Source organism: Pantherophis guttatus, chromosome 1 (assembly GCF_059756535.1).
Source record: "Pantherophis guttatus breed Tessera chromosome 1, ASM5975653v1, whole genome shotgun sequence".
Classification (NCBI taxonomy): Eukaryota; Metazoa; Chordata; class Lepidosauria; order Squamata; family Colubridae; genus Pantherophis; species Pantherophis guttatus.
Window position 1 is genome coordinate 301,557,572 of NC_142063.1, and position 143,515 is coordinate 301,701,086.

Consider the following 143,515-nt stretch of genomic DNA (forward strand, 5'->3'; position numbering starts at 1 on the left):
CCACTGGGATCATGTACTTGACCACTCCACTTAAAATGTTGGCAATCTTGCCCACTTAAGAGTGGGCATCCGTGAATGGACATCTCAGAAAAAAGCAAACCACCCTAGGATTGTGACATGTCTTGTAGCTAGAGTTATTGAGGGGGTAAGGGAATCTTTTCATCTCCATCATTAATTGTAACTAAAGTTTTCTGGAACAGGGCCTAGATTATGCCTCCTTTGCAAAGCAATGCCCTTGCTTCTGGGAGCAAGGTGACTGACAAATTATTTGCTACAATGCTCCCAAAAGAAAGCTCAAGCACAAATTTTTACATTATATTTCAAACTATCATTGTCTACTATTGGATTTCAATAAAAGCAATGCCATTTTTTCAAAGAATCTGAATGTCTATGGAGATTCTCAGTCATCCAGGTCATGGTTGTCCCAAAGGTGCTTTTTCAAGAGGCAATTGGACTTTTTGGTTTTTCTTTGAAGATGTTTCACTTCTCATCCAAGAAGCTTCTTCAGCTCTGACCATCCCCACCATCCAGTCAGAGCTGAAAAAGCTTCTTGGATGAGAAGCAAAATGTCTTTAAAGAAAAAACAGAAAGTCCAGTTGCCTCTTGAAAAAGCACCTTTGGGACAAAGAATCTGCAATGAAGGAGAACACTTGGAATGGCTAAAAAGAAGTTGGCATGTTATCAAGGCATAGTTGGAAATCTGCTTACCTTAATTTAGTCTAACAGAACACACGTACCAGTTCTCAGACATGTGTAAATTCAGATTGTAATCATTTTAGCAGTACTTCTGCAAGGCTGCCCCCTCATTCTAAAATAAATAGGATTAAAATAAATTCCACCAACCCTAAGGCTTGGTCTTTGTATTGCTGCACCATGCAATTTAAAACATTTCATTTTCCTGGTTAATACACCTTGCTAGAAAGTTGGATTTTTGCGGTATTCTAATAATACAGTACCACTAAAATTAACTTACATTCTTGTTCGCAGATGTGGAAGCAAATACCTCAGGCTTGGCTGAACTCACCTGAACCCACTTGAATCCATTTTTGGCACAGCGTTTTTCAATGGCACAAAGATAAATGCTGCAATTTTGAAACAGGGTTCCCTCAAATTGGATGTGGGGTTGCCTCAACAGTCCATATGAATCACAGTCCCGCTACAGCAGTCTAGATTGCTACTACTTTAACAACAATTTAGGTATAAAGGCTAGCACATTGTTATTGTTCCATTGACAAACATTTCAGGACACAATTTTTTGATTGGTCAGTCATTTAGCAGAAAAAGGCGACAGCATTTCCTTGGAGGTAGTAATAACTGGTGATCCTGGAAGTCCTTCTTTCCCTCTGTTGGACATAGAACTGTATGCATCATCAGAATAATATATACATCTTACATGCCATATCTCCCTCTTGCAGTGTGTGTATGTGGGATGGGGGGAGATTTATTTTTTTGCATAGTGTATATAGACGTGATGGTGAACCTATGGCATGCGTACCACAGGTGGCACGCGAAGCCATATCTGTGGGCTTGCGAGTGTTGCCCTAGGTCAGCTCCAGCATGCATGCGTGCGCCAGCCAGCTGATTTTCAGGCTTTCCGGGCCCACCAAAAGTTGGGAAACGGCCATTTCCAACCTCCAGAGGGCCTCTGGGAGGGTGAGGGAGGCCGTTTTCGCCCTCCCCAGGCTTCAAAAAAGCCTTTGGAGCCTGGGGAGGGTGAAAAACTGGCCTACCAGGCCCACTGGTAACTTTTTTGCTGTTGTGTGCCAAAAGCGGGAGGAGCGCGAGGGAGGGAGTCACACACACATGCATGGGGCTGCATTGAATTATGGGTGTGGGCACACGTGCGCGTGCCCCCCGCGCTTTCCCCGCTTTTGGCACGCAACGGCACTGCACTTTAGAATAACTTTGATACTCATGTCTCAGGAGTCCCAATAAGCATGAAACTAGTTACATGGCTCCTCCTGATAGTTAGTGTTTAACTGTAGGTATCACACTGCTTAGTCAGCATCTCCTTGGTTATAAATTGCTTTCATATACTAGTAAAACACTCTGCCTCTTTTAGTTCTGAAATCCAATTGAATTCTGTATTTGCAGTGGGAGAAGGTATCACTTCCTTTACCTCAAACAGCAAAATATCTCAGGCAGGCCATGAGGTTATTTAACTTACAGTGTATGCAGCTGCAAAATGCTGCAATGGCCATTGTTTTAACTGGGGATTTGTATTCATGGAACTTAAGGCTATCAAGGTTTACCAGTTGTAATGATTGGATGCTGTTTCTGAGAGTGGGCAATGTGCCTCTGAACAGCAGTGGCTGGGGAATAACTGGGAGAAAGTTATGTCTGCATGTCTGATTTACAGCGTTTGTGAAGCCATATGGCTGGCTGTGGGATTCTTCCCACTGCTGAGCTGGTCCTTGAATTAGATGAAAACTGCATCACACGAAATTACAGTTCCCATTGCCATTTCAATCCTGTTTCTATTGCTTCTGTTGCAGTCACTTCAGTGGTGGGTTGCTACCAGTTCACCCCGGATCAGGCGAACCGGTAGCGGCAATTTAATTTAATTTAATTCTGCTGCAAAATTTAATTTTGCAGCAGAAACAACCAATATTCAAAACATGTCTGGTCTCCCAGTCCATTTAACATTTTCTTAAATCAAAATTTTATTTTGCTTTTTGCCAATTCAAACTTTTAAGTTTCTGTTTAAAATTCCTTAACTCTAAAGAAGAAGGTCAAACTCATCAGGTATCAAGCTAACTTTGTCATTTTGAAGGTTTCTAATATCCATAAAATAGTTAAATTGAACATTTTCAAATGTGATTAGAAAGTGACATTAGCTGACTTAGTGTCCTTACTAAAGATTCTGCCACTGCTGAGAGCAAAGATGTCCTCTCCCTTAGCTCCTGGGGCTAAAACCCATTGGAAACTGCTGTCGTATGGTCCCCTAATGAGGATCTCCTGTTCAGAACACTTGTGGGCAATCTCCTATTCTCTCCTTGTCCAGAGGTATTCCAAAGGATCAGTCTGATTGCCAGGCCTTCATTCTTCACAACAGTTGTCAACTCCACTGTTCATGGAGATCTACAGTTTGTCAAAATTCACCCAGAATTCAACATTCATTGTACTTATTCTGAAATTATAGAGGGCTTATGAAGTATAGGGATAGATAAAAGTCCTACAAACCAATTTAGAATGAATTTGGAATGAATAGGTGAAACTTGGATATTAAAACAGTAATCCAGAGGCAAATTATTTATTTTGCTACTAGGTTAATTTGTCAACCTTAGATACTGTTATTACACTCTTTCTCTTGATAGGTGCTTTGGGTTATGTTTATGCTGTTGAAGAGCCTTATATTGGATGCTTTTCAGTTTACTGTCTGAACTATAACAAATATACTTAGAAGAAAAATAAAAACTAAGGTTTTAAAAAAATATTACCTTTAGAGATGGCAGTTTGTTAAAAAAAATAAAGGAAGAGAGAAATTGGTAGGAATTAAGTTGTACCTGAATAATGCGAATAGGAAAAGAAGAAAAGGGCAAAAGAAGAAAAGAGACATAATAATCTTTGTGTATGAATATAAACACACATACACACACACACATACACACACACACACAACCTGGCTGTTATAAGTAAATATATTCAGGTAAGCAGCTCTTGCTTACTTGCTTCCTTATTTTCACAGTGAGTTAGAATGCAGGAAATGGAGAGATCTTGTTTCAGCTCTATCATCTCTTTTGTTCACTGGCAAGTGATGTTGAAGCCTTGTAGATTGTAACAGTTGACTAGATCTTCTTCCCTGTATCAATAAAGAAAAGGACATAACCTTTGTAAGGGAACCATCTGGAAGGAGGAGATAACATAGTCTGGGTCAAAGAATCACTTAAGCGGTTCCTCATACAGATAGCTTTTTAGCTGTGTGAAGTAATCAGCAAGATGAAATATGGGTCTCTTTTAAGCCTTCCATATTCAAGGTTTGTCCCAGTGGCCCCTGGTTTGTCCCAGGTTGCCCCTGGTTTGCACCGGTTCTATAGAACAGGTAGTAAAACCGGCAGGAGGCTCCGCCCACCAACTCCAACGTCATCCAAATGCTTCTGCTCATGTGCAGAAGAGTGTGTGCGCATGCGAGCGAAGCAAGCGCTTGCGCGCGGCCCCGCTGCAAATCGGTAGTAAAGGTAAGTAGAACAACCCCTGGTTTGTCCTGACATCATGGAAACCTAATGGAATTTGGGATGTTGAGTTGATAGGTAATTCAGGAATAGGATTCAATGACAGAAACATTTGTTGCACTGTACAAGTACAATTGTACTGCAATGTCACCATGCGAGTAGAAAAGGGATGTAGCTTGCATCATGTTAGCACAATGCTGCTTTAGTCATCTGCCCCCCTGATCCCCCCCGTCCCCCTTCCCCTTTTGTCAGCTCCTCCTCTGTAGGCTCCTCCTACATAGGAAAAGTTGCAAAGACAATTTTTCAATTTGTCTAGAGCTGCAGAATGGATAGTTGCCCATTAGTAGGAGCATTCACTCTATCCTAGGATTCCTCTACTTCCTAAACCCTTGTGTTGGCCACTGTCACACTCATCTCACTTGTTCTTTAAGAGTGATGAAAGGTGGGTGGTGGGATTATTGATTATTCCCTTACACAGTTACTGTTGCTTTTTCTTGTGAAAACAGATGACATAAAGTAACAATGAGGATGCAGCAATGGTTGGAAATATGATTTTCTTGTCCCTCAATGGCCAACTGTATGGCATTTCTATGAGGGACGCATTGGTTCAGTGGCTAAGATGCTGAGCTTGTCAATCAAAAGGTCGGCAGTTCAGCGGTTTGAATCCCTAGTGCTGCATAACGGGGTGAGCCCCTGTTACTTGTCCCAGCTTCTGCCAACCTAGCAGTTCGAAAACACATAAAAATGCAAGTAGAAAAATAGGGACCACCTTTGGTGGGAAGGTAACAGTGTTCTATGTGCCTTTGGCGTTTAGTCATGCATGCCACATGACCACGGAGACATCTTCGGACAGCGCTGGCTCTTCAGCTTTGAAAAGGAGATGAGCACCACCCCCTAGAATTGGGAACACCTAGCACATATGTGTGAGGGGAACCTTTATCTTTACCTTTACCTTCACCATTACCGCATTTCCCTCCCTCTCTTTTTCTGCCCCAGCTCACTTACACAGCAATTTGGAACTATGCTATATAGCATAAGAGAGAGGAATGACCCTTTGTGGATTCTCCTGGGAAACCTGTGGCTGTAGAGCTGATGAGAAAACACAGTGGTGGACAATTTTAGAATCAGTGTGACTATGCTATCTTAAAGGATAACTTAAGAATAAAAGAAAAATCTTGTGGGATGAATCAAAAACTGAGTCCATCTATTCTGCCATTATGTGGCTCAAGCCAGTTGGGAGCTTTCTAATAATCCACAAACTGGAAATTTTTTTTGTTTGTTGTTGTTGTTCTTTCTTGGGTGAACCTACTCTTTATGAACCTGGAACAATTATGTTAACATACAGTAATTACATAATATTACCCAAGATATTTTATTCTTGCTCTACCATGGGTTTGGTGCAGTGGTAACTCCATTACACTCTTGTCAACTTGGGAGGTCAACTTTGCATTTCATCTCTTTGATTAGTTCACAAGAAGGCTCGGAGCAATTTGTAATCTACATATGATTCTATCATTGGATACTGATGAACTGCATTCTAAAGCTGCCACAGTGAGAAGAATGATATGAATTGCATGAAAGAGTCTGCCATGCATGTTTGTACTTTTAGGCAGGGGATACAGACTTTGTTCCTCTGATAATAGTGTTAAAGTTCAATGTTCCATTTTATTTACTTTACTAATCTTACTCTAGTATTATTTTGGCACTGTCACAAAAACAGTTTACCTACTTACAAAAAAGCAAACGTGTTGGGTATGGTCAATCACAAAGCCAAAATGATAAATATGAAATAAGCAACACTTTTAAGAAATGTTGCCTGTTTTTCTAAACTTACTATACGTTTCTAAACTAAGCATATTCATGAAAGGCCAATTGCATATTTACCAAATACATCTATGATATGTCAACAGTTAACTCACTTGGTTTGAGTTTACAAATAATATGGTTTGGGTGGTAATGGTTAGTGTGCTGCATGATTTGGTAATAACCCATGGTTACAATTAATAACCCATGGCTTAGGGCTTATTGTGATGACTGAATCCACCCAAGGAACCCTGATTAAAGCAAACCTGATTTATCACAATGTGTGAAGTCAATGTTTGGCAGCAACAGAAGTTGTGGTGCTCGGCGCTAGACTTACAATGTTATTAAGAGAGACAGAGAAGGTTGGCAGGCAGGAGTAAGGAACAAAGCTCTGTAATTCATATAATCAAGCTCTGATCTGGAAAGGCAAGAGCTAGAGAACATTCCTTTAAGTTTTCAAACTTTACTTGTCTGGTTTAATCCCTAATGTCAGCAAATTTTAAGTTCAAATGTAGATCATTTATTTAGTAGACACAAATCGGTCTGCAGCCTGTTTCTTTGAATATATGGACTTCTACCTACAATTTATCAAAGGAAAATAACTGCAATTGACACTATGCAGTTTCTGAAAGAGACAAATGCTATACATAAACATTCTGTAGATTTAATGCTGGAAACAGAGGTCACAACTTGTATGAGTTAATATTTTCCAAGTCAGAAGTAGGGAGAAAAAGTCTTACCGTGATTTCATTTGTATCTCCTACTTTACCCTATCTCACTGCAGCCCATTTTATTTCTTATTTTAAAAAAATAAGAAAATAAAGGCCTCTACTCCCTGACATTTTATTGTTGCTACTACAAAGGGATATTTTCTAGTGAAGACACAATCTGTAACAAAAAAAAAAATTAATTGTATAATACAGCATTTTAGAGAAGAGAACTTTTAATAGACTGTTAAAAGTCATCATTGGCAAAGATGCTGACAGACCGGGAATCATCTCTCCAGATTTCTACAGTATGGAAAGTTACATTTTGTATGCATCATTGGAGAGGAATAAACTATGCAAATTCTATTTAGAGAGTCAAATGTCTGATGCTAAGTCCTAAACATTTAATTCAAGCTGATGTATTAAACAAATTGGATTCAGACTTAGGAAGCTGTGAACACAGGACACCAATAACAAAATAGTCAGGTTTTGATCACAGTGTTGTACCCACCATCCTTTTTTTTCGCCATACTTTCTGGATACCCCTGAATAGAAGTAAATTATATCACACCAACTTCATGCAATTTCATTTTCATTTTTATTTACTCTACTGTAAGCACTTATAAGCAGATATGGATTGGGACAATTGCACGTAAAACAAGAGTCACAGCAATCACCTTAACCTTTTCTCCTGCATCTTTTCTTTTTAAAGAAACCATCTCTTTGCAAGTTATGTGTGTGTGCATGCTTTAAATCAGGGGTGTCAAATTCACAACTACACGTTGTCATGTGACATATCGCAACTTTTCCCCCCTTTGCTAAAATGGTGTGGCCAGCATGTGACGCGTCTGGCCTGTGGGCCGTGAGTTTGACGCCCCTGCTTTAAATCTATTAGCAAAAATATTGTTCTTCAACCATGTCCTTTCTTGAAAAGATAAGTAAGGTCAGGACTGCCTAATTCTTGCATGGGAAACATCAAGAAATCCTAGGGCCATTGATTAGAAAGAAGGCAATGGCAAAAACACATCCATATTGTTGCCCAGAAAAATGACATGATTTTGCCATGAAAGTCATGAGTACTTCAAGGAGTATTTTCTTTTTTGCTAATTAGCAGGTAGCAATGGAGAGAAGAAAAACTATTAATAAGATTACATCTTTTAATACAGGGGTGTCAAACTCGCAGTGTCACGGCATCGTCACATCACATATCAGGACTTTTCCCCCCTTCGCTAAACCAGGCGTGGCCAGCGCGTGACGCATCAAGCCCGTATGCTGGGAGTTTGACACCCCTGTTCTAAGACTATAAAGCAAGCTACAGGGAGAGACCATTACATGAAAGCTCTTTTGGTTGCAAAGAACAAAATAATTATACATAGGAAAGGTAACACAGCAAAAATAGAACTGGGTTAGTATTCTTCCCTCTTGATTAACTATCCACAAAACTTGAAACTATGATGCCAGCAAGGGCAGACAATTTGGCATCCTTTAGAAATTTTGAATTTCAATTCCTATCAATATGTAACAATATAGTAACATTTATTGCAGCAATACACAATGAACGCAGTGCGATTTGCAATATGTTGTGGAAGTTTTAATATGCTTTCAAATATTGTACAGTTTTGGGAGTATCTTGGCTGGGTTTAGTTCTTCGATCAAATTGCCTTTTGAGGTGAAAGTGTTTCCAAATAAAGTTTCATAATATGGGGGAAAATCCCCTTCAAAATAAAGTAGTGAAACCCATGTGTTCCAGAGTACAAAAAGAACTATTATGATTCTTATCTTCACAAGTGCATTAAAAAAATAGTGCTTGTCCTCAACTTTCTCAAAAAGTTATTTAATAAAGAACTTGAAACCATTATCAATATTTACAATAGAAATGCTCAAGAACTGAGTTATGTGTTTTGAAATTCACAGAAGGTTTCAGCCATTGAAGCAACAGTGATAGGAAGTATAGTTGACATTTTCCAAATATAAAAACCAGATGATGGAAAGTTTAATTTCTGCGAATTGCAGCAGTAGCTCAGCAGTCTATGTAAACCATGTGGGAATATTGTCTGGCCAACAGGACGTGCAAAGTGAAGAATCTCCTCAGTATTTGCAGAAAAAGAGGTTCAAACCATTTAGCCAATTTCTCTATTTTGAATTACAGGTGAAACTGCTTCCATATTAACTTCTCACATTCTTTGTTCATCCATTTTTATTAAAAAAAATCTACAGGCCTCCCATTGACAAAAAATTAACAGTTTCTGTATTATTCTTTTCATCTTTTTCAGGCACGTTGAATTCAAAATTCTTGCTGGAACAGTTGACATTGAAAATGATCAGATCTCGTGTAGTTAAATTTGCCAAAGCCAATATTAAAATCTTTTTAAATAACATTAAAATGTTTTAACGAGATGTCAGTTTTTCAAACAAAGCACTACATTGTAGTCATCCATCATTTTTATTTCCTAAAAATATATCTAAGGATCCAGAACTATTCTTATAGCTCTTCTCTCTTTCTGGGTGCTGCTTTACTGCTTCCAGAAATCTGTTTAAAAACTTTTCTTTTGCTTTCCATTAATCCTGTTTTATTTCTGAACCAAATAAAAGTGGCCAAGGTTAACTTGCTGAATTCAGCCTGCCGATTCAGACACTCTGCTGCTATCTTTATGCCGGACTTGGACCAGACAGCTCTTCAAATAGAAGTTGACCCCTATAAAGTAAGACTCATGGCCACACTAATCAGCATAGAAATCACTGGGTAAGAGGGGTAAACACACAGACTGGTACAAAATATCTTCCCATGAAAAACTTGAGTTTAAAAGAAGGGGGCTGGAGGGGGAAAGTGTATGTAGAAGTTAATCTATATTCACTTGTAAAATATATGCTTGCCACATTTTGTAAGTTATTGCTTTTTCACTGTTGCATTGCATAAAAAATTCATTGCTTTCCTAACATCTCTCACATCTTTAATGGTTTCCTAAAATTCATCCTTGAAAATGACCTGCTGGTTAAAAACATAATAATAAATCTTGGTGGAAAAACAAGAGTTTGAATGTTCAGGGCCATTGTTTCTCTTGTTTTCTTGTTATCTGTGAGTGTAAGGCAAGTGGGAGGAAGTAAAAATGAGGGTTGATAAGGTTACCAAACGAATCCATCTTTTAACTGCACAGCATTGCATGGGAGGATAAAGATATGGTTGTATATAATGTCAAGCTTCACAATGAATGGTGGGGATGGAGGTGGAACGAGGTGCTTAGTGAACCTATACTTGAGTGAATGGGTAAATCCCAGTTTTGGTTTTCTTGCAATATTTTGTGATGAGGATGATGAGGATGTGTTTAAGTAACAGAATGTGTTGATCTAACCTTTCCTAGCAAGCTTTGCTCCAACCTTCTTTGCCCCTACTTCTCATTCTGTCTTTGAGTTTATGCTTCTTCCATTTTTCCTTATCTTGACTCCTGATTATCTATTATTTCATTTCTCTCTTTCCACAACCTTTTTCTTGAATGCATTCATTTTCTATTTTCCTTCTTTCCTAACCTCTGAGGTAAAACTGACCCAGTATGCACTCAATTTAGTTTCTTGACCTCTTCCATCTTCTGCACCTTTGCTCATTGTCTCTGTCTTATGCCTCAGAATCTTATTTCCTTTGTCCCTTCAATTATTTCATTACTTGTAATTCACAGAATGTACAGTATGACTCAGTGAGTTAATGATCACATGATGGAGTTCAATCTATATTTTGTTTTAAAATATGAACTGAACTAAATCCTAGACCAGTGATGGTGAACCTTTTTGACACTAAGTGCCCAAACCAGAAGGCACGTGCTGGAGCGCCAAAAACCTGAAGATCAGCTGGCCGGTGCGTGCGTGCATGCCTGTTTTGGTTGTTTTCAGGGCCATTTTCAGGTCATTTTTTGGGCTGTTTTCTGGTGATCTGGTGCCCGTGAAGACCAGCTGGCCGGCGTGCATGTGCATGCTGGAAACCAAAAGAACAGCTGGCGATGGCGCGCATGCCCACAGAGAGGGCTCTGCATGCCATCTCTGGCATGCATGGCATAGGCTCGCCATCATGGTCTTAGACCTTTCCCACTTTTCCTTGGTCTGCATTAATTAGCAGTTGTTTGCCTAAAACTGTAGCTAGCGGCTGTGCTAAATAGTTGGCTTACCATTTGACAGCATTCAGTCTCCATCTAAGGAAACACAAAAAGGTGAAGAAAGCAAGAATACATTATGTATTCATTTGAAAGTAGGAACATGACCCTATTCCTGAACTTATGAAGACTTGGTTGCTTACATGCATTCTCTGGTATTCACACAGATGAGTACATGCAACCTGAAAATATGTAGAATATCATTTAGAGATATTATGGGGAAGACAAAGAAATGTTGTCAGCTTTATGTGGCTTGGATTCATGTGACACATTAAATCCCATAACCTGGGATAACAAAATGCAACAGCTGTATTTACATAATATAGAAACAAATAAACCACTTTATGGCTTAAGGGAAAAGCCCAGTTCATCCACTACACTAACACAATCAGTGTTCCCACAAGACCCTGAATCACAAATAACCTGACCCCATTTTAATCTCTTCTAGCCTATGTATGTTTGTGAGAATACTGGAGGAAGGAAGTCAACCATGTTCAAAATAGTACAGTGAAAAAATAATGAGAAGGAGTTAGTACAATGGGTACAAAGCTGTGTTTTGAATAGGTCTCTTGGTAATATTTGCAGGGTGAAGATCTCTATAAATCAATTACTAGCTGTTGGCTCAAGGGGTTAATTAGATTCACTCCATCCTGCACACTGAAGGGAGTGGTGTTACAAGAACTAGGAGAGTTCACTAGAGGTCTGGGAAGAGAACTAAAGTCATTTTTCCTTAGAAATCATGTCATTCTGAGACATATCTGATTCCTGATTTATAAGGGGCTTGTGTTTAATATGGAGGTGGACCTTGAAACTGCTTGTAAGTCATACTTGGTGATGGGAGAAAATGCATGCCAGGCGGTCTTACAAAACAAGACAGTACTAAAAATATATTAACTCTGTGTTGTTGATCTACTTAGAGGAAATATTAGAAATTACAGATGGGAGAATTACATGTATATATTTCCACCCTAATGTAAAGTCTTGAAGTGACTTCTAATCATATGAATTGGGGTAATAAAGAAAGGGGATTATCAGGCAGAAAGATGCATCAAGTGCTGCATTCTAAATGGCAAGCGAAGCTTAGAAAAAAAAACCCAAAATTTTAATTTCATGTTGATTTAAGTTACATTAATGATAAACCATATATGTCCCCTAAAATATGGAAAACATGAGGAAATGCAGAAACTTTCATAGATGATGTGGATGATGATCATTTTTATTGATAACCAAAGCGGTGACCAGAGAATTGATGTTATATTGCCGTAGCTATTCTCATCCCTGGCTGCTCTATTTTGGACCAATTACAATTTGGGGATCATCTTCACAGAATCTTCATGTAATCGAAGTGTGTGCCTGTAAAAACAGAAATCACCGCTGTCAGGACTTCATGGTCGAATATGGTTACAACTGGTGCATCAGCCTAAGCTCCATAAAGCCTATAAAATAGTGAAAATAATAGTTTCCACCTACTATTCCAGCAGGATTTGTGAGGCTGTTACTGAATGAAGATGTTTCTGATTGAAGGGTGATTCTTGCTTTGCTGTAATTCCTTCTAGTTTCAGAAATTGTCAAAATCTATGAATTCAGTCATGAGAACTTAGAACACCTCCTACAGATCAGGTCAACCTACCAGCGGCCCTGCATTCTGTGTCCCTACTCAAAACTATTAAAAGGAGGATGCTATGTCTATTCTGTTTTTGCTACTTACTTCCTGTTACTTAAAGGATTCTGCCAGAGATTACAAAGATAATAAATATCTTCAAGATATCCTGACCCTTTATAGATCTAATGACATGAAGACCACCCACATCAGCAAACCTTTTGCCAGTCTTGTCAAAATTCCTGTGGCATATCCTTCGTTTGAAACTCCTCAAGTGCTTCAGCAGAGAAGAAATTAACAGATGCACTTTCCTCAGTCATCAGGACTTAACCTCAAATCCAGAGTGGTATGTGGGGATGCTGTGATGGATTTCATCCAAGGAGACCTGGGCTACACACAATACCTTATCAAACCACAAAAGCTTACTGACTGACTGTCAGCCAAACCTTGGCTTGGTTTACCTCACAATGTTCTTTTGAAGATAAAAAGGGATAACTCTGTATATGCTGCTCTGTGTTATTAAGAGGAAGAGTTGGCAACAGAATAAAGGAACCACCTTTTCTTTTCCTTTCAAGTGTTTAGAACACATGCGTATGCGTGTATGTGTAAAAGGAAGAAAGGAAGACAAGCAATGACAATAATGTATCAAAGATAATCTTCAATTTGTTTCTTCTTTTAGATATTTTTTTTGAAAAAGATTATGGAGGTCCATAATTTTAAATTCTCTCACAAATCTATTTCTTGCCATATTTCAGAAATCTTGTTTTCATAGGAGATATTTGACAGTTTACAAAAGTTTTTTCCCCAGTTTATAATATCTAAAGTACCCACTTTTAATTTTTTTTACATTCTTTAGAACTGGCAATTCATCTCAGTTTACAGAAATAACTTTTTTTTTTATTTTTGCTTCTCACTCTCTGGAGTTGACAAATTTTCTTAGTAGACTTTTGAAAGTAGACCTATCAAAATACGCTCAATGTCTAAACAAAATATTTCCCCTCATTCTCTTTTTGCATTTTTATTAACTTTTTGGATAGCAAAAACTGCAGACAAGAATTATAATTCCATAAATCATATTTTTTTTTTCCTAAGACTTATGGTTAGTTGCATTATAATTCTCTCCAAATTGCATTGCCTTTTTGCTAAGTGTTTGCTTAGTTAAGGCATTTGGCAGTAAAGTATAAAAACCAGAATTTCAAAAAACCTGAAATCTTTCCTGAAGGATTCTCAAAAGTGACACTACTTGTTTTGGATAGCTTTCAAGGAAAATGCAATAACTGACAGGCAGCTGAAAGAATAGGAGTTGGGAAGAAATAATGGAAAAAAGAAACATGTAAAGTTATTTAACAAAGATGGATGGGATTTTGAAGAGGATCTTTGCTTCACTGATGCTTCAAGTATTAAAATAACTTTCTTAAAGCAAAATTGCAAACAAAATTACAAAGTACAGCAGATGCCCTACTTCAAAGCAGTGGATCAACCAGACAGAAGCCATTTCCTTTAAGGCAAGGCCACAATAGAGAAGGTTTGACCTCATTTTGATGATTCTTCAAGCAGAGTGCATCTCTTTTCATAAAAAGAATTACTAGGGACAACATGATAACAGTGTTCCAATATTTAATGAGATGCCACAAAGAAGGAGGGTGTCAGCCTACTCTCCAAAGCACCAGAAGGCAGGACAAGAAGCAATGGATGGAAACTAATCAATGAGAGAACCAAGCTAGAATTAAGGAGAAATTTCCTGACAGTTAAAACAATTAATCAGGGGAAGCAACTTGACTCTAGAAGTTGTGGGTGCTCCAACATTGGAGGTTTTTAAGATGAGATTGGACAACCATTTGTCTGAAAGGGTTTACGGCTTGAGCACGGGGTTGGACTAGAAGACCTTCAAGGTCCCTTCCAACTCTGTTATTCTGTTATTATATTATTCTTTGGCCACATAAAATAAAGCACACACACAAACAAAAGAAAGTGTCCATGAAGTAACCAAGAATGTTTTAATCCCCTGATTTTTAAAATTCAGGCAGTAATAAGGGCTGATTAAATGAAGAATTTTTGTTTTCTTTTAAATACCCTTGAATAACTCACTCTTTTCAGCTTTTAAAAAATAAAGACTGAAATGGAATAGGTGAGGAAAGCCTGCAACTGCTCAACTTTAATGAAAAAGCCTATATCTTCCTTATATGGCTTTCCCTTTCCCTATTTTGGGGAAAACAATATTGCATATCTTCATTTAATTCATTATGGAAATAAAGAAGGAAGGAAGGAAGGAAGGAAGGTTTAGAAATGAATGAAATGTGTTTGGATGTAAACTTTTGCATTTCTCTGGTTTCCCTTCTCACCTCTCAAATCTAAACCTTTCCCCTGCCGAAACTCGTGATGTGCTGCTCTGTTAATTCCAGCCAGTAGCTTTGTTTATAAGCTCTTGTTGATTTTTCTTCCAGACTAATGTAATTAAGTACACTCAAGACAGCTGGTTTAAATGCACTTCAGATTTTGCATTTGTAGGTGTCTGTAGCACACTTTATATTCCATGGGACAGAGAGTTGCTGGAGCAAGGAACCCAAAGGAACATTTGTTGTTATTGCTGGTCTTCTGAAAATTAAGATCTTGAACACTGAAGTATTCCAAACAAGTCATTTTCCAAAGTGAAATGTTGGGCAGTCTGAGGCAAAAAAGATTATGGAAGAATATTTTCAAATGGAACCTGTAAGAAGATTAATAAGCTCTACATAGGGCTACCCTTGAAAAGTATCTGGAAGCTTCAGCTGGTGCAGCCATACAAGCAATATTGATGCCCAAAGAAGAACACATGCAATTCTTCAATGCAGGTCTGTGAACTGTATTGGGTACCAATTTGCTTCTGGGTCCAATTTAAGGTGCTGATCATGACCTATAAAGCCTTACATGGCCTAGGGCCAGGTTACCCATGGAACTAGCTTTGTCCCATTACATCAGCCCATTCCACCCAGTCAGGTAGGGTAGATAAGTTGCAGACCCTGTCAGTTAAAGAATTTCAACTGGCAGGTCTAGGAAGAAAGACTTCTCTGCTCTTGTCCCCTCCCTATGGAATATTCTTCCCCCAGTAGTGAGGCAGGCCCCCACTCTCCTAGCCTTCAAAAAATGGATTAAAACATGGCTCTGTGGCCTTGCATGGGAAGCCCAAAGGAGCATGCAATTGTTGGATTGGTTAGTGCCAGAAGAGCCTTCTCTTTGCCCCAGTTAACCAACTTTTAACGGGCTTAATTTATTTTTGCCTCCTTAAATTTTTACTTTTTTTACTTTTTACTTTTAACTTTACTAGTGCGCTAGTAGGTTCCCGCTGGATGTTATCAAATAGAATCAAAATTGTCATTAATTGGGGATGACTTGATTTGGCTTCCTTTATTGAACAGAAAGTTGCATGTGATGGCTTAGAGTGCCACCTTGCAATTCTATGATTTTTTTTAAAAAAAATGAAAGGAAGAAAAAAAATGATTTTTTGAATGCATAAGAAAGAATATGTTTGTCGTTGATATTTGTTCTGGCTGGAATATTGATAAATATCAAGTGTTCTATTTATGTAGATAACAATAGCCTTGCTTAGGCAATCATTTGAATGCTTAATAGCTCCCAACCATTTAGTACATATAATCTGAGACTCCAAGGCTGTAATCTGGAGGATTTAGTTTTCATTACATACATCAGTGTTTCTCAATCTCAGCCACTTTAAGATGTGTGGACATCAATTCCCAAAATTCTGTAATCAGGAGAGAGTGAGAGTGAGAGTGAGAGTGAGACTGAGAGTGAGAGAGAGGGAGAGGGAGAGGGAGAGAGAGAGAGGGAGGGAGGGAGAGGGAGAGAGACAGGGAGGGAGGGAGAGAGATCCATCTTCATTTATGGTGGGGTGCATACTACTCCTTATATTACTCAACCCTATTAGGTTGAGCTAAAAAAGAGTGATTGGACCAAGATCACCCAGTTGGCCCTTATTCAAAGACAGAATTAAAACACATGGTCTCCTGGATGCTATTCCAGCAATATAACCACTATACCAAAGTAGTCCTTAGACATATAGGAGAGTCTGTATGGTACACTGATTAAGGTGCTGGGCTAAGAGTGAAGTAGCTCAGATTCTAGTGCTCCCTGAGAAGAGAATCTATCCAGCTAAATCAACCTTATATTGGGAAGTTAGGTAAATAAAGAGATAAACAAATAAATAAACCGTAAAGGTAGATTCCAGTCTATAACCTTCAATAAAGAAGCCTTCATTATTCACTGGACTGATTCAGGTGTCTGTACATCACAGATATTCTATGGATAAAAACTTCTGTGGATTCAATTGGAGGAAGCATGGCATGTTTGTAGGAGTTAAAAACTATCTCAATGAAATTTCTATTAGCAAATACTTCTAAGTAATTCCCCATATAATGGAAAAATATTTTTATCCACCTATTAAAGGAATAAGCCTTCTTCTGGAGATTAAGGTGCTGGATTTAAGAATGGAGTGTTTTAAATACCATAAATAAGGCTGTTTTCTTTTATCTTTACAAGATTTTTGCTGGTAAGGTAAGAGGGAAGAATATAAGAGGGTGCTTGGCTCAGTTTCAAATGGGCATTTGAGATAAGATCTCCCAAATTGGGAGATCTTATGGAAAACGTCCATAAAAACATGTTGTTTAGCAGTTTTACCAGAAAATATGCAACCAGTATAATATGGGGTTACATTTAGCTTTTGAATGGTAAACTAGTGCCACGCTCCAAAAAAAGTAGGTTAAGTCCAAGGAAAGCAATGGGTTTAGCCAGTCCAAATTTGATTTACTTTAAAATACATTTGATTGAAATTTACACTAAATTAATAAAGTAGAGTTTATAAGATTCCTCTCCATGTATTTAGTAACGTATCCATTCCAGGACATTACGAATTCAATTGCATGACAACTTTAAGAGGGCTCTGGAGAGGCAGATCCAATGTTCTGGTTAGCCATGTGTGACTCTGAAGCATCAGGCTGTGTGTCTCTTTACTTTTATGCTTATGCAACTTTTGGCTCAGCCAGACCAATGAAGCCAAATTGTCAGGGCTGGTGGCTTCATAAACTACCAGGTATTATTGTTAGCCCAGGACTAAAAAAAAAAAAGGGCATTGCAAACCATCTGTCAGGCCACAATCCAGCTAGAGGGCTATGTTCAGTTTTGTGAGTCACAAGTTCAGCGGGTTTCTTTTAGACCTATCCCATTTCATCTCTTATTCCATATTAATTGTGGCTACATCAGATTCCTTAGCCTAGAGGAAAAATAACCTCAAAAATCAATGAGGTCACCCAGCTTAGACTGTTCAGCAGACAGGGGTTGAAATTTGCTGTGGAATGTTAATTGGGATATTGGGCAATTTATAATTTCTTACTAAGAATATTGTCCCTGTGTTTTTTGATTTGAGGGAATAAAGTAGTGGGCATACTACATTTAGATAAATTGTCCTTTCTTGGCATACGGAGTATCTGAATGGGAGTATAGTTACTATATGTAGTGCAGGTACCAGTAATAGTATTCATTGGCTAGAACCTGAGAGGCAAAGGAATAGGATGTGACATAAGCAGATCTCTCCCAGTTGGCAGTCTTCAGTGAAATTAAAATCTCAACACCTGGCTGAGCTCAAGAGAAGCCCTATTTGTCAGGGGTGTCAAACTCGCAGCCCACGAGCCAGATGTGTCACACAATGGCCATGCCCACCCCTGTTTTACCAAAGAGGAAAAAAGTCATGATACATCACATGACGACGTGACGACGTGACGACGTGAGTTTGACACCTCTGGTCTAGACGCTAGAGTGTTTAAAGATTTTTGGAGTGTTCAATATGGATCCATGAAGTCCTACGAAATACTTCAGAAAGGGCTAGTCAGGTATTTGTTGGGCAACGGAAGCAGTGTGCCCAGGTCAAAATAATCATGAAAGACAGCGCCCCAGTGACATATCAACTTCATGCACATGGCAATTAAAATAGCCATCAGGAGCTGGTCAAATCCCAGTTCCTAACCGTATCATCAATAACTCATCCTAGATAATATTCATGGCAAAAACTTTGTGGGGATGAGAGGAAAAACACTAGTTTAAAACTGAAATAGCTAAAGACAACTTTAACTTGCTTCTTTAATGAATTGATGTTATCATTATCATTTATTAAACTTGCTACCCAATTCCCAATGACTCTGGGCATCTCACAACAATCAAAGAAATCACAATAAAATTAATAAAATGGATAAAAGATGATGAACATGATGAGATGAAGTGTCTCACTCTCCTTTACCAAAGGCCTAGGTGGAGATCAGGTCTCCATGGCTCTTTTAAACAACATCAGAATGGGAGGGGAGCGGGTGGGGGGGGAGAGACATCCAGATGTCATCAATAACTTTGTCCCAGAGGGAATGCAGAAGTTGTGCTTCCAGGATCCTGAGAGATGATATTGTTTAATTGAATCCAGAGAGCACACCCACCCTGCAGGATTAAATCTTCTGGGTAGTATTCTGGACCAGTTAACACACACACACACACACGTGATCAAGGGCAATCCCATGTAGAGAGCATTGCAGTAGTTAAGCCATGATCAGGGCATGAGAGATTGTGTGATCCCTTTGAGATAGCCAGGTCAAGAACAGACACTGCAAGGATTATAGGAATGCTACTTTATAGTTGTAGTAGCTATCAACAGAATCTTGAAAGCCTACCCACAACTTTCACTACCCCTTTAGAAGGACCATAAGGTCAAGCTAGAGGTTTTCTAACCCTTTCTCACTCTTTTTATTTTCTTGGGGCTGACTAATCTTTTACCACTTCCATCTCTTTCTCAAGGCCAGAGCTAAATTTTTCTATAGTTGAAGTTAAAATTAAAGCTACAGTATATCAATAGGACATGTTTAAAAACAGCTAATGGAATACGTTTGTACAGTGGCTTGGGAGACATGAGAATGAGCATTTACAAGTTCTCCATTTTACTATCCATTCTTGAAATCTAAGAATCCATTCTTTGAACATGAGAGGGGTCATCAAATAGGTTGAAAAGAAAATTTGAAATATTAGAGAGAAGAAAAGGAAGATTTGGAGCTGAAAGACTGAGAGAAGGGCAGAAAAGGCCAATGTAGAAAACAAAATAAGCCCAAATAAAGATCTGAGAAAATAAATGGGGAGAATTGTGCGTTGGATTATTGATATTACTGATCACATATACCTAGATCTAATACTCTTGTTGAGTTACTTTGAGTTGACTGCATATGTTGGGAATGTTGCACATCCACCAGGGTTAGATTTTTTCCTAGAAAACAAGCAGCAGAACATACGGCTGATTTTAGTAGTTAGTGGAAAAGATGTGACAGAGAAACCAAGCACATACGAGAAATGAAGCCACAAACTCAGACTCAAAACTCAGTACCATTATCAGTAGTTTAATAATAAGGTACAAATAGTTTCCCTTAAGCTGAATTAAAAAATAGCAATACAAAAATATGTACATGATCTTAATTATGAATTAGATTGATGCTGTTTTGTAATTATAGTTGCTATTTATTTAATATTAAGTCAATGAAAATCTTAAAATTATGTAATATATACATAATTGGTGCACAGTGGTTAGAATGCTCACTCCAGGAGTTTGATTCTGAATGGCTCAAGATTGACTCAACCTTCCATCCTCCCAAAGTTGGTAAAATAAGGACCCAGATTGTTGGGGGGCAAGATGCTGGCTCTGTAACTGCTTAGAGAGGCCTGTAAAGCATGGTGAAGCAATAAGTCTACGTGCCATTGCTATTGCTATTGACAGTATGGAAGACTTGCTATCTGACCTACCTCATTCAGTGTGGACTCTGAGATTTGTATCAACAAAGGTAACATTGTTCATTTTCTGTGTTCCTGCATTAAGAGCATGGAAAATACACAGCTCAGATAGGACATGTGCATGTGATTTTTTTAAAATGAAAATTTAAGTATTTTCATTATAGATTTCATTATTCTTATGATTAAGGTTGAGAGAGTTCATCAGGCAGATGGAAAGCTTTGATGTCTAAATTGAAGTCGTGATAACATCTGAGTTTAACTGGTATCTTCTACAAAAGAAAATAGAAGCCCTGAAAGATGAGAAAAGGTTCTTGATCTTGAGGTCCTTCTTGGGTCAAGTCTAATCAGTGTTTATGTGTAAGAGACAGTCTGTGTTTTTGGACCTGGGAAAGAAAACTGGCCAAAGCCGATATTGGCTACTCAGTATACTCAGTATACAATACTCAGTCTTTTCAAACAGGGGATCTGTGGGTAGAGTTCATAAAATTATTGAATTGTGAAGTTGGAAGGGGCCACAAAGATCATCTAGGTAGCCTTCTGCAATTTACAAGGCAATTCATTTAGCGCTTCATTTTGAAAGGTAGTCAGGTAAAATTCATAATACTTAAAACAGTGAGTGCACTTTTTATAATGTATACTTTAAATTTGGAGCTTAATTTGAATACAAGAACTGAAATATGAAGATTTTCTTGCACGTAATTAATGTTTCATTCATTTCGGAGGAATTTGCAGATATCAGTTAACCATAACAAATAAAAGCAAATCTTCATTGGGGAAGTAGGAACAATGAAGTTCAACAGATAATAGACTACAGTTTGGCAAAGGGGTCAGCAGTATACAATCTTCCTGACTCGGGGAAAGGTATTACCATTTATTTCTAAACGTCTATCAAGTCCTATATATAAAACTATATTGAAATACTATGTAAATATATCCTCTTTTGAGGAGGTGAATTCTGACTTTTTAACATTAACATTAATCAGAATACAGCTGGAAGAGTGCTTGGAGATCTTCTAGTCCAACCATCTGCTCCAGCAGGAGACCCTATCCCACTTCAGGCTATCCAGTCTCTTCTTAAAAACCTCCAGTGATGAAGCACCCACAACTTCTGAAGGCAAACTGTTCCACTGGTTAATTGTTCTCCCTGTTAGGAAGTTTCTCCTTAATTCCAGGTTGCTTCTCTCCTTGATTTTAGTTCCCATCCATTGTTTCTTATCTTGCCTTCTGATGCTTTGGAAAATAAATTGACTCCCTCTTCTTTGTGGCATCCCCTCAAATACTGGAATACAGGAACCCTGACAGGAATACTGCTAGCATGTCACCCCTAGTCCTTCTTTTCTTTAGACTAGCCATATCCAATTCCTGCAATCATTCTTCATATGTTTTAGTCTCTAGGCCAGGGCTGTCAAACTTGCGGCCCACAGGCTGGATGTGTCACATGCCGGCCAGGCCCATTCCCGGTTTAGCGAAGGGAAGAAAAGTCCCAATACGTCACATGACGATGCCGTGACAACGTGAGTTTGACACTCCTGCTCTAGGCCTTTAATCACCTTAGTTGCTCTTCTTTCAACTTTTTCCAAAATCTCAACATCTTTTTTGTAATGTGGTGACCAAAACTGGATGCAATGCTATTCTATCAGTTATTAGCAGAAATCAGCCTAAGCTTATTCTTGCTGTTTATTAGTGTCTTTATATTGCAAAGATGGCTTTTCCAGGGGTACTACTGTTGAACACCAAACCATTATGTGGACCTTTCCTCCCATCTGATCTGCCAAGTCAAGCCTTTGCTTGTGTTGTTAAGTGCTAGAAACTAAGTGAAATCCTCAGTTTTGCTACCAGTATGTGGTCTTTAAAGCATCTTCCAGCCTTCTGGCTTTTTCTTTTGGGCTATTGACATTCCTATTCCTGATCTATCTCAGGTAAAATTGTGATGCAAAGTCCCTGCCTAAACAAGACCTTTCAATAAGACAGAATTGGCTCCATTATCTGATCTGCAATCTCCAACAGGGCGGGAGGGTTAAGCCTCCATTGTGTGCTTGAGGGGAGGCTTTCCTTTGCTTATATGTGAAGGCTGCTAATCCCACTCTAAATGGATTCTGTGATTAAGATGTAAGGGATGGTAAATAGCTGTTAGGTGTCTGAAAACAATGCCAGCAATTTGGAGGAATTATAACCCTTGAAAAAGGCTACTCTACCTCGAAGAGACTGATGGGGGGAATCTTTGTTCATGCCATAGGGGAAATCAGAACCACCAATTCCACTAATTGGTTCCAAGAAATGGATTTAATAAAAATATAAGAAAGGTGTGGTCACATCTAAAATATAAAAAAAAATAACGTTTGTATTTGCTAACTTTGTTTTGGGAAAGAAGAATCAATATTTACATGCATGTTTATGACACACATGTTTATTCTTCTGATTTTTCTCCTAAATCCCAGGAAGCTGTTTTAGATAAAGTCAGAATATCTGTCTTATCTCTGACAATGCAAGTTTTCTAATATCTGTAGTAGCACATTCACTGATGAGCACAAATTGTGCAAAAATATGGATTGAAGGCACTTTGGATGTTGGATACACTGTCAGCCATTTGAAATTGATTTTTAGGATTGAACAAACAGTTGTCACCGGCCATTTCTTATGCTGACTAACTTAGAACAAATCAATTGGAATTTGTAATAAATAACAACAAGATTAGAAAGACATGGCAGAAAATCAAATATTTACTCAAAGGAAGATTTAAAAAAAAACCTAAGCAGGGCTGACCTGGTTAAGTACTTAATTGAGAAAGCTACGGGAAATCTTAAAGCTATAGATTAGATTGTGATATCCAAGAAACATATTGAAAGAAGGGGATGATAACCAATCCTATATGGTTGCCAAGGAAACTACATGGATGTGTTCATGCAGTGACTAGAAACTGAATTCAATTCAAGGAAATATTTTGTTTTACTTTTAACTGATGTTCATTTGTCAACCAAATTTCAAAACACTTTAAGAAATTCAGTTGCCTGACATTCTGTTGCTCTTTTTAGCCCTTTGGTTAGATGAACACATACAAAGTATGTTTTCATAGATTATGACACACTGTTAGGAAAAAATACCTGATCTAATCTTGCTACTAATTATTTTATGTTCTCTTTCTGAACATTTGAAAGGGTAGCTTATAATAAATCTATAGATCTGCAGCTCACTCTCTTTGTAGAAGAACAATCCTTGGGTGATTCACAGCAATGTTTCTTCAGTTAGGTTCCATGGAATACTAGCATTTTCAAAAAGAAAAGAAAAGTTTTCTACAAATTATTTTCAAGATCCAGAAGGCTCAAGGTTGTCTCAGCCTTCCATCCTTTCTAAGGTAGGTGAAATGAGGACCCAGTTTGTGGGGGCAATAAGCTGACTTTGTATAAATATATACAAAAGTATGAAGGCTATTGCTTAATGCATTGTAAGCCGCCCTGAGTCTCTGGAGAAGGGCGGCATATAAATCAAATTTAAAAAAAAAAATCCATTCAGTTGGATTAGCTGAAGAAGTATTCAAAGATACTATTCATGAATTGAGAGGAGATGTTGGAAAGCTTCTCAGACATCATGCTGAAACCACATAAAAAATTGCTAGATGATTTCTAGTTGAAAGTCCAGAGTAGACTTTCAGGGAAGAGACTTTGAAGGCCGACTGCCATTTCCTTAAATACAGCATTGTGGTAGAATCTTTTCAGTATAATGAATTAAAAAAATATGCCAAAATAATCTGATTTTTATTCCAATTACGATTATTTTTTTTTAACAAATATCACTTCAGACTATTGTAATATGCTGTCATAAATCCTACTAAGATTCATAATTGATGAAAGTAACATACTGTAAATTAAAGTGTAAGACGGAAAATACAAAATTATTAAAAAGTGACTTATTTCAATATTATCCCTCCCCCCTTTAAAAAAATAGAATCATGGATATATTTCATTTTTAAAACTTCATTGTTTCACGGTCTTGAATATTTATGTTTTACAGCAACTGGGCAATAGCCATGGTCTCCTGCTGTGTAGCTCATTGTTCATTTTATAAGAGGTGAATCTAAACCTGGCTTGGATTTTCAAGCCACGTTTCTCAAGCTGTATTAAAGGTCTCTTTACTTAAATTACCCCCTCTGATTGCTATTCAGGCCAAATCATACATTGAAATCCATGAAGGAGCTTTTTGCTCTATTGGTTTGCAGGCAGACCAAAGCAAAAATAAAATAAAATAATAATAATAACACATTTTGCCATTAAAATATAAGTCAAATTAGAGTAGAAAACTGCTCCACTATTTTTGGAGTTAAGCTATTTGTATCTGCTCTTCTGTTCTCAGCTGTAGAATCAGCAGCAGCAGCAAAAATGGACAATGAATATTATATTTAACTGTATAATGATCGTTATGTAAACTTGAACAATAATGGTATACTAATATAACCCAACCAGATCATCAACTTCCTTTCATCAGAATTTTTCCCCTGCAGGACATCTGGAAATATTCAGCAGTTAATTGGGTAACATCAGTCTCTTCACATCTGTGAAGTTTTCATCTTATTGACTAGCAACCTATTTTCTCCTGGTTAATTCATTTTCTGACCAAAAGCACACAAATATGATTCTGCAAAACACTGGACACAAAGTAAGTGGTGTTTGTTTGTTTTTTTAAGCCAAGACTTATTTATTTTCATTTGTTAGCTTAATGCCCTTATTATACAAGCAGTCATAATGGGAATAAACTAGAGGTTTCAGTAGAAATTGGATGAGAGACAATTTTGTTTGGCCTGAATTTTGAAATGAATCAAACTATTTGAACGATTGCTATATATATAAAAAAGGAGAAATAAATATGCAGACACTAAGATCACATATGGGCCTTTGGGCACTTTCGATTTGCTTCCAGAAGCAGGCACCATTAGTGGCACTTAATTGATTGAATTTGGCTTAGATGTCCCTATGCCCACCCAGGCATAGGGACATCATTCTGTGCTTCTTCTCAGATTATACATGCTTTCTGGAAATCTGCAACAATTAGAGCAGCATGTTCAACACCATGAAATGTGAAAACTGTACTCATCAAAATCTCAATGTCACAGCTTATAAAGTCCATAGTAGTTCAATTAGGAGTTTTTTGTTTATTGATGATTGCCTGTTTATCATGTACCAGGATGCAGCAGTGCAGTACACAATTTCTCACCATTTCACATTAAAATCTCTTTAAGAAATAAAAAGACTCAACTGTCATGACCTTTTAAAGTACAGTTTTATCATGAATACCTAAAAGTGACTTTTAGGTGCAGGTCAATTAATACATGGCAGGAAACACTAAACTTAGATCAGGAGGAGACTTTCCCCTTCTCAAGGTTTAGGCAATCAAAGATCTTAGTTTGTCCAATTAACTTGAAGTATATTCAGTTTACATTCTGAGTGAATGACCACCACTTGTCACTTTTTAAAGATTTGAATGTATGACAATAATAAAAGATTGAGGGACAGAAAATGCCAAGGGTCTTGGATTGGTCTGCCTTTTTCTTTAAGGACTCTTTCTGCAAGTTATTATCAGATTCCCACCCCCTTTTAATTAGTGCTTCATGGTTGACATGCCATCCAGTTAAAAGAATATTGCATTTAAATTAGGAACATATTTTTGATGGAAGTTCAGATTCAGATTCTCTTTTGGAATGTTCAGCATGTCACTAGAATTCCACTGTAACTTTAGAGTTTTGGGTTAAATATGGATCCTATCAGAAATGAGATGAATGTTCTGAGTTCTTCCTTCTGAGATAAGTTTATGGATCATTTTAACATTCCATGTGCATTGAGTAAATAAACAACTTGGGGATAGAATGGTTGGATTGCAACTGGATAGACCTGGGCTCAAATCTTCCAAGTTTTGGCCACGATTTCTGATCAATCACTATCTCTCTTTACCCTGCAGAACTGAAGTAAGAATAAACAGAGGAAGATAATTATGTGCAATCACTCTTTATGCATAAGAACCAGGCAAAGAAATAAATGTTAAATAATATTATGCAGTACTTATAATACAATATGCATTATATTTTATTTAGAAAAGGTGTTCTTTTAGTATCCAATTAGTTTCTCTTATGTATTTGTAAGCAAGAAAACAAATAAAACTTTGTTTCTAGATTCTAGAATAGGATTCTATGCTCTAATCAAACATATTTTTGTGAATTCAACTTGCAAGGCAAAGTGACCATTCCCTCCTCTCTCTATATACCAGGGGTCTCCACCCTTGGCAACTTTAAGATTTGTAGACTTCAACTCAGGTTTGCTGTCTGAGGAACTCTGGGAGTTGAAGTCCACAAGTCTTAAAGTTGCCAAGGTTGGAGACCCCTGCTCTAAACTGCACTCTGTTTCCCTTGAGAGCTGATCAGCCACCATGCACTCTTGTCTGCACCAGGGAGCAGATAATTTATATGTAAATCTCCTACTTGCACTGTATCCATGAACAATCAGATACCGTGTTTCCCCGAAAATAAGACCCTGTCTTATATTTTTTCAAAATAAGCGCTTGGCCTTATTTTCGGGGAGGTCTTAATATTTTGGGGCACGTGGAGCAAGATGAGGCTCCTCTTGCCATCTTATCTGACTTCCAGCTCCGTCACATTTCTTGGCCGTTGTGTGCAGGGAAACAAGTTGTACCATAAAAAAAAACTTCTCATGAGTTTGAGAAATTGGAATTAATTGATAAGGGTGTGTGGGGTGCATGGGGCATGTTACCTCTCCCTTTCCCCTTCTCCGGCCTCGCCTCACCTCACCTCATGTTGTTTGCTTGGCAAGCAACCAGAGGAAATGGCAGGGACCGGTTGTGCATGCGTCTAAGTATTTTTGGGGAGAGCTTATTTTCAGGGGAGGGCTCATTTTTAGCACATGCGCACGAAAGCCCGATTGGGCTTATTATCAGGAGAGGTTCTATTTTAGGGGAAACAGGGTAGCTCTTCATTGGCATCACAGTACCATTTATAGAAGGAATGGACTACTTGCCACTCTTTCTATATTGAATTTTTACAAGGGAATATGTTGTCTGAACAGAACTCCTGTTAAGAATTAGAGGTATACAAAAAAAGAGATAGGCACACTAGTTTTAATTATGTATTTTTGTTTCCACTCCTATTTCACTATTAACAAAGTTAATTGCAAACTAAAATCTCAGGAAGAAGTAAGTAAAATGTTTTAAATTCTATTTTAAATTATTCATCCTTTTAAACTGTTTTATTAACATTTATATTTGTTGGAAGAAATATCCTTCCGGGTTCAGTTTCAAGTGGGGAAAAAGACACTGGAAACATGGAGACTCCTTGGAAAGATGGTTTAATGGTGGACAGGATCACATGGTTTGAGTTCCTGAGCAGAAAAGGGCAGAGATGCTGAGAGTCCCTGGGTTTTATACCCTCGCTGGCTTTGAACTTCCTGGGGCGCAGGAAGAGTATCCTGATTGGTTGCTGTCAAAGGTCATAGCTAGTCTTGCTGGCTGATGTAATCTCCCCAGGTGCCATGTGGGGAGTTTCTGTTGTTAGATGGGTCCTATTGTGTTGCAGATGATGGTCTATTGACAAAGGTGGGAGGATTGGGTTTCTGCCTCTGGCCCATTGACAAAGGTATGTGGGGGGGAGGCAGGAAGGTGGGAGCTGCTTTGTCTTTCTCCATTTCTCATCCAGGGAAATATATTCTGCCTTTTTAATATTTCCTAAAATATTTCATTCTTCTAGGAGAGAGGTGGGTGCTAACTTCTCACATATTTATGCAAGGAAACATACAACATACAATCTTTCTTGGTTACACTTGAAAATTATCTCTTTTCCAATCTTTTGGCTTAGCCATTTGTGCACCTGTTTCTACTGCCTAGTTTTTTTTTTCCAGTGTAGATTTTTATGACTCGTTAAAAGAAAAAAAATTCTTGGCAGGTTTAAGGTTCCTTCTTATTCCATTATAACCATCACGGTCATTCTTACCTACAGAAGCAAGTGTAGTACTTTTTCAGGAGGCTACAGAGGGTGTGAGGGTTAGGCTGTGGAACTGAAGTCACAATCTTGCTGAAGCTGAGAAACACTAACTCAGGCAATCATGTCTCCCATGATCCCATTGACAAGCTATGGAGTGGCAACCCCAAAGTATGAAAAGGTTGCTTTTTAAAACAGGTAGGCATTCCAAGCAGCTTTTATTTATTTATTTTTTTGTCTTGTTGGAGGGTGAAAGAAAGAATGAAGAGCAGGGCGGAGGGGAAACACGCATTTCATTATTTTTCAGCCAGATTTAGTCAAGAGCTGTTACAAAAGTACTACTGGGGTGTAGTAAGCATCATTGGACACATTAAAGCAGATCGGGCTAAAAGTATCACAACGAAATAAGACAGCCTGCTTGTCTTTTCTCAAGCACGAGCATTTTCTTTGCAGAAGAGACACGTTCCGCCTTCGGGATGTTAGTGGCAGCTTGTGCCTTGTACAATTAGTACCGACAAGGGAAATCGCCGGATCCAGAGCCACCTTGATCAAGATATTAGGCGGGCACCGATTCTTGTTCTTGCTTGTCCGCCCTTTTACTCTCTTCCCTCTGGCAGACAATTCAAACAGTGCCTTAATTGGCGCGTCTTGCTTGCTTTGTGCCGGCGACCCGAATGGCGCTCTCCAGCTATAACTTTCTCAATTCAAAGCACTTTCAGCTGGGGGTCTCTCTCTCTCTCTCTCTCTCTCTCTCTCTCTCTCTCTCTCTCTCTCTCTCTCTCTCTCTCTCTCTCTCTCTCTCACTCACTCACACTCTCCCTTTGTGTTCTTTCTGGGACTAATTTCATTTGTTAATTAGTTGCTAACAGCGTCGGCCCGGTGTAGATAAGCACACCATTAGCACTCGGCTTCGGCCAGTCTCCAGCAGAGCTGCGGCGACCTCACGCCGAGCCCGGGAGATGCAGGAGGGGCGCAGAGCTTCAACCCCCACCAGATCTCGGCGGGGCCCTTTCATCCCTCCCGCGGTAGCCACAACACAGAGCTCCCGGCTGAGGACTTTAATGAGGGGTAGGGCAACGCTCAGGGGGAGAAGCGGAGTTCTATGGATTTAAAATAAATAATAATAATAATAATAAAAAAATCCGCAGCGCGCCCACGCCTGTGAACCGGGAGAGGTCGTCAAGGAACTGAGAGGGAGCGCTCCTAATTTTTCTTTGTCTCTCTTTTTTACATTTAAAAGCCTCCAGAAAACTGTCCACTAATTGTAGACCCGCTCCCAACTCTTAGCCCGACGGTGAAATCGCTCTGCGCCCAGCCCACAGATGGCCATGAGATGTGTGGGATTACAAGGCTCATCGTCCCCAGCCAGCAGGAAAGACGAGTGTTGGAGACTTGCACACCCCAGAATCCCGGGATGAGGCAAGCCAGCACAGATTCCTTGAAGCCCTCATCGATCCGTTAAATTTAGCACGCCGTCCAATGAATTTCGACAAGTCCCTCCTATATACACATCTCCCCCCCCTCCCCACTTCCATGGGAGTTAAAACCCTTTGGCCTCGGGCGACGCCAGATTATAGGTGGAAAACTGAGCTGTAAATTTCTCACATAAACCTTCCCAGGAGATAAAAGCGCTCAAATAAAGCTTTTATTTCTCTCCGCCCCACAAACTTCGCAATCCACCTTGAGCAATATTTGTACGTGCGTGCTCTAAGCACCTTTGGCCGGGTAATCAGCGAGCCGCTGAGATTAATCAACCCGTTTCAACGGAGCTTGCCTGTGCGTTTAAAATCTGATTTTTATCCGGTCCTGCCCCCCTCGGTTATGCTCTGGTGGCGAAATAGAGAAGCCCATTGATTTAAATATCTTGTCAGAAGAAAGCTTACTTTCCACACATATACACACCCCGTGATTTTCTGCAGTTATGCGAAGAAAGAGGGAGGGAGGACGAAGAGGAGGGAAATGGCCTTTATTACGTGGCTTTAAAATATCAATTCGTTCTTAAAGTTATACTTTGAGTAAAGTCTAAAACCTTAACGTTGTTAAAGACTTCAGGAAAGAAATTTAGGGCCCCTTTAAGCCAAACAACGGAATGGCCTGAAAAGTATATTTGAAGAGAGATGGCCAGATCGTGCCCTACAGTTCGTTCAACAAAAATGGTTATGATTCCCACAACGTGAAATTAACCCTATTTATTATCACAATTCATGTAATGATATTACTAATTCGGATACTCCGCCCTTACCAAATCACCCCAGAGCGAAGTTACCTCTATTATGCCTTAATACATGAATGGACGGTAATGACGTTTAATTCTTTGCATTCCTATGATCTATGTTACGACTGAATTCATTTATTTTATTATGCAAATTTAATACACACCCCCTTGCAATCAACTCTGGGAGGCAAACAAAAATAAAACCGCATCTAGAACAACAACAGATTTTCTTCCCGAGTTCTCACATATTATCCAAACCATTGATTAACAAAATGGTCTAGGATTCCCTCTCCTCCCCAGTTCAAACCAGTGTTATAAGTGAACAAGTTTCATAAATTATGCAAATGCAGTTGCTTGCTTGGCCTATGAATGATTCTGGCTAAGCCTGTGATGGGAATACAATCATTGAGGAGCCTCCCCTACCCGTATTTACCGCTTGAGGTTGCTCTCATTTTACTAAAATTGCTAGTCTCGAGGATTACACTCACAATTGATTTTACCGGGCAAATCGATCTGTTTGTCAGCCCGGTAGAGCGACCAATGTAAGGGATTGATTGACATCCCTTCGCTGTGCATTTCGAAGGGCATGAGGGGAAAATCACTTTCGTGGGAGGGCAATTCGGTCATTTGGCCTTAAAGGGGGGGGGGCTCAACTACGCGGCATATATCACATGTACGAGCACATGTGCTTGAGGTTCATGATGGGCAGCACGAGTTAAATAAATATACTGCCGACTTGCTGTTTTTTTTTTTTTTTTAAACGGGAAAGCGTTTCATAAATAAAAGAAACGAAACACGCCTCTCCTAGTTTCTTCTCTGTTTGGGGTTGGTACAGATTTTTGAAAGGTGGGCTATTAAAAAAATCAAGTAATTAAACGCGGGCGCCAAAGATTTCCGGAACGTCTGTAAGTAACGCTCCTAAAGACTGTCAAAACGGAACTGTCTGGTCGTGTGAACAGGATGCAGGTCTATAAATACTCGCGAAAACCCAGGGCGGCAAAACCAAATTCATACGTAGAAATAAACACTCGGATAAACATGACTTTGGGAAGGTCCTGAAACGAGGCTGGGAAGTGCCACTTCATTTCACTTTCCCTCCCGCTTTCTCGCAAAACGCAACCGGCTTTCCCACACCTCTCCTGTAGAAACAGCAGGGCTGTGACAGACGTTGGAGGGCAAAACGTCAAATCCTCTTCGGACCTTAAGAGAGCGACGCCCTTGAAGGCTCCTTATCTTTCTGCCCGGCCGAAGGCTTCGTTTTCCCTATTCTGCCTTCTCGAGGCGCCACACGACTCCGATCGCGCAAGCGGGATATACTTTCCCTACCGTCCCGTTCCATTCAACTACCGTCTTTTGGGAGGCGACACCGTTATCGAGCTCCTGCCGCCTCTCCAGCCCCGGAGCGTCAAGGAGCGTTTCTGGGACTTGTAGTTCTCCGGCCCGTTGTGTTCTGGCCGCCACCTGCGACAAGAAGACTTCATTTCCCAGCTCTCCTCTCTGCTGTTTTCCCTCTTCCACTGGCGAGGCCGAGCCGTCAATCAGTTGGCGTCACAATGAATGTAGCACACTTGGAATTTTTTATTTTTTTATTTTTGGTATGTAAAAACTCTCCTCCTCCCCCCCTCCTCATTGGGGTGTACCTAATAATAAGACTTTCAGGGCGGGTAAAGGCAAGGCAGGAGGCAAGTGTCATGTGGGCTTCTTCAGCTCGCCTCGCCGAGGAGTGGCGAGGCAGCAGGGCTGAGTGAAGCCGGGATTTGTCCGTCCGTCCGTCTGCCTGCCTGTCTTTCGGTCATCTGGAATGGTGCAAGCGAGACGGCGGCGAAGCTGATCCCGAAGGCAAGGGAGCCCCGGCTGGAAGCTTCGCTTGTGGAGGCATCGCAGGGCAATGAAGCGGCAAAAGCTGGCCGTGGCAGCTGGCTTCTGCCTCTCCTTCTTGCTGGGCACTTTGCTCAACCTCTTATTCATCCCGGCCTTTGATCCCCTTCAGCAACAGCAGCAGCGAAACGCGGGCATCGCGCACTCGCTGGCGGGCTCGCCTCGGGACAGGTCGTGGGAGGCGGCGAGGAGAAGCGGCGGCCGTCACCGGCGCTGGGATTTAGCCCGGCAGATCCGAGAGCGCTACGAAGAGGTGCTGCGGTACCAACAGAGACAGCAGCCCGGAGAAACGGGAGCCGGAGCGGCGGGTGCCGCTGCTAAGTCTCGGCCGGCGGTGCGACCTCTGGAGAGGCGGCTCATGGATCTCGCGCCGCCGAGGCTCCCCTCCTCGCCCACCGACCGCAGCCCACGGGGGCTCCAGCTCAGTTCGGCCGCTCTCGTCGCCTCCGGGGCTCCCTGGGTCCCCGAATCCAAGCTGGAACTCTCCCTCGGGCCGCTTCGGTTGGGATGCCGGGACATCAGCAACGTGACCGAGGTCCATTACCTGGGCTCCGGCTACACCAAAGCGGTCTACAAAGCGGTGCTCAACAAGAGCCTGGCGGTGGCCTTGAAGTCCGTCGATTTTGGGGGGCACGACATCGACCATTGCGTCAAGCTCTATGGGTCTCTGGAGGACTGTTACAGGCTGGCCTCCTATAAGATCATCAAGGAAATGGTCCTTTTGCAACGGTTGCGGCACCCCAACATCCTCCAGGTAAGTAGGGAATCCTTGGTTTTAGGGACTTCAGATTGGTGTGGACTTGCGCGGCCCAGGCGGTGAGAGATGGGCGGACGCGGAGTTTAGGATTCAAACTCAGCATGGATTGCCTTTTCCTTAAGCGGAATATTAGTTCATCCATATATATATATAGAATACTTTGCAATACATTTGGAAGACGAATTGGAAGGGGAAAGGGAGGAAGACGAGGGCTGTTTTGTTATCAGCAGACAGAATGATTATTTGTCGTGGTCATAACGACAAATTTGAATTCTGTTCTCTTCCATCTGATGGGCCCGTGGAAGAGGCAACAGGGAGTTCATCTCCCCGGTGTATCAAAATTACTAGGACGTGTTAAGACTTTAGGGCTGGGCCACGTGCGATTTCTTGTTTAGCAGAGGATGAGATGTTGCAACCTATTGGGAAGTTGTTATAAAGTGAGCTGAACTGGCTTGGAAGGTAAGGTAGGATCGTGTTTCAAGCAGTTGAAATCAGGGCTAAATCCGGAACAAGATTTCCAATTTAAGAAGGCTGTTTTGGCTACCGATGCTCCTGTCTGAGGTCAGATGCCAGAGAAAGAGTTCTCAAAGTGTTTGCAGAAGAATGAATACTGTAGTGCCAGTCTCATCATCTTAAGGCCACAATTCCAAGCACTTAGAACTTTAAAGCATATATAGATTCCTGTGGAATTTATTTCCATTTAAATTCCCAATTGTAATGTGTAATGGCATCTCTATAAATGAAGCTGGAAATCATATGCAGCCTCCTGGCAAGTAAATCCTGCTGGATTTTCTCCTGAGCAAATTGCATGAACCTGGCCATACAGTCATCAAGAGTCGGAGCTCTGCTTGAGGGAGTCTTTATTTTTAGACATGCATAGTAGGACGGTGTTATGACAGTCAGGGTATTTGGGGACAAGGTGTGAAATGTTTCCTCTAAACTGGAAGTATTGATCCAATGGTGAGAAAGCTGGCAAAACACATAGTCTGAGTAATTGGGCAAAATTATTCAAGTCACTTCTGTCACTTCTAAATTCTTCAAATTGTGTGTCTGTGTTAGGTCAGTTAGTTGTACATGAATTAGGTGTGGAATTTGGACCTAGCTATTGTAAATCTGGCAGGCCATTCTTTGAGTTCAGACAGGGAAGTGCTGTAATTATGTACTGGTAAATGTGCACATTTTACAGCAAAATGAAATGTGAAATACTCATCCAGCTGTTTCCTCCTGTCTGCACACTGAACCAGTGGAAGTAGGCAAAGCAGGGAGTTACTTTCAGCAACTCTTGGAATTTAATATTCTCTCAAATCATCATGAATGTTAAAAGTGAGATGAAAATGTGGTGCTTCACAACTTTGTTGCATGTTTTCTGTAAGGATTAATAAGGCATAGGAACACCTGCAGCTCTGGGTTCTGGACTAGAACTTGTTTCATTAGAAATCAGAATTGCTAAAAAAAATTAAAAAGCTTGAGCAAAGTCATTTCTCTATTTTTTTTTCCAAAGGCAAACCAAGGACCATTTAACTCTGGTTTCCTCATTGAATGTGCATCATACTAATTTGAAGAGGAGTTCATTGGCCAATTTCATAACTGCTTGAGGACCAATCTTTGAAATTAATTTGAGTGTTTTCAGTTTTAGTAGATTTGAAAATCATCCTGCCCAGAAATGAGGGATGAAAAATTAAGGCAGATGTCGGAATGGGCAGAGATGGCTAGGCAGCAGCAGCAGCTCTCCTCATTCTTCATAAACAGCAAGCAGAGCAATAGGAGGCCAACGTTTCTGTTGCTGGTAGCAATTTTTTTTACTCTAGGTGCTTATTTGTTGTTGGGGGCAAATCACTCTTGTCAAAAGTACAGACAAGTCAATCAATGGAGCTTGACAGCCAAAACTTCTTTTTTTTTTCTTCTTTTTCCTCCTCCTTCAAACTGAGTTTTATATATTTTTAAAACAAGGGTAGTCTTTCAGATTCAAATCGACTTGCAAAGTCTCCTGCCTCTGGCATTGTCCAGAATGTCATACACTGGAGAAAAAAAGCCTCCCCCTTTTCATTTCCTCTTCCCACTTTCTTCTTTGACACTGTTAGACTTTTGCCTGGGAGTAATCAGGATTTTTTTTTGTTCCAAATCCTCATTTTAAGCCAATGCTCCATTCGATTCTATTTTCTTACCTGGTCCAAATTTTCAGAAAAAGCATATCCAATAGGAAATGAGTCAGTTCTGTCCTCATGGACATAGGGTCCCCTAGATTCAATGGGTCTTTCTCGTTTTCAATAAGCGCCTAGAATAGAGGAGAACTTGATGTGTCTTTTTCCTCTCCTCTCCTCTGGACTCCATCCTATTTCATCCCAAGTGGTTCTTTAGGGCTCCTCTGAGAACTGATTTTATGTGCTGCTTCTTGGAGAAAATATTTTGATGGTGCTCTTCAGTAATCACTGTACATGGGTACTTCCTGGAAAACTGCTCTTTGGAGAAGAAGGTGTGGGTTTTGTGTAAAAAACAACACCTCTTTTGTTTTGCCTTTGGTCCATGAAATTAAGAAAAGCTGGATGAGAAGTTCTTTTAAGTACTTTTTGTAACTTGTCTTTCCAATCCTGTTTTCCTCCTTTCTTTTTCGAGTGACTTCATAGCCATCTAGTTGCTTCCTTTCAACATCTACCTCTCTTGCCACTGCAATTTTAACTTGGTTAATTAGGTGCTCTCCACACACAAATATACCCATCAATTATGGAATAATTCATTTAAATAATATGAACCATATTTGCCTATGGACATTTGATTGTGCTTGCGAGAAAGCCAAAGCAAAGCAAGACTTCCTTGACTGGGAATATATCCCATGCACAGGAAGAAAGACAGATGGAAAATAAAATAAAAAGAAAGAAATGTTACTGCTCCCAGTTGACTTAATTCTGCAAATCTTGGAGGAAATTGTAATGTGGATCTGTAAAATGCAAGTTAGGACTAAATGGTTGTTAAAAATTGTGAAGAAAATTGAAGCTGAGAGATTTAGCTAATTATGCTTCCTGTCCCTCACTTAGAATTTTTGGTTTTTTTTCCCTGAGATCTTTGAAATAGTTTTTTGAGAGGATGTGTAGAGTAAGGCAACACTGTGGCTTTCAGTTTTATAAATCTGTATTCAATCTATTTCATTGTCTGAAGTGGGGTTAGGTTTTCTTTGAAGTTGTCATGAACTCCATTTTTATTCCAGATAGTTAGCTCTGGTTTCATGAGAGGAAGTTGTAGCCCTTCAAAAATTCTAGATTCCTGTGTATTATTTAAATTTGTATTACAGCTTCTAATTTTGAAATCAGTTTGAAATGAATTGAAAGTCCCAGGCAAAGGAATCTCACTGAATCTGCTAGAATACCGAATCTGTTCTTTCCTCAGGGGAAAAAAAAAAGGTATTTTAGAATGTGGCTGAATATTCTATTACTATTTCAGCTTTAAGCTGGATGTTATATTGCCCAGCAATTTTCATAGAATGTAAGAAAGGATCCATTTGAATATCCCTCCAGAGTAGGGGTGTCCAACTTTGGCAACTTTAAGACTTGTGGACTTCAACTGCCCAATTTCCTCAGTTAGCCATGCTGGCTGGGGAATTCTGGGAGTTGAAGTCCACAAGTGTTAAAATTGCCAAGGTTGGATACCCCTGCTCTAGACCAACATCACCGACATTTTTAACAATGGACAGCCAGATGATTCTCAGAAATCCCTAGAAAGACACAAAGACAGCAACAGATAATCAACTGTGCTCTTCACTACTTCTTCCCCAGCTGTTAGGGATAGCAATAGCAATAGTAATAGCACTTAGCCTTATATACACCTGCACCATACTTTACAGTGGTCTCTGAGCATTTACAAATGTCAGCATATTGATCCCAACAATCTGGGTCCTCATTTTACCCACCTCAGAAGGATGGAATACTGAATCAGTCTTGAGCTGGTCAGAATTGAAGTCCTGGAGTGAGCAGTGATTTACTGCCATACTGCATTCTAACTATTGCACCACCACGGATCATGGTACCTTACCTGTGCATAAATACAGGCAGTCCTCGACTTACAACCACAACTGAGCTCAAAATTTCTGTTAAGTGAGACATTTGTTAAATGAGTTTTGCCTCAGTTGTTAAGTGAATCACTGCAGTTGGTAAATTAGTAACCCGGTTGTTAAGTGAATCTGGCTTCCTCATTGACTTTGCTTGTCAGAAGGTGGCAAAAGGTGATCACATGATCTTGGGACACAGCAACAGTCATAAGTTGGAACCAGTTACCAAACATCTGAAGTTTGATCACATGAGCATGGGGATGCTTCAAAGGTTGTAACACTGAAAAATTATTGTAAGTCACTTTTTTCAGTGCCGATGTAACTTCGAACAGTCACTAAATGAGCTGTTGTAAGTCAAGGACTACCTGTAATTTTACAAAGTTCTCCATGAGATACCCCTGCCATCCTATGTGAATCAAAGAGTCAAATAAGTCCCAGTCTTCTCAATAGTGATCAGAGAATTTTAAAAAATTGCCTTGTGTCTAATCTTTTGCCAAAGACTTTTTATTCATTTCATTTCCTGTAAAACTGAATTTTCACTTTTCTACTATTTATTTGTGGGGTTTTTTTTGTTTAGGTATTTGTTTTTAAATGGTTATTTAACTTCTTATAAAGCTGCCTTAAGAAAATTTCTTTTGAAGATTGGGAAAAATACATTTTATAAATACGGTTTAGCTCATCAGAGAGATTTATCCTAGGTTACTAAACAGTTTTCTTTCTACTTTCAATTTTCTAAGACCCGTCATTTCATCTGTAAATAATTGCATACAGTATGTGAAACCCCAATGTCATGATGAGAAATTTGGCTTTCTTCTAAATTCTGAACTTTGTTTCCTTCCTTTCCATCTTGAAGGTAATAATGGCAAAATGAACTTCTACTTCCAGACACTAGCAATATATGTGCCACTTCACTGATCTCTTTATATAAATTTCTGGGAATGCCTGAAACTTCACCCTTTGACACCCCCACCTCAGACTCTTCTGGTTTCTGATTTAATTTTGACAGGGTGGGTGGGGGGGACAGACTTTCTAAATAAACCCAGCCTGTTTAGGTGAATTTCCTAAAGCAAAGCTCTTAGTGTCCAGAGAAAGTGTAGAGAGCTTTCAAGAACAGAAGCTTATTTTCCTGTTGCTGCTTCCTTGAGTGCTGGAATACACTGGAGACCACCCATTCTCCCGCTCTTCTCTCCAGTTCAGCAGCACATCCATCTACAGTGAGTGACGGGTTGCCAAAGGGCCTCCAAAGCATTAGTGAATTAGTCTATTTATTCACGAATAGTGCCTTATTCTGGAGTGGTGTCTAACCCTCAGCCAGAAATCAGACTCGTGTAGGACAGTTTAGCGCACAATTTGCAACTCCCTTTTAAAGTAGGATTAGTTCTGGATGAACTCTAAAAAATTCAAGCCGCATCACTTCCTGTCCAGTAAAAAAATATGTGGACTTAATAAGTGACAATCTGATATTCTCTCCCCATCTTTGATTCATTAGAAGGCTCTTCCCATTTCTTGCTATACTGATACATGCTTTTGGAATTGCCAGGCTTGATTACTGCAATATCAGGGCAGCAGCTGAAAGCAACTTGGAAGCTTCACTAGGGCTCTGGGCACTTGAACAATGAGGGAGGCTCACCCAAACTATGGCTTGTTATAATAATATCAGATGGATTCTGATTCAAGACCACAGAGCCAATTAATTAACCTTAAAAGGCAAGAACCATGTCAACATTTTGGATTTTCTTACACGCTCGTATTTACCTGACCTTTGGTTTCAGTAGATGCAGTGCAATGGGCAGAAAATAATCCTGGATACAAAATGCAGTGAGAAGGAATTGTGGAGAGGTCTGAAATGATCACGGGACTACCAAGATGTTCAGGAGGGGTTTTTTTTTTTTTAATGTCCTGGTTGTGCAGAATGATGGTTCATGTCTGCTCCATGAAAATTGTTGGTGGACTTTGCTTAAGGTGGTGATTGGAACCCTGAACATCTCAAGTATTCATGTTTCTCCTGCAATAAGTCAGCTTGCCCACATAAATTGAGATACATCTACCATTTTGATGTACATCTTTATTTGCTGCAAGTCAGAGCAACAAAACCCTCCACCTAGAAAAGGTAACAGCCATTGTTGCAAGAAATGTGTAAAGCTTCATGCAGGCTGAAAATACAGTTGTTCCATTCTTTTTATATGTGAGGAAAATCACATTGGCATGCTGCTGATCATTTCTAAAATGGAACTGATGCTTAATAAACAAAACAAAACAAAACAAAACAAAACAACAAAACAAAACAAAACACAAACCAAACCAAAACCTTGTTCAGTTTCTTTTAATCCCAAGGATGTAAATCCTTTAACCATTGTTTGCATTTAGTTGACCCTCCAGAGTCAGACACAACTGGACAGGGAAACTATACCTTTTAAATGATTTTTTGGAGGCAACAAAATAATAAGTTTCTCAATTACACTAACAGCAATATCATGGAAATTAGATCTGGTAGATGGCTTGGGACAGAGCCCGAGGTTTAATTTTGGATCGGAGTGAGTGAGTCAGCAAAGGTTACTTATTCCATATAGATTAATTAGCCTTCCCCACATTGATGCTCTTATAGTTGAAGGAAATTTGCATAATCTATCCAGCATAGGGTAACTGAAAATGATGGGAATTGTAGTGCAATATATCTTAAGGTTACTGGATTGAGGAAAGGTGAGCGAAAGTGTTTGATCTTCCATAGGTACCTTCTGTCATTCCTCAATCCATGACAGGATGTTTGGGAAAGCTATTTTGATTTTTTTTTTGGTGGAGTTTCTTTTCTAATGGGAAGAACTAAGACAAATGCTCTAAAACACTGAAAAAAAAATCCAGGTTCCTTTATTTAGAAGGTAATACTTATTTATTTATTAGTCATATTTCTATGCCGCCCACTCTCCGAGGACTCTGGGCGGCTTACACCAAAGACAGTATACTAGATAGCATATTGCCCCCAACAATCTGGGTCCTCATTTTACCCACCTCGGAAGGATGGAAGGCTGAGTCAACTTGAGCCAGTGAGATTTGATCTGCTGATCTGCTGAACTAGCAGTCAGGCTGAAGTAGCTGCAGTACTGCACTCTAAATACTTGAGTATTTGTAATTTAGACATAGATAAGGAAATAGTGAAGTTTTAGCAGTTGTCTCTTGGGGGAAATAGTAGAGAAAAATAGTCCGGATGTGAGCAACATTTAATTGCATCAGGACTGCTAAATGTTTTACTTTTTGACAAGTACAGATAAACAGTTTAGGGCAGAAATATGAATGGGATTTCTATCAATATATACTGCCACCTTAGTTAGGTTTACTACAAAAAAAATATTAATCTTTTATAAATGTATTTAGACTAAAGTTGTAATCTTAGACCCAGTTTCTAGAGGGCAACTCATGTTGCACATACCTATGCTTATTCCTGACAAAGTTTATTTAGGGTGGCAGCCCCACTAAAAGGGGATAAATAAGAATGAATCTTCTGCTTCTGAATATAGTTTCCTGCAGTATTGGATGATTGAAACGTGAGCAGATGGAAGGCTAATTTGACATGGCAACTTATTTGTAGGCAAACAGCTTTCCATATAGAGAAGTGTGGCAAACAACCCACAGAAAGGATGTCAGTCAGATGATCCCATTTTGCTTCTACCTAGTTTGCCATAATTAAATTTAGTGTAGTTTCTTATGATCTCCACAGGAATGGCTGCCACACATTTATTATATTCGTATGGCTACCGATATTATATGGAATAACTCTGGGAGACTAAAAACAGATAAATAACAAAAACAACATTAAATACTGATAAAGGAGAATCTTTGTAGCTCAGGGTTGAAATGAAGGGTCCTTGGTGTTCTCTGAGCTTGGTTTTCTTGCAGACATTTCATTATCCAAAGTAGGTAACATCATCAGTACATTACCTAGTTTGGGTAATGAAATGTCTACAAGAAAATAACAAAGCTCAGAGGACACCAAGGACCCCTAAAGTTATATATCTCTCATACCCACCAAAACAGACTCATAACAAAACTACAATTTTTAACTTAATTTTTCAAATTTAGAAACTACCCATCTCCCTCACAGAAGGAACACTCTGCAAGTAAAATATTAAAATATAAAAACTGTATTTAATTTAAACAATTTAATTTAATTTAAACAAGAAGCAAAGATGGATAAAATTCAACATAATAGAGCCTTGGTGGCACAGCAGACTAAAGCACTGTTAAGTAACACCAGCTGCCTGCAATTACTGCAAGTTCAAATCTCACCAGGCTCAAGGTTGACTCAGCCTTCCATTCTTCCGAGGTAGGTTAAATGAGGACCCAGTTTGTGGAGGCAATAAGCTGACTTTGTATAAAAAAGACACCGCTTCGGGGGGCGGGGGTGAAAGCCCTACTAAGCAGGTATATACAAAAGTATGAAGGCTATTGTTTAATGCATCGTAAGCCGCCCTGAGTCTCCAGAAAGGGGTGGCATATAAATCAAACCAATAAATAAATAAATAAATAAATAAATAAATAAATAAATAAATAAATAAATAAATAAATAAATAAATAAATAAGTAAGTAAGTAAGTAAGTAAGTAAGTAAGTAAGTAAGTAAGTAAGTAAGTAAGTGTGCGTGGTCATCCAGATCTTCATAGCCTCCAGGCATTTAAAGTTGCCTGTTGAAGGTATTCTTCCCTTACTACAGGTTTTTAATGATGATTTTTTTTTTTTGCTTCTTAAAAGTGTCTTGAAGGATTTGCTGTAGGAAAAAAAAATAGTTTCATTCATTGTTTCATTATTTATTTTGTAATTCATCTTGGGTGATATGTTTTCAATAAATATGTAATAAAAATAATGGAACATTTTCAAGTCATACTTCTCCACCCCAGCATTAGGATGGTGTTGGTTTATACTAAGTCTATATCATAAAGTTTACCTTCTGGGACTTCATCCATAGAGTAATATATGAATTAATTAGAATTTTACTATATGAATCCTTTCCAAATGGGTGCCCTTAAGCTATGTTGATTGCAATCTAATTACATTTTATTGGCAGAGTTGGCTGGAAATAATGATAATTATAATAAATGTATTAGTGGGTAATCAGAGTTGTATATGACTTGTATATGACTTGTATGTGTATACACACACACACACATATGCATATCTATGTGTCTCTCTGTGTGTAGAAATCTTATGTGGAGTGTACCTGCTTGGAACTAGCACCGTATTCTTGTCAATCTGATATTATTGAGAAGAGCAAACCTTGACTAAGCTTATTATTCTTTCCAACTCTAAAATTGTTATGCTCATTGTTTAAACCTGGAGTCTTGCTTAACATTTCCTTCACATTTTATTATATAAGCAAGGAAATCAGGTAAGAGTTCTCTGGAAGTATGTACTATGCATATTATCATGAAATCATAGCAGTAGTGCAACCTTCTCCAATCGGGAGAAATATTGCAGAAGGGCAATATTTAAGAAAACAAATACAAACTATGTTATTGAACAAATATCTAACCTTGTGTATTTTTTAAATAAGGGATTGCTTGAGCATCTGGAGCTTTCTTATAATTTCACCTTACTTTGCATGCATGAAAGGCCTGAGCAGTGCAATCCTAGAAAGACTGCTTTGTTTCAAGAGGCAGAGACTGCTTCTAAAATTAAAAAAAATATTTTTTTACACTAAACACTCCATCTAATATACAAACTGTTCCTTGCTGACTGGTCACCCTTAGAGGTTATGCCTTCCTGAGCCTTTTCAAATTGAATGTAGTCACACAAGTCTTACTTTAAGTGGAAGGGGGTCTTCCTTCAGACATACATGTGACCCTGCAAGGGACATTTTCCTTGTAAATCTCTTCCAGATGACAGCTTGAAGTGTGTCTGTAAGATAACAGACTTATTCTTCTACTGTTTCAGCCCTTCCCAGTTCTTATCCTGCCAGTCCTCACAGTCACCCTTAGATTGTGTTTGTATTTTTAAATGCATTCTTTCAAAACATTCTGCATGTAGTACATGTTGGTGAAATGCTTTTTCATCAATGCTTTTGGTTAACTATAAAGTGGGTCATGATTAATTAAGGCAGTGTACTTTTGTTTTTCAGAATCCAGGTAATAACTTAATGATGCTTATGGTAGAAAAACAATGCTTCCTCTCAAAAGAGCATTAAGTAGGAAAAGTGTGTTAAGTGTCCATTACAAATGGAAATGGCACTATAGGGGAGGCAGGCAAAAAATAAAAAAAATTGCCAGGAAAATTTTCAGCCAGAAAAGTTGCATTAAATAAGCCTAAATATGGTTAGTAGCCTGGCAGCTAAATATTGTGTCTGTCTGTTGTTGTTCCAAAGGTGATATTCAAATAATAAAGTATATTTTTTCTGAATTTTTAAAATACTATTTGGCAAGGGGAAATTAGAATAAATGAATATCTAAATCATCAGAACAGATTGAATAGAATAGACTAATTTCTACATAGGTAGAAAGAATTAAAACTGAGCACGCCTAAGGATCTCATTGACTTTGTGTGTATTATTTATTGACCCATTCATCTTGGATATGGCAAATCATTCACTGGACATATCAGAAGAAAAATATTACCCATAAGACTGGGAAGGTTCAATTGCTGAAAAATCACAACCTTCGATTTAACAAGAACAAAAATCCCTGTCTTTCTTTTATTACGGTGTCATTAATATAGTTTGGATAGGTTTGCTCCATATAACGCAAGAGGACAGTTTGGTGTAGTGGTTAAGGAACGTGTTAAAAATTAGGAGTCCGTAGATTTTAATCTTGCCCTAGGTATGAATCCAAGTGGGTGACTTTATACCTATTGCTTTCTCTTAGTTCTAGGAGGAAGGCAAGGACAAACCACTTCCTAAAATTTTGTCAACAGAATGTGGGGACTGGTCCAAGTAATTGCCAGGAGGTAGCACTGACCTGAAGACCTAAACCCATGCAAAATATAGCATAACAAAGTGTTTGCTCTTCCCTAGTCTCTTAGCAAGTGGACATTTTAGTGGGAGACATTTTGATAGACAGGTTTAATGTTGCTGCATTTGGAATGAAGGGAAGTGGAAGAAGCAAAGTCAGTTTAGTAATGAGGGACCTTTGCAAAAGAGAAATATCAAGGTCTGATTTATTTCTGAAATTTTATTCAATTCTGCTACTTGCTGTGCAATTGCTCTCTATCAAGCCTGGTAGCTACTGGTAACTGCCTTTTTCTCCTGTTTCTATGCAAGGTGGTTGCTTTATTTTGTGGAAGTGGAGGTAGGTGGGTGAAGAAGAAGAGAGGGAGAGACCTTGCATTTTTGTTGGGAGATAAATATGCATCACTGTAGTTTAGTGTCAAGACACACTCGGCTACTATACATTGCAGTCTGGAGATGAAGGTTGAAAAATTCTTTCCTTCGGAACTGCAGTAGCAGAACTGTTAATTTCAAACAATGGATGCAATTGTAAAGAGATAATGGTGATGTTTGATTTACTGTAATCAAATATAATTATAAGCCTTGTCGGTCGGCACAAATGCTCAGACAGGCATAAACAGCTTGTCTTCTCATTTTTGGGGGAGCCAATTACAAGGAAACAATTACTAAGGAACAGTTGTGTTTCTATTGTGCCTTATTCATCTCATGAAAACTTCTCCATATGGAAATCTTTCTGGGGATTTTCCCCCCCTTTCTTGATAGGAAATGCATTAAGGCGTAACTTGCTTCCAGGGAATGTTTAATGCTTCCATGATATTATTTTGCAACTGGTATAAAGCAATGGTTCTATCCAAAGCATTTAAAGACAGGAAGGATAATATTAGTTAAAGATTAATTGAAAATTAATTATTATTGGTCTCACTTCAAGTCCATACTTGTTCATGAATTTTACCGAGTAGCCAATGGTATATTATTCCCTCTCAATCTGATTTTCCTTTTTGGATTTTTAGTAACTGTAGTAGTTTTCTTCTTAGATATTAAGTGGAAGTAAATTAATATGTGGTCTACTTGAAGACAGATGAAAACCTTCTTGGTAAGGTTTTTCAAAAATGGTTTGCCATTGCCTAACTCAACACTATTTAATATTTTTAAATAAGTGATTATATGCCCATTAAACAATGCATGCACAACTTTTTGTTGTTTTATCTTGATTCATGATAACTCTTTAATTAACAATTGAGTTGTCTTGATGCATACAAGTTATTTAAGAGAAGGCATAGATACAAAGTGGTGTTTGATAGACGTTAGAGAGGTCAAAGCAGTGCCACCTTCTGGTGATTCATTGGAGGTGGCCATATGTTCCTTTTCTTGTGTAACCCATGGGATTTGAGGTGGGGGTGGGAGCCAGGAGCCAGCCAAAAGAGCAGACAGATGCAGCTTGGTGAAGAAAGATAAATTACATAAAGTGCTTCTTTATGGCAAGAACGTTTCCCAAAGGCCCAGATGTTATCCTGAGCTTTTAAGAGTGAAGAAAAGATCTGTTAGCAAGAATTTTGCTCCTGCTAGAAGCCAGAGCTGATACAACTGTAAACGAACCCTAACTATCCTTGTCATTATTAGATGAGCTGTGTGTCTCTTCTCTGAAGTAGTTGTAGCTCTCTAGATGCTAGAGACTATGGAGTTTGTGTGTGTGTTGTGGTTTTTTTTTTTTTTACTTGTGTAAGGTGTGATAGGAGGGGATCTTTTTACATAAGATACAAGGTACACAATGATGTTGGCTAAAAAAAACCCCCATCCTTGCTCATTTTGAGAACTATTTATTCATGAGAAATAATCCAGGCTAATTTGTCTATTCAGACATATGTATCATATAAATCACTCCTGAAGGCTCTGTTCTCAGTTGCTGCTTCTTTAATAGGAGCTGATGATTTGCAACCTCATCTATTTTCCTCAGGAATACTCCCTGGAAAGGCCTGTTATGGAATCAATTGCTACTAATTTCGGTACTGTTTCCAAGCTACTGACATTTACAATGGAAGACGGTTTTATGTGGGGAAAGGTCTTAAGGTATGGAGAGCATGTCTATCTAAAAAGCAGACTTAAATTGATTTAGTAGTCAGTCCACATTTCGCTGGAGAACAAAGGAAGGCATAGTTCGGTGAGGAAAGCTAAGGGGATCTAACCCTGAATTCTACACTAACCATTACAAGAATTCTTTGGAGGAAACTCCAACCAGTGAAAATTGCAATGTGTGATAAATAATGTTATTTATTTACACACATCATCTAAGCTCTGTTTTTCAGGACACTACTTTCCACAGGGTACATATAATAGAGATGATTTATCATGCATTTTCAGATGGGGAGCTCCTCCTTTCCTCTTTGTTTGCTCAGATAACTTCTATGCTAAATTATACACAACCTAACAGTGAGGTGATCAATATAATTGGAGTTGTACATAATCACTTATCAAATCACACTGCTGATATAATTCCCCTTACTTTCTCGACTTTATGTTTCTTCCTTAACAAGTTAATTATTTGATATCTGATCTTTCTTAAAATTAGTTCATGTCCGATGTGTGGATTTCAACATGCTTAAATGAAGATGACATTTCCTAAAGCAATTAAGGTTGGACATAGCACCACTGCTTCAGTAGTTCCTGGCTAGGCTTCAGGGTGGCATGCGGGGGGGGGGGGTTCAAAAATTTTAGCAAGGGATTCTCTGCCCGGTTGCTGGATGGGCGTGGCCATGATGGGTGTGGCCTAGTCGGCCTCCTGCACCACGGCGGGGTGGGGGTGTTTTTGCTCTCCCCGGGCTTTGGAGGATTTCCTCGAGCCTCCCCAGGCTCCAGAGGCCCTCTGGAACCTGAACTTCTGGTAGACCCGTTTTTCGCCCTCCCTGAGCCTCTGTGTGCACCCTGCACTTACCTGCATCCAAAATGGGCCACATGGGGACTCCTGGGAGGGGAGGGGTGGGGTGGGTGGGGCCAGCCAGAAGTGGGATTTGTGGGTTCTCTGAACTGCACAGAATCTTAGCTAGAGGTTTTCCCGAACCCCTGCGAACCCCCATCAGTCCACCCCTGGTAGCATGAAACTCAATGTGTTATGATTTAAGAATTTAATTATGTTGCTGCATTTTCCTTACAAAGTGGAATATCCACATCTCCTTAATGATAAGTAGCATCTGAAACCCAAATAAGTTCAAAGTTTTTTAAGCTTTAGGAATATTGTAGTATGACAGTTTCTCATTTGTCCCAGGTGGAAAGTTAATCCAGTTAGTGGAAAGTTGCCCAGAGCACTGTTAAAACTGGTAGCTTGAATTATATATTTTTGATGTTACAAAGGAGGAACACTATTCAGTCTATGGAGACCAATCATATTAATAGCATTTAATCAATCTAATGTCAATTAAATTCAAAGGGGGATTCTGCTGGCAGGACCACTTTTGGAATGTGACTCTGGTTCCTTCTAAATGTCTAAAGGATGCGCATGGCTCTGTCAAAGTTCTGCATCTTAAGGAACACGTCTGATGTTGGATTTTGTCAAACTTCCTATTAAAATCATAGTATTTGCTGTTGTTAACAGCTGGGAAATTCTTGCAGCCTTGAACTCATTTGTTTTTTGTCTTGGCTTTTCCTGCAATAGTAATAATTGCAGGCAGATGACAACACAATCCTCAATAGAGCCTTGGTAGTACAGTGGTCTAAGGCACCCTGTTATTAAGACCAGCTGCCTGCAATTACTGCAGGTTTGAATCTCGCCAAGGCTCAAGGTTGACTCAGCCTTCCATCCTTTCTAAGGTAGGTAAATTGAGGACCCAGTTGTGGGGGCAATAAGATGACTTTGTATAAATATACAAAAGAATGAAGGCTATTGCTTAGCGCATTGTAAGCTGCCCTGAGTCTCTGAAGAAGGGCGGCATATAAATCAAATTAAAAAAAAAAAATAGAATTCTCAGTTCTCATATTTTCCAATTACTTGACATCCCCATCGACTTCAATCTTATTTCTGCCCTTCAGCTGAATAACCACTTGACATTTTCCATTTCTCTGTTTCAGAAATCAAACTATATAGAACTTCTGAAAGTACATTTTTTCATGCCAAATTATCTACATGTACAGGTATCTACATGTGGTTGATGTACAACCACAATTGGGACCAGAATTTCCACTGATAGGCAAGGCAGTTGTTAAGTGAGTCATGCCTGATTTTGCAATCTTTTTTGCCATAGTTTTTAAGTGAATCGCTGCAGCTGTTAATGAATCATGTGGCCATTAAGCAAATCTGACTTCCCCCATTGATCTTGCTTGCCAGAAGCCAGCTGAAAGGTTACAAATGTTGATCACAACCATTGTAAATACATACCAATTGCTAAGCACCCAAAATTTGATTGCGTGGGGATGCTATGACAGTTCTAAGTGTAAGGACTGGTTGTTAGTCACTTTTTTTCAGTGCCATTGTAATTTCAAACAGTTGGTAAACAAGTCAAGGACTACCAGTATTGCAGACTTTTAGTTTCTTTAATTACATTCCCATGTGTCCAATAGCTAATTGTTAAAAAGTGTAATTATTGAGCTACAAAGGCATTTAAATCAGAACATTATTTCATAGAAATTCTTGAAATACATTTTTCTTAAAATATGTTTTTTTTTCTTGGAATACCTCTTTATATTTTGAAAAATAATAGACTATGACACAACTGAGTTCTAACACTGACGCTAGTGAAGATTTTGTCAACACCTATACCTTCTCAGGCATGGGAAATAAGACAGCCATATATTCTTTCCCAGTTTCTCCTGCTCATATTTGCTGTTCATCCTCTTGTCTTGTGCAACAGTTCAGAACTGTTGATATTAACAGGAGCTACAGAGGTAGGGACATAATGGAAAATCCATCTGGGGTGAGAATCGGCAAGAGAAGCCCTGGATACCTTGGCTCCTGTTGCATTAAAAATCTCAAAATACTCCAATTTTGGATTAGGGAAGTTTTCTTTGGATAAACTAAATTATAAAATTAAGCATTTGATATCTTCAACATGTGTAGAGTGGTAGTGATGAAAACACAATTAAGAAAAATACAGTATATTCCCATAATAGAGTCTTAATTTGAGCAAGGTTCCTGTATTAGCAGATTAATTTAATGTTTGCAAATGTAGTTGCTGTATTCCTTCATTGATAATTTCCAGCCTAAGGGGACTCCTATACAGGAATTCTGTGGCTCTTGTAGTTCTATGTTTTGCAAAAATTCAGTTGATTCTCAGGGCAGCTAACAAAGGGAAAGGGTAAAGTATAAAAACTTACAGTTTAATTGACATTGATACTAAAATCAATTAGTTATAATGGAAAGCCTGGCAAAAGACAGCTGTTTTTACAGATTTTTTAAACAGAGAGAAAAGGAGCTGCATCAAAAATGGTAAAATTAGAAATAGCAGAATTGTAGGCTTGTCTGTAAAACTGTGTGTGTCTCTGTGTGGGGGAAACCTGCAAAAAAGCAGAGGCAAACCACTTCTGTGCTGCTGCCAAGAAAAATCCGGGGACATGACCATATAGTTAGCAGGAGTTGAATTCAACTCGAGGGAACCTTTACTTTTTATTACCTGCTTAACTACCTTGGTGAATGTTCTCCTGCATATAGAAGCATTTTATTTTGTAGGCTAACCCCTCTCCTGTTCTAAATATGCCAATTTTCTCTACACAGTAAGGTTTTTGTCCAGGTTTTCAACTGTATCACCGTGTGAGGTCAGAAGATGATGGGATGAGGAGAACTCCATACAATAAATGGGTGTATAAATCACATTTTCTATGTCTGCATTTGCAGCTTCATGGATATTGTTACCAAGACAGCAATGACATCTCAGACACCTTGACTGCCATCACAGAACTGGGTTCACCATTGGAGATGATACAGCTTTTGCAGACTTCTTGGGAGGACAGGTTTCATGTAAGTACAATTACAAAGGTCTAATGGTACAGTTTTAATATGCACAAAATGAGTAGTAAGTAATCCTTGCTTCACGACCACGCAGTCAATACATTTCAGAGTTATGATGGTATTGAATGAAGAGACTTACAATCTATCCTTGTACAGGTAGACCTCGACTTACAACCACAATTGATCCCAAAATTTCTGTTGCTAAGTGAGACAGTTGTTGTGAGTTTTGTCCCATTTTATGATCTTACTTGCCACAGATGTTAAGTGAATCACTGCAGCTGCTAAGTTAGTAACATGGTTGTTAAGTGAATCTTATTTCCCCATTGACTTTGCTTGTCAGAAGGTTGCAAAAGCTGATCACATGACCCTGGGACAACGCAACGGGCATATAGATGAGTCAGTCGCAAGTGTCTGAATTTTGATCACATATCATGAGGATTCTGAAATGGTTATAAGTCTGAAAAACAGTCATAACTCACTTTTTTCAGTGCCATTGTAACTTTGAATGGTCACTAAATGAACTGTTGTAAGTCAAGGAGTACCTGTAGTTGCGGCAGTTGCACTGGCCCCATGTCACTTGATCATAATTTAAATTCTTAGCAATCGACACACATCTGTAATAGTTGCGGCATCCTGCAGTCATGTGGTCCCATTTTCAGTCTTCACAAGCAAAATTAGTGGGGAAGCTGGTAGGAAGTAGCAAGTCGCATCTACTGGTAGGTGATGTTGGGCTTAACAACTGCATGCTATTCACTTAATGACTACAACTGCTGTGATTCCCCCCCCCCCACTTTACAACCATGGCACTTAATAACAAAATTGCTGAAGGCTCAAATTTTTCAACTTTCAATTTCCAAACATTAGGGGTGCTCAAATATTGTGACATGCCTTAGCGATTGTAAAGATACTTTTAGTTACTTTAATATAATTTAGATGTGTCTGGTAAGTAACTACATAAATATCATCACTTTTTAGTATTTTGTCTCTTTCATTATGTAAAGAGAACCATTCTGCTACCTGGCACTTTTCAGCTGTATTGGGATCGGAATGCTCAGCATAAAAGGCCATTTTGGTTGGGAATTCTGGAGTTGAATCCCCTAAAAGCTATTAGGACAGAGACTGATACAAAAAACAAAAATGAAGACAGGATCCCTGGGGGAAATATCAATATAATAGTACCTCGGTACTCATCTTTAATTGGTTCTGGGAGGCATGATGAATACCAAAAATGATGAGTACCAAATGATTTTTCCCCCAGAAGGAATAATGTAGTGAGTCGCAAGGTAGCTGACACCAACAAGTTCTAGCATGTGTTTTGAGAAGCAAAGAAATGACGAGTAACCAGGATAAATTTTTCATATCAAAATGCATTGAGTACCAAATTCGATGTGTTCCAAAGCACAAGGTACCACTATATTAATTCCAAGTAACTGTGAGATAAGTGGGAAGAGACACAGCTTGTTGACCATGCCAGGGTTCTCACACCATGAGCATTTGCAGGAGGAGAAAGGGGGAAATGATGACATGTGTGATGATGTCACACAAATAATTTTCAAGTTACCTAGCTGCATAACTATGGCATTTGCATGATGATAACATCATTCATTACTGACCAAGACTTCAAAAACTGTTTCAGCTGTCATGGAGGATTTTTCATCAGGTTCGCCTGATCTGCCAGTTGCGTCCCTTTCTAGATCGGGACTCCCTACGCACTCGTCACCTCCCGTCTGGACTATTGTAACGCTCTCTACATGGGGCTCCCCTTGAGGAGCACTCGGAGGCTCCAACTGGCGCAGAGTGCGGCCGCGCAGGTGGTAATGGGAGCAACGTGGCGCTCCCATGTAACACCTATCCTGCGCAAGCTGCACTGGCTCCCGGTGGTCTTCCGAGTGTGCTTCAAGGTCTTGGTTATCACCTTTAGAGCGCTCCATGGCTTAGGACCTGGTTATTTACGGGACTGCCTGCTACCACCAATAGCCTCCCACCGACCAGTACGCTCCCATAGAGAGGGGCTCCTCCGGGTGCCATCGGCCAAACAATGTTGACTGGTGGCCCCCAGGGGGAGAGCCTTCTCTGTGAGGGCACCTACTGTCTGGAACAAGCTCCCCCCGGAGATACGGAGGATCCCGGATCTGCATACCTTCCGTCACGCGCTCAAGACATTCTTATTTCATCAAGCTGGCTTGACCTAAGTTTTTCCCCTTTTTAAATGGAAATTTTAAATTTGGTTTTAAATTATTGAGGGTTTAAATTTTCAGCCAAATTATTTAATTTGTTTTACTTTATTTTAAATTTTGTATTTATATGTTTTATTCTATGGCTGTTCACCGCCCTGAGTCCTTCGGGAGTAGGGCGGTATACAAATTGAAATAATAAATAAATAAATAATAAATGTGCTGGCATTGGGTCTCATTGAATATATAGGTAGTCCTCAACTTACAACAGTTTGTTTACTGACTGTTTGAAGTTACAATGGCACTTTAAAAAGTGGCTTATGATTGTTTTCACACTTACGACTGTTGCAGCATCCCCATAGCCACAGGATCAAAATTCAGACGCTTGGCAACAGGCTCCTATTTATGATGGTTGCAGTGTCCCAGGGTCATGTGATCACCTTTTGTGATCTTCCAACAAGCAAAGTCAATGGGGAAGCTAGATTCATTTAAAAACCATGCTACTAACTTAGCAACTGTAATGATTCACTTAACAAATGTGGCAAGTATGGTCATAAAATGAGGCAAAACTCACTTAACAACTCTCTCATTTAGCAAAAGAAATTTTAAGCTCAGTTGTAGTCATAAATCAAGGACTATCTGTAAAATGAGTACATTTTAAGGTGTGGCGTTTCTAGAACTTTATATTGTAGCAGAACCGTTTGCAACTGACAAGTATTTTTAATGGAAAAACCAATTCATTCCATGGCATTTCTATGCCATATTGTTTCCCAAATAGACTCTCATGTGATGGAATTGTGTGGCTGCACCATGTGCCAGAGCCATCCAGAGGCAGTCCGGAGGTAGACTTTGAAATGTATCTTGCAAGATCATGCTGGCACATTGGGTGAAATAAGTTTATGAGAAATTTGTGCATGTGTGATGTTAACTTCATTTTCCATCCGGGACATCAGAGAGGCAGATTTGTATGCCAAGGACCAAGAAAAAAAATATTGAGCAAACTTTCCATGTGCATACTTGGCACTCATAGTTGCTGAATCTGTTTCTAATAATGAAGAAAGCTGAAGGCTTATTGTCATTTTCCATGGTCTCTAACAATAAACAGATATTATTAGGATTGTTCTATTACAAAAGCCATGTGTGACAACTTGGCTTTTCTGATTTCAGATATGCTTCAGCTTAGTTCAGCTTCTGCATTACCTGGCCCATTCTCCTCTTGGCTCTGTAACTCTATTGGATTTCCGACCTCGACAATTTGTGATTGTGGATGGAGAGCTCAAAGTGACAGATCTGGATGATGCAAGCAATGAGGAAACCTTCTGCACTAGCAACAGAGATTGTTTCATGGAATTTCCAGCAAGAAATTTCACTCTTCCTTGTTCTGTTGATGGCAAATGCCAAAGCATGAACGAGAAGAGGAATCTTTACAATGCATACAGGTACTGATCCAAATAGAAACCAATAATTTAAAAAATCAAATGATTGTTTACCTATTGAAACCAAAAAATAGACATTAAGGAGGAATAGCCTTATGTTACAAGTTATTGTACTGTCCTGGAAGTCATACTGTCCTGGAAGATGAGCAGTCATACTCCAGAGACTAAAATAGGCTGGGCAGCCATCTGTGAAGGATTTGTGTTACTAGATCCCACAAAGTTGATCCTGCATTGTGGAGAGGGTGAACTAGATGAGTACATCCCTTGATTATGGGGCAGGGCTAGCATTTTAAGACTATTAACAGACAAGGAGCTGGTTGATCTGTGAACCTAGCTTGGTAATAGTGATGCACATGTCTACAAGCTGAAGGAACAGTGAAATACATATATATTTTGATTTATGACCAAAGTTTCAATGGATTCCAAAAAAGATACTTACAATCCAGATTCAAAATTCTGACAGCTGGGTGCTGTCAGGTGAACACATTTTTGGCACTTGGCAACTGGCCACTTTTATGGTTGTTTGCAGCATCCCATGATTTACAATTTTTTTGAATGGAAATCAGTGTTTATTTCCAATTTCCAGCAAAAAGCGTTCATTGTAGACAATGAGTTTGCTTAATGACTGCCACAAAAATGTTGTACAATTGGGTTGGTCACGTGATAACCTACATAAGGATTGGCATGATTTATGATCATAATTCTGGGCTGGACTTACCATTGTAAGTCATAAGTTGATCTACCTGTATCATCGTCTATTTCTTTTCATATCTGAGGTATGTGTTATCCAAGTGTTTAAAAGCTTTTGAAAAGAGACGCTTGACCTGTCTCTGGAAATGTTTCTTTTTTCCTTTTAATTAAAATAGTCTAATGAAAAGAATTTTTAAAACACTAAGCAAAACAATAGGGATGTAGGGAAAAAAGATAAAGGGAAAGAGAACAATTAGAGAGAATAATTTGTACAAGAGCTTGCTGCCTTTCTAAATAAAATGTTAACAATTAAACATGCAATTATTACTATGATTTTTTTCTTGATCAAACCCATTTTCTGTTGCTCTAGAACAGGGGTCTTCAACTTTGATCACTTTAAGACTTGTGGAGTTCAACTTCCAGAGTGTCTCAGCTTTGCTGGCTGAGACACTCTGGAAGTTGAACTCCACAAGTCTTAAAGTGACCAAGGTTGGAGATCCCTGCTCTAGAAGGCTGGGTCTATATCTACTAGGCTTAAGTTACAATGTGATAAATTTCAGTTGAATATTGATATTTAACTTTGATGAAGCAGTTACTTAGAAGGCTGATGAGGCCTTTTTCACTGGAGATCTTATTGTATTGCAGAGACTGGCAAGCAGTTAAGGATGCTGTTCCATTAGACTTCTTTCCATGAGAAACGGACATTGACTCAAGCCAACAATGCTTCATCCCAGTTATGTGTTGTTGGCTCTATCTTCCTATTCTATTAATTCAGTTCAAATTGGTATTGATACATAATTTGATGGGTAATATTTAATAATAGTTATTAAAACTTTTAAATAAGAAGGTAAAAGCTAACAAACTATCAGGAGATAAGGAAGATTTTTTTTTTTTAAAAAAAAGCCCAACGTACAAAAAAAGTTGAAGAAAAATAGAAAAGTTAATAAATTAATAGTAAAGAAAGAAGCCTGGGACTTGCAAATTTCTGCCAGCTTCTCCACCAAATTTGGTTGTGGGAACCTGGCAGGAAGTTACCTTACCGAATCATGAGATTTGCTTAATGAAGACAATTGGGACCGCAGGGATGGCCATCACTAAGTGATAAGGTCACACTTTACAACTGCATTCCTTACCAAGGGAAATTTCAGTCCTAATTGCCATCGAAAATCCCGACTACCTGTACAGAACATGGTTTTATTTTTTTGCAAAACTCAGAAATGTGATTATTGATTGATTGTGTGCCATTAGGTTGCTGTCCACCCCTAGTGAGCTTATGGATAGATTTTCTTCATGTTGAATGTGCACATTACTGGAATTTTATTATTCATTGGTATTCCTCAACAGCAATTGCCAAACTATTACAAACCTAACACGTTTCATTGTTTTGTAGGTTTTTCTTTACATATCTCCTGCCTCACAGTGCCCCATCATCCTTGAAGCCATTGCTCGATGCGATAGTCAATGCTACTGGTAAGAACATATAAGGAATATTTCTGTATCAGTTCAAAAAATCATGATTCTGCACTCATCACATTCCTCTGGATTGTACTGTATGAAGAAATACTTCTTTTCTTGAATCCTAAACTATAGGTAGTCCTCGACTTACAACCACAATTGAGTCCAAAATTTCTGTTGTTAAGTGAGACATTTGTGTTGCTCCATTTTGCGATTCTTCTTGCTACAGTTGTTCAATCAATCACTGCAGTTGTTAAACTAGTTACACAGTTGTAAAGTGAATCTGGCTTCCCCATTGACTTTCCTTGTCAGAAGGTTGCAAAAAGGGACCACATGACCTTGGGACACAGCAACGGTCTTAAGTATGAACCAGTTGCCAAGCATCTGACTTTTGATCGCATGAGCATGGGGATTCTGCAAAGGTCATAAGTGTGAAAAATAGTCATAAGTCACTTTTTTCAGTGCCGTTGTAGCTTGGAATGGTCACTAAATAATCTGTTGTAAATTGAGGATAACCTGTTCAGTACTGAATTTCTTTAGAAGACCTCTAATTTCTTGATTAGGATGAAGATTTCCATTCTTCCCACTCAGCTACTTTAGCCATTCTGAATGGAATTTTTCAACCTCCTAATGATTCTATTCCAGGGGTGGGCAATTGTGGCCCTTTTACAACCTGTGGACTTCAACTCCCAGAATTCCTGAGACAGCCAAGCTGTCTCAGGAATTCTGGGAGTTGAAGTCCACAGGTTGTAAAGGGGCCACATTTGCCTACCCCTGTTCCATTCCCTTTTTGTTCTTTCGCATTTTATAACACACCATATAAAATTGATACCTTTTGTTCCATTTCTTTCTGGTGGAATTTCAAGGTGGAATGTAAACACAAGAAATTAAATCTCCACTGATGTCTCCATGCCTACCCCCCCCCCGCCCCCAAATCAGTTAAAATGATAGGTTTGTGCCTTTCTTTCTACATTTCCTGTAGTTTCTGTATGGACAGAGTTTATTTTCTTCTCTAAGTCATTTCCCCCCACATTTCCTTCTTATAGGAGAACTTCGGTGGGGAATAGATGAAACAGCCATTCATCTCGAAAGAGTTTTGTATATGTACAAGAGTGGCATGTATCTTAAGAACTCAACATGGCCACACAAATCAGGTAAAGTTCCAGCTTTTGAAATGGAGGAAATTTCTAGAATTTTATTTCTCAAACAATAAAATATGATGGAAGAATCTGAAAACCAAATTTAAATTGGTTTCCACAGAAAGAGGGAAGGGGGAACGGAAAGCCTCTTTAAAGTAGAACTTCATTTGTGGCACCATAGTCAATAGAAATGCAACTCCATGAAAGCTCTTGTCAATCTGAGTCATCCCATACATAAATGTTAATAAGATAAACCTTGGCTATGTTACAGAAGGACTGTAAGCTTTCATTGTGCTCTAGCTGTAAAACGTTTTATAGTGCCATAAATTATATTCCATTGTAGTGATACAGAAATAAAGCGTATGTGTGTTTGTGGTACAGAAGGGGAGGTTTAATAGCTATGTATGTTCATTTCTAATCGTAAGTCACTGCATTATTAAAGTTGGGTTTTTGGAGACTCTGTGCTTTGAAATGATACTGCATTCAAAATACTACCTCAGTGGGTTACTGGTACTGACTGCAAGGAACTAGGATAAATTATCAATTGTAAATAAAACTTGTAAAGAAAGAATTATGCATGCTCACTTCCTTGAGTTACTTAGAAACTAATAAAGCCAAGATAAAAATCAGATCAAATCAGAGCCTTGCTGGTACAGTGGTCTAAGCACCCTATTATTAACACAGCTGCCTGCAATTTACTGCTGGTTCGAATCTCTCCAAGGCTCAAGGTTGACTCAGCCTTCCATCCTTTCTAAGGTAGGTGAAATGAGGACCCAGTTTGTGGGGGCAATAAGCTGACTTTGTATAAATATACAAAAGTATGAAGGCTATTGCTTAACGCATTGTAAGCCGCCCTGAGTCTCCGGAGAAGGGCGGCATATAAATCAAATTAAAAAAAACAAAAACAAAGCTTATATTTTCAATCTAATTATACATTGCAAAACTATTAAAAATAGTTTTCCACAAAACCCATGCCAATCAATGGTTCATCTAGATCAGTGTTCCTAAAATTGAATTTTGTGGAAAATTACTGATCTCCAAATAACAACAAGATGGTCTTTTATTGTTTTATTTATTTATTGGTTCAATTTATATGCCGCCCTTCTCTGGAGACTCAGGGCAGCTTACAATGCGTTAAGCAATAGCCTTCATACTTTTGTATATACCTGCTTAGTAGGGCTTTCGCCCTTTCCCCCCAAGCGATGTTCTTTTTTTATACAAAGTCAGCTTATTGCCCCCACAATCCGGGTCCTCATTTTACCTACCTCGAAAGGATGGAAGGCTGAGTCAACCTTGAGCCTGGTGAGATTCGAACTTGCAGTAATTGCAGGCAGCTGGTGCTACTTAACAGCACTTTAGTCTGCTGCGCCACTAAGTCTTGACATGTTCTCAAGATCCAAGAAAAGATTTTTGGGGTCTTTGAACTTATATTTTCCCATTGATAAGTTCTGCATAAACCAATTATTTGTTTAGTGCCCCAAGTTCTGAAGTAGTTTAAAAAACACCACACCAGGTCACCTTGCAGGGGGTTGGACTAGATGACCTCCAAAGTCCCTTACAACTCTGTTACTGTCACTAGCTATATTTTTGGCTGAAAATGTAATGCTTGTTTAGAAGTAGGACAGATTTGTTATTTTTTTCATTCTTACGTTCATTCTGCCCTACATCAATTAAAGTGTGCATGAAAAACCATAGCATTTTTTACAAATATATGCATTTTTTAATATTCCCTTTTCATTATGTACCATAGGTACTTTTATAAGATTTTCCCCTAATATAATCTGTTTTCCTGTTATTTTATTCAATATTCACATTTCAGTATTCACCTTTTCTCCAATATATATATATTGGAATAGATTTATAGATCACTGGAATAGAATTAGACATAGGTTTGTCAAGACTAATTTGCCCCATTAATTTCCGATCTACTCTAAGCATATTATATCTGCATCTAAGTTTGGCTTCAAAAGTAATAGGCATATTCTACCTTACTAAAGGTAGTATATGAATTCTAAAAAATAGTTAATTTCCCTTAACCAATTGATTTTTCAAGATTTGAACATGAAAGGACAAGTAAAATAATGTAAAATAGCATATGGCATAAATTAAGCAAAATAAATAATTGTAAAATTGGTCACTGGTTCTCGTGTAAATATATTAGTGGTTAAGTTCATGTATATAAAGTGGAGACCTTTTTTTTTAAAAAAAGTGGCCAGTTGTTATTCTGTTACATATAAAGGAAATTAATACCAATACTATGTTATTCTACAAATAAGTTTAAATAGTTTTCATGTCTCTCTCTTTTTTGGGAATCTGACAGAAGCATTTAATTTTGTCAATCCAACAAATGAAAGAGAAGAAAATATATTAGAAGTTTGATACACTGTAGGCAACAACCTGGAAAAAAAAAGACTGGGCAGATTTCCAACTTGTAGCTATTTTAAAAACAACAGTCTGTTGCTGTGGTTGAAATAAATGGTCATTAGGACTGATTAAAGTCAGATTGAGAGTGATTCAAGCAAGTTAAAAAGAAGAAACTACTGCCCATTTTACTTAATTTATATTACATTGTAGTCCAAGAATTTGACTGGTTAGAGTAAAATGAGCTTGCTTTCTATTCAGATAGTAAAGGTAGTTTTTAGAAAGATTTGCTTTCCGTTCGATACTAACTCTTTTAATAGTGTGCTTTTTAAATAGGGCATTTGTTCTTATATGTTTACTTTCTTCCAGTAGCCACAAAGGTTGAGTTAAAAATAGTTTGAGGAGCTAAGGAAGCAGAGCTAACCAAAGACATTTTGCTGGCCAAGATGGACAAGAATCCACCTTTTCCATGCAAGCTGATAGTTCCAGCATCCGAAATAAAGTAGAATTTTACTCTGATTCTTGGGAAAGGACAGAGCTCTCGTAAGGACACCAGGCTATTTTAAGGAATAGCATTAAACTGCATGACCTAAATAACTCAGTTGCCCAATACATTTACTATTTTCAACACTTCAATATCTGCACTTCCTTCTGCTTACTGCTAGAAACAGTTCAGAGATGAAGGATGTCAGGATTCTCTTAGATATGAGCAGAAAATCTGTGAAGAAAGGGCTTCTTTTATTTAGTTGGTGGACCAAATTGAGGCTTAATGCATTGATTTTGGAACTTCTTCCCATTAAATCTTTTAATTCTTTACATATATTTAATCACATGCCTCAGATAAATTCTTCTGTGGATTTATAGTATAAATAAAAATATATGGAGCTATAGAGGTACTCTTGCCATAGGCGTATAGAGCCGCGGTGGCGCAGTGGCGCAGTAGTTAGAGTGCAGTACTGCAGGCTACTTCTGTTAATCACTGGCTGCCAGCAGTTTGGCAGATCGAATCTCGCCAGGCTCAAGGTTGACTCAGCCTTCCATCCTTCCGAGATCAGTAAAATGAGGATCCAGATTGTTGGGGGCAATAGGCTGACTCTGTAAACCACTTAGAGAGGGCTGTAAAGCACTATGAAGCAGTATATAAGTCTAAATGCTATTGCTATAGTGATACTTATGGGTTTAAAATAAACCTCTGGCTTCAAATGGGCTAATTCTTAAGGACACTTTTCAACCGGTAGCTCTTCTATTTTCTAATAATCTTGCATCAATTTCTACTGTGTGTGTCAAGGCTGCTAGCATGTGCTGATGGGTTTATGTACCCCCTGGGTCTTCTCTTCCAGTCTCTGTAGCACATTTCAGCAGCATATGTTTCTTCCATTGGTTGGTTGCTTCTCGGTTCAGCCTTTCAGTTGTGTTGTAGCTAGTCAAAGCATAGCAACACTGAGCAGAGCACAAATAATACTGGGTTGCTTTCCTTCATTGGGTGTCCTGCCAATTGTCAGCCAGTGTGGTCCAGTTGACAGAACGCTGGACTTTAACCTGAGTTCAGATCTCAGCTCAGCCATGAACTCAGTGGGTGGCCTTGAACATATAATTATAGTAATGTGAAAGACCAAGGCTGGAAGTCTGGGGTGAGAAAAGGCCTGGATTACCCAGCTGTTGTAAGAGATCGGTCATACATACAAGGGGTGATGAGCATTGCAGATTGTCATACTTGGAGAGCATTTCATTAGGGAAGGCTGAATTAAAGGGTATATACCCAATCCCATTATCATTATAGTGGGGTCTCAGGATTTACTATTCAACGTGTTTTGTTTATAGAAAATAATTTCAATATATTTTTTTAGCTTTATTCAAATAGAATGAATACACATAAACACTGAAACCACAACAGGTTTCAGATTGCTTCCATTCTTCCATATGTATGGAATATGTGTATGTATGTATGTATGTATGTATGTATGTATGTATGTATGTATGTATTTCTCTTTAGCCAGGTTCTTCCTACGTAAACCAAGATTTTTATGCAGCCCTAGTTCAGTGAAATCACAATCCACATGGGCAGCAGGGTGCTTGCTGGCTGCCTGAAGAAAAAAAGCCTAGAAACTAGTGGATTGTGATTTCACTGAACTAGGGCTGCATAAAAATCTTGGTTTACGTAGGAAGAACCTGGCTAAAGAGAAATATACATAAAGGCCTATGAAAAGAAAAGAAAACACACACACACACACACACACACACACACACGTGTGTGTGTGTGTGTGTGTGTTTTGGGTAAAATTGCTAAATTGGCAAATCAATTTGATAAATAATAGGCAATGGTGAGAATAGAATGCTACGCTGCCTAAAACTATTCTCGGTGAGTTGCTGTGACTAAACTTATATATTGTTGTGGTTGTCTGCTGAAAGCCCTTTAAGGACTATTAAACGATGGCTCCCATCATCCCTAGCCAACATGGTCAATAATAAGGGAAGATGAGTATTGCAATTGAGTGGCACATGTCCCAAAGGTGCTTTTTTCAAGAGACAACTGGACTTTCTGGTTTTTCTTTGAAGACATTTTGCTTCTCATCTAAGAAGCTTTTTCGGCTGCCTCTTGATAAAAGCACCTTTGGGACAACCATGACCTGGATGACTGAGAATCTCCATAGACATTGAGCAGCACCTGGTGACTCATATCCTTTCTTTCAGAAAGGAATACTATCTCTGCAGCCATTTAGTTTGAGAATTTTCAAAGGGCTGCTAAAAAGTCAGTATTTTTTTAGTTCACTTCTAATTGCATGTATGTTTGATGTTGGAGTTTAAACATCTCTTCCCTTTGTAGTGTTTCTGAATCTCCAGTTAACTTTTATTAAAAATGTCTAATCCTGTTTTAATGAGATTATAGTTCTGAAGTTTTTGAATTTGCAATAAAATGGGTTTTGTTAGGACCAAATTGCAGTTTAGCAAAGTTTATATAAATACAATAAATCTTTTCAATCTTTACTTTACGTTGGTTAAGTAGAGCATAACGGGCAGATCCCCCACAGAGCTATTTAAGAAGTCCTGCCCAGACTGAACCCTAATCTGTGCTAAATTCAGCTGCAAACTCTTGGCACTTTCCAGCTGCCTCTGAACCTCTTGTCGTACAGTGTGAATTTATTTTCTTCACACACAGTTTGAGCTGCCATCTTCTCTCAGCTGGAGGAATGTTAGCTTCCATCTGATCCATAAACAAGAATCTTCAGGAGAAGTTTGGAATCTTGTGAATCTGCTACATGTTCAGTTATTATTACTATATACACTATTGAAACTCATGTGGAAAAAAATCTCTCTCCCTCCCTCCTTCCCTCCCCCCACACATAACTCTTCTTTCTTTTTCTTCTTCCCCTTCATCCTTTTCTTCCTTTCTTTCTTCATGAAATGATATTTGGTAGTAGAACACATACTGTTCTGATATTTAATTCAGAGGTGGGTTTCAGCAGGTTCTGATCAGTTCTGGAGAAGCGGTAGCGGAAATTTTGAGTAGTTCGGAGAACTGGTAGTAAAAATTCTTACTGGCCCTGCCCCCATCTATTCTCTGTCTCTCAAGTCCCAGCTGATCGGGAGGAAATGGGGATTTTGCAGTATCCTTCCCCTGGAATGGGATGGGAATAGAGATTTTACAGTATCCTTCCCCTGCCACGCCCACCATGCCACGCCCACCAAGCCATGCCACGCCCACCAAGCCTCACCCACAGAACCAGTAGTAAAAAAATTTGAAACCCACCACTGATTTAATTTCTAGCATATCCTCTCATCTGAAATCTGAAAAGCTGTTGCCAGTCATCATAAAACTGATCTAGAATATGTTTTTATAGGCATATTTATTTAATATATAGATTTATTTATTTAGCGTATGGCTGGTCACGCATATATAATATATAGAATATATATGTGTATGTGTACCATGTGTGTGTGTATTCTTTTGAGAGCAGGCATCAGAATTTCATTTTTTTAATGTGTGCCAGTGTGTTCACAGAAAAAAGTGACAATGAAGGTTATATCATCTGATATGATCTCATCTCATCTCATCTCATCTCACCTCATTAACGGCAGTGTAATATAAATCAATATAAAACCAACATAGGAAACAGAATAATTAGCATAATTACTAAGATAATAAGTAAGATAAAACATGTAATAAAATGATAATAATTAAATTAGCAATGAAAGAGTCTTCACTTAATGCCAAAAGTACTATCATGCAGGGGAAATCCTCTGTTCCTTAAATGGGGTAATGGTATAAAAAGGACCCAACACATTAAAGGTTGCAAGAATAGTATATTTCTCTGAGGTCCTTCAACTTTGGACATTAGCAATACTTGCTTGCTCTTTTGGTTCCTGATGACATTCTTTCAGCTGACATTTATTTCACTCGGTGCAGGTCACTGAATCTCCCATAGAGAATGAATTCTGCATGCTGCCCTCTCCCCATAGGCTACTGTATTTGCAGAAGAAAAGAGAATGACTGTTGCAATGGGAGTGAATCCAAAATCTATGCCACTGCTGAAAATTTGTCAAAAAGCTATTGGAAACAGTTGGTCTAGTTAAATGTCTAGGGTTTTCCTCAAGCATTTCTCTCTGATTCAACTTTACAACTTCTCATATTCAATAACTTTCTATCTCAAGGCCCAGTTAGAGTTGTCTTTCTAAACCAGGTGTGTCAAACTCAAGGCCTGCGGGCCGAATCCGGCGCAAGGGATGCTTAAATCTGGCCCATGGGGCTGGCCTGGAAATATCAAAGGAATGGCCTGCGGTGCCTCTGCCGGCCAAAAATGGACCTCACAGGGCCTCCACACAGCCTGTTTTTGGCCGGCAGAGTGCTGCTGGAGGCCCATTTTTGGCCAGCAGGAGGCTATGGAGGGTGAAAATGAGGCACAGGGGGGCCACAGACATCCCGTTTTGGCCAGTAAAGTGCTGCAGGAGGCCATTAAGGCAAAAAACGGGGCAGAGGGAGCTGTGCCCCATTTTGGCCGGCAGGATGCTGCAGAGGGAACCCCATGCCCCATTTTGGCCGGCAGGATGCTGCAGGAGGCATCCGTCCCATCTCCCCTTTTTTTTGTCTCTGCACACACCCCATGTTTGGAATTGGGAAGGGGATCGCGGGTCTGCCGCCCGAACTCGTGATCCCCTTCCCGATTCCAAACATGGGGTGTATGCAGAGACAAAAAAAAGTGCACAGTGTTTCAAGCGGTGGATCTGGCCAAGAGGAAAGAGAAGAGTCTGCTGAGAAGGAGGACGGGGGCGCGCGACTCTGCAATGTGTAGAAAAACACTTTTAGGCGTCAGCGCTACAATCTCCTCCCCGAATCCAAAGCACTTCCCAGTTCCCCGCTGCACATTGCAGGGGAACTGGCCGCCACCTTAAGCGCGACTCTTGAGGTTTGCATTTTGGAATCTGGGCAGCGATGGCTGGAAAGGAGGAATGTTTCCCTTTAGGGACTCCCATTCAGCTCAGCTTGGCTCCTGGGCGCGGAGAGGGTTAGGCAGCGGCGGCGGCTCCTCACATTGCTGGGGAGTGAAGTCAGCATGGCCAGAGGGGCAAATCGTGGCACCTGCCTTGTTTCCCAAAGCTGCTGGGCAGATTCCCTCCCCCACACTGTCCCGAAGAGGGAGGGTTGTTCCTCAGGCTGTGCCCCGACCCAGATCCCTGCCGCCTGGAACTGGCTGAAAATGGCCGGCGGGTGGGCGGGGCTACATTCGGCGTATAAGACGCACCCAGATTTTCACCCCCTTTTTGGGGGTAAAAAGGTGCATCTTATACACCAAAAAATACGGTAGTTTAATTACCTGATGCATTCATTAGGGGTATCCTGGAACAGCTGGAAAACAGCACTGAGTTGTGAGCAAAACATGTGTGTGAAAGAGAGGCATAAATGGAAGGGAGACTGAATCAAAGTCAGATCAGATGTGCCTGGGCAAGAACCAACTATATTATGTATGTAACAGTAACAGTAACAGTAACAGAGTTGGAAGGGACCTTAGAGGTCATCTAACCCCCTGCTCACGCAGGAGACCTGTACTAGGGATTTGAACCGCCGAACTGCCGACCTTTCTGATTGACAAGCTCAGTGTCTTAGCCAGTGAACCACCTAGTGAGGCATTATTTTGCCCCCATGTCTTTCTCTATGGAGCTCATTAGATCACTGCCCTTTTAAACTAAGCTGACAAAAGAAAAGCTGGCTTCATTAAGACTTTGCTTGTTCATTATAAAATAGGCAAAAACCCAGCTTTGCTCTTCTGATTTCAAACAAGGGCTGGGAAAGTCCAACTCTGTTTTTCCCCTTTGCATGTGTGAGACTACATTCCCCAGAATTCCTAGTCAGCCTAATCACTGATTTGGGACTTCTGGAATTTGCAATCTTAACATACATGAGGCACCAGGTTGGGGCTGATTTAAGAATAACAGGAGCTGAAGTCTTTGCTCATTGATGTGGATGATATTCAGTCGGTCGGTTCACAAAGACCTCAATGAAATCAAAGATTTACTTTTCACAGGAAAGAGAAGTGGGATAGAATTAGGGGCACAGGGAGTTTCTTGGCAAACCTTGCTCACAATTTTTTTCTATCAAAGTGCATATAACAAAATATTCTTTTTGGCAAATATTTGGTGCAAGATTAAAAACATACAGAGGCGGTATATTAAGGAAATGAGAAGAGGGTTGGAAACATTTTTTAAGACACAGTCAAAGCCCAATTTGCCAGAAAGAATGCATTTTAAATGTGAATTTTCTTTGCTTTTTTCTAGATTATAAAAGGGTGCCTGAAGCTACAATAATCAATGAAAATTACAGATGCTGGCCATCCTACCATCATAAAGGGTGTCTCCTTTCTGTATTTGATGTAAATGAGGCTAGAGAGGTATGCGAGAGTCATTCGCAATGCAAAGCTTTCGTTTTCATCAACCAAACAACTTGGACAGGTAATGGTTGCCAATTAAAAAAGTTTTGTAATCCTAAACTAGCAAAATGAGAATGTTTGAAAAAAAGAAGATTGACACATTCAGGTATCCACATAAGAAAATAATTAATCTGTTCATGATATCACAATCACCTCTGTGATTATTGTACCTTGCTTTTAATATTCCTTGGAGACATTTGTTTATCAAGTAAATAGCAATCAATTCACCGACTATGTAAATGCTACAAAGGAATTCCTTGTGACTAAAGCACATAGAATTGTCTGAATTAGGGTCTATGAATGGCAAATTGTGCTTTCCATCACATTTTAGTTTGCAAAAGGAATCATTAAGAGTATACCGTATTTTACGGTATCTTATACACCGTATTTACGCCGTAAATATTGTGTATAAGACACACCGTATTTTTCGGTGTGTCTTATACACCAAAAAATACGGTAATGCAAATTTATGAGGTGAATTAATCTTGTTCTTGAGTTAGGCCTACAATTCTCAGAATTCCAGCTAGGATGGCCAATAGCTATAGTGCCTTGCAATTCTGGGAAATATATTTTTAAAGCATCTAGAAGAATCCATGTTGAATCCAGAATCCAGGCTGTCTGAGGCTTTCGGGACAATGTATACAATAATAAGAGCAATAAAATTAATATTCAAAATGAAATAAAAACATAGCAAGAAAATTGAAACATTTTAAAATGGAGAAAAGGTATATATAGAGAGAAAAGATTAGCTCCAAACATAACTATAGAAGATATAAAAATATAAAATACAGAAGCCAGTAAAACATTACTTGAGAGGAAAACAAAAGAAAAACAAAAATAAGGATTTGCCTGGGATTCCAAATCAAGAAAGATGGCTCAAAAATATCTTTATAGAGGGCATTTTATGGATAGGGACTGCTAATGAAGAGGATCACCTGCCAAATCATTATGCAGGAGAATTCAGAGAAACCTCAGGAGATCATACAGCAGATGGCTTTAGTATACATATATATTTAAAAAATCTGTCTTGGGAGTATCCAGAGGACAAGTTTTTGATGATGATAGCACTTGAGAGAAGGGATTTAGGGAAGCCACTCTCCTTTGTGTTAAGACTAAGCTGAGGTCCATCGGCTACAATAGTGATCCTGGAAAATACATTCCAACGCCTTTTCTTTATCAGTCTTGATGAGTTCCAAAGAGATTAGCGTGTGTGTGCTGGATGACTGTTTCCAGCTGGATGCAATGTAAGCAGGATCTTCCTTTGACAAGTAGAGCATTCTGTTCTCATATCTCAGCACTCGCAGATCCTAACAAATGCCACCTCGCTCAAAGGGCAGCCTCAGATGAACTCGGGGAACTTGACAAAGGTCACGTCTGCTGCTATCAGTCTCGGCTATTGAATTATATTATGAACAGTTTAATAATAACTTTGAAATATATTTCTGGCCTATGAAACAATTTACAAGAAATTAACCCAATAGAACATTTAACCATAATTAAATTACGTGTAAAGGTAAAGGTTCCCCTTGCACATATGTGCTAGTTGTTCCTGACTCTAAGGGGCGGTGCTCATCTCCGTTTCAAAGCCGAAGAGCCAGCGCTGTCCGAAGACGTCTCCATGGTCATGTGGCCGGCATGACTAAATGCCAAAGGCGTACGGAACGCTGTTACCTTCCCACCAAAGGTGGTCCCTATTTTTCTACTTGCATTTTCTACCTGCTTTCGAACTGCTAGATTGGCAAAAGTTGGGACAAGTAACAGGAGCTCACCCCATTACGCGGCACTAGGGATTCGAACTGCTAAACTGCCGACCTTTTGATTGACAAGCTCAGCATCTTAGTCACTGAGCCACCACATCCCTCAAATTACGTGTACACAGACTCAAAAGTCATGCAAAATAATCGATTGCAGTTTAGATAGCATATTATCCCCATTTGAACCTGAAAATTAGATTTTATATTTTAGTATTATTTTTGGATTAACCTTCCTTGATTAGAACATTGTACCTCAATTTATTTGGAGGGGCAACACTTGAAAGATAAGGTGAGAAGAAAGGACACACAGTTGTTAATTTCCCAATCTCTCCCCTATATATAGCTAGATAGGTATGCACATAGCAAATTGTCCTCCCATGATTGGTCATATCACTAACTTTTGGGGTTGCACCGGAAATGGTGACAGTATTGCTATAATCAGAACATAAATGCCATGCTCTTGCACTTATTACAGTGCAATGGATTATTTCAACCAAGACCTCTTCAGTATATATGGCAACATTGCTTATTTAATAATATTATGCTTTGGTTGGATTAGATCAAAATAATCAGGATTTTTTTAGTGGTATTTGTATGTCAGGAATCCTGGAATGTGTAGTTCTCAGCACAGCTGTCAAACTCACCACGTCATGTTGCTGTCACATGATGCTTTGTGACGTTTTTCCCATTCGCAGAGCTGGGTGGGCATGGCCTGCGTGTGATGCATCCAGGGGGGCTGCGAGCTTGACACCCCTGTCATAGAGCAATCATGTGAATATGTATCATTTATTTATTTTTATTGAATCCAAAGGCATTTGCGATAAACATGTCTCACACTCTCTTATAGATGGGCTATAGGTAGTCTTCATAGTGGTTTTCTTAGAAGTAACCACTGAGAACGCTTGACTTATAGTTATGATCCTGACTTGATATATAGGTGGATAATTTCAGAGTTGGTTTTAGAATAAAATTTCTTTATACTTCCTAATCAATAGTAGTAGTAGTAATAATAAATTATTTGTTGTCTGACAAGGTCGTCAACTTGTCTACTTCAAGATGGGATCCACTTCCATTGTGCCTGACCATGACAAGATAACATATGTGAAACTGACCGGATGAAGCTTATGTGTCCTATAAACTCAATTCTGGGCAGGTTTATTCAGACTACATCTACATGTGCCTTACTCCATAGTAAGTGCACCCAAGTTTGCTATCCTAGTTCAATTGGTCAACATAACAGCTGTTGGGTTGTTTTGTTTTGTTCTTTGAATGAAAATGGCTTTTGTATGCAAAGAAGCTGAGAATGGGGAGGAAACTGCACTCAATCTATAAAGCGCAAAACAAGTCTAAGAAGAGACCTTTATTACCTGAAGGAATGTGCAATATAATGACATTTTAAAAATGTGACTATATGAAGAAGCAGAATGAAATCCAAAATGTGACACACTGCATGGCTAGCCTTACAGTGTTAGAAAGCAGCAGCATGCTTTTCTAACTAGAATTATACACCCTCTGTACAATTTTGCTGAGGGTTGGCTGGAAATTCTTCCTTTTCATAAGAAGCTCAGGATTACTTATTCCAATATTTATGTGAGTAAGTATAATTAATGCAGCACTGTTAAATCTCTTGAAGATCAAACTTTCTGGAAGACAATCAGGACTTCTGTGATTGTATGAAACATAAAAGTGTGAACATCAGGGTGGTCCTTGAGTAAGGGATTTATTTGCTATCAGAATTGCCATCCATTTTTTTTTACAATCTAGTAATTCTGTCAGTTTCATTAAACCAGCAAAATTTGTCTGTGAAAAAAATATGCTCAATTGCACAGTTTGCAGTAGATATTATCTTAAAAGAAACATTGCTTCACTTTAATAGAGGAAGAAATCAGAGGTGCGGTTCAGTCCTTTTAGCCTTCAAATATTATGACCGTATGGAGTGTATTCTCTCTTGAGGGTATCAAATATTACTTCATCAACTTTAGTCTACCACAGGCTAATTCTACAGCTCTGGGGACTCAATTTACTGAATGGGGTTCTGAATTTTTTTTACCCAAGTGTCCTCTGGTAGCACCACTGGAAATAATGCCACTTTTAAAGTTGTACATGTCACCTGCAGTTTTAATCTGATTGTGTAAAAATGTATGCACTGTGTATCTGCTGCTCACTTACTTTTTTTAAAAAAAAAGATTAATAAGCTTTTAATCAGTCTAACTGGTTAATTGACTGAATTTTGCAATTATAGTACCTATACAATTACCCTAGCCTATGCCTAGTTTAACAATAAGCTAGAAGTTGCTTCTTATTGTGATGAAATTGAAGTATGAGAGAACTATACATTGTAAGGCTACGAGGGTGAGCATGTGTTAGTAAATGGGTAGGGTAATTGCTGTCTCCAGCTCACACTCTAAACTGAATCCATTTACTTTTCCCAAATGGGTGAATGTATCTCACACAGCTTCAGAAATTAAAAGTCCATTAGACATGGGGGCTCGCCATAATCCTCTTAATAGGGGAAAGGGAAGGAGGTATTATCATGTTACAGAAGCTTCTGAAAATTGTAGTCTGTTTACTTTATCCCAATGGACTTCATAGGAAGCTCCAGCAATTGAGCCTATAAAGATCTATATAACTTCTCATGGGTTTCATTATTGGTTAAATTGATCTAAGGTTATAGGAATGAATTGATCAAGTTATGCCTATCTAAATGCTAATTCAAAAATTTGTTTCTATATATTCCAGTGTCCTATTTTATCTAAAATGGGGCACAGGAATAGACCCAAACAAAATTTTGAACTGGCATTTAGACATGCATCATGACTCGATCAATTCATTCCTATACCCTTGTATTTAGAGTTGATTAGTATTAATTTAACACAAACTCAAAAGTTTTGAAATCTGAGACTAAAATGCATACTTGATGTGCTGCACACATGAGATGTTTAATGAACTGAAAAGTCTGGATTCTAATATTGATGCAATGGATTATCCAAATTCCTGTCCAAGGGACACTACTGTGAAAGATATTCTCAGTTGCATTTGGTTCTAAAAATTCATGGAATTGTTCCCAGAGGAGACAATATAAATGATGACATAACATCCTGCAACTAGATGTCCAGAATACTAGGAAAAAAACTTTATTTGGGGCTAGTCACTTTTGTTTATCCAAAAGCAGATAGAAATGTATCCCCGGCCACATCAAAATGGCAACTACCACTAATGAAAAATATATTTTTTCCAGAGTATTAATAGCAAAAAATAAATTTCTGCTGGTGATTGTTTTGAATTCTTAAGTTGTTGCTTACTAGCTTTAAAAATAAAATGTTTTTAACAACAGCAAATGAATCCAAGCCTTAATAATGGAAAATTTGTAACAGGCAAAATAGATGGATGTAGACAGGGCCGGATTTTCCTATAGGCTAACTAGGCTTCAGCCTAGGGCCTCAAGATCAAGAGGGACCTACATTCAAATTGTTAGCAAAATTAAAATTACACTTTCACTATAGGTGAAAGGGCCTCATAAGTGGAACAGCCTAGGGCCTCTTTTCATCTAAATCCGGCCCTGGATGTAGATTATGCTTTCAATGAAAGCAAGCAAGAAAATGTTAAATGTGACAAATGTCATGCTGTTACCTAGTTTGTACATCCAGGAAACTCTCTACTTTTGTTCTTAAATTGTTTATTTTTATATGAAAATAAAATGAAATGGATGAACTTCCTTCTGCTTTGGCTGTAACTTATTTATTTATTTATTTATTAAATTTATATGCAACACAACTCACTGTGAGTGGCTTTTTGGGTCCCTTTTATTGCTGCTACTCTAAAATACTGTGCTATCATAAAGGAATGCTTCTAGAGATGGCCATTGTCAAACTGAACAGGAGACAGAACCTTGTGGCCTTCCATATGAGAGGCATTTGTTTAAGCCGTGGATTGTTTCAAAACATAAAGTTTTTATTTTATTTTATTGCAATTTATATGCCGCCCTTCTCCCGAAGGACTCAGGATGGCTTAGAAGATAAAAATTCAACAATATGAATTAAATATAAATTAAAATCCAATTAAAATTAATTAAAATTATTACAATGTAAAAACCCCCCTCAACGGGTCAGTCCATTTGATGAAAAAGCCACGTCTTCAGTTCGCGGCGGAAGGAGAGGAGGTGAGGGGCTGCCCTAAGCCCGGTGGGCAAACCGTTCCAGAGGGTCGGCCCTCCCACAATGTCGGCTGGGGGCTGCCAGCCGACATTGTCTGACTGACGGCACCCTGAGGAGGCCCGCTCTGTGAGAGCGCACAGGGCGATGGGAGGATGGCAGAAGATGGTTCTGCAAGTACCCCGGGCCTAAGCCATGTGGGGCTTTATAGGTGAGCACCAGCACCTTGAAACAAACCCGGAGGACCACCGGCAGCCAGTGCAGCTCACACAGGAGAGGTGAATGTATAAAAGCCTAAAATGTGCTTCAAACTACAGGAACTATACCTGAATAAAATCTAAATATTTCTAGACATCAGGCCCTAGAGATTGGGTTGTTTTGGGATTTTTAAAAAACTCCCCAGTTTGTATATCTGCCTCTCTCTGTGATTGTATTTACTCACATTGCCCACCTCTGTGATCAAGCATGTTGTGACACAACAGTTAGAGTGATAGCAATTCAAATACTCCTTTACTCACAAAATTCTAATAGGAATCAAACCTATAGGATTGTGAGGACAGGGCTGGAGGAAATTCAGTTAGGTAGCTTAGATTCTTCTTTAGAAAAGTTATTCCAATATATTTTTTAAAATGTCTGTATAGTACCCTATACATTTCTTTTCTGCTGGCCTCTCCATTTGTTATTTTCACCTCTCCTTTCTCAAAAGATGCAATATTCCTATATCCAAATAGATTGTATTTGATAACATAAACTCTGGTCCATTACAGTTTGACATAATAGATTTTACGGAATGAGACAACTTGCCCCAAACAATTCACCACAGGTATCTTGCCATGGCCATCTTGCCATGCCAACCCAGCTTAGCCATCTCACTGGGGCCATCTTGCTGCAGCCAACTCACCATGGAACAACTAGCCATAGCCAACTTGCTGTGGGACAATTCCATGTGGGATAACTCAGTGCGATAAATATTATCTGCCACTGTTTCTTTGACATTATTTCAATTCACAAAAATGGAAATAAAGTAGAAGAAATAGTGGTGGATAACATTTATCACTTTGAGTTATCCCACATGGATTGTCCCACAGTGAGTTGGCCATGGCGAGTTGTTATAGTTTAGTATAGTTTAGTTTTATTAAATTTTTATATTGCCCTTCTCCCGAAGGACTCAGGGCGGTGTACAGCCAAGATAAAAAACCAACAGTATAAAAGTTAAAAAACAATTTAAAATTATTAAATAGTTTGGCCAATAATCTAAAATAACATAAAATAACCCATTAAAAATAATTTTTTAGGCCAGCCCTGCTTGATGGAATAATAGTGTTTTAAGGGCGCGGCGAAAGGTACGAATGTCGGGAATCCGACAAATCTCCGGGGGCAGCTTGTACCAGAGTGTAGGTGCCCCCACAGAGAAGGCTCTCCCCCTGGGGGTCGCCAGTCGACACTGTCTAACCAACTGCATCCTGAGGAGACCCTCTCTGTGGAAGCATACTGGTCGGTGGAAGGCTATCGGAGGCAGAAAGCGGTCTCATAAGTAGACCGCCTTCTGTGGCAAATTGGCCATAGCGAGATGATTGCAGTGCTTTGTCCTAAATTCGATGTCTCAAAGTTATTTGATTATTAATATAAAGCCTTCATTAGGTCACACTTTTAAAAAATAATTATAGTTTCTTATAGAATATGAATAGAAACCTATAGAATAGACTGCACAATAAAAGCAGTAATACTATAATAACTTTTGTTCAAACTTCTTTAAATCCAGTTTTCAGTCCAAAGGAACAAGTGTTCCTTTGCAATGGAAAATGGCAGAAGAAAGAAAGGTACATAATAATTTATGTAGAAGGTTGGGTTTTGCATTCGTAGGATTTCTTGTGAGACACACAGGAACCTTTTCATGTGCTGAAAATTTCAATGGCTTTGTATATTTCCTTGGCTTCTTCAAACAACTTTGTACATTTCTGAGGTAGAAAAAAATGAAAGAAACTACCAACTGTGCTCTAAACAATGTTCCTGGGGATAAAAAGAAAGAAAATTCTTCAGATCTGAAGAGACATATACTATTTACATAGCACAAAAGGAACTGTCAACTTCTGAAATGAACAATCTGCCAGGCAAATTTAACAAATGGGACTGGAGAGCTGAGATTTTGATTGCAATACAGACCACATTGGTCTTAAAATTTTTGGACCTTTTCAATTTTTTAAAGTATTGAACTGCAAAGGGTGGATTTTCAGATGGTTGGAGGAGAAAGAAATTAGTAAGTAGGAAGAAAACTTGTTTAAGGATGTTGGCCTTAAAATGTTTATGGTAATCTTTATAGGCATGACACAATATATGTACTGTTACTGGTAATGGCAGCAAAAATCAAAAATCTTAATTTTCCATTTGTGCGCCAATGACATCTTATGAGACCAGAAGAAATAAAGAAGTTGTCAAACACTATGCACCATAAAATAAATATTTGTGACTAACATCCATTTAATCAAATACCATTCCTATTTGCCAAGTAGATACATGGGTAAGTATATTGGGGACAAAAATGGAAATGGCAGTGCAAAATAAGAAGGCACAAGTGTAAAAGTGTTATACTGTATATGCAAAGCAAGGATTTCTGACATAAGCTGTTGGATACAACTTGGCGATCCAAGGATTGTTGTATTAATATACATACAAAACAATAGAATGGAATATAAAACTTAGCTCAGCTCTAGCCTGCTTGGCAACTACAATAAACACAATAAGTCCCCAGAATATAATGATAAAAATAAAAATATAATGATAAATCTTAAGACCACTGAATTATACTGTCACTGTGTTCTTTGTATTTGTCAGCTGTGCTCCCATTCTAAGATTAATGGTAGATGCAGAGCTTCTTATCTCTGATGCTACTGCGCATGTCCACATTCTTTCTTCCACATTCTTTCACTTTCTTCTAACTTTTTTTTTGTTCGCCTGCCAAGAGGAACGGCAGGAACGCTGCCAAATGTAATTAATTAGCTAGTAAGATTTTTTTACTTTCTTTATAATAAAATGTGTTTATTAGAATATATCTCAGGTTTATTTTCTTAAAGTATACTTCAAGGAAAAGCTACGATCCGTTCTCTAATCAAGGTGCAATTACCCAAAAGCAGAATGGGATTAATTGCCACCCTGACATATACTGCCGACTCCTGATATGAGAAAAGGAATTAAAAGACTTCTACCACTCTTTTTGAAAATGAAACCTATCATCTCTATGTCTCTCTTCCCCCCCCCATACATACATACACACACATACATACATACATACATACCCCCTTACAGTGTGTGTGTGTTTTTCTGTCGAAGCACCTGGTCTACCCCAATATGGGAGGGAGCATACTGCTTCCCTTAATCACTTAATCTCTCCCCTGATAAAGGAAGGAGAACTTGTGGCTCAGAGGTTAATACAACTGCCTAATATGCAGGCAAGCCAAGTTCGAATTCAAGTAAGGGTATGGCTAGCTGATGGGAGCTAAATAGCTTGAAATAGATCTATACTAGTCTCCCTTTATTTCTTTATCAACAAATATAAATTTGATACAATATATATATATGTATATATATGTGTGTGTGTAGGTATGTATATACATATACATAAACATTACACATACATATCTGATATATCTACAAATGTACATATCTGGGTGTGTGTGTTTGTGTATGTACAGTATGTGCATTTGTGTGCATGCCTGGAAACACATGCTCTCTCTCTCTCTCTCTCACACACACACACACATGTACAGTACATATAAATACTGTATACTAATATATATACTGTATATCAGGGATAAAATGCTCCCGGTTTGGACCGGATCTCCTGATCCGGTAGCGATGGTGGCAGGTGGTTCGGAGAACGGGTAGCAAAAATTCCTCCCACCCCCCCATGCCCAGCTGAGCTGCATGATCATCAGAGGCTGTTTTTTTAAAAACTTTTAAAAGCATTTTTTCTTGCAACCTCTTCGGCTGAAAAAATGCTTTTAAAAGTATATTAAAAAAGCCTCTGATGATCACGCGGGTCAGCTGGGATCATCAGAGGCTTCTAAAAGCATTTTTTTCTGCAACCTCTTCAGCTGAAGAGGTTGTAGGAAAAAAAATGCCTTTAAAAGCCTCTAATGATCAGGCAACTCAGCTGAAGAGGTTGTAGGAAAAAAAATGCCTTTAAAAGCGTCTGGCGATCCCAGCTGAGTTGCCTGATCATCAGAGGCTTCTAAAAGCATTTTTTTTTTCAGCAGAAGAGGTTGTAAAAAAAAAAATGCCTTTAAAAGCCTCTAACGATCAGGCAATTCAGCCAAAGAGGTTGTAGGAAAAAAATGCCTTTAAAAGCCTCTGATGAACCCAGCTGAGTTGCCTCATTGTCAGAGGCTTCTAAAAGCATTTTTTTCTACAACCTCTTAAGGTTGCAGAAAAAAGCTTTTAAAAGTAAAAAAAAAAAGTTGGCCATGCCCACCCAATCACATTAACCCCCCCAACAAGCTCCGCCCACCCACTCGGTTGTTGTTACTTCCTGGTTTTAACCAGGAAGTAACCTTGTTAGCGTGCACTTCTGCACCGGTAGGGAAGGTAAGTAGATTTCACCCCTGATATATATGTGTGTACATGTGTGTGTGAGCCAGGCACACACACACACACACACACAGATATGTATATAACCATGGTGCATAGGATTTGTTCATTTACTTGTTTTATATTTGCTTAATTTTAATAAAACTTAAATAAATAAGGTAGTAATATTTTGAGACAAACAAACCGAAGGCTACCTAACATGTACCTTCAGGAAGGAATAAGTTGTGAATGGACTGATGAAAATATATATTAAATACATTTAACTAACCAACAGTTAAGGTCTATAGATTCTTGGGGAAATTATAACTTGTTATGTTGCTTCTTATAGTACAGGGGTGTCAAACTCGCGACAACACATTGTCGTCACGTGATGTATCACCACTTTTTCCCCCTTTGCTAAAACGGAGTTGGACATGGCCAGCATGTGATGCACCCAGCCTGCGGGTCGCAAGTTTGACACCCCTTTTATAGTACAAGGACATCAAAGAATAAATAAATTGATTTACAACAGAAAACTGCCAATGGAAGAGCAGCTTTGGTGGAAGTAAGAACCTAAATTGTGTGTGATTCATAATCTGTGAAATGAGGTTTGTTTTTTCTCTCTCTCTCCAACATCTTTCAGGAGCTATAGTGGAGACCCATCAGTTACAGTGGCACTCAGAGGAAACTGAAAGTTCTTATCTAAAGTGAATCTATTGGCTGTCCTATAAAATATGAGCAGCTCATTGATGGGACAAAAGGAAGTAGCTTGGCAATCTGAGGATTTATTACAGCACTCTTTAGAATTTGGACAACTTTGAGAATGCTTACAGTAGTAAATGAGAAAATTTACTCTCAAAAATGGGAAAGAAGAGCAGGAGGTCTCCTTGCCAGATAGAAGCAGATGTGTATTAGCTAGGATTTCTTTTCTTTTTTCTTTTCTTTTCTTTTCTTTTCTTTTCTATAATTTTGTGGGAATCAAAAACAATTTCTAACTTTGACATTTAGAAGTGTCTATATTCCTGGTGAAATTAATTCTGTTGAAGGACCATTAGGCCCCCCAAATAATGTTTCAAATTATACACATAAAGGAATCTATATTAATTCATTTTAGTCACTTTAACATATTTGGGAGGTTTTCTTCACTGTAATTATTTAATATAGATTCCTTTATGTGTATATTTCACCATTTAAAACAAAAATTGAGGAGAAAAAAAGGCCTTCAACCTAGGGAAAAAAGAAGTAGCGGGATCACATGAGAGCATTAGATTCTGGAAGACATCTGATTGTCAATCAATCAGAATAGAACATTTCAGACAAGTGACTGTCCAGTCTCTTCTTAAAAACCTCCACTGATGAAGCACCCACAACTTCTGAAGGCAAGCTCTTCCATTGGTTAACTGTCTTCACTGTTAGGATTACATAGAATCATACATCAGTTAGACCTTAGGCTGCCTTCCTCAGTCTAAAAAGTATTTAGCAAACAAGCAGTGGTAGTAGTTTTTTCATTATGGATACCCATACAAGAAAGTTTCTTTCTTCTTTTCTTCCTTTCCATACCATCATTCAAAATTTGAGGTGTATCCAAGTATTCAACTGGGCCAGAAAAATAAGAGGAAGACAGCTACAACTGGGTGGGGGAATACCTGAGGGCTAATTACTTGTAGCACCAAGTGGGGTAAATAGACAAAAAGTCAATAATTAAAGAAAAAACTAAAAATTGGAGAAATTTTACAGAATTTGGTCATGGCAACTTGGACACTCTTGCCTGAAGCCCATGAACTGTGGATTGTCCTCCGTTGTCTAAAAGCTTATGATGCAGCCATTATGCTTGAAGCTAAACAAGTCTGTATCTGGTCAGTGACAGATGGAAGATGGTGACGATAGAATATTTATGATACATGTGGGAAGAAATGCAGAATATAAACATCCCAAATAAACATATAATAAATTAAGTAATGCAAAAGAAAAGAGAACCAATATTGGGACACAATCAGGAGAAGGGGTTGATGGGTAAGAATGTAATTGGAAGGAATTTGGGGAAATTTTAAAAGAAAAAAAATATTCTGAACAAAGGGAGACAGGATAAAGCTTTTAGGGTTTGACTGAAAGGCTTTGTATGATGCACTATTGTGATAGGTTGTACCTTACTTCCAGTATATTAGAGTGTCTCCCAAAAACTAAAGCTAGTCATCTGAGTGATCCTCGTATCAAAGAATAGGTTTTATAAAAGAGCATCTTTGGTTCCTCCTTTTCCTTCACTTCTCCACTATGAAATTCTGATGGAGCAGAAGATGGGCTGATCAGCACTACTGTTCCAGCTTCTCTCCTCACCATATTTCCATCCTTATTTGTCTACAGGGTAGCTCCCTTTGTAGAAATGAGGCAGCTCATTCCAGCAGTGCAAAACATTGCACATGTCTTAGCCATAATAGCAGAAGACAAGTATTCATGCATGCCTGACCAACGGTGAGCAGATGAGGCTTTCGATGATACATCTGCCATAAGCTGGCAAACAGATTTAATTCTGCTGTGATCTGTAAATGGAATAGGGGAACAAACATTGACAAAAGAAGAAATACATCAGCCAGGTCTGAACAAAGCCATACTTGATGCTCACTCCTTGAGCTAAACTGGTTGTGGCTGCATGACAGAAATAATATGCAAAATTCCACTCAGAGACTCAAGAAAGGATTAATTTTTAATTCCCTAAAGCCAAATCAAGATACAATACACACGCTGTTTCAGTTCTTAACTCCATTGTTCTTCCTTCCTTCCTTCCTTCCTTCCTTCCTTCCTTCCTTCCTTCCTTCCTTCCTTCCTTCCTTCCTTCCTTTTGTATTTACATTCTTTTAGTTCCTGAATTGTGCTGCTTCTCTTAGCCCTCATCTTTGGATACTTTCTGCATGCCACTAAAATCTTACAGAGGCCTGGTTTTTTAAAAAAAATTAGATGCTCAAAAGCTCCCTTCACCGATTCATATTTTATTTCACTACTGCAGAGACCATTTCCTTTATTTACTTATTTCTGCTTACCCAGGACTGAGCATGGCATATATGCTGTTGATGCTTCCTTCAGGTTTTGAAGTCACTGAATTATGCCTGAATATCGGCAACAGGATAGTATTTTCCCTGCCTGGGAAGGGAGCAAGCTAATTTAGGTAGCATATAATAGGCCATATGAATTAATACAGTTATGCCCTAGGACCCTGCCCTTCAGTTTTTGCCATTGGAGACAGTTGACTTACTTTTCCAAATGGGAAGACAGATCCAGATAGAATCATATATGCTCCAACTTTTCATTGGGACAAGGAAATTCATTACAGTCTAATCTAATTTTCATTCATATTTCTAAATTTGGAAAACATACAGAAATATGGATAAAAGTTATATGTTAGGAACTTTGTCATTGTTCAAAATGCAGCTGCTTTCCAAAAGTAAAAAGCTAACATATCTACTGCCAAAGCCTTTGTGCATGTTATAGTATTAATTAGAGCATGCACCACTTCCAAAAATATAAGCCACCGAAGTGGATACTTTGATCTTTGTTAAGGACCAGCCTTGCCAAAGTTGTTGATCTCTACAGTCCCATTGTTCTAGGCCATTAATTATGAAACTTGGAGTTCAACTACAGAAGGCCTTAAGTTGGAAAAGTCTGAATTAGAACATGTGTACAACTACCAGATCCACATTGATAGGTTCTTACTCAGGGGTGAAATGTAAAATTTGTTACTACCGGTTCTGTGGGTGTGGCTTGGTGGGGGTGTGTGTAATGTGACTGGATGGGCATGGCCAACTTTTTTTTTAAAAAACTTTTCAAAGCATTTTTTCTAATGCTTCGAAAAGCCTCTGCCAATCAGGCAACTCAGCTGGGATCGTCAGAGACTTTTCAAAGCATTTTTTTTACCACCTCTTCAGCCAAGAGGTTGCAGAAAAAAAATGCTTTGAAAAGCCTCTGATGATCCCAGCTGAGCTGCGTGATCATCAGAGGCTTTTTTTTTTAACTTTTAAAAACATTTTTTCATCGGAAGAGGTTGTAGAAAAAATGCTTTTAAAAGGAAAAAAAAGCCTCTGATGATCGTGCAGCTCAGCTGGGCATGGTGGACGGGGGTGGGGGGGTGGGGGGGCAGGGATTTTCGGACCGGTTCTCCTAACCACCCGCCACCATCGCTGTGATCACCATCGGGTGATCCGGTCCGAACCGGGAGCATTTCACCCCTGTTCTTACTGCAGAAGTCTCCTCTTACTTGATCACTGACAGATTACAATAAAATGAGAAAAATATATACAAGTTCTTCTCACACATAGAATGGCTGAGGAGGACCATGTAACATGTTCCAATATTGCTCTATCTGACACCTGTGCTGGATAAGGATAAAGAGGATTGCAGTTCAATCTGTATCAAGGGTGGCATGCTGGGATGTCAATTTAAGATAAATATAGTAAGTAGCATCCTTGGGCGGGGTGTGGACATATAGCTATTCTGTACCCAGAAGACAGAAGGGCTGGAAATTCCCATAAGGATCTTTTAGTCTATTGAGAGGGAATAAGCTTGTAGTGACTACTCTCTTATTACTGTCAATAGAATCCAGAAGGTTGGCCAATTTAGCCAATTAGTCAGTCCCTGCTCAATGCAGGAAGTTAATTTAAGACAGTCCCAGATAGAGTGTCTCCCTAGAGTTAGTTCTCTAGCCTCTATGCATGGCATTCATAGGCTGCTGCTTTCATCAGAATGTCCCAAGGGTGCTTTTTCAAGAGGCAACTGGACTTCCTGGTTTTTCTTTGAAGGTGTTTCACTTCTCATCCAAGAAGCTTCTTCAGCTCTGCTGAAGAAGTGAAACAACTTCAAAGAAAAACCAGAAAGTCCAGTTGCCTCTTGAAAAAGTAACTTTGGGACAACCATGACCTGGATGACTGAGAATCTCCATAGATTTTCATCACAATGCCTAAAAAACATCATGCTGCAAGCTCTGGCTGTTCAGGGTACATGTGCAATGTCACAAATGCACATACAAAAGGGGGAAAGGCTTCCTCATGTTGGCAGGATACTGCTGTCATCAGAGTCACCTGTTTGACCTCCCCATCCCCTGTCATCCATCACTACTTTCTATTCTGGAATGCATCCAATGAAGAAGAGCCCATTGTAGTAAGAAGTGGGCATGTCCAGTCCAGATGAGATCTACCCACTGATCACCTACTGATCACTGATCACCTACTTCAGCAAGTATAACAAGTTACATGTTGGCCATAGCACTGCACCAGTAGAATTCCTGTGCCCATTTGCATGCCCAGATTCAGCTACTCTAGTGAAACTAGGAAGTTGGGAGTAGAGTAGTGTGTACTCTTTGAAATATGCATTGTGCACAGGAAATTCATGGGGGCATATTTTTCTCCCGCACATTTACATATTTGCATCACTTCTGAATGAATGCTTAATGTGCTGTCCTTACGTCTCATATTCATTTGATCTTAGGTTGATAAGATTTCATGCTGCTGTCAAGCAGACCCATGTTGGATTGGAAAGAGGGAAGCTGGTGGTGCAATAAAGGGAGAAAAAGAGGGGAAAAAAAGCAGTGGAAAAGAAAATGGCAAATTTGCTGTGTTTAACACATTAGGGGCCATCTGTATTTTATTCAAATAGCATTATATATTTGGTGAAAATATAAAACAGCTTTATGAGTCAGTGTACGCATGGCAGTCACTTCAATGTCTATAATGGGAAACATGTTTTAGATTGGAAGTTGCAAAGGGAAATCAAATGTTTGAAGTGTCAAAGTTGGAGAAGTATAAAATACGCCTGACACCATCGCTATTGAAGCCAAAAGGAATAAATCATCATTTCAGGAAAGAAAACCCCACCAAGCTCTTGGCTGCAACCCTCATTTTCCTATGCTCAAATAAAATTACATACAACCTGATAATTTAACCAGACTTGTCAATGGAAGATGATTGAATCCACAGGCATCAGTTTATGGGCAGAAAAATTCATTATATTATCTGAAAAATGCATTCAAACACCTAAGGTCTTTAATTCAAATCAATAATCTAAGATCTCTTTAAAAACCCATACTTATTCCTAAACAGGAAAAAAATTGTAATATTCTATTATGTTGTGGTTGATTGTTATAGGTGAAAGTAGATAAATCAATGAAATAAATTTATTTGGATAGTATTTCTAATTGGGAGAGGAAGAGAATAAATGCTATTAAATAGGCAGTACTTAATTTCTATTAGGTCAAGAACTAAATATTGCCTTGAATGGTAATTTTCGCAAAGTGTGTGAAATCATCAGAAAAGTGTAAAGTTAAAAATGAATAAAGAAATCTCCCTCTACCCTTTCTGTCCTTTCTACCTCTGGAATAAAATTTATTATTGATAAAAATGATATGATGATGATAATGATGATGATGGCGCAGTGGTTAGAGTGCAGTACTGCAGGCTACTTCTGCTGACTGCTGGCTGCCTGCAATTTGGCAGTTCAAATCTTCCAGGCTCAAGGCTGACTCAGCTTTCCATCCTTCCGAGGTGGGTAAAATGAAGACCCAGACTGTTGGGGGCAATATGCTGACTCTGTAAACCGCTTAGAGAGGGCTGTAAAAGCACTGTAAAGCGATATATAAGTCTAAGTGCTATTGCTATTGCTAATATTTACCAGCAAACCCGGTATTGAAATGTGAATCAAGTCCAGACATTTTTACTTAGAAAATCTCAGATAAAATGCCAAGGAAGACCTCTGCCAGTTAACTTAAAAAATCAATGTCAAATAATGTGTGGTGGCTACCAAACAAGAAAATGCTACCTAGCCCCAAACATGGAAGCTGAAGCAGCCAGAATCAGGAATCTGGATTCTTTCTGTTATGAGCTGAGCTGACGTTTCTCAGATAGTTTTTCTCACATGAATGTATACCCACCAGGATGGATGGAATGAATGGATGAATACATATTTTCAAATATAATTGTTGGTTCCTAATACAAGAAGAGGAGGAGGAAGAGACAACTTTGAAGGGTTTTTTTTTTTCTTGAAGAGTCTTCAACTGACTGGAAAGGTTTGTTGGTGAAGTTGCAAAGGTTAGAAAAAGAAAAGTAAATATAAAAGTCCAAAAGTAGAACTGAAATCTGGGAAGAAGAGGTTCAAATCATTCCAGTTCACCAAATGAACTTGATGAATAAATGAGGATGGGAAATTCTTCTTACAGTTTCCAAGATGTTATATTTACTGAGGTTAACATTAAAGATACCATACTGAAATCTATGTAGTTCTTACTTGCATGATCTTGTCCAGCTGCATGAGGCTTAACAACGACAGCCTCCTAGAATAAGAAAGGAATGTCATGCTAGAAGAGAAAAATATCCTTAAGCCAGGATAAGAGAATAATGAAACAACTGTTGGTGACTCATAAATGAAAGGGGAAGGAATAGAACAGATATTTCAAGATACTTCCAATGTCATCAATGCATTGATCCGGTGAAGCTTTCCCCTTAGCTTACTCCTAATATGCTGACTTCTATTTCATAGAATCATTTTAGTGATATTTATTATGAAATGAAAAATGAGAAGACAAACTTGCTCCCTTCTTATGTGTCTTCATATTTTTATTAGGAAAAAAATACTTTAATTTTTAATCCTATACCTTCCCCATGTAATTTTTTCTTGAATCTTATTTTTCATCTTCCCAAATTTTTCTAAACTTTGTTTTGTGGCAGATATACTGAAGGAGATAAAATCATAGACATCTAAGAAAAATAAACCCTCTCTGCCATGTTTTAATGTATGTTACTTTTAAAAAATAAAATCTAAGGTCCAAAAATGATTGCCTCGGAGTTTCAATGAAATCTTGTTTATATGTTTTCAGCACCGAGCAACTAACAGTTGCTGCTGTTAGTAAAAGAAAAAAATATTTTTTTGTTTTCTGTATTAAATATGATAAATACTTTTAAATTAGACTTGGAATGGTCTGTCCTTTACAAAGTCTAATGGAAGACTGCCCTTTGTTAAGCAGGATACCAGAACTTCAATCTTTAATTGCCTACCTGAGACTAGAGCATCAACTCTGCAGTTATTAGAGAGAGGCAACTTCCAGTGAATCTGCCTCATATTCACAGCCACATCAGACTCTACCATAAACTTCCCAAGGATGTGTGAGGGATCCTTCCTAGAGACTCTTAGTGATACTTGACTAAGAATCTCAAATGGTCAACAAGTTTAGGTTTCCTGTAACCAAATAGCTCCTTGTCTAATTTGGAAGTCAAAGGATAAACTGTATTCCATACTATCAATATTAAGTAGTTTAGAATCTTGAGATTACCTCTGCTAGGTAAAAAATCCTAGAAGAATATTTGTGGTCTTCCTATAAGCATTTGGTTGACCACTGTGGGAAACAGATGGTGCCTTAGATTCCGAGCTAGCAGAACTCTTCTGATGTTCTTATGAAAAATGTGCCCCTCCCGTTAATCCAGAGTTATCAAGCATGAGTCATTCAGAATCCAGACCTTACAATGAGAATGAATCAATGAGATCAAAGAAACTTGCAACAAAATGTTGACTTGAAGAATTGGCCAGCCATGCCTTTCCTTCCAAAACTCAATTCCTTCTTTTTATATTTCATTTCTGCTAGTTAATTAGTTAGCATTTTATAGTTACTAGGAATATCCAAATCTTATGAGCTGTTAAGGAGTCCAGTCCTTTTCTTTCTCTGCAAGACTGAATCTGTTAATACTTCCCTTCTGTGTATGGGTGGTACAATTTTGGCTACATGAACAATTGCACCTTGCACTATGAACTCTGGAAACAATGAGGATGATAATGAAAATAGGATAATAGCTGAATAATGACTCCAAGTCTATAATTTATTTAAATTATTCCAATTATATTAGAAAACTGATGCCAAGAAAAATTAAGTATTTCTTAAACAGCCAAACTTTCTATGTAAGGACTATAGTGAAATTATTGGAATTACCCAAGTTGGAATTTGCTAGAACATTTACTGGCTAGATTAAAAGCTACCTTTTAATACCAAGGAATGAGAAATGCTACTACTATTATTTCTCTGCTAGGTCCTAAGAAAATTTTGGGTTGTCCATTGCAACAGGAAAGGGTTGGTTAACATCTTCCTTGAAATACCACCTTTTTCTTTAAATATCCTGAGGCTGCTTTTCATGAAACATATTATTTTTCATTTCAAAAATGACTGATAAAAACTTCAAAGGAGAAACCTTGAACTTTTCACTGTAATTTTATTGGTTATGTCCAGAACCTCATGATAATGCTCCAGGGAGAATAAGTATTCAAACACAGTACTTCCATGTTTGCTATAAAAATCCCACTAATGACCATAGACTGAGCTAATACATAGGGAATTGTGAAATCCTATTTATTTGAAGGACAGATTGTTAGAGCCAGGACTTTTATTAGGTACAATAAAGAATTAACTTCAAGCAATAGATAGCACTAGCAATAGATTTTTATACTACTTTACAGTGCTTTACAGCCCTCTCTAAGCGGTTTACAGAGTCAGCTCATTGCCCCCAACATTTTGGGTCCTCATTTTACCCACCTTGGAAGGATGGAAGGCTGAGTCAACCTTAAGACTGGTGAGATTTGAACTGCCAAACTGCAGGCAGCTGGCAGTCAGCAGAAGTAGTCTGCAGTACTGCACTCTAACTACTGCGCCACCATGGCTCATGCAGGGAAGCTGAGAAAGGTAAACTGGGTGGTTTGCAAGTGCAGAAGGAAATGCTGAGTGTAAAAAAGACTCATTTGACTTGTGAATGTGGGATTCAGGGCATTGGAAGCATATTGTTTCTCTTTCAGTTACCTATGCAGTCATCTGCAAACATAGAAAAGACCGCATCCCAGGTCATAGGTGAAAGAGAGTTAGCCATTTATAAGAAGAAGAAAAAATAGCACAGATGAGTAAGAAAAGGTAGGCAAGGAACTGCAGAACTGATTGGAGCTAACACATGTTTTCTCTTTGTAAATTGATTTCTTTCTGGGGAACATGGTTGAGTGGGTGTTTGGTCTACAGCTGATGAGAATTCTGGAGGAAATAGATACCTAGACTAATTTCAGTCAGGTTTCAAGCTAGGATTTAAACACTGAGATTTTGGGCTGGTTGATGATTATGGCAGAGTATCACGCATCCATTCTTGTGCTTCTTGTTCTTTTGGTAGCTGTCCTACTACTGACCACTGTAATCTGAGATAGCTCTGTGGGCTGCAGATTGGGGGTACCACTCTACAATATCTGGATTCCAGTTGATGCTGGTATGAAAAGAGATTGGTGCCTAGTCTCTCTCTCTCCCCCTTCTCCCATATGGGGTTCTTTGTGGATCTATTCTGGCTCTCCTCTATATGAAATTGAGGGTAAGGTAATCTACTGGTTTGGAGTTCTGTACCATTAGTATTCTGTTGGAACCCAATTACTGGATATCTTTGATCCCAGGCTGGCCAAGTGAAGATGTTGAGGCTCTGTCCCAATGCCAGGAGGCTGTGGGGGTGGGGAAGAATCTTCTCTGATTCAATCCTACCAAGAGGTAGGATTAAGTGGCTTTTAATGTTGGGGCCACCCAGATCTGAGGATATGCCACCTTTGACCATAGTCATCTTTGGGATCCCACTTCTTTATTCAAGATATGCAATTCAGGAGTCGTTATGGACTCACAACTTTCAATGCTGTCAAACATGGTATTCTTCTGAAACAGCTATGAGAGCTACAGTGGTTCTCTTCCTTTTCCCAAGACTAGTTCCAGTTAATGTTGATTGTGGAAAAGAGCTCACTCCTAGGTCCCTTTTTTATAGGGTGCCTAGGATTTGGAAAGTATATGACCTGGACTATCTGCTTTAAAAAAAAAAACATACACCCTGATATCCTAATAGGCAAGCAGTAGTATATCTGCCTAGAGTCACTTCTTGGCTAATCAAATTTGATATATAAACAGACAGACAGACAGACAAATAAATAAATAGCCAAAGAGATATCTATAGTGGGAAAAGAAAAGTCAAGATGGCAGCCACAACAATGTGATCAAAGCTTTCCCTGTTTTTTATGTGTAGTGCAGATGAAGAACAGGCATAGCTTCAGTGTTACCATAATCACTGGACAACCCTGGACATTTAGGTACTTTCAAATATTCTTCCTTTACTCATTGTCTCTCTTTCTTTCTGTATATTTATAGTGCACCCATCCCACTGACACACACAGTTTGTGTATTCTCTCTATGTATATATAAGTAAACTTTTGTATATTCTGCAGTGTGAGTCTGGAAAATACTAAATTGCAATCTTTAATTGGCTTATATTATAGATTAATCAGCTAATGCTCTGGCAATCAGTGGGGTTCATTTTTAATTGGTAGGGTTGTTAATTAAGGCCACATGAGGTTTATTTGTGGAAATCGTTTTGAATTAGACATGTTAATGTAAAAGAGAAGGATTAAAAATATGAAAGATTGTTTTCCTTTTAATCAAAGAATAACTTTTCTTATTTAGATTGTATTTCTTTTGTGGTGTACTTAGTATTTTAAAATGTTCCTTTCAATGAGATGAACAACTTTTTAAAAGTTTGCAGTGCTTCAGTCACACAATTAATCAATATCTATACTAATGTGGGGGGTGGAGGAAATAGTTGTACCTTCATAAAAATACCACATTTATAAATAAACTCATCAGTGCAAGAATATATCTGTTATGCTTAAGAATTATTTTGTGAATGGCTATTATCTATAGGTAATTATCACCATGTGTACCATCTGCATTTCATTTCCCTTTAACCTTACTGTTTACACCTCTCCTACTTAACCATTAGTATATATCAGGGAGCCCAATTTGTGGAAGGCTAAAGGTCATACTTGATCTTTCAGTGACATGCCAGTGTCTATATTTTATAATACGGTACAGGATGAAAATGTTGGAGCAAGGTGGAACTATTTTTTTTTAATACTAACATTAGTTTAATGTAAACTGGATTAATCATGGCAATTAATTTCATTAGAATATGATTACTCCACACGATCTTTAATATTTTCCTCTTTCTATTAGAATCATAATCATAATTTATTGGCAACTTTTGGATAAGCTTTCTGGCACTACCGGTATGTGTCCTCCTTAGGAGTCCAGCTGCACATTTTTTATTTATATGGATGCTCCCATTTAGGATTACGCTTGATGTAATCTGGAAAAGTTTATTCCATGATAAATCTTTGGTTTTTAAGATGCCACAATGTTCTTTGTTGTTACCGCTAATTGTACTGTCAGACTCCTTTCTTCTCTCCACATGGGGCAGACCTTCTTGGTGGCATTCTTCCCCCCTCTTTCTAGTTCTGTCTTTTCTCTTTATGTCCTAGTGTATTTCTCCGATGGCTGATTTGGGCATGTTCAAAGAAACCTTTTCTTAAAGATGTATTCACATACTGGAAGATAAGCACGCCAGATGAGACAAATCCATCCTAAGGGTGGCATACCAATTAATCAAAAGGATTACTGCTGAGGCAATTATCATCTTTGCAACCCTTCACTGCCTCGGCCCTTTGTTTGCTGGAGGTGAATGGACTTCGGCAGCACATGCTGTTCCCATTGCCGGATGCATTCTGGAAGAAGCTTTCACCATTTTTGTAGTTGCTTCTTTCTCATTCAGAAAATTCTACAAAGGACATTGAATTAGGAATGCACTCCACCCGAAAGCTGTAAGTCAGCTCACTGTCAAGAAAATCTTCAAATAATCTTTTGCAGTCAAAAATATGGGATTCCTTAGGGGCATTTGAAAAATGAATGAGGAACGGATGAAGAATGGATGCAGCATGTTAGCATGTCTATGTGGCACATTGAAAGACCTGTCCATGCTTCCCTGATCTCTTTTTGTGGGATTTAATTGAGACACAGGAAACCAAAGAGAATAAAAGCTGCTGGAAACTAAAAGGTTTCCATGATGGTGGGCAACTGAAAGACTGCAGAAAGATGAAAGCTGGTAAGCTAAATCCTATGAAAACTCAAACATGTCTCCTGTCCTTTCATTTTTACCCCTCTACCATCCTTTCATTTCATTTCATCATTTCATTTTGTTTCATTTTCATTTTGTTTCATTTATTTCATTTAACTTCTTTACTTTCTACAGCCACTTATTTGACAAATGACAAAAAAGCAATAAAAACATTGGCAAAAAATGAAACATTACGCCTTGGGCAGCTTTTATAATGACTTCACAAAAACTCCTAAAAAGCACCTCACCTAACTTCTTGGTCTAATGCTTGATGAAAAAACCATGGTTTAATGCCTTGCAGAAGAGCACTATAGTTGGGGCCTTTCAAATCTAAGGTGATAGTATGCCATGTTGTTTTGGAACAGCTGTATCCATACAGTTGTATGAATGATCTTCAATTATACTTCATCTAAAGCACACAACAATAATCAAGATGTCCAAGAGATGACCAAGGCACAAGTGACCTTAGCAGGGCCTCTCAGTCCAGGAAAAATAAGTTGTATCTATTCAAAAGTCCTCTGTCACTTGCTCTCCAAGCAGAAGTCAAGAATATAAGACGACCCCTAATTTGTATACAAGTTCCATCTCAGACAGTGTAACCACACCCAGAATCAATGATGGATCTGGGCGCTAAAATCTATAGCCATTCAGTCTTGCTAAAACTAAGTTAAGCTTGGTTTTTTTCCCCCTCCCATTCAGGACCTTACTAACTCCCACTAACTGATTTAGACAGCATCACTTGGTTGGTCAGAGGTGGAGATGCATAATCATGTGCTCTTGAATATCCTCACCCAGCAACTTCTTGTAGATGTTAAAAAGAAATGGGGAAAAAGATAGAGCTCTGCTAGACTTAACAAAGCAGAGTCTTAGGGCTAGGTTTCTCCCTTCCACCAACTCTGATTGGAATCCATCCCAGAGGAAAGAGAAAAACCATCATTACATAGTGCTCCTTATTCCTGACACCTTCTAGGGTACCATGACCAGTAGTACTGAAACCCTCCGAGAGATCAAGGAGGGTCAGAATGGATAAGAATCCATGACTGCTGGCAAAACATAGGAAAACCTTTTCAAACTAATAAAAAAATCAAATCACTTAAAATAAAACAAAATAAAAACAAAATAATAAAATAAAATAAAATAAAAGCCACAACTGAATTTGTTACTAGAAAAGACATCCAGCATGGCTTCTCAGAAATTCTTAATTCATACTCAGCTGATTCATTATCAGAAAAGAATTAATGTTTTTCATCAGGTCTTCCATTTAGCATTTTACTTAAACAGAAGCAACAGGTACACTATGCCTCACCCTGGAAAGAAGACACTGCTCATCTAAATTATATTTTTACAATGTTTTTTTTTAATTATTTCTTTAGTCCTACACATTACTTTGTGCTTTAGATGTACTTTTCAAAGTCTTGCATCAGTGAACAGGCACAATACCTCCTCCATAAGAAAACACTCTCTAGCACTCATATGTATTCAGAGCTGAATCAGCAAAATTTAACCCAGAAAACACAGAGCTCACTCACCCACCATCCCCCAAACAAAGTAAAACCTTCCGTCTTGATCTTTTAAATGTTTCCTGAAAGTTGAACAGTATTGTACAATGACATGCATCAAGGATTACCAAATCACACCCAGTGAACATAGAAGCACTGCATTTTAAATACATCCTGAAGATCAACTTCAGCACAACATGCACAGTGCACAGATCCAAAACACTAGAACTCAGCAAATCAATCAAGCCAATATAGCATTAATAGTCTTTGTACAACTGCTATAGTATTAGCAACAACAGTGTATGGACATACCTATGCATTATTTCCTGAAAAAGAGCACATAGGCAGCTTCTCCAAAAGAACTGTGGATCCACATTTTTTTCACAAAACACGTAATAGTAGTAGAAATAATAGTAGTCATAATACAACAATTTATCTTTCCGAGTGGCAGGTATGTACATGGTTTGCAGGAGTATGCATTTGACAACTGCTTTTCCCTCAATACCAGTGGTGGGTTGCCCCCGGTTTGGACCGGTTCACAAGCTTCTGCGCATGCTCCCATTGCAAACCGGTAGTAAAGGTAAGTAGAACCCACCCCTGCTCAATACTCTGCTTCACTCACCCCACTCTCAGCCAATACTGGTCCCTGTTGCTGCACTGCTAGCCTAGAAAATGGTTGAAAAAAGTAATTCCAGAGATAAGCTCCAAAACTGCCAAGTCACAGTTCTTGCAATAGCCAGAACCCTTGAAATAACAGCACTTGAAATGACTACATTTTGTTGTAAGGTCGGAACACAAAATTTTCAAACTTGAACATTTTATATAACCCTCTAATAACTTGGAATGGATCACCAAAACTGAATATTTGGGGTAGGAAAATGTGGCCCTTTTAGGTAACATGAGAGTCTTCATTAGAAGTTGTACACTAGAAGCTACAACATTGGGGAGATTGTAATCGGACCCTTGCTGAAAAGAGCCTGATGTGAAGACAAGTCATTTTTTACTTTGATAAATAGTCAAACACCACAGATGGAAATGCTTGTGATCTATCAGTGTTCCTTCCCATTGCCAGATTGTGCCCAAATGTTATATGCAATCAATTTAGCTCCAAATGCAATAATCTCTCTTGCCTCCTGATTTCTTTTAGTGCGTCAGAGAAGATAAATGAATAAAAGCCAAGGAGCAGCATGGAAAGAAGCATTTGATGGGGTTGGGGGTGGAGGAAAGTTGATTCATAATGCCAGACATGGACAAACCCAAAGGCACTGTAATGAATGCAGAAGTCAAAGGGGAAAGCACAGGAGACAGTGCCCCAACTCTTGCCAAATGAGAAAAAAGGGAGGACAAAAATCCATCAAAGTGAAAAGAACTGTTTGGTCCAAGAATGGAGATTGTATTTAATTTGGACATGGAACTAGAAAAATTATGTGGTTAAAGACAGATGAATAGGCAACAAGTGGTAGGTAAATGGAAAACTGACTTGTTGATTCATTTCTTATTTATGTATTTCTTATACCAGCTGAGGTTCTCTGTCAAAAAGTGGCTACTAAGATTGTTCGCTTAGACCTCATTGTTTTAGTTAAGGTGAAATAAAGTGGCCATTTAGGAAATGTCAAACAAAGAAATTTCATTCCGCCTCCCCCCCAAAAAAATCAGATTTGTAGATCTCTTTGTCTTTGCACATGAAAAATTCAGATTTAGATACAAAGATTTGACATTAAAATCCATCTGTTTAGGTACAGCTTTAGAACCCAAAGAGAAAGCCAAGAAGGGGAAAAGTGACCAGATGACTTCTGTGTGCCATCTGCTATCCAGCTGCTGTCTGCTGATGGTCAGCTTCACAGCCCTATTCTCATGTCTTACAGTTATTTATCTTTAAACCAAAAATGGACTGGACAGCTCTCAAATTCAGAAGAGAATGTGACTTAGGACATATGGCCACCATAAGACCATGATCTATAGTTTTTCCTGAAACATGGTCAATATACTATCCTTCTCTGAAAAATCCACTGATCTGCCATCAGTGAGTGTTCTATGAACACTCTATGAACCACTCACTGATGGCATAGAGAGTGTTCTATGACTGGAGAAAGTTAAGACTCCTTAATGTAATTCTTATACTTCATCCATTATTCTCTCCCCTCCCCACTAACCCCAATGGATGGGTCAAAACATTCACTCTTCAGCTTTCTCAAAATAGCAGCTAAGAGGGAAATTACAAAAGCTAAAAGATTGGATCTCCCTGCTCTTCCTTTAAATAAAAGTGCTACATATAGAAGAAAATGAATCCAGATTGTTTTAAAACAAACTCTAAACTTTTAGATTAAGCTTTTCACAACTCATTCTCCTGTAAAGTCTGCAACTTTTCTGGACTGGATAAAAAAAATTGACATTTTATTTAATGTTTAACATGTAGCTAAACATTGATATAATTAATATAAATTCCCTTCAGCTATGCATTTACTAATTTTCTATTCTATCACATTAACAAAATTACTCAACAAATTTAAAAGTCTCTGAGGGCTACACCAAAAATTTAAGGCTGGCTTGCTTGGTAAAGTTAGCTTTAGAATGGGTCCTCATAACTTTTGAGTTCCCAAACCTGAAACCCTTCAGTTGTGTTCAAGTTCTGCAGCAACCAGGTGTCCTGTCATTCATTCTGCCAACCTTGATGGCATACACATAATTTACAGCTTCCTCATTTATATGTGGCAATTGATTCCCTGCATCTGGTTGGTGAATTCAAACTGCTTCAATTGCAAACTTCTGGATCCAAGGGATTTATTGCTGAGCATGACTTATTGCTCTGCAAAGTGAAGAAAAGTTCTGCTCCTTAATCATCTTTTGATTGAGAAGAACAGATACCCAGTAGAAACTACATCAGGAACTGATTGTGTATTAAGATAAGCTGATGTCCTATGCTTTTGCTGCCATGATTTCTGCAAGGGCAAATTACAAATTGTAATATGTTCTCACCACCACAAAGACTTTGACAGTGAAGAGAAATGGCAATGGGATAAAATGAACCTTGTAACTATAATTTACTTCAGATTTCAAAAGCCGTTTTAGTTTGTTCCTTATGGAATCACCGTCATATCCCCCTAACCACAGCATGAACATGTTGCAGTAATTGTTTTTTATGCCACATCTTCATGATTTGGCATAGGACCAGGATATTTACGGGACCGCCTTCTGCCACCAATAGCCTCCCACCGACCAGTCCGCTCCCACAGAGAGGGACTCCTCAGGGTACCGTCGGCCAAGTTATGTCGGCTGGCGATACCCAGGAGGAGAGCCTTCTCTGTCAGAGCTCCTGCCCTTTGGAATGAATTGCCCCCGGATATTCGTAACATCTCTGACCTCCGGGTCTTTCGCTGTGCCCTCAAGATCCTACTGTTCCGACAGGCGGGGCTGTCTAACTGAATGATTTTAAATTGGGTTTTAATATTGGATTTTAAAATTTGGCCAAAACTATTTAATGATTTTAATTAATTTTAACTATGATATTGTATATTTATGTTTTTAATCTTGGCTGTACACTGCCCCGAGTCCTTCGGGAGAAGGGTGGTATATAAATAAAATTATGATGATGATGATGATTTGGCCTTTGTCTGATTCCAGCACACAGCCTGACATTGTCTTCAGCTGTTCTTGCTTTGAAGTTGCATTTTTCATTTGCCCCAGATAAATGATGCCAAGGACACTATCTAGCATGAGTCTTTATTATCTGGTCAGGGGTCAAGAGCTAAGATTGCTTGAAATCCTACTGACCATTGTACTTTGCTGTGGAAATATCCTATCCTTGATCACTGGCTACTGCTCTCCATGACCATTTTGTTTTAGGCTGTAGGAGAAATTAGATATATGACCTCCTTAGTGATATCTGTCCATGTATAATGTGGATTATGCTTTCCAAAGAATTTCACAAATCTAACATGGGCTTTATATGTATAGAGGCAGTGCATTTGGAAATAAAACTAGTCCTGTGGGGCACTGAAGTTCAGTTTCAGCTGGGAAAGAGAGCCATGGTGTAGTGCATTTAAGTCTACATCTAAGTTTTTTTCCATGCTACAAGGGTTACTTCCAAGTGTTGCCAGAGACAGTCGTTCACTGCAAGCGCTGTTAGCTTTACTGACGGATCAGAGGTATAGAAGAGGGGTATGGATTGAAGGAGGGAGAGAGGAAAGTAAGAGGAGGAGGGAATATTCAATAATAAATGCAAAATCTTATTGCAAAACTCCAGAATGGCCGTGACAGAGTGGCATGGAATAGTCAAAACCCTAGGAAGTAACCAATGCTTCTTCAGTACATCAGGAACATTCTCACCTGTTTCATCTCACACTTCTCTCCCTCTTTCAAAAAGGGAGAGGCACTAGACCAAGATTCAAAAATAGCCTGACTGACATGTCATAGACAGGAGCACTGCTGTGCCTGCTACCTGTTAGCCAGCACCCATCTACAATCATCACTCCCCTCCCCATCAAATGTTAAGTAGCAGTAGTTTTTCCTGAAGGCAGGAAACAATTGGTAAATGGGAAAAGAAAGCCAAAGGAAGCTATCAATTGTCTTCCTTACATCATCCTACAACTTCAGACTGTAAGAAACAATATCATCCACTGGCTTCATTACAGAGAAAACATAGGGTTTGGCTGGCAAATATTTTTCTGCCAGCTCAAACACTAGCAGATTGAACTTTTAACATGGAGAGCTCTCTGTGACCTTTGAAGATTTTTAAAATCCACTCTCCCACCCAAACAAAATAAGATATATAGCTGTGAGTCAAAAGCCATAACCACCCTTTGATTTAATGCAAGAGCAGGAGGGATACTATACTATCATAAAGAAAACAGGGTTTGTTCTATTACTGTTGATGTTTACTTTGTTGCTATAGTGCTATTGATTGATCATGGCTATATAGAGACATTCAGTAAGGGTTATAGCTCAGAGGTAGAGCATATGCTTGACTTCAAAAGGAAATCTCCCTGACATTTCCAGATACGGCTTGGAGAAAGTCCTTGGTCAGCTAGCATGCTTTGAATACCAGCAGCTGGGGAACAACAGTGGAAGAGGGATATTATACTTCTTTTCAAATATGAGAGCTTCCTGAATGTCCCGAATTGGCCACAGAAGTCCAGAATCACGGACTAGAGAGGCTGTTGGCAGATCCAGGAGCGATCTTCTGAAACATTGAATACAGTCTAGCTTCCCCAATCTACTATCCTCCAGATCCATTGGATTGCTATTCCTACCAGCCTTGGCTACTGGACAACTATTGGATTATTATTCATATTATCTAGTAGTATGGCCATTGGAAAGTACTAAGTCTGAGAAAGATGCTGAAAAGTCTTTCCTTCTGGATTTTGTGCCAGGCTTAGAGCAATTTAGTCTGGGAAAAAGCAAAAAAGATGGACTTTAGGTGTTTTGCACCTATATTGTCAGGCTCCGTGCACCAAAATGTACACACAGCTGGATAGATACACAAATGCTTCAAATTAACATTCTTCATTGTCCTGAGTGGAACTCTATTGATTTATCTTAGCAGATCTAATGGTCAAATGCTTCTCTTTTCAGTTTTAAAGGATACGTATCAGTTAATTTGTATCTTATAATGAAATGTTTATACTTTGAACAACTTCCATAGGCCAAGACTTAATAGAATATGATATTATATCGCAAAATAAATGCCATCTAAAAATGCTAGAGATAAATAATAGCTTTGGGGAAAATCAATTTTGTGGATCTTGAGATTTGATTGGATGCATACAGGCCCAGTACCTTTCTTGATGGTACTGAACTACTCAAGATCACATCACAGTTTGAGGGTTAATCTTTCCTTCCCAAAAATAAAATAGGTGGAATATTAAGGGTTAAAAGTGATTGCACTAAAAATCTCCTGACAAAAGCTTAAATCCCTGGAAATCTGTTCATGTCAGTTTATCATATCCCTTCTAGCTTTGGAGGACAATAATTGTTCAAGTCTTGGCTTTGTTATAAGAAAGCTGCTTGTTCCTGATGTTGAATATGTACAAGGAGACACCAACAGATCAATGACTTCCCTTGTAGAACATTTGTTTCTATAATGATCAACCACAAGTCTTTTGACAGGGTGGAGAAGCATACTGTAGTGCATGGCCAGTACAGTTGCCCCAGGAAATGATATTGTAAGGAAAAGTCAATGCTGGAACTAAAATACAGGCATTACAATGAGTCTTACCCATTATAATATTTTATAGCAGAATCATTAAAGGAGACAAATACTGCAAATCATGAATATTAACTAATATTTTGATGGCTATCTTCAGAATAGGATAATTTGGGTAACCCCAAGGGCTAAAGTTCTCTAGCATAGTTTAAAAGGGACCGAAGTGGTAATCATTTTGCCAAATTCTATAAGCATTGAACTCTGGATTTGTTTCTTCTGGGCTGGCAATTCACCAAAAGTGATCCTATGTCATTCTGCGGATGACCATCAATGTTTTCATTCCTCTCTCTCAGTCTCCTATTCATGAACTGCATGGGTTTGTTGGTGTCTGATTGTATGTGAATGTGTGAAAAATTTATTTTCAAAAACAGCCATCTAAAGCTGCAAAAGATTATATTGAAATACCATTTGGCCTTCTCTTCTTGACTACTGCTGAAAGTATGACAGTCCCATAGCAATAGCACTTAGACTTATATACCACTTCACAGTGCTTTACAGCCCTCTCTAAGCGGTTTACAGAGTCAGCATATTGCCCCCAACAATCTGGGTCCTCATTTTACCCACCTCGGAAGGATGGAAGGCTGAGTCAACCTTGAGCCTGGTGAGATTTGAAGAAGTAGCCTGCAGTACTGCACTCTAACCATGCACCACCGTGGCTCATGATTCATGGTCATGCTAATGACTCCATGATTGTTGGCTTTGAATCTAGGATAGAGAATTACCTAAAAGTAACATAAATACTTTATAAAGGGTAGTTAGTAGGGAAAAGTAAAAAGAGAAATAGAAAGTCAAAAAAAGTATAAAGTTTTTTGCAGCAAATGTGGGACTGCCAGGAAGGAGGAAATTTAACAAAGATTATTGCATTATCCATTCCAACAATTTCATTCTCCAGAATCAGAATCCACAAAATTGGACCAGAAGTCAAGAGTTAGAAGTCATTGGTAGCTAGCAACCTCTACAGCTAAAGAAGGTGACCTCTGGATTTACCTCTATTAATGATATTAAGAGCAGAGGGAAAAATTGTTCTACATCTTTCTCTTCTTATATTTTCCTCAAACATCTCTAGAAATACCTCCCTCAGATTAAGGTATGTATTTATATAGGAACCAGACTTGCTTCATCCTGACTCAACCTGGCTCTTTCCTCACCCTACAAGACTCTTTTCTCTATGAGGATGATCTCAGTCCCTCCTAATTCAGACTTCAAGGCATCTTTTTAATATTCACTGAGCTGCAGCCATTATTGAAAAGGCCATATTCATAGCAATTGCACACCAACTGTTGATTAAAGTACATTAGAAGTATTTATAGCAAAGAAGGCAGTTCTTCTGGGTTTGTATTCATTATTCCTCAAATAGCTGAACATGTATAACTGGAAGTTCTTGTTTTGAAACCTATGACACTAGAAGCCTACTTAATTCCTACACAAATGGCCAGCATTCTGTTTGAAATCTGAAATAACGTGGACCGGATATATGTAGACAATTTCAAATAATAAATTGCTATAATAAGTGAGATGTTGGAACTTTATCCCCATCCAACTTCTTTACAGATTCTGTCAAAATAAACTGACACATTTTAATAATGATGGAAGCCCACCAAAGACTAAAGTAATATGTAAGTTTCCCAGATTCATGTAGAAAGACAGTGAGTCTCTGTGTGTGTGCATGAGGGCTGTGTGAGAAAGTAGTGTTGTCTATGTGAGAAAGTAGTGTTCTCAAACATCATGAAGCTCATACTCAAATATTTACATGTTTATACTTTCAAGTTCACCTCTGAACAAATTATTTGGTCTCATTTACAAAGGTGTTTTTGAGGCCTAGCAATGACAGATGAGCTTTGATGGGGAATAATAGCAAAGAAGTGAAACTGACATAGAACTGCTGTACTTGACTGCCATATCAAAAAGCTCCAGCTGCTCTGAGTGCAGCCACTGTCACCCATCTTGAGTGGAGATAGAAGACAGCCCTTTCTGAATCTGGAGTCAAATATCATGTCTGTGATGAGGACAGTCTGATATGGAATGCTCACTACCTGTTTGCAGAACATACATAATGTGCATTGAGATTTCACTAGCAGTTCACCCCTGATGTGAATGGACTGCAGGAAAATGTGCAATCCTAAAAAAGACCCAAACACCCAACACTCCTTACTCCCCACATATCACATATCACTCCTTCATTCCAAGCAAGTCCATTGAACTTGTCGATCCATTGTATTGTGAGATTATGGATTCACCTTTAAAATAATACAAAGAAGCACGCTACATTTCTTTTTGCCTGCACATTAAAACTCATGAATTTTAAATGCATATAGAATTTTAATAGTAAAAATGAAAGTGATTTACTGATACAGGACTTTCTAAAAAAATTTTTATGTTATCAAGGATGAGCAACATGAGTTACACAGGTTACGTGAAAGTAACAGGTCCCCATTTGTGTCTCACAGAATCTCCCAGAGTGGGCAAGGTTGAAATTTTCAAATCCATTATCGGCCTTAAGTCTCCCAAGTCTTTTTGGCCAAACTCACTCAAGTCCCGTCATAATTTCATAGGTATCTTGGATCCCTCAGGATAGAAAAGCTAATGTTGGTCTCCAGACTGAAACCCTTGTTCACTTCTGCTTTATGAGGACTACTAAATCATCCTCAACTACTCTGGAGGATTCCAACATATGTTGTGATTGGCATCGTGTCCAAAATGCTTCCTGGCATATTGTCCTCCTCTCCCCTCCAGATGGCAAAATTTCTTTTTGTCTTTTTTTGCAATGCCAGCCATGTCATTTGGATGGCAAGAGAAAATGTTCCAAATATTTTGTAGAGATGGAGATGCTTTGAGAACTGGGCCACATCAGTGTCAAAGGAAAGCTTCAAAGCAGAGAGGAAGTGGGATCAGTTCCAGGACTTCCAGTGGAATAGGAAAAAAGTGTAAAAAAAAAAATCAAGATGGCAGCCATGGCTGCATGAACAAAGTCCTATTCTTTTTTATGGATGGGGTTGTGGATGCCATCTTGATTTTTTTAATATCTTTTTTTCAGACTTCCTTGATCAATTCACATTCCCTGCATCTCATTCTTTTTCAATATATGGAAGGGTGGTTCAGATGAAGTTTATATTGTATTGGGTTTCCTTGGAACCATGCTAAGCTTGGCTGTCCATTCTGTCCAAACTCAACTGACTCTTGCTTGGATAAGTCAAAAAAATATAGCAGTCTACCTTGAATAAGGTCAAGAGAAAATAGGTTCCATTGATTGCAATAGATTTAAGTCAATGACTAAGGCTGGATTTAACCTCTAAATTAAGGTTGGGAGCAGGAAAAAAGGTATATTCATTTTATTTATTTATTTATTTATTTATTTATTTATTTATTTATTTATTTATTTAATTTGTATACCGCCCTTCTCCCAGAAGGGACTCAGGGCGGTGAACAGCCAAAATTAAAAAACATACAAATGCAAAAGTTAAGATAATTAAAAGAATTAAATCATTGGCTACCCAAATTTAAAACCCCAAATCCATAAAATTTAAAATCCCAATTAAAAACCATTTAGGCTAGGCCGGCTTGATGAAATAAAAACGTCTTCAGGGCTTTACGGAAGGTCCGGAGGTCCGGGATCAATCGTATTCCAGGAGGCAGCTCATTCCACAGGGCGGGTGCCCCCACAGAGAAGGCTCGCCCCCTGGGGGCCGCCAGCCGACATTGCCTGACCGACGGCACCCCGAGGAGGCCCTCTCTGTGAGAGCGTATTGGCCGGTGGGAGGTTATCGGTAGCAGCAGGCGGTCTCGCAAATACCCTGGCCCTAAGCCATATATATATTTATTATATATATAAACATTTTCTCCAAGCAGCTTATACAGTAAATATACCACATAAAACACATTAAACCAGCTTCAAATTGCTCACAGCCAACAGTTTGTCACACAGTCATTCTATTAGCATAGTTGGTTTCCATGAGCCACAATAAATGCAAGGAATCCTGGACTCCATGATCCCCCATATGTGGATCATTGAACATCTGCTTAGCATTCCCTCTCAAATTTGGAGTCCTGTACTTTTCCATAGATGTTTGTAATCATAAGGACTAAAATAGTGTTTGAGTTTCAAATATAAAGAAAAACTATACTAGACCAGAAGAGAACAGCATCTGTTTCCCCAGTGGGCAATCTAATGAGAAGCCCTTAAAGAGGTCATGAGGGTATCATCTAATGGTGCTTTCACCCAATAAAAGATTATGATATCAAAGCATGGTAAATAGCTTGATTATGGAGTTAGATATGGTCATTATTGCTACTAACCGATAATCTTAATCATGATGGATTCATCTAATACTCTTCGATTGTAAGATTGGTTTCCTATATCTATGTACAGAAGCCTCACTGAATTTAGTGGAATTTATTTCAGATTAGTCATAAAATGGATTGTATACATAATCATGTATACATTCTTATAGATAAGGCCTGAGATCCAGCTAATCCAGCATCTACTTCTGGTAAATTTAGGAATCCATTTTTGTAATCCTGGATAGCAGGGCAATAGTGTTTCCCCATTGTGGCTCTTTAACTGCACTTTAAGAAAAGATGCTGGTGATTGATCAGCTTTATTTATTTATCAAATTTATATGACACCATCTCTCACAAGATGTGATTACAGCAAAAAGGTATAAAACAATAAACATGTTAAACACAGTCATATTAAAACATTTTTTAAAAAAGCACATACAAGAAATTCGATCAGCAATGGAGCTGATCAAGTGTAGAGGAGTGGCAGAACCTGAGGGCAGAGTTAAAAGAAGGGATCAGCCAAGAATCTCTACATAGTCATAAGTGATAACTTCCCTTGAATTCTGCTGACCTTTATCTAACCTCAAGCAGGTGTTAATCATTAGTTGAGAAATTTCCTGTGCACAGGCATGATTAACAATAAATCAATTTACGGTAATTGGACCTTCATTTGTGGACCTGATTTTTCACACCTGACCAAAAACTTAAAACTGCCCTAAGAGTTTTGGAAGATTTAGGAACCAGTATTCATTGGTGGCTTCCTAAATGTGTTCCTGGTATCAAGACTTCAAAATATTACCCATGCATGCTAACAAGAATTCAAGCATATAGTTAGGGAAGGCATTCATTGTAATGAATGTCCTAAAGTTTGTGAAGAAATATTGTGCATCTGGAATCTTACTGCACCATTTTAAAATAAGATAATGGAAAGTTCCACTGTCAGAGAAGTTCATTTTCACAGTAAGAAAAGAAATAAACACAATTCTACTTTTAAACATTTGTGCTACAGGCATTCGCATATGATATAGTACTCTTCTAACCTTGATGTAGCTATTTTCAAGTATAGAAAGTATACAACATGAGGGGCGGCATGGTTGTTTGCTCTTCATGTTTGAAATCCACACGTAATTGTCCATGTGGTGCACATATGTGAAGAATAGCCATATTTTTATGAATCATTTGTATATGCCTTGGCCAGACTTCTGTGTTTAAATAATTGTGGAAGCAACATAATACATCTGTATTTAGAGATTGTTTTTGTTCAGGCATAGGATGTATAGATTTTTCTTTTTTAAAAAAAAATCTACCCTTCTCACAATAAAGAAATTGTCCACACTGTTGGAATGCACACCACGCCTTGGTAAAATCTTTTGGTCCTTTTCTGGTGTGGAAATAAAAATGCAAGAATGATGGCAACTCAACATTGTCTTATTGTCTCTAACAGTGATGAGATGAAGATGCTATTCATTACATAGATATAAAAACAAGGCTGCCTCTTTGGCTGGAAGATTTAATCTGGGGTTGTTTTTAATGATTAATATATTAAATTTAATGCCATATTAAATAGAATAGCCCATGCATTGCAATTGCATTCTTTTAAGGAGTGTGGCCTAGGTAAGTCTTTGTATCCTTTGAAACAGAGTTCAAGAAAGTCTTTGTAAATAGTATCTAAGGGTGGGATGGTGGCTTATAGGAGAAGAGGCCTTCTTTCCAATAAAAGGCCTTGAAATATTACTTTCTTGAAGATGCCTATTATATCAAACAGGATAAAAACTATTTTGTTTCAGTAATAGTAGCTGGAAAAAAAGGCCAATTCTCAAGGAAGAGAGCAATCACAGGACAGACTGAAAAAAATTGTTCTTCTACAGTGCTGGTGGCCCTGATCTGGATCTGACCAGTGCCATGATTGTTTTTTTAAATGATTGTTAAGATGAAAAATATATATTAGCATGATGTGTCATTTGGCACATCAGCTGTTTCCAGATGGAGTGATATTTGTATTATTTATTTAGTGTTCTTTTTATTGTTTATTGATTCATTACTTCAATTTATTTGGATGACTACCTCAAACACATGAATTCAAAGGAGCTAACAATTAAAAACTACACACAAAACACACACACACAAACATATGCATATCTACATATGCATATATATAAAATTCCTCATATATATTTCTCAACTTACAATCAGTTGCTTAATGACCATTCAATGTTACAATGGAACAGGGGTGGGTTCTAAATTTTTTTACTACCGGTTCTTGCAAACCGGTGCGAACCGGGAGCAACCCACCACTACAATGGATCTCCCCAAAGCTACTTGCAACCTATTTTTGTAATTAGGGTAGTCAAACATACACACACAGCAATAACATTTTGGGCACTTGGTAACCACCTCACCTTTACAGCTATTTGCAATGTCCCATAGTCACATGGCTGTATACTGTTGCCCTGCCTATTTAACTTATATGCAGAGCATATCATGAGGGCTAGGTGAATCACAAGTTGGAATTAAGATTGCCGAGAGAAATATCAACAACCTCAGATATGCAGATGGTACACTCTAATGGCAGAAAGTGAAGAGGAACTAAAGAGTCTTTTGAAGCAAGTGAAGGAGGAGAGTGCAAAAGCTGGCTTGAAACTCAACAGTAAAAAAACTAAGATCATGGTACCCGGCCCTCTCAATTCATGGCAAATAGATGGAGAAGAAATGGAGGTAGTGACAGATTTTATTTTCCTGGGCTCCAAGATCACCGCAGATGGGGACTACAGCCAAGAAATTAAAAGACACTTGCTCCTGGGGAGGAAAGCCATGGCAAAGCTAGACAGCATACTAAAAAACAGAGACATCACCCTGCCAACAAAAGTGCGTATAGTCAAGGCTATGGTTTTCCCAGTTGCAATGTATGGCTGTGAAAGTTGGACCATAAGGAAGGCTGAGCAGCAAAGAATTAAGGCCTTTTGAACTATGGCGCTGGAGAAGACTCCTGCAAGTCCCTTGGACTGCAAGGCGAACAAACAAGTCAGTCCTAGAGGAGATCAACCCTGACTGCTCTTTAGAAGGCCAGATCCTGAAGATGAAACTCAAATACTTTGGCCACCTAATGAGAAGGAAGAACTCACACTTCATAATGTTTGGTTGTAGCTGGTTATATGATGCCTCAACATACAACGGCAATGATTTATTACTATAATTCCAGGCTCAATTATGGTTGTAAGTCAAGGACTACCTGCATATATAAACATATCGAAACATATTCAAATATATAAAAACCATGCAAGCAGAATTGGCAGTCAAAGTACAAAACCCAGCCACAAACAACATCGACCATATATGAGTCCAAACCTAATGGCAAAATCACATTGTACAAAAGGCCAGGAGAGTCACCACCAGTCTAATCTGTTTGGGGAATGATGTTTCAAAGGGTGAGCACCATGACAGAAAGACTTTCTTCCTGGACCCTACCAGGTAATGTGCCCTAAGAGATGGGACCTGGATCATACCTCTTCTGCCATTGGAAAGGAATGATATAGCTAGATAGTTTTTCTCTTTTTAAAGGATTTTCTCTGGAAAGTAAATGGAGAGAAGACATGATGGAAACAGTTGAAAGGATTCTAATTTTTCATGCGCTTTTTAGGCATCTATATTAACTTTTGTTTGGCGCATCATATATTGGTGGAAAGATTATGCTAGGAATCCCAGCACTAAGATATCTTAAATTAGTTATGTGAGCTTCTAATGAAACATATGGAATCAAAACATGATTGAACAATAAAAACCTAACTCAGAACATTTAGTGCAGTCCTTTTCCTATCCTTTTGGATTCTTTCAGATGCCACAACAGGCGGGACAACGTTATGATGATATCAGAAAAGAGGGGAGGGCTGTGATTTTGAGGGAGTTGTATTTTGAGAGATATGTATTAAGGCAAGCCGCTTGCTTCTCTGTGAATTATATCTGAAAGAGGACTCCCAAAATATTATGGTTCTTTGTTCCCTCCATCAAGAGATGGTATGATTTCAATGGCTTAGAGCAGGGGTCTCCAACCTTGGCAACTTTAAGACTTGTGGACTTCAACTCTTTGCTGGCTGAGGAATTCTGGGAGTTGAAGTCCAAAAGTCTTAAAGTTGCCAAGGTTAGAGACCCCTGGCTTAGAGGACCACCAAAGGGCTTCACTGCTGCTTTAAATGCCTTCTTCTGTGCAACTGATCAAATTTCCTTGGGAGTTCTCCTGTTGTCTAGTTTTCATTGGCCCCCTCGTAGCTTCTTTTCAAGTACCTCCCCCCATCCTCCTTCTAGCCTGTGTATTTCTCTAGGTCCCCATGAACTTTAGGAGGCTGCCCTAAGAAGGAACTGAGCAGATTCTACAGCAGGAATCCAATCCAGAGAGTAGGGTGTGTATTAGCATACGGACATGGTTACTACAGTTTGTTGCATGACAGGAAGCTGCAGAAAAGTACACTGCCCCTGGCCTGTCTGCAGACAACAGGAAGGGATTCAACAACGTATACAACAGATGAAAAGGAAAGTGGTTTGGTTTCTGGTATGAGTCTCAGGATATTGTCAGACATCCAGCAAAGAGGTCAAGAGAAGTAAATTGTGTATACTTTCTATTTATGTATCTCTCACAACATTTAAAATGAGAAATCATGCATCTGTCCTGTAATGCTTCCAATGACATTGCAGAAAAGGGAAATAAAGATTTCTTTCCTATCTCATTGTCATGTATGATACAGAAGTATCTGCCCATCCGGTGATCCAAGTCACTTTGGATAGTGAGTTGGGCGGCATATAAATTTAATAAATAATCAATTAGGTGAGCAATGTGAGGCTACAGTATTTCCTGTCATATTGAGATAAGACATAATTAAAACCTACTGTAGAGTATACTCTAGCATAGGCTTAACAGAGTGCAAGAGAGAAAGACAATCACCCAGCTTTTTAAAATAGAAATGCCTGAAGCTATCCATTCAGCCTCTGGCTGCTTAAAAATGCTAAAATACATCTGGAAGCTATCAAATGCTGACCAGCTTGAAAAAATATTTGATGTTGCCCTCAGAACAATGGAGTCCTCTACTCTTCCACTGTTCGAGGACATGTTGACCAGGGTTGCCCTAGCATACATTATCAAGACTTGAAATTAGTGAGTTAATCTGATAGGTATGGCAATATCCCATATATTGCAAGAAGCAGTCCTAATAAAATCCTTAGGAATAGATTGGACTACTGTGCTTTCCTGGAGGGGGGGGGGTTGTGTGGAGAGAAAGAGAGAGAGAGGAGAGAGACAGAGGGAGGGAGAGACAGAGAGCAGAGAGAGAGAGAAAGAGAGAGAGAGAGAGAAGAGGAATAGGAATAGGAATATATTTGTCAGACAGAAGAAGGCTTCTGGCCAAAGGCTAGCCAAACTGTTAGAAGAATTATTGTGAAAATCGGGGAGTCAGCTAAGAAAAATAAATGCATCAGAGCACTGTAGTTCTTAAGCCTGTGGTTTTTATCAAGTAATATAAATGGCTACTTAATCAAACTATTGTTTGATATGAAAATATTCTACATGAGGGTTGCTTCCTCCCTTTAATTTTCAGTTGGCTTTGATGTATGGTCTCCATGAAACTGTGGCCAGATGTCATCTTTTGATTTGTTTTTTGTGTCAGGATTAGAAATGAATTCATATAATAATTATTTCTAAGAGTACAAAAGGGAAATACTGCCTTAATTTTGACTCCACCCATGGTAACGGTAGACTGCCGGTATGGCTTACTTGCTAGCTCATGTCTTTTGGGCAACATCTAGTGAAGGAGATGGAATGTGGCCCTGTGATAGTATTTCCTGTACTTCCTGTTCCTGTTGCCTAGTGAAATATTGCCACAAAAGACCATTCTATTTAAGAATGTGATATTAATCAGAGGTTGGTAGCATCTTACTATGATGTAGTGTTTGTTGGGAAGGTCATTTGATATTACTATTTTCATCACTTATGTAGGAGGCTGTTCACCATGTTACTGAATTTAAGCTGAAGAGTTCTTGGTGCTTCAAAACTCCCACAAGCCAGTTTCTTTGCAACTGAAATAGTTGCTTATTCTTCACTAAAAAGAGGAAATAATTATTACTCAAAACAACAACAACAACAACAACAGAGGACACAGGTAGAGGTCAAACCTTCATATGTCAATTAAAATTGCAGCAATTTAAGGTACTTCCACAGATTGAAAGATTGGTCGTGTAAGAAAGACTGAATCTTTAATTTTTAGCAGCTTTTTAAACTGAGGATATCATCCAAGGACTGTCCTTTCATAACTTTTTAAAAAGAGGATTATATTTTTTTTAAATATGTGACATGGTTATACATAAAGCTGTGCCTCACCCCAATAAATGAGATTAAGAAAGTACAGTACAAATAGTCCTCACTTAATTATGGCTATTGGAACCAGCAAGACCATTGCTAAGAGACGTGGTGGCACAGTGGTTAGAAGAATTATTGCAGGCTAATTCTGCTGACTACCAATTGTTCAATCCTCAGCAGCTCAAAGTTGACTCAGCCTTCCATCCTTTTGAGATTGGTAAAATGAGGGCCCAGATTGTTGGGGGCAATATGCTGACTCTGTAAACTGCTTAGAGAGGGCTGTAAAGCACTATGAAGCAGTATATAAGTCTAAGTTCTATTGCTATTGCTAAGTGACACAGTCATAAAATACAATGTCATATCACCATGCCAATTTAGGACATTAGGCAAGGTCTACATGGCTTCCCCACTACTTTACTTGTTGGAAGCTGGAAGTGAAGGTGCCAGTTGCCAAGTGCCCAAATTGCAATCATGAGACCATGGGGATGCTGCAATGGCTGCAACAATGGTCATAGAGCGCCCTTGTTGAGTGCCATCATTACTTCAAATTTGAATATATTACTTATATATGCAAAGAATATTGATTGCATTTAAACACAGGTCATAGGAGGGCATAGTCCTTATGAAACAGTGGGTTAATTTTGTTTCTAGTTGCAAAAATATAAGTTTCTTCTTTTGCATTATTTAAATAGCTACCATTACTAAAATAACAAGTAAATAAATATGTTACAAACAAATGCAATTGCTAAGGTAGTCTATTATGAAATTCTATGTATAACTAAAGAAATCATAATTTCACTATCTGTCTAGACAAAACACCAGATGCCTATAAAAAAGACCAGATGTCAAGTAGTTTTGGCCACATCTTTAAACAATAGGAAGTAAAAGTCTTTAATTCACATTATTCATATCAGCCTCACATCCTGAATCAGCACACAGCAACATGCAAATATTTAGGTTCTGAATGTTACTGGAAACTTGGAAGAACAATATGGGCCTTGCTGGAGTGTTATAAGTGCCATCTCTTTTAACCTCATTGCCCCAAAGCAAATACATTCTGTCTTTAAAGTTCTATCCTGCAAAGTTGCATGGATAATTGGAGAAGGATAGATCTGATAGACAGCTATATTTCATTTTTATCTGAAAAACCTACACTGAAAAACTACATTTGGACAGCATGAAGGTTTGGATCATGAATGCAAAACCTCTCTCTACCAACCTACCCAATGTGGCAGGATGGGCATATTCTAGATAGCTGTAGGTAAGAGTGTTAGCTGGTGGGGTCCCACCTCTCTGAAATGTGCCTCCTGATTTTAGAGTGTGGCACCAATCATGACAAACCAGGGCAGAGGCAGGGGTATGTCTCTTGTCATTTGTAAGTCTTTGGTGGCCACTAGGGGTCTTACTCCAGACATTGCCAGATGTGAAACTTTCTGTGAGGTCAGGAGTCAGTGGGGATTGCTACTCACATACCTTCCTCTCACCAGTGTTGGTGGATGAAGAAAGGCTGAGCCATAGGCTCCTGCAATGCAGGGTACCTCATTGCTTCAACCTTTAACCTCCACTTTTTAACATCTACATGAAACCTCTGGGGAGGTCATCTGTCAGTGTAGGGTGTGATATCATCAGTAGGAGGATGTTACCCAGTTATATATCTCCAATCCTAACCAGACAGGCTGATGCTGTGGCAGTGCTATAAGGGTATGGATGGGGAGAAACTGGCTTCAACTCAATCATGGCAAGACAAAGTGCTTTGGCCCGCAGGTCTAGATGAAATGTCACCTCTGATTTTGGACAGAGTGATCAGAGTGCCCTAGATTGAGCTGATGTGCAATTTAGTGATCCTTCTAGACTCATGGCTCCCACTTGAGGAGAAAGTGGCAGTTGTGGCTGGCAGAGAGGGGGCGGGCAGGGGCTTTGACAGATTCATCTAGTGCACCGGGTGCACTTCTTTCTGGACCAGAATGCCTTGTTCATGGTAATTCCTGCCTTGATCACTTTCCATTTGGACTACTTCAATACCATTTCCTTGGTGCTGCCCTTGAATGCCACCCAGAAGCTGCAAGAAGTCCAGAATGCACAACAATGAGTGGTTAAGTTTAATCATGTAACAACTCTGCAGCACGAGCTGCACTGGTTTCCAGTTTCCTTACAGGTGACGTTCAAGTTGCTGGATAGCACAGGGCCAGATTATCCATGGGGCCTTCTCTCCCTGAGGACATCTATCCATCCTAACAGTTTAGAAAAGGTTGGCACATTCCTGGTCCCTTCCGTTAAACATTGCCATCTTATGGAATCTAGGAAGCATGTTTTTTCCATTGCGTATTCTTCCCACTGAAGTCTGGTAGGCCCTCCACCCTACTAACCTTCCGAAACAGCAATGAAGGTCTGGCTTTTTCCCCCAAGCACTCAGATAGGGTGAGATTGATGAGAGAACTTAGTGATGGACTACATGTGAAAGTTTACTTAGTGCTATGTTTTAATGTTTGTGATTTTAATAGATAAATACAATTTAAATAAATAAGCAAGCTTCCAAGGTTGAGAAACCCTGGGCTAGTTATTTTTAAAGGTAGTGAGAATTTGGGATCTGTATCAAGATGTCTTAAAAACAAAATCTATTTCAGCCCTCCTCTTATCTCTGTTCTTGATACCTTACTAAGTCTGAGCTGCAGTCTCAACTGCCCTAATTTGTCTTTTCTGCCAGAACACTTTGTAAGTAGTCTGTCTAGCTGTCTTTTTATCTTTTGTAGTTAAAGGGGAAAAATGACCTCATAGAGCAAGCAGGTCAGGCCACTGGTCCTTTCTTTAACTCTTAGCAAAACCACAGAATTAGTTGAAAGAGAATATATTAGGAAAGTTCATTTTAGGTTATGAACGTCTGTCATAACATTTTCCTGTCAGTGCAAAATTTGATCTGAACAGACATGTGCATGTATATACATACCAAGATCAACCTTACAATGAACTCATATTTCCCCAAACATTGCCATGACACAGTGTTTCCCAATCTTGGTAATTATAAGATATGTGGATTTCTATTCCCAGAATTCCTCAGCCAGCATGGTCATAATGTATCCAAGTGCCTGAAGCACAAATCTTCATATATTTGCTTTCTAAGGGAGGCTGCACAATGTGAATTACTGAATGAGCAGAACAGTACACCAATTTAATAATAGGGTCTGTACAAGCTCAGCACAAGCGCTGCATTTTTCATTGAAGTCTGAACAGCAGATCTGAAAGTCTGTCTGAGGCATAGCCATGTTTTCAGAGGGATCTTCCTGGTTTCCTTGTCTTCAAATGTAGGCCAGATGTCAAGATCCAATAACTACCCTAGATATAGAACTACACTGGTGCTTAGAAAAACCTTATTGCTCAGGAAAGACAGATGTTGCTTTGTGTCTCAAAGAATCCAGTGGCCTGTTATGAAGAGATGATGATTACTATATGCTTGATGATGATGATAATGATTACTATCATCATCATCATCATCATCATCATAATCATCATCATCATCATCAAGCGCACAGTTTATTGATATCTAGGAGGTACTAGGAGATGCCAGAGTCGAAGAAAAAGAACTGGAAAAAATCATGAAACATCATGACCTGGCCATCAAAACTACATGACTATGGATGAAACATGTAACTGTGATACCCATTGTCATTGGGGCACTTGGTACCATGTCCAAGAATTTTACAAAACACATCAAGAAATTGCAGCTTCCTGAAATAACACCAGCAGAACTGCAATAAACTACGCTACTTGGAACATCATATATTTTAAGAAGATACTCGGTTGATACCTAGGATGCTGGCAGCGACTCATATCAACCATTAGTACCAGTCACTCATATTTGTGACACATTTTTAAATGTTTAGTTGACTGAGTTTCATGTTTAATGAATAAAATAGATCATAATCATAAACATAATCATAATAATCATAACAACAACAACAAAACAAAATTGGTTTGCCATATGGCTCAACAAATTCATGTGCGTTTGGCAGTCAGTCTACATCAACCAGCATGTATTTAAGAAAGAATAGTATTTTGAAGCACTGCAGCACAGTCAAAGAGAGTTCTCCATGTTTCAGAGCAAACATTTCTGCTGCTGATTAAAGCCTTTCCATGTACACTGTGACTCACATGCTTCCATAAGAACATATGAATCAAACCAAAGGAAAACTATAATGCAGAATTAAACCATTTCTTTTGAGCACTCAAGCTGTACAATTTCATGAAAGGAGGGTCTTGCTTTCCTCAGTAGATGCCTGGATGCTCCAGGGGCAGCCACATGAAGGACAGGAGTACAATAATATCTTGTGTTTCCCAGAAATTGGTATTCAGCACTCTACTGCCTCCGAACCTGGAGATCCTGTGAGCTTACCTCATAAGGCCTCCTTTGAAGACATTTAAATATTTTGATATCATATTTTGCCATTTTCCAGCACTACAAAATTCTTTTTGAAAGAGGAATCAAGTACAGAATTCCATGTGTCTTTGCACCACTGATGTATTTAAAAGCTACTGGCAATTTCCTTTAGTTCCTTTCTTTTTAAGAATGTAGATTAAAAAAGGATTGCATACATTTTTCTAATAAACCATTTTCTGGAATGCTGACAGCATGGTAATCAATACAAATGCATTTTAAAAGTGTTTATATACTTTATATATTAGATAATACTTTCAAATATATAAAGAGCTGTGGTAGTGCAGTGGTTAGAATGTAGTAGTGCAGGTTTATTCTGCCGACTGCCAGCAGTTCGATTCTCATCGCCTCATGGTTGACTCAGCATTCCATGCTTCTAATGTTGGCAAAATGAGGACCCTGATTGTTGGGGAGCAATATGTCGACTCTGTAAACCGCTTAGAAAGGCTGTAAAGCACTGTGAAGTAGTATATAGGTTTAAGTGCTATTGCTATATAATATGTAAATATATGTATAGCAAGAATTTCATTTACAGTATCCTATTTCAGCAATATTTCCAGAAAGATAGAAAGGTTGTGCAATTCAGCTTCAATGATCTTGATGCTGTTTCTTGGTTCCAATAGTTAAAATGATTCCTATTTTTTTCCTGCACCGATGAGAGATTTAGGGAAAGAGTAAAAGTTCAGTGGGTAATAGATCCTACATTTAATTCTCAGCTTCTCCAAATTGGCCTGGAAAGATTCCTGAGTGAACCCTTAGGGAGCTAGTACTGATTAGCTAGTCAATGCTAGTAGGAAGCAGGAAGGGGCAGTATGTGCCCAGGCCTGTTACTGAGTGTGTTCATTCCCCCCTCCCCAGAAATCCCCCAGATTGCTCTGCTGAAACGTAGTAGCAAAATTGCTTCTTTTTATCAATATAATCATCTTCATTTACTTTTCTTTAAAAAGTCCCAGAAAAGATATAAGTATTTTTCCTTTAAGCTCCAGTTCAAGGGTGAAATCCAGCAGGTTCTGACAGGTTCTGGAGAACCAGTAGTGAAAATTTTGAACAGTTCAGAGAACCGGTAGTAGAAATTTTGAGTTGTTTGGAGAACTGGCAAATACTATCTCTGGCTGGCCCCAGAGTGGGGTGGGAATGGGGATTTTGCAGTATCCTTCCCCTGGAATGGGGTGGGAATGGGGATTTTGCAGTATCCTTTCCCTGCCATGCTCACCAAGCCACACCATGCCCACCAAACCATGCCCGCAGAACCGGTAGTATAAAAATTTGGATTTCATCACCGCCCCAGTCCCATCCCTCAAAATGTATTTTCAAATAGGGATATGTTTTTTTGACCATTGTTAATGTCAGAGACTCATTTTAAATTACCTCCTATGGCCCTGAGAGGCTGATATAACTATAATCAACTTCTAGAAAAATGGCCCGGTTCTTTGGGTTTTTCTTATGGTCACATCCCCATGCATTCTGTTGAGGTGACAGGCAAGTACAGCTGTATGAATTGTGCTCTGAGAATAATCTGAAAATTATTCTGCCTCAGTTTTGGTATGGGACATGGTAAGGACTGTGTTTGATGGCTTTCCTTGATTGTTTTGCCCCTGCCACAATCTCAACAGCCAGTGGGAAAACCAACGGCCAAACATTCTCCTTAATGCATGATGGGCTGGGTGTAGGTGATTGCAGATGGATGTTTTAGTCACCTTTCAAGTTGCCTGAGTGACAGGTTATGGACATGAAGGTGGTCCATGCTGCAGAGCAGCTATTTATGCTAACCTTGTATCTAATAATAGCCTATCTGACAGGAGAACGGGGCAAAGGAAAAGTGCAGACAGAAACAGAAAAGACCAGCTTCTTCTTGATGTTTTGAGAGAGCTCCTTCCCACTTCACCCAGCACTTCTCCTTCAACCAAACTTCCTTCTCAGATGGGCTATTTTGGGGGCTAGGTGCTACAAAAGGGCAATAGATGAACATCCAGAAATAGACTGAGTGATAAGTCACCAATGCAGTGGACAAGTGTGAGGAAATGTTCTTCCTCCCACACCACTTCCTGCTTCTCAGCAGGCAGAACTTGACAATTTCACCCCAATTCCAATATATTCCAATGCATTGCAAAATTATGACAACAATGGCAGTACATGGAATTAGCCAGGGGAGCAGACAAAATGCTGCCTTTGAAGTAATATAGACAGTAGAAAGCATGGCCACACGAGCCTCTTATTGACAAAAAAAGCAGTGGAAAAACCCATATGCATTTAAGAACACAAGCAGCGAGAAAAACTGGCAGAATCTTCTTTTGGTTGGGTTAAATTGACAAGAGCACCAGGCCTTTTCTCCCCTTCCCTTTAAAGACAAGCCTGGCTCTCTTTCAAACATATTTAAGCCTGGCTCTTTTTCAAACATTTAAATACAGATCTAGCCAAAGAATTCTAAGCCTGTGTATAAAATGGAGTTCATATAATGCTAAAAGGGCCAGTCAGGCATTATGCAGACAGAAGCTAATGTGGGAGGCAGTATCTTGTCTCTCCTGCACATCAAGCCAAAGTGATTATTAAGAGCAGCGCTCAGTAACTGAAGAGGCATCCTTCGAAATAACCTGGCCCTTTGCCATTTGAGACTTTAAAGGTGATAACCAGCACCTTGAATTACCTTTGGAAAGCAACTGGAAGCCAACTTAATCTTAATGCAACATCAGTCATACATGACTATAATTATCTTAAAGTAGCTGATATAAATTCAGACCAGAAATGAATGTGTTTAGAAAGAGAAGACACAATGGTTGTAGGTAAAGGGCTCTGGGCTTTTGATGGATAGATAGACAAGATGAAGTCTGGATGGCATTTCCATAGCCTCCTGCCCCTACACTCACATGCATTTTTTTGAGCCACTGTTTCTCCTATTCTGAGGAGCAGCTATCCCACAACAGAGATCTCTGATGGTGGAACAGCTGCTAATGCTCAATGATGTGTGTAAAAATCTAACTGGATCCGGACCATATTTTATGTATGTGCAAACAATATGAAAAATGTCTTGCAAATACTAAAGAGAGGCTTAACACACACACACCACTCTTTCTCTCTCTAACCAAAGCTTAATATTTTCTCCTTGGAATGTTCTCAAATATTTCCTTAGCGTGCATGCAGCTTATCAAACTGCATTTATTTTGCTAAATATTATCAAAGCTCTCTCCTTGCACCGTGTTTTACATAGCAGAGTTAATACACAAGGACAAACTATTCCCCATTGCCCTTCATTATTCCTCATTAACTGACTCAGCGTCAATTTAGAACATTTGGAGCTGTTTAAATCTCTTCTAACTGGCATTTTTAAAAATCTTCACCCACAATACATTTATTAATGGGAAAATGGCAGACATAAAATATGTAGTAAATCCTCATGTGTTAGCCAGCTGCTTGGAAGGATGAATAGGCTGTACATTGCATATAAAATTTTCAAAAAGAGCTGGATGTAATATAGAAACTCAAGGTTTATTTTCAAGTATTATGCAAGTGGTACTTTGGGAAATTAGCTAAGCCCTAGATTTCAGCAAATCACTTTCAGCAGATAATTTACTTAATTAATTAAGTTTAGTTTTGGCTTCTGAGTTAATCATTGACAGGCCACTGGATACAGCACTATTTTTTGATTGTTGATTTTTAATCTTTGGCTTCCTTTGAAGCAAGTTGCTATTCCATCATCTTAGAACAATTTGATCTGCTAATGGATTCAGTGTGTTTTACTTATTCAAAAGTTTCCACTTTTATTCTAGATCATTAGTAACATTTATAAAGAAAGAAAAAAAAAGAGAGCAGATATTCCACATACATGGGGTTTAGGACAACTCGTTGCGGCTGATTTGATCTCACCAACTCGCCTCACCGTGATTCACCATGGGACAACTCGCCATGGGAAATTCAATGCTGGATAACTCAAGTGTGAGAGAAGTGAATTGCATTAGGCCTTGTCCTGCCTTAGGGTTGAACCTTCTCAAGTTAGAAGTCCTCTGAGCTGGGATGAGCTGCAATTCTACTTGTCCCTTTCTTGAGTTATCCTGCATTGAATTGTCCCACTGTGAGTTGGCCAGAGCAAGTTGGCTGGAGCAAGTCAGCTTCAATGCGATGGCCGAGGTGAGATGTCCATGGCAAATCAGCTGTGGTAAGTTGTCCCATTCTGACATGCATAATAGAACACTGTCTCTCCCCTTTACTGTTGAAGACACAGACAATTTTGTATAGTGATCAGGGCTCCCTGGACTAGGGCATCATCACAGATTCAAATCCCAATTGAATTATGGATATCTTTGAAATACCTTGAATCAGACACAATTTCTCACTTTGGCTCAATTTATAACATGTGGGGGGGGGGATAAACATTTATGTGCTATATTCCCACAAATATAGCACATCATTAGGACCTTGGTCCTAAATGGGACCAGGCTATCTGAGGGACTGCCTCTCCACAGTTTATATCAGCCTGCCCCATTAGAATCTGGTAGAAAAAATATGTTTCAACACTTCATGTACCAACAGCTAGGGACTTACATTTTGTGGGTCCCAGGAGACATGCTTCCTCTGCCGTGGTGCCTGCCTTATGGAACATCCCTCCCCCCAAATTGGATTAGCTCCATTCCCTTTAATTTTTAGGAACACACTCAAGACCTGGTTATGTTATTGCATATATGTGTATAAGTAATTGTACATGTGTGTGTATGATGGTTTCAAACTGAGCCAATTTTAAATTTCAATATTTCAAACTAATAATCTACACTTAAGTGTAGAAACAACAACCAGCCATATATGACAGCAAAGCAATTCATAAAACCAAGTCTTTGCTGTCATTTAATGGCCATCCAGAGTTTTGCAACCTAGATACAAGTTGACTAAGAAGAAACTGTCATTGGAATTAAACATAGCTGTAGAAACAAATATCAGAAACCCTGCAGTAAAACATGCACAGAGAATCACAGGCTGATTCTGTGGACTGTTTGGGTATAAGGAATAGTGAGAAGTGATGAAGCAAATCTATTTTTTAAGTCACTAACCTGATTTGAATGAAACAAAAGCAATGGTTTAATCATGTTATATCTAAATTTCTCCTTCCCCTTTCTTACAGCTGTTTCCATTTTCAAATAAACACTGTATTTTTCGTCCAATTTGGGAACTACAGTTAGAAACAAAATACATAGTTTAATCTTGACTCATTTGGACAAATAGTAGCTTGAACTAACCACAGTCTGTTTTCAATTCTCTCCCATTTTCAATAATTGCCTCAGATTAAATGAAAATAAAATGGAACTGGATGCTTCTTGTGGTCATTTAGAAGAGAAGAGGGCAACCTGGGAAAACTGCTTAATGTCCAGGTCACATGTAATGATCCATGAACTACATTATATCCAAATGTGGCCTTCATAAAAGCAATTTTCAATGTGCCAAATAAGTGTAAATTTGCTTTAAGACACAGAGATTCAGAATGAGATCCTAAGGAATCTGCTTCAGAAATTAAGCTTTAAGGCCAATAAAACTTAATCTCACTTCATTTAATTTGGACTTTAATTCTATTTCTGCCTACTATTCACTTCCTCCAAAGGGTATGTTTCTTCAAATTGTTTCTAGAATGGATGGTGTTCAAAAATTGTTTACTAGTTCTTCTAGATTAATGTCTTTCATTAAATCATAGTATATTGCCTCATGTACTGCCCATGGTTTTCGCTTTCAGCACTAGTAAGGAGCTCAGGAGGTATTTATCAAGAACACAGCTGATGATTTACTGTTCAGGTTCTGCTGAATTCCTTCAGGAACTGTCTTTTCAACCTCTGACCATAAATTCTATGTTACAAAATTGGCAGACTTTAAAGTACCTTGTTACTATGTAATGCAAAAAAAAAGAAAAGAAAAGAAAAGAAAAGAAAAGAAAAGAAAGAAAGAAAGAAAGAAAGAAAGAAAGAAAGAAAGAAAGAAAGAAGAGAGAGAAAAAATCCTGAACTGAAAAGACCTACATATTAAAGGGGCAGAAATCAGTTTTATTTTAGACATATGATCAAAATGTAGAAAATAAAATGTCTACCCTTTGGGGAATGCATGGAAGAATAATAATATTCCCGAATAAATACCATGGTATGTGACATTCCAAAGAAATGCACAAGTCCTTGTGTTTTGTAATAGCCAGAGGAACCTTTCTCAAAGTCTTTAAAGCAGCTGCATTTTTCCAGACTGACATGGGTACTTTGGAAGGTATCCCAGTCATCTTTGCATGCATGTGTACACATAGCCATATGCGGGGTGGGGGAGGCAAAAGGAGTGATGCTTTTGAAGGATTTGCACTGATCCAATATATAGTTATTCTATATATAGTCTAAAGTATTAGATTCAGCAAATTTTCACTTGTTTCTGAAAAGTCCTATCATCCAAAGAGTGAATTAATTCATAGGAAAGTTCTATGAACAACTTACTATATCCAGGAGGCAATGTTATCTTAAAACAAGTCCAGTTTTTAGCTATCCAAGATTATAGCTGGACTGAAATTCCATCACCACATGCGAAAGTAGCACTTTTAAAATGGCTCATTTAGAGGATAATATGGGATTACTTAACTCTGGAATCTCTCAGCTAGCAGTTTGCAGGGTACCATTTTTGGTGGTTACAGATCATTTGCCAGAACTCAGGAAGGTTGTGTTTTCCTTTCCCTATCCTTCATCTTCAAGTTCTTGGGTTGTTAATGGAGAGGAAAGTTTGACTGACAGGAGAGGTACTATCGCCTACCCTGTTTATGCTGAGAAAAGAGACCCATTCATAGTACTGGACCCTGCTTCATCCACTTGGGGCAAAACAGGTAGTCCTCGACTTAGAAAAGTTCATTTAATGACTGTTCATAGTTAGAACAGCACTGAAAAAAGTGACTTATGACCGCTTTTCACAGTTACAACCTTTGCAGCATCCCTATGATTATGTGATCAAAATTCAGATGCTTGGCAACTGGTTCATATTTATGACCATTGCTATGCCCCAGGGTCACGTGATCATCTGTTGCAACCTTCTGACAAGTAAAGTCAATGGGGAAACCAGGTTATTAACTTATCAACTGCAGTGATTCACTTAACCACTCTGGCAAGAAAGGCCGTAAAATAGGGTTTTTCTCCTGGCCCAAAAGCAGTGTACTAGAAATACAATTTATTTATTTATCCATTTTAAAAATTGCTCATCTCCCTTATAGAGGTGGTTATCTCAAAGATAACCAGGGCTCCGTATGTCATGCAGGCTTGTCCTTCCCTCTCAGACTCTTACCAATAGAATCAGATTCAGAATGGCTTTTCACACCTGCTGTTTTATTTTAGCACTCCTACTGCATGGTCTCTCCAACCATTTTATGATCATAGCAGCCCTATTACTGCTGGACTAGACAGAAAAATAAGCAATAATTTAAAAGGTTCATTGGGAAGATCAGGCCAATACTGTAATACAGTCTCTGGGAATAGGACATAGCATGGCTTGAAATGATAGCACTCTATTTATTGTTTTGGGCATGGAACACTATAAACAGCCATGATGAGCTTTGAGAGTGAAGTTTGAATCATTTTGGAAACCTCCAGGCCTCCCATCTTTTCCACTACTAGCATTGCAGCTATCCAGGGTTTACCACTACAGTGGAAGTAGTAGGGGGCTTCCTGTAGGAGAGATCCTAATCAGGGGTGGGTTCTACTTACCTTTACTACCAGTTCACAATGGGATCGCAGCGATCGCATGCGCAGATCACTGATGATGACATTCGGGGTGGTGGGCAGGGCATCCCGCCGGTTTTACTACCGGTTCTTGCGAACCGGTCCAAACCGGGGGCAACCCATCACTGATCCTAATGCTGGAAATGAATTTTTGTGACTTGATTTACTTGCCTATCTATGAGCAGGGCCAACAGGAGATATATCTTTACTCTCTCTTTTTCAGGCAGGGGTGGAAAAAGCCAAATCTGGCTTGGTTTCTGTCCTTGGACAGGATGAGATGATGTCAGTGACCAGGGCTGACAGAGAATGCAACTGGAAAGGTGTATGCTTGGTGTTGTTCCAATGTAATGCTGAACATGACTGGATCAGGCTTGATGGTCATCATCCTGTTTCTCATCTGTGTCTAATCTACAATGCTGTCAGGATCGCATGGTTTGAAACAGTATCAGTTTTGCCTGGTACATGTATTGGATTGCAGCCAGAAGCTCTGGTAATCTTAGTTTAATCTTCCAATTGAGTGAAGATGGACAAAAGGACTGTTGCTACTGGGCCACACTTGTTCCTAACTTTTAAAATTAACCATTGCGAAGTACTAATGGAATGAATTCAACCCAAATACAACAACCTTGAAATTAGAGAAAGCCCACACACAGTGCTATTTTTAATGAAACATGCACGATTCCACCAAATCCCTAAGAAATTGGCAATGCTTGTGCAGTGATTGCAATTCTGTTCTTTGCACAACTATTACATGCAATAATATTAAACATAATTACCTTGAACCAACAGGGTAGATCATACAACAGGTGTTTCAGTATGTTATTATGTTCACTTTTAATGAACCAGAATATTGAATGTTCCTGTTGAAGCCAATGTTTTTGTTGGCAGCAAACTTTGGCTAAGTCTGCTGGCTAAATCTGTTTTAGAAAATGGAGCATTAGCAAAGTTTGGGATGATTATATAAGAAACAGATTGTGTGTGTGCAAGGATATTATGAAAACTCGAGTAAGTCTATTTTTATTCAGAAAACTCCAGTTATTAAGTAGATTAGAAGAATAATCTGTCTAAGTATCATCTGCTAACTAAGTGGTATCTTCAGGCAAAATTGGGGAAACTACACTGTCAGCTCAAGTTGGCTGTTTGCCCCAATTTTGCTTGATCAGAAAGCTTGCTAGGACTCCCCCATCTCATTTCAAGGCCTTGCATCCCACAGGGAAAGTAGTTTTAGAAGGGGAAATCCTCCCCCTCAAGGCAGCTTCCTGCTTCCTGCAGTTGATGAGGAGCTTGTGGAGACAGATGCTGGAGATCAGGGGTGAAATGCTCCCAGTTCGGACCGGATCACGTGATCTGGTAGCGATGGCAGTGGGTGGTTCGGAGAACCGGTAGCAAAAATCCCTGCGCCCCCCTTCCCATGCCCAGCTGATCCGCAGGATCATCAGAGGCTTTTTTTTTTACTTTTAAAAGCATTTTTTCTACAACTTCTTCTGACGAAAAAATGCTTTTAAAAGTAAAAAAAAAAATCTCTGATGATCGCATGGCTCAGCTAGGATAGTCAGAGGCTTTTCAAAGCATTTTTTTCTACAACCTCTTGGCCAAAGAGGTGGTAAAAAAATGCTTTGAAAAGTCTCTGATGATCCCAGCTGAGTTGCCTGATTGGCAGAGAGGTATTTTTTAAAAAGCCTCTCTGACGATCCCAGCTGAGTTTCCTGATCGGCAGAGGCTTTTCAAAGCATTAGAAAAAATGCTTTGAAAAGTTTTTTTTTTAAAAAAAATTGGCCACGCCCACCCAGTCACATTACCCCCCACGACCAAGCCACACCCACAGAACCAGTAGTAACAAATTTTACATTTCACCCCTGCTGGAGATCCAAATTCAGCAGGAACCCTTGTTAGAAAAGGTGATTCTGAACCTAAGCAAGGGTTCTGAAAAAAATGCTGATTAATTAGTAGCTGAGCATTCCACTGAAAAGATAACAAACGCTCATAATATCATTGTCTTGGATCATAATCATAATCATAAGTTTATTTGTCAAGCATATATAAGATAACAGGTAAAAGTATAAACATAATTTGAATACATGAAAAGAGTAAGTAAAAAAGAAATATTAGGACAGGGACTGTAGGCACGCTGGTGCACTTATGCACGCCCCTTACAGACCTCTTAGGAATGGGGTGAGGTCAACAGTAGACAGTTTAAGGTTAAAGTTTTGGGGGTTTGGGCAGTGATGAAATCCAAATATTTTTACTACCGGTTCTGTGGGCGTGGCTTGGTGGGTGTGGCAGGAGAAGGATACTGCAAAATCTCCATTCCCACCCCACTCCAGGAGAAGGATACTGCAAAATCCTCATTCCCTCCCCACTCCTGGGGAAAGGATATTGCAAAATCTCCATTCCCACCCCACTATGGGGCTAGCCAGAGGTGGTATTTGCTGGTTCTCTGAACTGCTCAAAATTTCCGCTACCGGTTCTCCAGAACCTGTCAAAACCTGCTGGATTTCACCCCTGGGTTTGGGGAAGAAACTGCAGAGTCAGGTAGTGCATTTCAGGCATTCACCATGTTACTGAAGTCCTATTTTGTGCAATCGAGTTTGGAGCGGTTTACCTTGAGTTTGTATCTATTATTAGCTCATGTATTGTTGTGGTTGAAGCTGAAGTAGTCATTGACAGGAAGGACATTGTGGCAGATAATTTTACGTACTATGCTTAGGTCAGACTGAAGTTGTCTAAGCCCAAAATTTGGAGTCTGGTGGCATAAAGTATTTTATTGCGGTTAGAGGAATGGAGGACTCTTCTCATAAAATATCTCTGGATTCTCTCGATTGTATTTATGTCTGATATGCAGTGCGGGTTCCAGACAGATGAGCTGTATTCAAGAATTGGTCTAGCAAATGTTTTGTATGCTCTAGTTAGTATTACAACATTACCAGAGAAGAAGCTACACAAGATTAGGTTAACAACTCTTAATGCCTTTTTGGCAATGTTGTTACAACAGAGTTTGAAATTGGCCCAGCTGTCATTGACAAGCATTCATTATATTATAGAAGCAAAAATGTTTTTGATTAAGGAATATATAAGGATAAAAAGTCTCCCCCTTATCCCTAACTGAGAGAGACAGAGTGAGAGAGTTCCACTTGTCTTTAAAAAAACAGATCTGTTTCAGTTAGGGAGAAATAGTCACTGGACTTTTTGTGAAAATCCTTTCTTTCCTTTATCTCTCACTATTTGTCCTAGTAGTCAAAATAGAGGTACAAAGAGATGCTGCAGTCTCCAATAACAGATCTGGCTAAGTAGGCCATTGGACAGAATCATGCTTTGCCAGACTTGTCATCCCGAAGTCTCCTCCCCAGGCTGGCTGGCTCGCCTTTTAAACAGCTTCCCTTGCCAGGGAGACTTTACTTCAGACAAACTAGAAATGGAAGCTGTTGGTGATGGGAATTCACAATTCTTTTCCAGATAGCGTACTCCCATTCATTATCTTATTTTGTGATAGGAGAGAGAACAGCAAGAAAATCTGGCTCCAGGAAACTGCTGTAGTGTTAGGGCTAAATTCCCAGGCTATTAAAACAGGTTCATGATACACTTTTAGATAAGCAGTCTGGTGTAATGCTATGTGAGGAAGACTTTGAGAAATGGGACAAAAAAAAATACTCTCTAGGTCAGAGGTCTTCAAACTTGGCAGCTTTAAGACTTGTGGACTTCAACTCCCAGAGCTGACTGGAGAATTCTGGGAGTTGAAGTCCACAAGTCTTAAAGCTGCCAAGTTTAAAGACCTCTGCTCTAGGTAATGGTCAGTTAAGAGAGGGGATAGCCATGGACACAGAGAAAGGCTCAGAAGAGACCCTCCCTAGTATCTCAGGCTGTAAAGGAGATGGCAGGAGATTTGTATCCCCAGACTTTGCAAGATTTTGTTAACATAGCCTTACAATAAAGTAGAATTAGCTCATCCTGGTAGTGTTTCCAGTCTGAACTACCTAGGAAGGCTGACATCAATTTTGCAAATCTGAAAGTACAGTAATCCTCAACATACGACCACAATTGAGCCCAAAATTTATGTTGCTAAGTGAGAAATTCATTTTCTCAACTTCTATTGCCACATTTGTTAAGTGAATCACTGCAGTTGTGAATTAATAACATGTATCAGCACATGGTTGTTAAGTGAACCTGGTTCCCCCCCATTGATACTGCAACCATCATAAATGTGAGTCAGTTGTCGAGCATCTGAATGTAAATCATGTGACCATAGCTGGTCGTAAGTGTGAAAAATGGTCATAACTCACTTTTTTCAGTGCCATTGTAACTTCAAATGATTACTAAGTGAATTGTTGTAAATTGAAGACAATCTGTATAAATCTCATGCTGTCTCCTTTGCAATCTGAGAAATTAGCGAGGGCCCTTTCTGAGCCTTTCTTTCCTTCCATTATGCAGCTGAGGGCAATGCCTCCTCTTATCTGACTGTTACATAAGCAACATGCCTTTGCCCCTTTTCTCAAGGTGTTTCTCACATATCATTACAGCTGCATGTACATATTTGCTTGCCTTAACTTTTTATGAAGCTGTAGCCAATTGGCCATCTGCTAAACTTGGTGCAACTCAAATTGCACCAGTAGTTTGATGACCCTGTTTTATATTTGGCTCCTATGATTGGCTTAATAACTTGCCATTCATCTTACATGCTTTCCTGTCACTCTTTTCTTTCATGAGTATCAGTTTCTTGTTTTCGGCTTTTCGTTCTCCTATCAAAATCTGTGTCATTTTGTTGTTGATGCCTTTTATTCTTTATTTCTTTTATAGACTTCTTCTGATATACTTTAATTTAGTTTTAGGCAGCTATAAGATGTTTGTTTCCTTTATCCATTGTGGTTGGTAGACCGCATGCCAGACTGTTAAAGTACACAAGCTTTGTGATCAATGCCCACATGTTTTTGTGGTGATGGCTCATATTCTGAGCATGACCTCCTTAAAGCCCAACTTTAGTGCATCATTCCTGTCAATTTTCTTCCAGGCCCTGAATATCTGTTAGAATTTAGTTTTTTGGTTTTATGTGAATTTTATGAAACATGTATGTTGGCTAGAACCTATAAAGTTAAAAATAGTTTTAATCTTTTACTCAATATTTTTCTTTATTCTTTCTTCAGACACAAACTGAGCAATGTAGTATATGCAATACAATGCTGTGAGCCATGTGCAGATCTGTACATTGGGGAAACAAAATAACCACTTCACAAGCACATGGCACAACACAAGAGAACAAACACATCAGGACTAGATTCAGCAGTCCATCTGCATTTAAAAGACACAGGCCACTCTTTTGAAGACAGCAAAGTCCACATTTTGGACAGAGATGACCACTGGTTTAAAAGAGGGCTCAAAGAAGCCATCTATGTCTCTAAACAGAGGGTGAGGGATATGACATCATGTATCTCCAATCTATAACACAGTCCTTTCAACAGTTCCAAGAAGGCTACACACCCATTTGTACCAGTCAGATGATGCTGATAACACAGATAAACCTCCAGATGAGCTTAATGACTTGCTAAAAGAATGCAAATGACCAGCTGTCTGCAAGGAGTATAAATCCTTCCATTCCCCACCATCCAGTTAGAACTGAAGAAAGCTTCTTGGATGAGAAGCGAAATGTCTTCAAAGAAAAAACCAGAAAGTCCAGTTGCCTCTTGAAAAAGCACCTTTGGGACAACCATGACCAGGATGACTGAGGATCTCCATAGACATTCTTTTTTTGGCTTTTCTACTAAATTGTACCTTTAGAATATACATATTGAAGAATGTAAACGTGGCCTTGGGAAGGGAGCAATGAACTATTATAGGTAGTCCTTGATTTATGACCACAACCGGGCCTGGAATTCTTGTCACTGTGGTTGTAAGTTGAGTCACCACATGACCAGACAGTTTTATAACCATTTCTATGATCACTGTTAATGGAGTTACCAAAAGGAGTTAAGTGAGTTGCAAAAATGTTGGCAAATGTGCTTTGTGATTGCAGGATACTACAACTGATTGTAAATGCAAGCCAGTTGTCAAGCACCCAAAATGGGATTGTGTGAAACAAGAGTGGTGCAGTAGTCATAACTTTGAAGAGTAACTTTTTTCAAGTCTGTTGTAACTTTGAACAGTCATTAAGCGATTGGTTTTAAGTCAAGGACTACCTGTAAGGGAGGAGAAAAGATTACTGTGCCTTGAGAAAGAGCAAAGTGTGAGAAAAATGCTTGGTATAAGACAGGGGTGGGTTCTACTTACCTTTATTACCGGTTTGCAATGGGAGCGCGCTTCTGCGCATGCGGAGATCACCAATGATGATGTCATGGTAGGTGGGCGGGGCCTCCCGCCAATTTTACTACCGGTTCTATAGAACCGGACAGAACCGGGAGCAACCCACCACTGGTATAAGATATAGTGTGCAATTGGCAGGAACAAGTGGTTCAGTAAATTCCTATATTTTGTCAAACAATAATACTCCGTGCATGATTTAATTACAGTATTGGTCTGAAACTTTTCATTGAACATTTTGCCTGGATTTGAAGACTATATTAAATCATAGATTGAACCAGCATATTTTAATTTATCATGTTATCCAAATGCAAATAGTCAAATGAAGATTCATTATAAACTATGATCATGGTTACTACCATTGTGTTGATGATTAAGTCAGAAGGCATTTCAAGCTTCCTAAATTAAAGGGGGAAAAGGAATCTATTGTTCCTTCAGAGTAAATACAGAGAGCCCTGATTCCACAAGTCTCTTGTTGAGAGGCAAAAACTTTCACACAAAACATTTCTTTGTATAAATTCTTAGTTTTATAGCCGTCTCACTTACAGACAAAATCTCAGTTAAGATCTTTCCAAATTACAATTGTGGAATGCAGGTTTTTTTAAAAAAGTACTTATCAATCAATTGCTGACATAAACTCGACTGATAGCCACTTCAAGGAGTTAAGTAAATTATTTTTTTAAAGAATGGATGGTTTGGAAGGGGTAAAAAATAGATGAACACTGTGAGTTGAATAATATTCTCAACAAGAGCCAAAACTATAAATTGTGTTAAGTATTTCCTGCAGCATTGAATTATGGGATAATGGGAAAAGGTAAAGACAGTTTTGCTAAGTTCTCTAATGGTTCTTTTTTAAATATGTGTTGCATGACTGGTGACTGATAACTAGAATTTACAGTGTAACTCTGCTCTCGAGCTATATTTCAGTTGGTTCCATGTACATCTTTGGCTGAAAAGGCGGCTTTTGAAAACTTGGACTAATAATATTTCTCTCTGGACATGCCCAGCTGTGGCTGCTTTGGGGCACTGGGTTGTACTCATCCATCAGATCTGAATTCTGCAAACCATGAGAAGTTATCATGCATTTAGATGCATTGGTTATGGCTGGAATCCAAAGAGCTACTTTAAGTTGTTTTAAAAAATGAAGGCTTGTATTCATCAATGTTTCTAGGGTACAAAAATGTTCTTATACCCTAGAATCTTAAAAAAAAAGTTTTGCAGATCCCAAGGTTTTATTATTTACTTTATTTTAATTTTTTTAAAAAATATTTTTATTAAACAGTTTTTTAAAAAAAACAAAAAGAGATATTCACACTTTCTTATTTTCAACAGTTATGCGTCGGTAATCCATACTTATACACATTCTCTCTCTTATCTTAATATATCTTTTATACATATATTTCTTATATATCATATATATACCATTATAATGTATTGTATTATTCTAATTGTTTTATTTACATTTGACATAAACATGTACCCAATTTCCTTTCCACAATTTTTATTTCTTCCCATTTCTTCCTATATTTCTCCACCTAATTCAACCATTATTTAGTCTTCCTTTGTCCTTTTTTCCCTTTTCCTCCAACCATTTATACTATTTCTCCCAGACTAGGTAGTATTCTGCTTCCTTTTTTTCTTGTATCTCCTTCGTAAGTTTATCCATTTCCGCACACTCCATAATTTTTCTAATCACATTGTCTTTTGATGGTATATTGTTATTCTTCCAGTTCTGGGCGTAAACTATTTGTGCTGCTGTAATTATGTGAATGATTAAATATCATATTTCTTTTTCGTACTTTATTTTAATTTTTATGTCTTATCTTTCTTTAAGTAAGGATCCTAGAATGGCTACCATATGAAGAAAATCCACTGAGTTATTACTATTATTTGTTACATCAATGCCTTATATTTCTTTCAAGAAATTCAGATATATGAATACAACTTCCTCCCCCCAACCCCCCCCCCCATTTCTCTGGCGTCAAAATCTGCTGGATCTGTAGTTTTCAGATGCTTAACATTTCTATCACCTAAGGAAGAGAAGGAGATAGAGAAGTGTGTCAGTTGCTGGATTTTTTCCAAAAGGAACAGAGCTGATAATAAGGAATTCTTACCTTTGCTATTAGCAAAGGATTTCCTATAACATCCACTGCTTCCTCACAGTCCATAGATAGGATATTTCTTTAGTCATTCTGATGAAAAGCTCTTTTCGTAAAATCAAGAATAACAATAAACAGTAAGTCCAGACATCCCAGCTTTTCCACTATATTTCAGGGGCAATATAGAGCTGTCTGCACAAATGTAATTGGGGATGGGCTAATCGTACCTATGAATTACAGGTTTACAAAGAGACTAGCGGTGTTTTATGAGAACAATTGCTTTCTGCAGTTAGGGTCACATTTTCTATTTGCAAGGGATCTGCTTTTCTGGTGAGGCTGTTAGAGGAAAGCTAAACTCTGGAAAGTAATCTTAGAGATTTGGAGAATGTCAGAATCCTACATTCCATCCTCTCTGAAATCAGAGAGCCCATATTTAATCTCTCCCCAACCCCCAATGTTGTAGTGAGGCTTGGAAAAAAAATTAAGCTGGGCCAGGATCTTTATTTTGGAAACAAAAGTATGTCAAGGGATGTAGAAAAAGACACTTTGAAATATTCACAGAGAAAAGCAAACATACAAAAATTGAAAGTAGTAGGACCATCTCTAGCTTCTGAATACTCTTCAAGTGTAGCTCCATGCAGAGAGCATTGCAATAGTCCAAATTTGCAATAATCCAAGATACATGTGATCTATTAAACATGTTTCCTCCTTTGTTCATTTTATGGATGCCAAACCAGGACAACCCATCCTTTTGCAGCTGGGGATATTTTTTTTAAATAGGAAACACCAATTTCTTAGCCTTTTCTCTTATTTTTAAGGGGCAATGGGATGTGGTGGAGGAGGAAACTGTTCCTGATTATAAAAGTTCATTACTCCTTATTTTTTCAATTTCCCACTGGCCCCATGTTCTGGGACTATAACTCTTTCTCCAGTTCCTTGTTAGCTTTTTTGACTTTGAACATAATTTCTTCCAAACTTGTTGGTCAGGGGGAAAAAAAAATAAAAGTTGAAGTTCTGAGGGATTCTGCTTTTTTGGCTTTTATTTCTGCAGAGGCGGCTTTTGCTGTTTTTGGAGAAAAGGGATGTCTTCTGTTTTCTAGCAGTGTTTATAGCACTTCATTATGAAATAATAGGATTGCAGGGAGAAGTCACATGGAGTTAGGCTGTTTTCTATTCTGCTACCAAATCTGTACTTTCTTTGGCAGGCATTTCATATTGTCCCAGACAAATCAAAAGGACCTGTAATGTCATCAGGTTTGTGGTTGCCAGAGGACCAGTGAGATCTTAAGATATTATTGCTATTAATAACTATTTTCTCTTATACCTTGGGATTTTTTAAATTTTAAAATAATACCTTGTTTTATATGTTTACTATTTTATGATTTTGTTGTGTGCTGCTCAGATGTTTTGCAAGATGGTAGGCCATATAAATTTTATATAAACATAAGTAATTATAAATAAATGAATTATGAGGATGGCAATTTAATAACACTAGTATGGATCCTGACGAGCTCTGACAATGTATGTTAGTTCTTAAAAAAAGCATTAGCTTCTCAATTATTTAAGCCAAAGTCCAAAGCCTCTTAAATTAAAGTAGTTACTCCCTACCTAATCCATGCAAAAGCCATAAACCCAAGCCAGAAATAGCATACTGTACTTACTTTCAACACATCATCTAATTCAGATTCTATCAGATCAGATAGGGTGGGCGTGGCTCCAGGGTACGACTTTCCTTAAAGAATGTGGCATAAAGACTGTGGCTTCCCTTAAAGAATATCATCTAATGGGACATAGGAGACTTCTCAATATCAGCCCCTCCTATGAAACACCCTATCCCCTGAGATATGGTAGGCCCCCTACCCCTCTAGGTTCCTGGAAAGGATCAAAAACTGCTTCATCCCTCATGCTGTGGGATTAGGTGAAACTGCAGTTCAGTGATGGTTATATATAAGAAAATATATGATCAAATTAAATATTTTTAATTTTTAAAATATTAATTGTTCTGGTGCTGGATCATCTCTTTCCTTTTGGCTCAAGACAGAAGATTTCAGTATACATCTGCCTGATGGCCCCATAAACCCACAGGATGTTAAACCAACTGAGAGTGGTATAACTCACTGCCAAATGATTCTATTTTTTAAACATCTGCAAGGATCTGGCTAGGGAATTCTCTATTCCCGTCATTTATTGTTCCTCTACTTTATTCTGCCCTTCTTTCATTTCCTCCTTAAGCCCAGCTTAACTAGCAGCAATTCTAGCACCAGTCCCAGACTCCATATTCAGTTTCTTACCCCCTTTTTCCTTTCTGTCCAGTGTACATTGTTGATGCATAGGTGTACATTCATAAAACATTTCCAACAGGATAGCTAGCATTACTTATTTTAAACATTTTTACCCTGCCTTTAAGGACATGAAACCTACCAAAAGAATTTATAAAATAGAAAATCACACAATACTATTACTAATATGATAATAAAATGAATAGCAAATGCCTTTTATTATTATGGAGGTTACCAGCCTTAACTGTATTCATGCTACAGGTAGCATTCTCTGCTAATTTTAATAATAGCCAATATATGCCAGTCAAGCCCATGCTATTCTATGCAAGCTAGAATCTCTGATTTGGAAGCTACCTTATAAGCTATAAACTCTTTCTGTTCTTCCCCAATACATAGGTACTTGTACTCACAGGTTAGATTGCCTTTCATTTGATATACTGCCTTTCATTTTCTCTCTCTTACCATTTCTTATTCTTTTCCTTTATTTTGCATAATGTTGCTGATCCTGAAAGGAAGTAACATGAAAGCTATGCATGCACATTAATGAAGCACCTTGTTCAGTAATAAAATCAGATATAGTTTCAGAGCAATAAAATCAGACACAAGCTCTGACAAATAAAATGAATTCAGTAGATCTTTGGGTCTATTTTGTTTTAAAATAGGGCACTCTACTTCTTTAAGATAAACATAGCCATCTCTTTTAAATTTTCAAACTTTCCTCCCAGGAGCAGATTCCTCACATCTTTTCTCTCCCTTGTTATGTTTCTAATGGACTGAATCCCCTTTGGAAATCAGATCATGTCATTTTTTATTTTCAAATCCAGATTATAAATCCAGATGAGGAATTTTCGTAAAGTGTTTGCCTTTAGAACTGCCATTCACATTCTGTGTTCATGAATCACAATCTGGGTATTGTAGAAATCCACACTCTTGGTTCCTTCATGCTCTGAATGAACCCACTGGCCAGGGGTTCCTGGCCATTGTGATATACTGTGTAATTTCTGAAATAGGCAAAGTCCATTTTACTGTTAAAAAGGAAGACATCTGGAAACTCTAGGGCTATTCTGAGCAAGAATGCTGGCAAGCAGAGTAGGTTTCTCTAAGTAACTCTCAAACAATACTGCCTGTTTATTCAAACAAATAAAAAAAATGGAAAGCTTCCTCCTGTAACAGTGGTTGTAAAATAAATATTTAACTTTTTAAAGTTCTGAATCCATCTTTCCAAAGGACATGTGTTGTAGTGTATTTGGGGCTTTCTTAAATTATTCAAACAGAGCAGCCACCATGCATTTGCTTGGTTAAAAGTGGGAACTTGCAACAAGTACTAATGCATTTTGCCACTTGAAGATTTCTCAGCAAAAACACCCTGTGGACTGCAGTATCCATACATAAACCTTTTCCTTCGTTTGAACATTCCACTTCTGAATCAATTTTGTCATAACATCCCCATCAGAGCCTCTCTTCATTTAGGCTGCCAAAGTAAAAATGGACTCTCTCCACCCTCCATCTATGCTGCTAGAGTAAACATCTATTAATTTTCCCAGATCACAAAATCTTCAGCTCCTGGAGACTGAATATGCCTGCACAGTATGTAGCTCTGCCTTGAATCAACTCTACAGAAAGTGTCCAAATATTTGGTTGGTAATGGAGAAAATGGATGCAAGTGATCCATGGCTCTTATGCACAACATCAAAGTTTTCGGAGACAAGCAGCTATTATCAAGTCAATGACTAATAATGGTACAAGAGGTCAGCTATTCCATTAAGAGATTATGATGATTCTAAATTCACAGTGATTTGTGGAAAACTAAAAAAAATATATACTTTAAAAACTCACAAAGAAAGTTTAAAAACAATAAAAGTGCAGTGTTCAATGCATAGGACTTTAGGATAACAATTGGCTCATAAATTACTGAATGACAGACTGCTCATAGGAACAAGAAAAAATGAATAGAATTTCATCTCTACAGAATATTTTGAATTGTTTTGTAGTATAGAGACAGAATTGGTCGCTGTCTTGGATGATCCATGTTGGGGTCTGGATTTGGGGGGGGAGTATGTCTGTCCTAGTCTTACTGAAACTTTTGGAGGTTTTGATGCCATCAAGCATAGTATCTTGCTATCTTCCTCCCTCAGTGGGCAGTTTCAATCTGTGATAAGGGGGCCATAGAAATTGGCCCAGTGGCCTCTGAGATGTAGAATGCTGCAGATATTTGTTCTCTCCCCTCTGCTCTTTAGCATCCATATGAAACCACTGGGTGAGGTCAGATGATTGCTCAGGATTCAATATCACCAATACACTCATGACACACAATTGTACATTGCTTCCCAAGCAGTAAGGGAGATGCCATCAATGTCCCTTCACAGTGCCTGGATGCTACAATTTTTTTTTTGATTAAAAAAAAATAGGAGAGGCAGGAAAGAAAAAACAAAACAAAACAGTAAAGAAAAACAAAAGAAATACTTTATATAAATGACTTCTCCTTTCATTGCAACAAATATAAACAATTTTAGTAATTTATTTTCTCTTAAAATACAACAAATGTTGTTTTCTTCCCATATTTCATTTCTTATTTATAAATAGTTTCTGAAAGCCTCATTTATTCACTCCTGTTTAGCAAAAGTCCATTAAGGATTATCAGACATAACAACTGGTATTATTTATTTTAACCTTGATCAAATAAACTGACTTTATAAATATACTTTATATACATTTTTTCTTTCCTCTTCCCACAAAATTCTTCAATTTAGAAAAACTGTTTTGTAAATCCATTATAGGAAAATTATCCAGATAATTTTAGTTGGTTGGTTGTATTTCTCCTTTAATAATTAAGAGATCAGACAGATTGATTGATTGATTGATTGATTGATTGATTGATTGATGGTGGAATTTGCATTTGCTTTATATAGGATGATCTGAAGTGTTATGGAAAATGAGAAATCAAAATCCAGTCATTTACAAGCACTATAAGAATTTTTAACATAAATATAGCAATGAAATTTGGCCTTAGAAATGTGTTACAGTAGCAATAAATGAGGTAAAATGACAGACAAAAGTAGAATGAAATGCCAAATGACCATCAGGAGCCATCTGCATGAAGCATACAAGTATTTGGGCATTTTCAATCATAAGATCAAGCATTTACAAATAAAAAATGTGATTAGTAGAGGGTACATCTAAAGAGAAAGAAATAGCTAAAGATAAAATTGAACGCTGAAAAAACCATCAAAGCCATCAGTACCTGGACCCTATCTGTGATACAATACATGGTTGGAATTATTAACTGGCACAATTGGAACTGGAGAGTTTGGACCCCCCCCCTCAAAACTGATGACTATTCACTAGGTCAGTGATGGCTAATGTTTCCTGGACTGAGTGCCTAAAGCACGCGCCTGAACCCCCCAAATGAAATGTGCACATTACCCCCACATGCACCCTGCCACCCCATGTGCCCCACTTCCATACATGTGTGCCCCCTTCATGTACCCTGCCACCCCATGCATGTGCACGTGACCCCCCCACATCTCCCATGCATGCACATGCGACCCCCCACATGTGCCCCTCCTCCCACGCATGCACAACAGAGACCCGAAGACCAGCCAGCTGGCTGGTGGGAGGTGCACGTGCATGCATGGCAGATCAGAGCTGGGGCGATGGCTCGCGTGACCACAGAGAGGGTGTTGCGTGCCATGTTTGGCACGTGTGCCATAGGTTCGCCATCACGGCACTAGGTATTCCAATCCCAAGAGTAAATTGACAGATTATACCTGTGGCACATAAATGGAGGCAGAGGTTAACTTCAAGTCAATTAAACTGTCATAGAAGAAAAGTGCATTGGCTAAGTATGTAAAAGACAACCAAGAACAAGCATTGATTCAAGATAAAAAGTTGGAACTTACTAAATGTAAAGGAAACAAAACTTGAATATTGAGTCAAGTAATAAAAACATGAACAAAATGCTGGCAAGGAAAGGATTACATGATTAATTTCTACAGAATATTGAAAGGAAAGTAGTTAAAGATAAAACCTGGCAATGGTTTACAACTGGAATATTTTTTAAAAAAAGAAACTGAAGGCTTGATTGTGGCTGCATAAGAGCAAGCTATTTGAACCAATGCAACCAAAAGTAGAATAGAAAACTCATCAAATGATTTGAAATGTGAATTTTACAAAGAAGCAGAAGCAACAGTAGATTATATATTCAGCTCATGCAAGAAGATTGCACAAATTGATTATAAACAATTACATAAAACTGTTGCCAAAACAATTCACTGGAACATCTGTAAAAATCATCATATGACAGTAATGGAAAATTTGTCAGAATATAAAAGTTGAAAAAGGAATAAAAAACATGAGCAGGTTAAAATATTGTGGGACTTTCAAATACAAAACAATAAAGTCTTGGCTCATAAAAACCAGATTTAGCTGTGGTTGAAAAGATGAAACTGTGGATACTAGATGTGGCAATACCAGGGCATAGTGCAATAGAAGATAAAGAATTGGAGGAAATCACAATGTATCAAGATTTGAAAATCAAAGTTGAAAGATTATGTCATAAACTGGTAGCAATTGTCCCTCTGGTTATCAGCATAGTTGGTGCTATACTAAAAAAATCTTGAATGGCACTTAGAAAATTTGCACATTGATAATATTACCACTTGTCAATTAAAAAAGACCACACTGCTTGGATCCACACATATAATACCCCAATACTTTAAAGATCTTAGGGAAGAATTTGATGTCTATGGAGGCCAATCCCAGCTACAGAATTGGCAGCTGTGATTTCACATTGTTATGTATTTATTTATTTATTTATTTATTGCGATTTATATGCCGCCTTTCTCCCTAGGGACTTAAGGCGGCTTACAAAATGACAACTTCAATACAAATCACAAAACAATACAAAATTAAAATCAATAACCCAGTTAAAAAACGATTTAAAATTATACCAGTGTACCCCCAAACGGATCAGTTTAATTGGCGGAAGAGCCACGTCTTCAGCTCGCGGCTGAAGGAAAGAAGGTCAGGGGCTGTCCTGAGCTCAGTGGGCAATCCATTCCAGAGGGTCGGGGCTCCCACAGAGAACGCCCTCCCCCTGGGGGTCGTCAGTCCACATTGTTTGGCTGACGGCACCCTGAGGAGGCCGACTCTGTGAGAGCACACAGGACGATGGGAGAACGGCTGGAGATGGTCCTGCAAGTACCCCGGGCCTAAGCCATGATATATAATATAATAGTATATAATAGTAATATTAATATTAATAGCAGCAGCAGCAGCAGCAGCTATGGAGAGGGAAGAGCTGCTAGCAGGAAACCAAAAGAAGGAAGTGGAAAAAGGTAGCCAAAAAGAACAGCAAGCATAAAGGGGTGAAAGGAGATGCAAATTCTCTTGTGGCGTAAGGTTGCAGGAAAAGCACTCCGTAATACATCAACTGTGCTGTTTTTAATTAAAAAGCAGTTTAACAGGATTTAAAGCAGCACTGCGGAACACTCCCCCCCCCAAAGTGATTAATCACATGACTAGCTTGATGCTATACATGAATGGCCCAGGGAGCCAAAAGGATAACGGAGAACTAGCAAACTCAGAGTGAACATTTTCCATGCATATCCTGATCTCTTTGGTTTACATTGTTCTTCGGAGGTAGAGGCCACTCGGCTGATGTCCCTAGATAGGCAATGGCATGTCTCTCAGTTGTAACCTGCTGAGAAGTTGGGAGCACAGCCAAGGTTCACTGGATTGCTTATTCTCCCAGCTGGCTCATTTTCTGAGATTGCAGGCAGCTAAGTAACTAACTGGTGTCAACTACATTGAGGCCCTTTGCCCACTGGGATCCAGCTCTGGGGCAACTATGCAACTGTATTGTTTCATAAAAACAAGTCAAGGCCCTCCAAAGGATGACTGTTTCTTCTACTAAGTTTATTACAGAGTTGCAGAGTTTGGTAATATTGTTATCAGAACTAAAACCAAAAGGCAACATTGCCATGTTTACGGGGAGGGGGGTTATAAACTTGGTTTAGTGGCATTTACCACCTGGGTGGTTTATAAAACTCTTTAATTTTAATATTGCATTGCACTGTATTATATTATATTGCATTACACCTTTATTTCTTTATTTTAAAGCTATGGTTGGCTTTTGACTGCTGGTTTTAAATCAACTGTCAAAAGATACATTCAAACATATTTTTGCATCCTATGTACAGGTAGTCCTCAACTTACAACAGTTCATTTAATGACTGTTCAAAGTTACAATGGCACCGAAAAATGTGACTTATGACAGTTTTTCAGAGTTATGACCCAGTGGTGAAATCCAATTTTTTTTACTACCGGTTCTGTGGGTATGGCTTGGTGGGCATGGCAGGGGAAGGATTCTGCAAAATCTCCATTCCCACTCCACTCTGGGGCCAGCCAGAGGTGGTATTTGCCGGTTCTCCGAACTGCTCAAAATTTCCTCTACCGGCTCTCCAGAACCTGTCAGAACCTACTGGATTTCACCCCTGTTATGACCTTTGCAGCATCCCTATGATCATGTGATGAACATTCAGATGTTTGGCAACTGATTCATATTTATGACCATTGCTGTGTTCCAAGGACATGTGATCACCTTTTGCAATTACCTTCTGACCAGCAAAGTCAATGGGGAAACCAGATTCACTTAACAACCAGATTAGTAACTCAGCTGCAGTGATTCACTTAACAGTTGTGGCAAGAAAGGTTGTAAAATGGGGCAAAACTTCCTTAACAAATGTCTCACTTAACAATGGAAATTTTGGGCTCAGTTATGGTCATAAATCGAGGACTACCTGTACTCCTAGATTACCACTATCTTAGAGTTCCATGTAGAAGCACATTGATTACATAATAATCAACATTATTATTACATAAGTACGTAAATATATGTGTTGCATACTAGGATGTGTAGTACACTTTCTCAAACATGAGAAAGCCTGGTGGCTCAGCAGACTAATAGCATTGTGATTAACACCAGCTGTCTGCAATTACTGTAAGTTTGAATCTCACCAGGCTCAAGGTTGACTCAGCCTTCCATCCTTTCTAAGGTAGGTAAATTGAGGACCCAGTTTGTGGGGGCAATAAGCTGACTTTGTATAAATATACAAAAGTATGAAGGCTATTGCTTAACGCATTGTAAGCCGCTCTGAGTCTCCGGAGAAGGGCAGCATATAAATCAAATTAAAAAAAAAAAACATTTGCAAAGCAAAGAAATATATAATACAATCAAAACGCTCTGCTCTTCTAATGACATCCAAAAGAAATTTGGCTATTAAGCCCTTTTGTCTTTCTATGGTGTGGTATTTACTGTAGATTCCCAACAGCAGGGACAAAGGAACACAACTCTAAGCAAATCCAAGGAAAATAAGTAACAGTTTTCACTATCTATGCTTGATCCTGTACAAATCACCACATTTGATTTGGAGGGTAAGAATAGTTTTGTTCCTCAACTCTTTATTAAATGTACTATACTTAACAATAGTAAAATTGTAACTCCAATCTTCATGGAGAACATCTATCTATGTGGTCTCTGGGAGCTGAAAATAACTTGATGGTACATATCAATCAGTATGGGTGGTCCTTATTTTTGTCTGCCGTATATGAATCTTTCCCTAAATATTAATGTAGATAAAATTGGAGAAATAATGCAGGATTGACCATTTCCATGACTTTTGCAATAGCTGAAAATGTTTTCCACGTTATTCATATGTAAAAGAGTGGAAGCATTGTTTTAAATATTTTTGTTTGGGACTTTTATCCATAGAGACAAAAATGCAGATTGTGCTTTGTTTTGTTTTTTTGTACTAGAAGATGTTCCATGTAAGCACATGTAAATAATCTTGGAAATCAACTGTATTACACAATGTATAACAGTAGCCTCATTTGTTTCCTTTGTCAGAAGACTCAAGAGTAGTCTCATGCGGGGAAGATTAAATGTGTGTGTGATTTTATAAAACAATGACATCTTGTTTTCAGAGTTCTGCATAGTTATTAGATAGTATTCTAGTTGAACTACTGCTCTCAAGGACAACTGTTTAGTTTAAGTGCCATTTAATGTTCTCTTAAATGGTCCTGCTGTTTGGGGTACAATATATCTTCTAGATTAGACCTTTAATCTTGAACATTTTTGCATCAACAAGAGAGTCAAAACAACTTCACCCTATGGAGGGTCTCTCTATGTCTCTCTGATTCTACCCCCTCCTTCCTCTCCTTTTCATTTTAAATAGGCATATGAAACTCATCAAAGTCTTACATTTTGTCTCTTTGAATAGAAGCAGAAGTCTGGCTTTTTACTAGGAAAGCCATGAAATATTTCAAAGTCCTTCTCCTAGTTTATTTTATCGGCGTCCATATATCTCATACATTTAGCAGAAACTATAACAGAATAACAGTTGGAAGGGACCTTGGAAATCTTCTAGTCCAACCTGTCTGCTCAAGCAGGAGACCCTATACAATTCTGGACAAATGGCTATTCAATCTATTCTTAAAAACCTCCAGAGAGCACCCACGAATTCTGAAGGCAAGTCATTCCCCTGGTTAATTGTTCTCACTGGCAGGAAATTTCTCCTTAGTTCTAGGTTGATTGTCTCCTTGATTAGTTTTCATCCATTGCTTTGCCCCTCTATTTTGTGGCAGCCCTTCAAATATTGGAACACTGCTATCATGTCACCCATAGTCCTTCTTTATACTAGACTAGACATACCTAATTCCTGCAACCGTTCATTTTATGTTTTAGCCTCCACTATCCTAATAATCTTTGTTGATCTTCTCTGTACTCTTTTTTTGAACTACATCACCTCTTTTCCATTCCTCTGATAGTTCCCCACTGCTCCAGGATTTTTGAAAGATATGGTTCAGTTGTTCCAAGATCATGTTTACCAGCTTCAAAACTCTGGAATGTAATCCATCTGGTCCTGGTGATTTGAACTCGTCTAGAGTGGATCAGTATTGTCTTACCATTTTCTTGTCAATTTTGACTTGTATTCCTAATCAGTCTTTTATGGTACTGTTTTTGATAGGTTGGACTATTTTTGCTTTTCTGTAAAAACAGATGCAAAAAATGAATTAAGCAGTTCTATTTTCTCCCTGCTGCCCCTCATCTTCTTGCTCTTTTCTCCCATTAGTGGACAGATTGTTTCCTTGACTTTTTAAATTGTTTTTTACATGTTGAAAGAATCTTTTAAAATTATTTCTGATGTTTGTTGCAAGTCTTAGTTCATGTTGAAACTACAACCCTCAAATGCTATGCTATACATTTTTTAAAAAAATAAAGAGAGATAATATTATATAGATATAAATCTGGTCAGTACCCTCCATGCCTAGTTTGGCTTGGGCTACAAACCCAGCAGATGGTTGGTTTCTGCAGAAGCATTTTCCTAAAGCACTCCTCATATTGTAGAAAGATCCTTTATATACATTGCTTCAGCAGTTGTTTGTAGATCAATATTTTAAACACAGATTTAGTGCTGCAGAGAAGATAAATTTAACTTCAGCTGGTTATTTGTTTCTTGTAGGTAAATGTAGTTTTCCATAGTTTCTGTTGGCAAAGAATTTTATGTGGCCATATTTGTTACCATTTTTATTACTAGGAAGGGTATTTTAGAAATACTGCGATTTTCTTGAATGCTAGTCAATGCTGGGGAATCACTCATTTATGACTTGTTCATCCTACTTCAGGATTACTCCTCTCCACCCTCCAATATCAATGGCCTATCAGCCAGGGCATTTTGGACATGGGTACAACGCTCATTCAGCATAGGACGAGATTCCTATTCTACACTTATAAAGGCCTCAAGTGACAAGTAACCGGTGGAAGATTGTGAGGAAAAGTTTCAAAGCCAGTATGGTGTAACGGTTAAGACACCAGATTAAAAACCAGGAGACTGTGAGTTCTAGTGCCACTTTAGGCATGAAAACCAGCTGGGTGACCTTGGGTCAGTCACTCTCTTTCAGTCCAATCCACTTCACAGGATTGTTGTGGGGGAAAAGAGGAGGAAGCAGTATTAGATATGTTCACTGCCTTGAGTTATTTATAACAATAATAAAAGTGAGATATAAATAAATTTCACACAACACGTGTGTCCTCCTTCTCCCTCTTCACACTTGGAGAATTCTGAGATGATAAAATGTTGGCTGCAAGAAAGTGTTGCAGAAATCAAGTCTCTTTCCTTCATCAGAAAAAAAACATACTGTTGTGACATGAATAAGAAATACATGATATCAGTGAAAGGAAAGAGGAACATACTTAATCATGCTCATATGTTGCTAGAAATGATGTTCCAAAAGGGGACCCTGCATTTAAGCCTAGGCATATACTCGGCCTATAGCTTGAAAGAACATTCTATATCCTTTCAGATATGTTTAGCATCATGCCTGGTGGTCATCTCCATAGTATTCATAAATGAATATTAAGAAATCCAGATGTTGGACGGGGTTCAGCTGAAAAAATATTTTCTCTCCCAGGGTGTGGTCAGAAAGAGTTGCTAAATTATATGAGAAAGATATGCATGTAATCAAGCATAGCTGTAGACCATTTGAAAAAAGGAGGGACTGTACATACAAGAGAATGAATCCATCTGTCTTGGTTTCAATTCTGATCTTTCAGCCTGGATTCCATCAAGGCAGATAGACAGCACAAGTTATCCCTACATATATTCCCAGGCTCAGTCAATGCATCGATAACAGAAACAGTGGGAAAGATGAAGGGGCCAACATGGCCCCTTTTTAGAGTACTACAGGTAGTCCTCGACGTACGACTATAACTGACCCCAAAATTTCTGTTGCTAAGTAAGACATTTGTTAAGTGAATTTCCCCCCATTTTATGACTTTTCTTGCCACAGTTATTAAGTGAATCACTGCAGTTGTTAAGTTAGGGATACAGTTGTTAAGTGAATCTGGCTTCCCCACTGACTTTGCTTGTCATAAGGTTACAAAAGGGGATCACATGACCCCAGGACAATGCAACCATCATAAGTATGAGTGAAGCATCAGCATTTTGATCACGTGACCATGGGGATGCTGCAACAGTCATAAGTGTGAAAAACGGTCAAAAGTCACTTTTTCCAGTGCTGTTGTAACTTTGAATGGTCACGAAATGAACTGTTATGAGGCGAGAACCACTTGAACTTCCATTATCCTTGCAGATATGCAAAATGAACTGTATTAAAAAAAACCCAAAAACTTCTGGGTTCTCCCTTGCACCTACACCATGCCTGTCAAACAGGCGGCCCATGGGCTAGATACGGCCAGTGGTGGGATTCAGCCAGTTCGCACCACTTCGGGAGAACCGGTTGTTAACTTTTTGAGCAGTTTGGCAAACTGGTTGTTGGAAGAAATCATTAGGGCAGAGAACCGGTTGTTAAATTACTTGAATCCCACCACTGGATACGGCCCATGCAGGCCACCCCCACCCCAGTTCTGCAAGGGCAAAAAATATTCCAATACATCACGATACGGCCCACAATGCGACTGGGTTTGACACCCCTGACCTGTACCATCTGTTTTAACACATAATGTTAAAATGAACTCTCTCAACTGTATTTGGGAATAACTACACATTTAGTACACTGGTCTCAGAGTATATTGCCTCCAGCAACCAGCTATTACATCCTACCAAGGCAAAAACAGCGTTGGAATCAAACCTTTGCCCTTCCTGAATGTCTCCCCACTCTCCCTCAAAGAGTAGCGCAGTTCATTGTTTGCCAATTCAACAGCCTGCCACTTTTGATTTCTCTGTTGGGTGCAGACATTTCCTTCAACATTCCTTGTAGCCTCTGATTACTGTTTCCATCGGCATTAATTGTAACTCGCAAGACTAACAAAGAGTCGAATAAGTGTACATCTCCCTAGAGCTGGGTAATTTTCAACAGATGTTTTTGTCACTTACTTGCAAACCAGATTTAATTTTCCCCATCAGTTCAACAGCAAGAAAAGCCAAGATTATGACATTTCAGAACGTTCTTCCAAATCCAATTACGTATTTGTACAGAACATTGCAATAAATGCCTCTAAATGCTTGCTATAAGATTAGAAAGGGAAGGTTCCAACGATGTCTCCAAATGCTTTCCACAAAATTTGAAAAGGATAAAATGAGAGAGAGAAAAAAATAAAACTACATATGTTTAAGATTAATGTGTAGACTATTATGTATTCAAGTTCTTTAGCTGCAATTCTAGATATTGTCATGGGCTACCATTTCACACAAAAGTATGGAATTGTGCCCTGGGACCTTTTGAAATGGAAAGAGATGGAGCTGAAGGAATAATACCTGAATCCATAATATAAAATAAAATCCTAGATCAAATGTATAAAATAGATACATTTTACTCCCTACCCATTTTTTTCAAGGAAATGTGTTATTCTATTAGTAAATTAGAATATACCGGTATCAGTTGTATGTATAAAAGCATTCTCATCCAGTTCATGAGCTGTGAGAAAATTATGCTGGCATAAATTGTGCTGTCCTCTTTGCTAGTTCCTATTCTGTCATGGAACTGAAGTAAGTGATTGATGTTATCATTCGGATTTAATATGGGACTGTGTTAAGGGAAGTAACTGGGTACATTTCCATAGCTTAATCCCACCCGTTCTACTTCCCTTATATTGCAACATTATTTCATTCTTTTCCTTGGTTTTTTGCAAGTGAAAATCATTGATGCTTGAGATATAATTTGCACAGCACTAAAATGATGTGACAGACCCAGGATAGCCTCTGTCCCCAGGTAAAAGTTTCTGCATCCAGCTTTAGGTATGGGCATGTAGTACTTATGCATTATGGAGCACAGTTTTTGTGCACGGTAGAGAATGAATCTCACTATCATGATAGAACT

The 143,515-nt window shown here is 38.7% G+C and overlaps 1 protein-coding gene and 1 long non-coding RNA gene across 2 annotated transcripts; one reads left to right on the forward strand and one right to left on the reverse strand.

Moving 5' to 3' along the window:
- Positions 1–12,016: 12,016 nt before the first annotated feature.
- Positions 12,017–31,969, reverse strand: LOC148116910 (uncharacterized). The gene is made up of 2 exons (XR_015731539.1): positions 31,738–31,969; positions 12,017–12,174 (listed from the first exon to the last, which is right to left on the reverse strand). It is a non-coding gene; the product is annotated as an uncharacterized LOC148116910 (long non-coding RNA).
- Positions 31,950–71,588, forward strand: PKDCC (protein kinase domain containing, cytoplasmic). The gene is made up of 7 exons (XM_034427698.3): positions 31,950–33,043; positions 49,831–49,953; positions 53,286–53,557; positions 55,635–55,714; positions 56,746–56,853; positions 65,968–66,141; positions 68,907–71,588. The coding sequence occupies exons 1-7, from the start codon at positions 32,300–32,302 to the stop codon at positions 68,990–68,992; spliced, it is 1,587 nt and encodes a 528-aa protein (XP_034283589.2). The 5' UTR covers positions 31,950–32,299; the 3' UTR covers positions 68,993–71,588.
- Positions 71,589–143,515: the final 71,927 nt, after the last annotated feature.

Excerpts from the sequence above, each read along its gene's own strand:
- PKDCC (XM_034427698.3), top strand. The coding sequence starts at position 32,300 with ATGAAGCGGCAAAAGCTGGCCGTGGCAGCTGGCTTCTGCCTCTCCTTC. Across the intron at positions 33,044-49,830 it reads GGCACCCCAACATCCTCCAG|CTTCATGGATATTGTTACCA; the intron begins GTAAGTAGGGAA and ends CTGCATTTGCAG. Across the intron at positions 53,558-55,634 it reads AATCTTTACAATGCATACAG|GTTTTTCTTTACATATCTCC; the intron begins GTACTGATCCAA and ends ATTGTTTTGTAG.